A 144,179-nucleotide genomic window follows, 5' to 3' on the forward strand; every position below is an offset into this window, starting at 1 on the left:
AGACACATCCATGATTTAATACTGACATTTGACATAAATTTAGAAAAGAGTCACACTACTCCAGTCTGAAATTATATCTGATCACTCTCTCATTTAAAATGTACCTTAGACATAATGTATGCACTCTGCCTTACTACTGCATTAAACACCCAAACACATTGACTACTGTGTCATACATCTTTACTGCAGCTCTCTCAGACTCCTTGATTTTGATTACTTCGTCCTCTAACCCCACGGAACTTAATTAAGTGGCCAAATGCTTAGATTCAAAGTTTTACTACATTTTTGCAATGGTTCCCTATTTAAAAACTAATAACCTGGTATAATGATCACTGTCACATATGAAAACAGACTTGAAAGTATTCCAAACTACATGGAAGGAGCAACTTCTTAATTAGATTAATGTTCTTACTGCTGCTAGATCAGCATCTCTCTCCACCTTAACAGAAGACAACACAAATTCAAATTTTTCCACATATCACATACAGGAAGTAGAGACAGATGCAATCGCAATTCAACACTTTATTAAGGACCAAGGCAGAGATATCCAAAACATCAGGCAAGATCAATGTCAAAACACAAGCGTGGGTCAGGTGATGAACAAGAAGAGTAGACTAGGCAAAGCAAAACACGTGAACTGAGAGGCAATATATCCAAAAACCAGAACAACAGACAAAGGCAAACAGCTTGGCAAAGTCAGAAGTATAGCACAAACTGAGCATTTATTTCATAAAAATATAGTAAGTGAGAGTTTCTTTTATAGTGTGTGTGTGTGTGTGTGTGTGTGTGTGTGAGATTGGAAACACGTGTGTTTGATCAAAAGTCCGGTGACTGGAACAAGTTAGCTGCCGTGGTTTCTGGGAAGTGTAGTTAGGAGCGGCCATATTAGTAGGCCGTGGTGTATTCTGGGAAGTGGAGTTTGTGGCATGCATGCACCTGACACCTAATAATCCTAGATTTTTATTTAATACAATAGCAAGGTTTACTAGGAAGAAGACCACCACTTATGCACAAATACCAACAGTATATAGTAGTGATGACTGAATTTTTTATCACAAAATTTAAAGCATGAGGCAGGAAATTCAGAGCATCAACTTAAAGTCAACAATTTAATATCTAGCTATGTTGAGAACAATAGAACCACACCAGTACAGTGATTAGAATCTTTTACTCCAATACAGCAGACTGAATTAATTTTACTGATATTCTCTTCAAAATAAACTCGTATATGGTATCCCTTGCCTACACGTTTTCTTAAACAAGTACTTCTATAAGAAATTGAACTGCTGTTAAAATAAGAAACTCCTTAAATTAGCAGTTATCAAACCATTAATTAAAAAACCTGATCTTTCAAACAAAGATCCCATAAAATGACCTAGTGCAATTCCCAGGAAACTATGGAAAAGGCTCATGTGTGAACACAGAGTGAAACATTATTGGTAAAGACATTCTAATGCCATTTGAAGCAACTCATATAAGTCACATTATAGCGAAGCTGTCAATGAAAAGGAAGGAAAGCAGGAAAAATGCCTGCAAATATAGGGGTAATTTAGAATTGAATGAGCTGTTGAGAGAATGAAATTCCTTGTACAGTCAGAGATGTACATTTACATTGAAGAACAGAGACAACTGATTGAAAAATAAATTCTACCAAATCGATTATTTTGATATACCTCACATCCTATATAACATTTGTACCAAATGTGAATTGAATGACCTTGAAAACATATACATACAGCAAGGCAGAGATCACAAAAATGCTCCTACAAATCACCCTGGAGAAATATAGCGAACACTGGGGAAAAGTTATTGTGTAAAATATGTATGCATAGGAAGAGACACAGACAGGAAGAAACATCAGACACTTATCCCTAGCCCTAATCCTATCCCTAGCCCTAGCTTTACAGTATCAGAATCTGCAGGCACATCTGCTCTTACATCCCCTCTGGCCTCACATTGAGTCTTTCTCATACACATAAACTTTCTTTGTGATTCATAGGGCAACTGAGTAGAATGATGAGTGACAGAACTTCTGTTGTGAAGAGTTGAAGAGTTGTTCACACGTCATTACCATGGTTACAGACAGGAAACAGTGACAATAAGCAGACATGAGTGCTGTAGTACACACACAGAAAAAGCAAAATTACAGAGTACACACACACACACACACACACTTCTTTTGACTACCCCATATTCATCACTTCATGGGTAACAGAATGGCAGTTCACTCGATCATACAGCTCTGTCAGAATGGCCAACCCTAATTCACATTTTAATCATTCAATCATCTTTCCTTACCAACTTAAGCACAGCCTTAAGCTATAGGCCTGACATAAATGTGTTCAGATACACCCACACAGGCATGTGTGTGTGCACACTCACACATGCACACACACACACACACACACACACAAAATAAATAAATAAAAAAATTGAGGACTCAGTGGTCTATTAAAGCAACACGAAATATACATACAACACAGAAGAGAGAAAAATTGTTTTTCTATTTAGGGCAGCAGACCCAATTTCACTTTCTAAACAGACCAGACAATGGATATGAGAAAGAGAGAGTGAGAGTGAGTGAGTGAGAGAGAGAGAGAGAGAGAGAGAGAGAGAGAGAGAGAGATTCAATTTATCCATAAAAACGTACAAAATAAGGGAAATGGTCCTCTGGGTCTTTGTTGAGAAAGCAAGAAACACCTCGCCCCAAATACAAGCTCCTCGGGAGCAGAAATAGCCTCCTTGAATCTGTTTTCTCCCCAGACAGTATGCTGTCATTGGACAGTAACTCCGACAAATGTGCATAGGGGACTGAATAAAACGAGCATTACTCCATTGATTTTCTGAATGAAGGAGCAATGTGACCCAACTGCAGTCACCTGCCGTTTTGTCATATAAATGAAAATCTCCTATATTCTATGTAGAGATGTGGTTGATAGAAGGGAAGAAGCATGACCAACAGTATACACTGTACCCTTAAATGGTTATGGTTCAGGGTCAAATCACGATCAAAGCAGAGGGACAAGTTTTGACTGGGGACTCCATCAAATTACTTTGGACTGTAACTGTGTTGGTTTGGATGTGGAATGAGCCTTTATGTCTTTGGGGTGCAATGTATTAATTTATGTATATGTATGTACTGTATATATTTATAAGTGTATACATGTATACATGTATATACAGTATATGTATATTTATTGATAAGTGGATGGGTGGATTTCAGTGATAAAATATCACTTAAGGATTGATCTGCATTCTAACCAAGTGATTCTAAAGAATAAGGGTGTGTGTGTGTTGGCATATGTCAATCTGAAAAAACTATCATCTACACTAGCAGCTATAGCTTTCCTGCTGCACGTATATATACACACACTCATGAGCGCACACACACACACACACACACACACACACACACACACACACACACACACACACACATACACACACACAAACATGCAAACAGACACTCTTTATCTACTGGACATAAACAACCCTGAAATTTTGCTGTGATTGGTGGTGTTATTATCCCATCAGATCATTAAGCTTTGGTCTCCCTCCTCAGTATTTGTTCATAAGAACAAAACGTTTCAGTAGAAAACTTCAGTCTCAGCATCACATATGCTTCATACAGCAAATATCAAATACTACAATCAAAGATGCTTAAAAGAGAATCAGATACTCAGGCAAATTCAAATTATTACATTATATTACACTCACTCACTCACTTTCAGTAACCACTGATCAGGGTTTCATTGGATCCAAGACATATCCTGGAAACACTGGGCATATTGCGGGAATACACCCTGGATGAGATGCCAGCCAATCCATCACAGGGCACCATGCACACACACATTCACTCACAAAAACACCTAGAGGCAATTTATCTTAGCCAATTCACCTAACAGCATGTTTTTGGGAGGTGAAAGAAAACCGCAAAACCCAGTGGAAACCCCTAGGGAGAACATGTACAGAAGCTCCACAGACAGTCACCCAAGCTCAGGCTTGAACGCAGGACTCTGGAGCTGTGAGGAGGCAATACTACTTGCTGTGCCATTGTACTGCCTTGTATATTACGCCGTTAGAAAAATTATTATTAAATTTAAAAAATCTAGAAACCTAAAGGGTTCTTTGGTTTGCTGGGAGAACCTGTAAAGTTTTAGAACCTCAATAGTTTTAGAAAGCTAATAACCCCTAGTTATTCAAATAACCATTTGAGGAACCTCAATAACCACTGAGGAAGCACTGCATGCCATAAAATCTTCAAAGAACGCTACATTCATCTCCATATTTTTGCTCTCTTGCTCTTTCATATCCCAGTAGTCAACTCAATTAAAACAATAAGAGATCAGTTTGTCTTCATGGCTTGCCCTTATGACATTTCACTCCTGCTGAACACATACAGTGCTTCCAGAAAGTATTCATGCCCCAATGATTATTTCTTTTATTGCTGTATTGTAATATCAAATTTAAGAATATCACAATGGGATTTTTTCTGCTTTTCTGAAGTGAGTCTCTACAGAAATAAAAATAAAATAAGTATTTAGAGGGCTTCAGAATAATTTGAAAATAAATAAAAAAAAAAATCTAAAAACTGCTTAACTGATAAGTATCACCCCCTCAGTGTGAATTGTCCTTTTGCAGCAATTACTGACTTGAGTTGTCTCAGATTTGAGCTTGAAATGCGAAAAGGCATTTTCTTCCATTCTTCAAAACAAATTTCTCCAACTTTGCCAAATTAGATGGAGAAATATTGTGCCACCAACATTGCCACAGATTTTGAAATGGATTTAAATCTCGGCTTTGGCTCCATTCCAAAACAAAAACTTTTTTCCCCTCACCCTTTCTTCAGTGGATAATCTTACCTGGATACTGCAGACTTGTACCTATTCACTGCTGCTGTAATCATAAAGATGCTCATACTGAACATGCTTTCAACATATTACTACTGTTTGACTATCATATGCAGTTGTAGAAGAGTGATGGTTTATAATCCCACTATCCGTTGTCACCCAAAAGAGGATGGGTTCTGGTTTGAGTTTGTTTCCTCTTAAGCTTTCTTCTTCAAGTGATCTCAGGGAGTCTTTCTAGCTTGCCTATTATGGAACTCAATGTAAATCTACATTCAGATTTCTGTAAAGCTGATTGGCAACAATGTCTATTGATAAAGGAACTATACAAACAGAATTGACCTGAACTGAATTGAACCACTTTATCCTGGTCAGGGTCAGTGATCTGGAGACTATAGTAGAAACACTAGGCACAAGGAAGGAATACTCCATGGATGGAGCATAAAGTAATTAAAGCTAACTAACAAGTTATATATCTCTACTTTCTCAAACATTAGCTAGGAGGAAAAGAACTCTAATTTAGTTAAATCATGTATTTGAATCTCTAGCTGTCACTGAAAAGGCAAAGTAGCTAGATGTTTGTAGTTTTATATTCAGATTTAAGGCAGAATTCCTGAATGTCTTTTCAGTTGTTTTCCACCGACACTGCTCTTACATATAAATAACCACTCTGTAACACTTTTAGAGACACCTGTACTCCTGTTCATTCACAGAATGGTGCAAAAAACAAAAAACATCCTGTGAGCAGCAGTTCTGTGGGCATAAGTGTCTTGTTAATGAGACAGTTCACAGGAGAATGGCCAAGGGTGGGTTTCCAAAATATTCATAATGCTAAGTACTTTGTTATCTTGTTCATTAGAATGTTTTTTAATCTAAGTAGTTTACGTTATTTGGGGCTTGCTTGCAGTTCTACCTTAAAAAGACAGAGGCCACTAATTTCTACACAAAAATCCTCAGTTATATAATAGTGTGAGTGTGAGCCATTGCCCTAGTATTAATCTGATTAATTAGGGGATTCGTGGCACAGTGGTGTAGTGGGTAGTGTGGCTGCCTTACAATGCTGTGTTTTAGGATTGAGCCTCAGCCCAGATGACTGCCTGTGTGGGGTTATACATCGTTTTCATTAATCATGTTAGCTGTACAAAAACAAATGAAACAAACTGCACTTAAAAACGGTGTTCATTAATGAGAAAGGTAACGGGTTAAGTGTAAGAGAGGAATTTATGTACTATAAATATTATGAATATTATGAAAACTCTGAATATTCGTATAAATACATATAATGAAGTAAAATATTTAATTTGTGTGGAACTGATGCCATGTCCTAAGTTGTTTAACGCATCTAGATGTAAATATCATTAAATGAAAACAGAAATTCTGATCTATAATCTCGTTTTCATCTTTTGGTCTCAAACCCAAATGTCATTAGTGTATAGCAAAAAACAAAATAAAACAAAACAAAAAAACACACACACGCATAAAAAAAAAAGAATTGGCCTTGCCATTCTAATACTTTCGGAGGAGACTGTACTGTATATCCTTCTTTAAGTTGTTCGCTATTCAGTAAGATGAAGATTAATTGGGAAACCCACCACAGACTGGTTCGAGCCAATAGGAATGTTATAGTAACTCAAATAACCACTTTTCATAACCGTGGTGAAAAGCAACTCAGAACGCACAATAAGTTGAACCTTGAAGTGGATGAACTACAACAGCAGAAGACCACATCAATCGTCCAGTATTGGTGACAAGCCATTTCCAGCCCCAGAACTAATAAAGTGGCCAGACAGGTAAAACATACAAATTTACAATATATAACCCCTCATTCTTGTTGATTTACAGCTTAGTGTTGATATTAATGTTAATCAAAGGTTGGAGCCTTTGTTATAAAGTACATGTAGTGAGCAAGAAGTAGAGATTTTTCTTTTGGCAGGTATCAGAATTTAGAGAAATGAAATGTTGAAAATATCAAGAAAAACTTGCTGCAAATAATTTGCAAAGAAATTTACTAATTAAATATCATACAATGTCACAGCTTGATGTGTGGGCTGTTGCATTTAGACCTTTAGAACTGTTCGACATCGTTTTGACCATTTTGTAATCATTGTAACTGAATAGATGTAGGACGGTTGCTGCTGTTCAACTGTATTTTTCAAGAGGCAAGATTGCTTACTATAATGTATACCAGTGGATTTCAGTCTGAGTACTGGAATTTCAGATCGATCATGATTGGGTAGCCGACATGATTTCATCTCACAGCCGTACAGCAAATGGGCAGCTACTTTCTCTGCACCATACAAAAACACGTGCTCAAGATTCTGAGTTTTAAAGTAAGAAGGGTGTTTCTTCTACAGATTTCTCAGTCAGATTTGGAAAGAGAGGAATGACAGAAAGGTGGAGTGGTTGGATCCTGGGTCCAGGCAGGACGTGGCGGCTGTTATATTGATCTGACTTTCCTGACAGACTACTGTATTGACTGAGCAGGATAAACACACAGTTTTTCATTACGCAGGTGCTGCGTTGGTGTTAGGACATCACGCAAGGAAGGAGAGAGGAAGCCAAAAAGGGTGAGCAGGAGAAAGAACAAGCATGCAGGTAAAAAAAGAAAAGGAAAAGGTAAAAAAAGGAAAAGGAAAAACACACACACAAATATTAAAAATGCATTAATAATTATTTATGGGTAGCGTGGCACGGCGGAGCAGCAGGTAGCATTGCGGCCTTGCAGCTCCAGTGCTGATGGATCCTGAGCTCTGTCTGTGTGGAGTTTCACATGTTCTTCCCACAACACTACTAACACTTCCCAAAAACATGACAGTAAATGGACTGGGTACTCTAAATTGCCCCTAGGTGTGTGTGTGTGTGTGTGTGTGTGTGTGTGTGTGTGTGCGTGTATGGTGCTCTGCTCTGGACAAGGCTGCCATCCAGGGCATAATCCTGCCTTGCACCTAATGTTCCCAGGATAGGCTTGGGATTCACCATGACCTGACCAGGATAAAAAAATTTATGAATTCTATGATGCATGATCCTATGATGGACCCTACAATGGAGGATTTCCCTCTCAGTGAGTGTTCCAGATAGAATGTCTTATAAGTTAAGAACTATTAACTACCCAAAGAATGCTTTCTAAGAGTGTTGTTTAATGGTAACTACTGGTTAAAAAAGATTTTATTTAGAACCCACAAAGGTTCTTTGCCTCGTCCGGCTGTAAAAACCCTTAAAGATTATATCTTTGTCTTCGCCTATCAGAGTCTTTGCCTATCGGAGAAGATTCCAAGTAGAACTCCTCTAGGAAGCTAAGAGCCTTTAACTATATAAAGAAATCTTGAAGAACTTTTTTCTTTACATATTAAATCATGTAATGCCATGGTACTTTGCACTTTATGCTAATTATGTTTACTACATATTTGACTACAATACTCAGCATACTAGCATTAATAATATAGCATAATACTAAGTGATATAACCACACATTCTTATGTTAAATCTAGAACTTTTGGAGGATTTTTTGACCTGTCCCTTTAGAGGGACCCTTAACGGTTCTATAGAGAACCCATCAACAGAGCATTATGCCATCAGAGAGCGTTCCATGTAGAATCACAGCAGCTAAGAAGCCTCCAACTAGAACCTCTATCCTTTGGGGACTTAACCACAGTTTGTAAACTATGGTTTTCAACCACAGGAAACTGCAACAGCCAAACCATAGCATGTTATATGCAAAAAAAGAAAAAAAAGTGTGGGTTGGGGAGACAGTCAGCAAAACCTCACTCAAAATTCATTGGAGGTTTTCACAGATGGGTCAGATTGATCTCATTTTTCTCAGAACATACATTCTAAATAAGTGTGAGAAAAAATGAGGAGACTTGTTTCCCCACTCTTGAAAACTTACTTTCTGGCTTTCTTTTCTCACATACTAATGCACACTGGTTGCGAACTCTTCAGAATGAATGTCTCTTGAGTTAAAGTCCCCATATGACTTGTATTAAGAAAGCACATTTTTCTGGGCACTACAGTCTTCCGCTGAAGCCCACGTAGCTCCACCCAAGCTTCAGTCTTGAGCCTGGGAGTCCCATGGTGACCCTACAAAGCCCACTGTGCTGGGACCTTTGCGTGAGAAAGTTGCCAGCTGCATTAAGTGTTCCAGCAGCACCCTGATCACTGAGCATACTGCAACATTTTTAAGACTCCCAAGAGAGTTAACAATGGTGTTTTTTTTTGTCAGCAAGACCAAACTTGTCAGCTTTCTTTTCCTAACTGGGGGGTTGGAGTGTGTGGTGCAGTGCAGTTGTGAGTGATGAGGTCAGTCACTGCTGGCGTGTGTGATCAGCTGGACTAATGCTGGGGGCTGAGCCGCATAGTCTCGTCTGGTTGGCCGCTCTAATCGAGGCTGACAAGCAGCTTTGCTCTTTTATGCTCTCTGCGTCACTTAGAATCAGTCACTGTGAAATCGGGTGGCAAGAGGAGGGCAGGGCGTGTGTGTGTGAACTCCCACCCTCCCATTTTGCATTTACACACACACACACACACACACACACACACACACACACACACACACACACAAACACACAGAGAAATGGGTGCAAAGCCAAGTCTGTGTCTGTATGTGGGTCATTTTGGTCTGATCTGTGTATCTGTATTGATTTTTTTAGTCCTCCTGCTTTGTCCCCAGTCAGAAAGCCCTAATACACGCCTGCTGCCATAGCAGTCTGAGATTGCTTTTTTATTCCCAATCTCCCTCCTTTACCTTCCTTTCAAAAGTGTCTTGATTTTGACAGACATTAGTGATGTACAAACTAAGAGAGAGAGCATTCATCCTTTTATAAAAGAACACAGTGTCATGCGCATGTCAGTGAAGTGTATTCGTCCAGTCTGTGCCCATGTGTATGTAAAGCCCATCACTGATTTTGCCTGTTATTGATGAGTGAATGGAAACATCTAGGATAGAATGTCATGCACACCAAAGTAGACATAGACACAGTCATAAAACACCCACGGTTTAACAGTTTGCATGTGGATGTATATCTTATTGCCTTCTGGAGCATTTAGCACGGGGGAATTCAACTAAAATTTGTGAAGGTCCAGTTACATAAAATTTCCTGCTTACAGAAGTCTGCTTAAGCAACTAACATGACTACCTTTTAATGCTTAACCATTTTTGATTATTTTATGGTTCTAAATAAAACAGTTCAAAGTGGTTATGTTTTGCTTTGCAGTGGCACCACTTTTGACTAATGCCATGGACTCTGATGTAAAGATGTGCCTGTTTTTAATTCCACTTAAGATTCAGCAGAAAGTCTGACAATCCTGCTCTGGCAGCTATTATTTTTTATTCTACCTGCCTGTGATATTTTGTAACAAACTTAGTTGGTTTTATTTCCCACAAATATCAACAAATTAGTAATTTAAACCACTGGGACTCCAGGATAAAGCAGTTACTGAAGATGAATGAATGATGCAGTACCACATAAGCAACCTGTACAGTTCCTTGTTACTTGTACAATTCCTTGTTACTTGTTACTTGTTACAGTTCCTTGTTCCTTGTTGAACGTGGCTTTTCTTAGTCCCACAAGCTTCATATGTAACCGTAAAGTAAAGACCGACTCCACAGACTTTGCAACCTGTGCACACATCTACTCTTTGAAGGTTTCATCAAAATTTCCCTTTCTGACCTCACTAGCTCTCTGGTCCAATGAGCTTCCTTCAGGTAAATATTTTACATAAATGCACGTGATAGAATAAGCCCCAACAATGGCATATCTAATCACATGCCTTCATGTAAATTATGCTTTTACATTTATGTAATTTATGATGCTAAACAAATCTGCTACAGCCATGATGGTTTAGTCACTGAACTTTGGCCAGTTTGTTTTCATAAAATGATCCGATCTTCTAAAGGACATTTTCCAGTGCTTGGTTCAGTCCATTGATATACTTTGCTGGGTCCACATCCAGCCAGTGGTCCACCAGTTGTTGGGCATTGGTTAAGGGATTAAGAAAAGCTTTATCACTACAAGACCATGATATTGACAAAGAATAAGAATAAAACACAATGTCTATTTTAGGATTTCTAAATACAAGTAGAAAAACCACATTTCCAAAACCATGTGAATCCACAGGAGAGAATAAGAGAGAAGCGCTGAGAAATAAAACCCACTCAAAACCTTCACTAGCTGACCATGGTGGAGCCAGACCTCCTCGAACCTCCTGGCTATATCAGCAACCCAGAGTAATTTAGAATGACAAACCATCACCAACTAAACCTAAAAATCCAAATGGCAAAATTACAATTTAGAAATCTTGGTAGAGGCATATTTATCCCAAAAGCCCTTGACAAAAGGTTAAATGGTAGTTCAGAAGGGTCATCGAGCGGGAAAGAGGGGTGCCTCAGTGGGACACGGCTTGGAAGCTAAATGAGCCGCTAGCACAGTGCTGCAGTACACCATCACTCTGATGATGCTTTAACTCTCTCATTAGCTCAGCGTTCATTATTGAGGATGCTGTAGGCCTTTTCTCAATTACACTCATTTAAGTTCCACATAGTAATTACTTCAATCCATGCTACCTGTAAGGTGGGCAACTGTAAATTAATTTGGGAACTTACATCTCCTGTTGCATTGCGAGGTAATGGCGAGCAGACTGTCATTACGCTATGCAGTGCAACTGGAGGGCAAAGCTCCAGCATTAAGAAGTGACCAAATTGTCAGAGAGAGAGAGAGAGAGAGAGAGAGAGAGAGAGAAATGTTCAGAAGTTCAGAGCACAAGAAGAGACAGTGGTAAAAGCAATAAAGCATGGTTTTTAAGTGAGTACTGCATAGCGTGTTAATTTCATGGTCCTATTGCTAGTATAATTGCACATATGCTAACTGTCCTCTTTAATAGGAACACCTGTACATCTGCTCATTTATGCAGTTATCCAAGCAGCCAATAATGTGGCAGCAGCACAATACATAAAATCATGCATATACAGGGCCAGTGCTTCAGTTAATGTTCACATCAAACATCAGAACGTGGAAAAGTGTGATCTCTGTGACTTTAACCATGGCATGGTCGTTTTTGCCAGCTGGGCTGGTTTGACTATTTTAGAAACTCCTGATCTACTTGGATTTTCACCCACAACAGTCTCTGGAGTTTTCACAGAATGGTTCAAAAAACATCTAGTGAGTGACGGTTCTGTGGGTGGAAACACCTTGTTGATAAGAGAGGTCAGAGGAAAATGGCCAAATTGGTTCGAGCTGCCAGGACGGTTATAGTAACTCAAATAATCTCTCTTTACAACTGTGGTGAGCAGAAAAGCATCTCAGAATGCACAAAACAGCAAACCATGAGGTGGATGGGCTACAACAGCAGAAGATCACATTGGGTTCCACTCCTGTCAGCCAAGAACAGGAAACTGAGGCTATCCTGGGTACAGACTCACCCAAACTGGAGAGTTAATGATTAGGGGGAAAAAAATCACCTGGTCTTTTTCCAGTCTTAAACTGTCCAGTTTTGGTGAGTCTGTGCTTATGATAGCCTCAGATTCTTGTTCCTGTCGGACAGGAGTGGAACCTGCTGTGGTCTTCTGCTGTTGCAGCCCATCCACCTCAAGGTTTGATGTGTTGTGCATTCTGAGATGCTTTTCGGCTTACCACGGTTGTAAAGAGTGCTTAATTGAGTTACTATAGACTTCCTGTCAGCTCAGACTAGTCTAATCATTCTCCTCTGATCTCATCTGGCCACAGTTAAAGTCACAGAGATCACATTTATTCTGATGTCTGATGTGAACATTAACTGAAGCTCTTGACCTGCATGTGCATGATTTTATGCATTGTGCTGCTGCCACATGATTGGCTGATTGGATAGCTGCATAAATGAGCAGGTGTAAAAGTGTTCCCAGTAAAGTAGAACATGTGTTTATCCGTATATATAAACTGACCATTCTGGACTTAGGGGCCCATAAAAGACATTACACTTATAACCCTTTTACACCTGATTTTCTTTTTTTTTCTTACACCTAAATGAAAAAATATAATGTTTTCCACTGTAATAGACTTTCAATGGTTTCAGTATGCCTCAACTTTGTATCATTCTGAATTTTTTACTTTATTTTGTTTTTCCAATTTCATTGCTAGCGTACTCCACATAAAACACACGGGACAGTAAAATTGCAACCTTTTTTTATTTATATGAAGAGCAGTGCATTATATTTGTATAACAGTCATGAATATGGCACTCATTTATATACAATTTCTAGTCAGTTTTAGCAATTTATCTTTGGTATGAAGCCCGTATGAATTATTACATTTGATGCAGACATGGGCCTGCCCTGTGCAGAATGCTCTCTTGCTTGTTGTAGGGCTTTTCATAACATTTTAAAGCCATCTTTCTCTTAAGGACCCTCTTTTTAGAGCTTGGTTTTATTCGTGGCTGATCATCATGTGTTACAGAGTTGTAACAGAGCAAGGCCCTCAACCATCAAGTGCTATGCTCCGTTCTATGCTCAAGGCATTAAAAATGAGCAAATGAGTAACTGCACGCTTTACAATGAAGCTGATTTTCCATGTGACACTCAGAAGGACCAAGCTTGACTCTGATAAGTTATGCAGTACTCTCTGTTAATCATTCAGCGAACTTTCTCTTAATTTATGCACTTTAATGAAGAAAAATGCCTAAATCATTTAGGCAATTTAATTCCCGCAGAGGTTAAGTGCTGGAATCAAATCACGTAAGAGATCATGAGCCTTGGATCAGACTAGCACATATTGAGGATTTGCATGCTGAAAGGTATAAGCTAAATTTACATCTTGTTAAACATTTGATTTTACTATTATAAGTCTCAAATGCAGGGGTTAAATTTGGTGGTGTGGGTGGGTAACTGGTATAACTGGCTAGCCTACTAGATAACTAGCTAGCCTACTGTGTGTAACCAGATGCGATTGTCAAATTTTATTACATTTGTTCAATTATGGAAGCCTACAATCTAGCTATTTGGCTAGTGTAGATAATTTCTAATCAGGTACTCAGTTAAGAGTTAATTGTGGATGGCCACATTTCTCTTATTTAGTTAATTAATTAAGAGTCTCTATTAATTAGTTAATTTAGACAGTCTAATGAAATAACTATTAACTATTATAAACTAAAAAGTTAGAAAGATGCTAGTGTTCATTTTGCTAATTTGAAGGCTCTTTGTCAGAAAAGTGTCAGAAGAATATTTGCTGTCATTCTGATGCCACAACTGACAAAGAAAGTTCTGCCTGGCCAACTGTAGGTAGTTAAATGAACTATTCAACTATTAAAATGTATTTAACTATATATTATATGAATGTTGAAAAAAACATACAATAATGCATTCACTAAGCAGTAGTTGTCCTGCATTTTTGGCACTCAGGGTATTCTCTGAGTATTCTAAATCCTAAATATGATATCCTGAATTTAACCTTGTCCACAGTCGAAAGTGCCTACAATGTCAGGTGTCAGATATTGCCCTGACCTCCAAATTCTCCAGATCTCAAACGAGCATTTGCGGGATGTAATATTTTAATCATCTCAGAACATGTCACTTTTCAGACTGTCTCAAATAGAACACAACAGCTAAAAAACCTGTTATGTGCCAATGTCTCAGCAGTGAACAATAAAGTGTACCTTCCGTGCTTGGCTGGACAAATACAGGTTTGTTTGCACAATGCGGTTCTAAAGATCATAATTTGGTTCAGGGATCATACGCCTGTGGCGCCGTCCTGTTTCATATCAACAGTACACACTTGTGGTGGCAGTATGATAATGTGGGGAATGTCTTCCTGGCCCAGGACCCACTGAAGAAAGCATGAATGGCACATAACCAAGTTTCTGAACATTGCCAATAATTCCTCCATTCCCAGGTATGAATGCTAGCTAACCCATAGGTTAGGTTATATCCCTAATCTCTGAATCTTTTCTTTTAAAATTTTAGTTTTTTTAAATGGTCACAAATACACGTGTAAAATGTTCAATAAGGTTATGATCACGGGACAGACGTTTATCCATGCTCAGATGGACACTTCCAGCACTAAGGTTTATACGGTCACCTAAATGGTTTCGGGTAATGTACCCTTTTGTCCTTCAGAACACAATCAATTCATCTGATGAAAACTCACATTCATGAACATCCTACTTATAAACTGGCAATGTCATCTTAGTGTGTAAGAAGGACAGGATACCAATCTCCCTTTTACTCCCCTCTTCTACAAAAAAAATGCATCACGCATAATAATGCATCAAAATGAAATTCGCAAACATTTCAACATGTTGAGGATTCTCCTAAACTACCTGCACAAACACACACAAAGACACCTTTCCAACTACTTATCCACACAAGCATGCTGGCACATATGCAGTATGTAGTAATGCTTGTGAGAGCACACACACACACACACACACACACAATCAGGTCCCAAGAAACAGCAATCAGAAGTGTAATTATGGTGTCCACAGTCATCTCCCAGAACACTGTCTGTCTTGCCTGTGGCTTAACTAGAGTTTTAAGAATGAAGTCAGCTATAGGAAGGAGCTATAAATACAGTGTGGAATAATTCTAAATGTAGGACCAACCTCGCTAGGCCTGGCCTAATCTCAAAGTGCTTCAAAGTGACATCTGCAACTGCTACAATTTCACTGTGCTATCAAGCAGAGTCTGTATGATTGGTTGTATGCATTACTTGTGGAAGTATAGCTAGTAAACTCTGCCTTATCATGTCTCTGTGATTGCTTGATTTAATAGAACAAAGCCACAGGTTTGTAGTGGAAACAGTCACCCTTTCCTAAATAAACTCCACTGTGGATTTGCTACCTGTTCAGGTGACATACAGTGGGGTGCAAAAGTCTGAGACCACACTGAAAATCTTTTTTTTTTTGTTTGTTTAATTTAAAATTGGAAATAAACAGGTTTTAGAATTTTGAAATTTTAACACAAAAAATGTTGTAAATGTTCAGTATAAGATTCTGCACTATTTATAGGTCCCTTTTTAAATGTAAGTAAATTTATGATATTGAAAATGTTTTGCACAAAAGGTCAGGTTTTTCTTGAGTCTTAGCCATTCCATTAAAGCATGTGTTCAGATGACACTCTAATGGATTTGATATAACACGAAGCATCAGGTTTTACAAACTAGTGGAGTCCATGCCAGCTCAAATGCTCTGTCCCTATAACAAATGAGGGAAATACCAAATATTAGGAAATTCTGAAATTCATGTAAATATTTACTCAGGTTACTGCTGGTAATATAAATTAAATGATCAATTTATTACATTTTCTGAATTAAATAAAAAAAAGTAATGCAAAATAGAAACATTTTCACTAGTGGTCTCAGTCGTTTCTACCTCACAAAGCTTATTCTGGCCTAGGAAAGGGCCCTGTTATGTAAAAAAAAAAGAGAGAGAGAAATAATCGAGATCACAAGATGGGTCATGAGACGTGATTTTATATTTTTATATTCTGAAGTTAAAGGTTAGAGAAGGAGGGGCTTCTTGTTGCTGTGGGATCTTTGGGGTCATACCTGGAGAGATTCTACTTTTAAAAATGGGTGAATTTACTGCTCTTAGAGATATTAAAGTGTGTCAATACTCTTCTCTCTCCTCATTATGCAGTTCTCCTTCACAGTCAAACACCTGTAATAACTCATAGCTGCCCAACAGAGAGCAAACAAGGTGCCTCAGTTTGCAAACTGAAATCCTCTATTGCGCAGTTCAAACAGAGGAGAGACAGGGTGTGAAATCAAATGTTTCACGATTCTGAGACAGAGTTGATGGGGGGGTGGGGGGTGAGGGGGTAGTTTGCTGCATGCACACTACCGATTGCGCTCATATATACACACTCATGCGTGTTTCACTGACCTTGGTGCACTACAGGATGAATCATTAACTCTAACACAGTGATGATTAAAAGTTCAAAAGCACAATGCAGTTAATACAGGCTGAGGGACAGTGCTACTGGTTAACGCTGTTTACACGCTTTGTCTCCTCCACCTCAGCGTCAGTGTGGTCTGGCTTGCTGTTGCGCTCAGCTGATCAAAGCCTCCGTTACATATGCTACTTCCCTGTCTAATACACACACACACACACACACACACACACAAATGCACTGTTTCTCAGGCACAAGGTGTCTCCTTTTTTTATATAAGCAGAAACTTTTCCACATATACACATTTTATTTTTTTGAAAAATGTTTAGAATGTGTTTTTTCCCCCACTGGCATGATAAGGCACAAGAATAAACATCTAAAACAAATTTTATATTAAGAAAACATCGCATGCAGAACGGTACATTTCAGGTTGAAAATTTTAGCACTGGCTGGTTGGCCACTTCTAAAATAGCTCCCACAAAACCATATAAACTTTTACATCAGACGTAAGCAAGTTATCTTACTAAATAAACATTATTTACTAGCAAGTGTATATCACAGTATAATACTATGCTGCCTGTAGCAATGTGTACCACAGTGTTTGGCTTATGAGAAAGCCAAAATGAGTCAGTCACTGCAGGAACAGAAAGATCCAATACATTGCCTATGTTTATTTCACTCTCTCTCACTCTGACACACTTCAGCTTAGGGCACCGGGCCCTGCAGGCAGTGTGACAACACTAAGGCATCACAAGATCCAAATCGGAGTAATGCAAAGAAATAATAGCATGTATTTATATTTTTTATTTCTTCCTTTAGCATGACATCAGCAATGCAGTGTGGAATGAGATTATCCCTGAATGCTCCCCATTTGCCTGGAATCAAGCTCTAATGAGGACCCTAGGCCCATTTTGAACAATTAAGTGCCCTGGCCTTTCAGAAATCATTCCACTTCAACTGCTGAGGTCAGCTGTAGCTTCCCATGTATCTGCCTTTTACATGTGATCTTTTCCTTGTTCCTGGAGTTATCATAGAAAACAGCAAGAAAAGAGTTTCAATATGGCCTGAAATTGTCCTTCATATAAGTGCAGGACTGGTTAGCTAGATAGCCAGCATGAGCAAGCCTGACAAAATGTATCAGAGGATTATGAGCTTATCACAAATGTTATAATCTTTACTGCCAACTAGAAGAGTTGAACAAACCTCACAGTTTCTCTCAGAAATCTTCTTTGAGAATAAATTTAGAGTAACTCTCCTTTAACATAAGCTAACCTGACAGGATTTCTGACAGATCTTTAGTTGAATTCACTGGTAACTCTTGCTAACCTGATCTAACGTGGCAGGATATATCAGAAAACCTCTTTGAGTACAAACACAAAACTATGCTAACACAGGGCCTTTGTAAGATAACTGCACTAACTCTAGAAACACTAGAAGGGAATGTCTAAGGAGTGTCCTGCATTACAGGCTCATCTTTCACTGACCTCTAACCCTGATTTATGAGAGATTAAACAATTTGATTCTATTGAAAAAGGAAAGCTGGTTATTCCTGGACAAAGAGGTTTTTAAATAAAGAAAGAAAAACACATTTGAAAATCAGAATATTATAATATGGGTGCAACACAATGTCATTGTTTCTGTACTGCATCTATTTATTGCTCAAAATATTCTGTATTAAATCCAAACAAGTGTATTTCGGATTTAAACTAGAAGTTAAAGTGGTCTAGTCCAGAAGTCGCAGAACATAATCTTATTCGACTCCTGAACAGCTCCCCAACATCAACTACTTCACTTGAATTCATAATTGGTCTTAACCAGATGCCCTGTGGAGCTTTCTGGAAAGCTTTCTACCTAATGTGACTGAGTAAGCTAGGGAAATATCATTCAAAACAGCGATGTATGGGTTTGTTACAATCCAGAAACATTCAGTAAAAGGTTTGCTGGACACGCTGTCAGAATCTACTATAAAGCTGGGACACAGCTATTGTGAGAAAAATGGGGTTCCTTTAAGTGGCATGTCATCGTAATGCTGGGATGATTTTCCGAGAACATTTACTTTTAATAATGAGAGAGAATGTTCTTTTAAAAATGATGAAAAACACATGCAATGAACATACTAGTTTTTTTAAAATTTTAATTAGCCATTTTGATTTTTTTGGAGACCGCTGCAGAGAGATGCTGCCCTGTGCACAGTGTATGTGGACTGTGTGAGCTGTGGCACGGTGGCTCTATAAATGAAAGCGGATTTCTTTGGGGAATTTTGGGCCAGGTTTGGAGCTAAATAAGACAGTTTGGGTCAGGCTACCAGGGCAAACCACTTACAATGGATATAAAAAGTCTACACACCCCTGTTAAAATGGCAGGTTTTTGTTATGTAAAAAAGGAAACCAACCACTGTCAATGTGAAATTACAACATATATAAAAAAATACGTGAAAAACAATCAGAAACATTTTAGGGAAAAATAAGGGGAAAAAAGTTACAACAACCTGGTTGCATAAGTGTGCATTATCATACAGCTGTCATCCATGAAATTATTCTGATTAACCCCAAATAAAGACCAGCAGTTTCTGTACAGTTTCTTCACACCTCCTTGGTTTCATGTGACTGCTGAAGCGATGGTCCGCAAAGAGCTTACAAAGCCTGCATGGTATCTCACTTGTTGAAAGATATCGATCAGGAGAGGGATATAAAAGAATTTTCAAAACATTAGATATACCATAGAACACAGTGAAAGCCATCATCAACAAGAAAATGGAGCACCACAGTTCTGACATGATTTATCTTAGTTTTATTCTTTTACTTCACAAAAACTTGCAGGGGTGTGTAGACTTTTTATATCCATTGTACAATAGGCAAAAAATAAAAGGAATCATGCACCTCCCACTGTAATTTGTATTTTTTTTTCTGGCAAGCTTTCTTAAAAAAAACAAACAAAACTATTTGTATCTGTATTTGTGTTTAGAACAAATTATCTACTTACTCTGAGTAATGTATTTAAATTTTGTTACAGCCCTAGTCTATAAATATCTTATTGTGTAGCAGAGCACTTTCTAATACCATTAACAGTCTTAGTATTTAATATTTCAATCATCTCACTTTAATTACAATAACCACCCTATTATGTCAAATGTATAAACCACTTGTGTCCTCACAGTCCCATAGTCCCGTGTACACAACCCAAGAACTGACATTTTCGCAATTCATAAAAATATGAGGTTTAATATCAGTCAAGCCCTGTGCAACACCATAGCTCTCAAACTTGAATAATCTAGGCATGAATAATAAATTAGCCTTAACGTTTATGTATTTTTCCCTCCACCAAGAGCTGTGTTATTTATAGCTTCATCTTTCTTACAGGCTTAAATATATGGCAAAATATTTTGACATTTTGATGGCAGAGAGAGCTGGGTGCAGGCCAAATAAACATTTGCTTAATCAATCACCAGAATTTGGCATCAGCTGTTAGCTCTTACAGCTTTCCTCTGCTCTCTTAGAAGAGCAGCAGCTACTGATCTACTGAGGCCTCAATCTCAGCTTTCCAGCATAAAAAGATGACGTTCATTATCTGGGGATTCATTTAAAGAAGATGCTTCAAGTAGGATTGCTCTTTTTAAAGTAATTTTTACAGCATGTATATTCTAAAGGAATACCTTGAGTGCATAGAGAGAAATGATAAAATCAAAGAAACAGAATTTTATTAACAAAATGATAAAAACAAATAAATGAAAATAATTAATAATTGCAAAAATTGGTAGCTCTGGTATTATTGAACAATTCTAAAATATATGAAATATCACTGCATCTGCTGGATACTTGTATCTAATAAAAGCACAATATAATCTGTTAATGTTGGTGTTTCTTCTGACAGTTAATATCATGCTGACAATGACACGAGTTTTGACAATGACACTGCTCTAGGCCATGATTTAATTCCCCACTATATCTATAACCCACAAGGCAAGACTAAAGGGTGGCGTTGTGGTTTTGGTGTGAAGCTGGGCTGCAGTTTAGGGAGCAGTCTTCCTGATCCCCTCCCTGTAGTGATGCTCATGGCAAAATTGACCTTCAGGAGTGCAATGCGAGCGAGCAGGCCAACTAATATGTAGTGCTATTGATTAACTGGAAGCACAGCTAAGCCCACTCTGCCTGTCGTCTCTTTCTTCCTTCACTTCAAATACACTGGCTATGTGCGAGCCTCTGAAGCCTGGGAGCATGGTGGAATGACAACATGGCCCAAACAGCCCTGGTGCTTCACGCTACCAGGACTGAGCTAGCATGCTAATAGCAACAAAGCCATAGCACTGTGGCAGCCTGGAAAGCTCGCTAATGAGCGAGTTCGCACTCAGACCCCACATGGTTTTGTTTTAATTGTTCAGATGATACACTCGTGTGTGCTGCTGCTCAAATGAGAAACCCCAACCAAGATGCACAGCCGGCGTTTGGGTTTTGTGTAATTGAGCCACATGTGTTTCGAATGCATTAGCGGTTAGCGCCTGGCTCGGATGCTGCTCCTGCTTGGCTGAGAGTAGCGATTACAGTAGGCATTGTCACCACGAAGGAGAATGTTTAAACACTTCCAAGTGCTGTATCAGCTTGATTGACTGTGCTCAAACACAGAGAAGTCAAATGCTTTTCTTCTTTTTTTTTTTTGAAGCAGTGGAAATGTCAGATTATCTAATTATGCTGATGTGGATTGGAAACAAATGAAGAACTTTTGCATAATATATATAATTAAAACATGCAACTAGTTTTTCTATCTCCAAATTCACCACTGTTGCAGAAACGTGCTCGGCAATTCAAACATAAACTTGTGACCTTCAATCGTAACCAATATGGATGTGTTGCTAAGTGCAGTTGTTAAAGCCAGTAACAGCCCTTAGTAGCCTGTTAGATCTGTGGACAACAGGGCGAGAGCTGGAGTGAGTAGACTAAGATGAAGAACATAATTAAGGAAACATATGAAAGCTGGTCCTGGCTCTGTGATTATTTAGCCTCCTGTCGATACTCTCATCAATACCTGATTAACAAATGACACATTGCCCAATGAATGCTATTGATCCACTGGCATTCTGAAACGTTAATGCATTGAAGCTGCTTTGCAAAATTGGGAAAGCCGGGAAAAGAGAGACAGACAGAGAGACACAGAAAGAAAGCAAGTGAGAGAGCTATTCTCGTGTAACAGCTTGATGAAATTGTAGCAAAAGGTCTGGCTAAATTAACTGTAACTGAAATTAATTCTTATGAATATGAAAAGCCTTACAGTATATGACAGAGAAAAAATATTTATGGTTAGTTTTCTATCAGGTTAGTAGTTTTTTTTATTATTGTACTACATCTCAGTTAGTACAGTTGCATGGAAGTGAACTGTACTCAATTTTAACTGTAGATCAAGATGCAATATTGCTACAGGAACAGCATGTCTGCTACACAAAGGCTATTTCTGAAATACAGGTCTCACTCAGCCCTGTTAAAAAACTCCATAAAACGTCCATTCACAAAACACTTCCCAGGCACTAAATAAACCTTCGCTTCATGCCAGTTTAAATAAACAAGCATGCTTGGCAGCCATTTCCCCCAACCAGCAGTCAGCTGCAGATAGCTGTATAATTTCAGCTTTAACAAATGACTGCAGCGCACAGCCAAAATAGAGCTCGAGTTAAATTAATGGTGCCTGAGCAGCCCGACATCAGTAGTGCGGGATTAGCCCCTTTACATTAATGATAGTAATGAGCACTTAGATGAGGGATGAACAAGACTGTCCGCCGGTTGGAGCTTTATGCAGGTTAATTAGGTAAGATAACATCATTAACCACTCTCATGCCTACACATGCAATTAATTGGATAAGCTGAAGCCGGAAACACAGATTCAAGTCTATATTTAATCATATCACCAATCAAGGACAGTCGTAGAGGAGAGGTGGAGGACCACAAGGAGATGTCTTATTTAGATTGCCTTTACAACCAGCCTATTAAGCACATAGATCCTAATGGCACACTTTGTGATATGGATAATGAAACAGGAAAGTGAAATAGTAGCACTGAAGCAGAGCCACCATATTTGAAAAAGACATCATGGGCCAGTGTGTCCCATGGGCTGCTTATCATCGAATCCAAGTCATTAGTCAAACACAAAGCTGTGATGAAATACAGTCAGATAAAGGCATATCAGTCAAAATGATCATCACTTGATGATTCAAATGATGAACAAATGCATCCGTTGACATTCTCTGAGCATTATGGGTGCATGATAGGGGAAGAGGTGTGTGACGGAGGACAAGGCGTAATTATATATATAATTTTAGACATTCATATATTTAATGTTTGTAAACAATTTCTATAAAACACATGACCGTATTTTATAAGTGTCCCCTACGAAAAGAACAGGAATGGCCTAGTTGCATGGCAATCAATAACAAAGCAGAGAGAAGGGATGGAGACGGAGAGATGGAGAGACAATGTAAATGTGTGTGTGTGCGTGCGGGTGTGTACTTAGGCAGACGTTATGTCCTGTGACTGTTTGCAAGCAAAATGCTTTGTTTTGCACCTATCCTTCATACCAGCTGTTTGACTCCTTTAGTTGCCTTTGTGCTGAAGTATGTTTGTACTCGACACTGTAAATTATGAATGAGGAACCTTTGTATAAATTGTCATGCTGCATAATGAATGTTTACAAACCTACATGATGGGTTACCTTGAATGGACCTCATTACAGTAATTGATGTTGAGAAGTAACAAAGCCCTCTTTCGCACATAGAGTAGTTCTACTAACGCAGGCAAGAGCCTCTTTTGACGGCTGCCTCAATACCAGGAGATTCATATCAATAATAAAAGCACAATTAGAATAGGTCTAAACTGGGTAGGCCATCTGGTAGACGCAGGGCACTGTAATATTAGCAGTAGCTCTAACATGGCATCTAACTGATAAAACAGCTTCCCCTAAATGTTAATGCTGAGTATAACTGTGTATATATAAAATAAGTGAGTCACATGTACTTAAAAAAGTTGGTTCCCCAAGTTATTAGTTTCATCTAAAAAGTAAATAGATAACCGCTTCCAGAAAGCTTTAAGATTTCTACAGTATGGCTGGTTCTTGTTAAAAACGTGTGTAATGTGTGAATAAAACTTTATCACTACAGGAAATATACACATTCTTTGGCCAGAAAATTCAACATTACTGAGCTACAACCTCTTACCAGCACCCCCTGCTGAATAAGGCTAAACAGTTTTTTTTTAATTGCTGCAGTATTTTCTGCTGCAAAAAGCAAATAATTAAAGGCCATTAAATAATTTTTAAAAAGTAAATAAAGTATATCTAACACTGAACAGGAGGAAAAACTAAAACTCTGTAAAAATGAACATTAAGATTAAGTACAAAATCACATCAGCTGCTTCCAGTCTGTAATTAAATTAAAAAAAAAAACACCTTCATGATATCTCAGAAAAAAGTGTACTGTGACATAATTTATCAAGATAGCAATAATATAAAGTCATATTTGCCCAGCCCTAGCTACACTGTTCTGCACATTCAGACAGAATTCAAGCCTGTGTCAAACTGCATAATGCGCACTAAGTAGTATGCCTAGATAGTAATGACACCGATGATGTTTCGACATACAAGTTAGCATGCAGTTTGGAATTTAGCCCAACTATTCACATTTAGCAATTGTTTGCATTGTGTTGTGAGGTTTCTAGGTAGAACAACTTTTCACCTGGGTTGTAATACTAACTCCACAACTAGGATAAATTGGCTGACTATTATTCACTATATCGGCTTCCCACTATATCAGCTTCCCATCAAATCAGAGAATAAATAAATATTTTATCCATTCAAAAAGAAAAAACCTAAAATTAATTAGTCCTGAATGCATTTTCCTATTATAGTACATTAGACTTTTTCACTCTCTCTGTCTCTCTCTCTCTCACACATATGTGGACTCTCTTTCTCCTGATTGGCTGCAGCTCCTGCCAGTCACTGTGTAGTTCTATCTTTTGTACCTGAAATTGGGGTGTGATGACATTTGCTGGATCAGCGCTGGAGTATGACGCATGAGTACAAATTTTTCCCAGTTCTGGCCCGGCACCTCAAAGCAACGCTGATTGATGAGTGCTATTACGGGTCTGTCAGGGCGACTGACAGCAACTCAGGTCAGCTCGCTATATTACACAATATTTTGGTAACTCTTTAGATTAAGGTTTTTTTATTCTTATTTAATGTATTAGTTACCATGAACAAACCATGACCTTCAGCAATAATACACCATAAGTAACATTAAGAAATCAACCAGCACTTGTAATCATTTATTTTGTTAATAATATATCAAATATGCCAAATAACACCTGCATTAACCAACGTTCATACCATCAATGATTAAAAATAAGCTCACATTGACCAATATGGACCAGTAACTCTTTGTGTCTGTGAACTGTCAAAAATTCAGAACTGAGACCAGAGTTCAGTAAGTTATCACAGGAAGTATAATTTGATTTTGCTCATTCATGTTGACTTATTTTTAGTCATGGATTGATTAAACATTAGTTAATGGTAACATCTAAACAAACATCATTTAATACACGTGATAATTTATAATGCTAGTTAAGAGCACCTTAATGTGAAGTGTTACCAATGTTGTATTCCTCCTCGAGTCAGTAATAATATGTTAATACTAAAAATGTTTTTCAGCTTTAAGCTGAAATGGATACAAGGAAGTCATATTACAAATGACTTATCCAAAGTGCCTGATGCAACAACAGAAGGATGTCCTGAAAGGTTGTTGTTCTTTCGGCTGTTCCCGTTAGGGGTCGCCACAGCAGATCATTGGTCCACATGTTTGATTTGGCACAGGTTTTACACCGGATGCACTACCTGACGCAACCCTCCATTTTCATCTGGGATCGGCACTGAGAGTACACTCCCAGTAGCCGTGTCGGTTCCATGCTCAGGAATCAAATCCGAGCCGTGGGGGTGAGAGTGCAGGATCCTTAGTTGCTAGAGCACCAGGGAACACGTCCTAAAAAGTATAATTGAAAAAAATTGCAGAAATACTTTAAAAAGTCCTAAATTGAGCCAAGCATAAACACAATTTAGTTGCTTGCCGACCATTAAAGCAGTCTTCAGGTCCTGATGCACCAAGCTGACTACCTGTTATAGGACACGGCTACACACCTATGGATAACCACTGCCCAAGACTTTCTGTCTGGTGTGTCTTGAACCATTAGGGCCTTTCGCACTGCGGGAACCTTTTCATAGTATCTGAACTAATTGTGGAACTAACCACTTTTTGGCGTTTTCGCACCTCCGGAACTGGGTGCGATTTTAGTACCGGACTGCCTTTTTCGAGAACCAAATTAGCTCCTACGCCGGAGCAGGGTCTAACCAGCACAACTGGTACTATCCGTGATGTAAGTAGACGTTGATTGGCTAAACGGGTACGAAAAGGCCCTCACCCGCCATGATTTAAAACGCCGTGTAAACATACTGTAGTGTCAACTTATTTCGCAAGTATGGAGAACAGCGATAGATGGATGCAAGACACAACAAAAACACAGCTCCGATCACAGCGTCCTCCATCCTCCGGTTGTTTACGTTGTTCTTCTTTGTTTCCGTTTTTGAACGCCGCGCACAAATGATGTTGCTGTCGACCGGCTTACGTCACTTCCTAGTGCCCACTGTCGGTGCAATTGCAACCCTTTAAACGGTACTGGGAAATAGTTCGCGCAAAATCGCACAGTACTTTAGTACTGTAAATTTAGTACTGGAACTAAAGCCATGCGAAAGGCCCGACACCACTAGGGCTTTTCTAGCTCTTGTAAGGCCCAACTGACTCACACTGACTACCATCAGAGGCCAACAGGAGACAGGCTTCTCTTCAGACAGAAGAGAGCAAGCTATTTCTCAATTTTTGTAATGAAATGAAGTGATTTAAAAAAAAGTAGCTATGTTATTTGTGTGGTTAATAATATGTCACACTACTTTTACATTTTTATTTTGCCTACTGTGAAACATGGCAGAGTATAAGGGCATTAATGAGGTTGATTAATTTCTAAATGTCACAGGGTCCTGGAAGTCCTAACTGAAATAAACATATTTGTTGATATAGTGGTTTAGACATAACTAAATCCTAAACAAATGCAATTGTTAGAAAATTTGAAATGCTAACCCTGCCCGTAACTGTATAACTGTGTAACTTTTTGTATATTCAGTGAGTCATGTGAATTGCTATAAATTGGAGAACATGAAACCCAATGGGTGAAACGGAATTTATAAAACAAAAAAAAAAAATGCATTTTTTTCTTCAAATTATCACTTGGTCTAATCTCAACAAGATATGTGCAATGAGCTGAGTTCTCCTATAAGCGCTATGGATTGGTCTGCACAGGCAGGTGAAATGCTCAAAAGTAAAAACGTGATGATTAAACGTTTACTGCGCACAGTTAAAAGGTGCAGATGAGTTAACAACAGCAGCTGACATTATGTTTAGCAGGTGAAGAGCCAAACCACAAAGCAGTCTCTGTGAAAGTGTAATGAATGCCCACAGCTCGAATAGCACAGCACGGATGAATGAGGCCTCAAGCGCGCATTACGTTTCTCCGCACGTGTGCACGAGAGATGGCTTTCCAGACTCGCGCCCTATCTGTTGTCATAGCAACTCGTTGTGTTTATCGCCTGTAGAACTCTGGGGAAAAAAGTTTCATAGGATCCTCACCATCCAGGAATCGCCTGCGGAAATAACGGGTGCGAGACTTGTAGGCCTGGGGATATTCACTTAGGCAACGAGGTGAAGTGATCTCCGTTCGGGTGGCTATGAAATTCCATCCTTCAGCTCTGCTGCAGAGGTAACAAAAGATGTCAGGCAAATATTTCAGCTGCCACAACAGCAAGAAGACTGAAAACAGAGCGACCTCTTGCCCAGGATTAACAGCTGAGCAAACCTGACTTCTCAGTAGCCCAGTTCTACTGAGATGCTGTGATGGCTACAGAGAGTGTGTGTGTGTGTGTGTGTGTGCGAGCACGTGCTATGTTTTGCCCTTTAGCGACTTTTAACGTATTTTGATTATTAATGATTATTTGATTATCTTTTGGCTTACCTTACCAAATGCACACATATTTAAAAGGAAGGAAATGCAGTTAAGTGCAAAGGTTTACAACATTGGGTGAAAAAAAGAGAAAACATACTTCTATTTAACAATTTAACAATATCTACAAAAAAGACTTTTAAATTGAAGAGGAGACAAATTGAATTTAAGTCAGTTTTAAAGTCTAAGAGTGGGCATACACATTTTATAAAACATTATCACATAAATAGAAGAATAGAGCTGCAAAGCCTTTTGTTGTTTTCATTAATATTTGAAGGTACACTGTTCTGTGTGATAATGAAGAAACATTGGCCTATGTAGAACCTAAAACAAGTTTCTTGTTGTATAAATGTTTGTCTGCTTATAAATGTTTATATTCTTCATTTTGTCCTAAGGGTATGCTAACAGTCACACTTAACACTAGGTTACTGTTCTTAGTTAAAGCTCTTGTATGCCATCAGATGAAGCATTGTTATTGTGGAATAGAGCAATGAGATGAAGCTTGCTTGGCTGCAGAAGTTGCAGGATTGACATTCTGTTGTCTCAGGACTGTTTGTGTGCTGTGTGAACATACAGGCAATTGCATTTGTTAAAGTGTGTCCCTGAAGACCCTGTGACAATCGTCCTCACTTTTTTCTCATTACATGATTTGGGATATAGAAGACCTATTAAGAATCTATCCCCTATCCCCTTTTAGCTGAGAAAAAAAGAAATCAACAAATGGGAAATGTGGACATAAAACTGTAGTCTTTAGTCTAATAAGATGCAGATGTTGTGGAACAGCTGATATGTAGCATTTCATGAGTGGAAAAAAATATTTCTTTGTCTTTGGCGTCTTTAGCACAAAGCTGTTTTGGAGAATGAAGTGAGATTCTGAAGTAGGGAATAGCTGTGATGTCCGTGTGACTTGCACCAGAGTGATGTCTGGCGGTCTCATTGTTCCTTATTGCGAGGTGGTGGATTGTTTTTATTATTGCACAGAATGTAATCAGAAACAATGTCCAAAACGTGTTACAACACACATCCCCCCCTCCCCCATGCAAAATGTTGATTCAGTAGCTTAACATGTTTTACAATCACACCCAATGGAGAGCTGTTTAGTGTGAAAAAGTGTAGAGTTTCACCCTAACTTGCATGGTAAGGGATAATCTTTCACATTTAGCCTGGGGTTTGTTTTGCTGTTTCAGCAGGAACTTGAGGAAGCTGTGTGAATTACAATGGAGTAACGAGATGAAAAAAAGACCAAATAGTCTTCTATTTGACGGAAATGAATAGATGGGAAATAATTTGTTACCTTAGATAATAAATGAATGCCTCTTTCATTGTCCCTCATCTAGATATGTTGTCAAGATAATGCTACTATAAACACAGTGAAGCTCATAAAGGTGAAGAGAAAGAGCTTACTCAACAGTGCCAGTGTGTTGGTGAAATACACCATTATGCATTTTATTACCAGTATCTCATGTTCAGGTCTCCACTATATTGTTTTCTTTTTTTATCTATATTTGTATGCATTTATACATGTATGCTTGTGGTATTTTCACCCTTTTTGGCAATATCTTCATTTATATTTCATACAACACACTTCAACAGTTTGTTGTAGATTATAAAGAAAATATGGATAGTTTTCTATATTTTACTCCTTCTGAAATTTCCCCTATTCATTGTCTAATTATCAGGAGTGTGAAAATTCATAGGCTACTTAAGTAAGTTAGATTATGTGTACAGTGTTTAACTTTTAATCAAAAGAGGAAATTCATGTCCACACATACAAACAGTGCCATGAATAAGTATTCACCTACATGAACATTTTCCCCATTTTTTAGTGTTACCTGGAACTGAAATGTACTTAAGTGGGATTATATGGCATGAATCTACACAAAATAGCCAATTATATTGAAATGGCTTTCAAATAAAAAACATAAAATTTTTATGGTGTCTAACAAACTTTCCAGCAACATGTCTATTTATACTGAGATTATGTGACACTTTAATTGCACACAGCTTGACTACATTCAACTAATTATTTAACTTTAAACTATTATTACTAATTATTAAACTAATTTAGGGGTTTCACAAAAATGGGGTGAATACTTATGCACTCACAATGTTATTTTTTTATTTGTAAAGTATTTTGGAAACTATATACATTTTTCTCCCTACTTCAGTATTATAGGCTATTTTGTGTAGATTCATGACGTATATTCACATTTAAAACCTTTTCACTTTCAAGTTATAACACTACAAAATGTGAGAAAATTCAAGGGGGTGAATACTTATGCAAGGCACTGTATACTCAGGTATTTAAAAGTAAAATAACTAAGGACTTTTGTCACCGAACATGGTCTCACACTTGTGAATCTGATAATATTTGCAAGGCTCAATTAGTTACAAAGGTAATGTTCATCCCATTACTTCCAGCTTAATTTATATGAATATATATATATATATATATATATATATATATATATATATATATATATATATATATATCGCAAGGTTTTTGTTACCTGTTAAATACTGATATTTGACATAATGCATATCTTTTTAAATGAATATAGACAATATACTGAAGGAAAGAATGTGCCGTTTAAATGTAGCTGTTTAAGCGTGCTGCCACTGGGGGTTGTATCATTACCTGCTGCTAGCCTCTAAATCATATATCTGCTGCTGTGGAATCATTGTTATCTTGCAAATCACATCTACAGTTGTCATGTTCAAAAAACAAGACAGGAATTAAAATTGGATTCCTGTAGTTTGATAAATAGTTCCCAATTCTCTTTAATATCCATTTTTATCTAAGAAAATTAGACAACAAATAAAGTACACATCTTAGCTAAATAATGCTAACGCTGCTCGTCATGGGGGTTTGTTTGAGGGACGGACTCTCTCGTTGGTCTTCTGGACGGAACTTTCTGGTGACATGCACAGAAAATCCAGTTACATTATTCGATTACAGAATTAAAAATTCCTGTCACTCACTCATATATACTCAAGTATATTGTCATATACTGTTCAAGTCCGGAATTAAAATTTCTAAAATTCTTACCCAGCCAGATATTACTATATTCAATTCCAAAGTTTAAGTTTCCTCTTCCTTGCACAACTCAAGGCAGCTAATACTGAGACCTACTGGCAAATAATCACTGCACAATCACGGTTGAACAGACAATGCGGAAGCAGTTGACTATTAAACATTTTTTTCATTTTAAATGTTAATTTTACTTGATGGTGTCATTCTTGTATAGCCCAAAATTTCTTTTTTTTTGCAGCAGTATCAATTAACATACAACCGGATTTATACTCATTTGTTTGGTGAACAGCATCGTTCCTGGACACTGTCACCAGCACCAAAAATTCCAGTGGAAATTATTCTCAGAATATTTTTTGACAAAATATTAATGAAGAAAAATTATGACTGAAAAGACTTTTTATTTCCGAATTATAAACAATGCAAACCAGTGCATACTTTTGTCTGTATAAAACTAAATAAATTTTAAAAAATTCTATGAACAGAGGTTTAATATTGTGAACAAAATGTACTACAGGTTCACCATATCTTAAAACTAAATAAATACATTTATAAATTCTCCAAAATATTTGATTGAATAAACAAAGTCTCTGACCCAGGGAAAAAGATCGATTGAAACAGTTTAGCTTGAAATAGAGCTCCAAAGTCGGCTAAAATGCCTGACTTCCACGGCTCCTTTCTCAGGCACTGTAGATTGCAGTGGTATAGACTGGTGTTATTTGAAAGCTACTGAAAAGCTCTTTGTAATGGTTATAACATGGTTGTGTAACCATATAACCTATAATGCATGTTAGTTGTTGTGATCTGGAGGTATTGGCTTCACTAGTACAGATCATTCGCAGTAATGGCACAGGCTGTCCACGCCTGGTAATGGCATACTGTCTGTGTATTTTAATTCTATGGATTGCACAGATTGGGGCCTCTGGTGTTCAAGTTTGTGGCTTGTTATTCTATGATCTGTTCTGTTAAAGTCCACCTTACAAGCCAAGAGAATGATATCAATATGTTCTTTTATACACCACACACACACACACACACACACACACACACATATATATATATACATATACATATATATGTCAGAGTCAGAGAAAGAAGAAAGAAGTACTATCAGAGTAAAACTCTGCCTCCTGCATGTGATGGAGTTACTCATTACTCATGCCATGACAGTCAAATACTGTTCTTGCTGAGCTGAGATCAGTACATGAACTGTGATGGGAGAGGGAGCGAGATTGTGAGGGTTCTTCTGCTCATCTCTGCCAATTACAATCTGGCCATTGGCATTCGTAGGGACCCTTAACCTCATAAGATAACACATGGCCCAGTGGTGTGAACCCCTCAGTCACAACTGTAATACTGTGCGCTTGTGTAAAATAGCATAGTTGGACTTACAGTGTACAACCACTGAGGGATTTTGCAATCCTTGATTAATTTGAATTATAGTCCTGATAAGTGAGGCTTAACTAGGATGAAATTTCAGGCAAAGCACGGTAACATGCTGCATCCACCCCCACCCACATCCAAGATCAAGTGGGTCGGTGGCCTTTGTGAAGAGGTCTCATAGTCTGAAACAATGGACAGATTCGGTACTGTAAGTATCCCTTTTCTCTGCTGAGGTCAGACCTCTACCTCATAGTTTTCTATTATGGTAGTGAGGCAGGATCACGACTGACATTTATCGTCCAAAGTGGTGGCCTGTGAGAGGTCAGTGGGGAATGGAATAGAGCAGAAGTACTGTGACCCCCTTCAATAGATGAACAAAAAGCCACTTCAATATCCCGGCAAATTTCTCATGATCCAGCAAAGCCCCCTGCTTGGATAGATATTTCATGTGTTGGATTTAAGCACAAAAGAACATAATATTTATGTATTTCATTATTCACCAATCCTACTGGCCATACATTCTCTACATGTGATGTATCTAGAGCTCTTTTTGTACACTTTGACTGACCATATTTTTTAACTTGTCTGGATAACAAGGTTCCTTTCAAAGAAGCAGAGCTTGCACATGAAGTTTATTGTTTATAGTTCAGTAAATATAGTGAAAATAGTTTCATTAAAGCATGAAAAAAAGTGTCTCATTTTGTTGTTGCCACCTTAATCTGTTGGCATCAAAGTGGCACACATGCATAAATAATTGACTAATTCTCTTAAAAGGGCTAGTGTAGATTAATTAAGCCTGAATACTAATTATGTTTTCCTGTCTTTAGCAACTGACACTGCTGTTGTTCAACAAAGAGCTGTTAGCTTCATAGCAATTACTTGGGCTTATTTGAAAGATGCATGTCCTAAAAATATATTGAAAAAGACCTGCAGTAATTGGTTGCACAAAAACGTCACCTCTTTAATCACTGTGGGTTGTCTGCAAACTTAAAAAATATATATATTCTATTCTATTCTATTCTATTCTATTCTATTCTATTCTACCTACTCTTTGCTAAATTACACCCTTAATATCATTTTAGTAAAAAAGTCATAAATGTTAGAGATGCCTAGAAATGATAATTCATTAATAGTCTTGTTTATTATTTGTAATTGATAATATACTACTTGTATCATAAATTAGTCAAGTTTTTAAGCAAAGCATATAACATCAGCACCACCAATGCCTGATTCTATTTTGCATGTGTGTGTGTGTGTGTGTGTGTGTGTGTGTGCATGTTTATTGAGTAGGTATGTGTGTTCCTCTGCAAATACATATTTTAGGTTGATTTGATTTCATGGAGGACAGACGCTATTCTATGCATTAGCAGATCAATGGGAGATAAACAGAGAGAGAAGGAGAGGTTCAAACACAAAGCTTGAGAGTGCAGGGTTTGTTTACTGCAGCTGGGCCGAGGCAAATACTCAGACGTAAATGAGAGTCGACGGTTTCATGAAGCACAGTTGGTTGATGGCAGATTCAATGTGACTCGTCTGAACTGGGCGCTGATCCGTACAGTATGCAAAATTCACTGCGGAGCTGGTCTATGCCCACCAGCCCTGTGCCCTGTCTATCTGTACCTATCCCAGCACCACCACCTCTTTGACTACAACCTGAACTGAACAAGCTGCTGTTGTGCCCAATTCCTTTTGACAACAATCACATTCTTTTAAAAACTTCATACATTTCACTTGTCACCACTTAGTTACAGAATGTTTTTCCCCTCCCACTGTCCTCCCTGTTCTAAACTAAACTAGCAGCTTCATGTTTAGGGCTCTTGGGAAAACGGGCAGGCTTTTCACTTTTAAACCACAAACTGAATGCCTCCGGATGTCATCTTAATCTAGCCAGTTTTTTTTCTGCCCCATTTTGTTGGAGGCCTGTACCGTAGCGTTGTGGTTTTGTAATGTAGCGTTTGCTTGGCAGAAGACACTAGACCAATGCAGGATTTTTAATATATTTATCTGCATTGGAATGGTGTGTCAGGAAGGATCTGGGCTGTTATGATATTTAGAATATTGTAACAGTTAAGCAGTGATTCAGAACCCAAGTTTGGCAGCCTGCCCAACCACTTGAATACTGATTATTACGGTTTTTGATCATAGTCTAGTGTATTTATTCAGATATCACACAGATGTATGCTTTGTCCTTGAATGATTTCTGTTTTGACATACCATACCTAAAGGGGAAAAAAGACAATGCTTATTTAGGCAAATTAAAAGATTACATGCAGCTCTCTGAATTTCTCAGCTATATATTTCAGCCATATATTTTTTCTCTTCTTTATGCAAAAAACATGTAAATATGAAATGTGATAAATTATGAGCAATGATTATTACCAAATATGCTTTTGTACGGAAAATCATGTAACATAGACCTTAACAGGTGCAGTTTCATTTTAACTCCTTCAATACAACAGAATATTTTTAACAACAGCAACAACAACAATGACAATAATAATAATAATAATAATAATCATAATAATAATAATAATAATAATTAGTGAATTAAATTGAATTATTGTACTGAAATGTGTGTTTGGCATATTATCTCCTGTATGATGCTCATGTCTGGTGACAATGAAACATTTTGTACAATAATTAAACTTTATATCTGTTATATTTTGCCACCCTCTTCAAAGTGCCTGAGTCTCAAGGGCAAAAAATACTGATTTGAGAACTAAAGGCTATCCGCCCACACTGAGCTAATTTAAGCTTAATTACATCAGTGTAACAAAGACCAGCCCCATCAATGTCTGCGCCTGTCTGCGTGTGCATGAAACAAAAAGTTACCGAAATATAGAACAAACATACCGTGCAGTTTCAGCACCTGCTAAAGAACTGAATGTGACAAGCACAAGCACGTTCATGTTCTGATTGAGAGTACACAAAAAATCTCACTAAAGGATTGAATATTCAATATAGCTAGAATTAGGAATATAAACAATTCAGTGCTTTTGAAATGACGCAAAAAGTTTATAGATATTAAAATGATTATTGAGCATTAAACATTAAAGCAGCTATTTACAAAAAAAAAAAAAAAAAAATCATAATTTGCTATTACATTTACAACTTCATAAGTTCTTTACACTGTTGTGGAGTTTCCAATTAATCAGGACATCAGCTGGTAGGTTGGTTCAGGCTCCTTAGAGAACGTTCAGTTAGAAACATGGTCTCAGTTTAGTTCATTACATAATAATACAACAAGAATAACATGTATTATTATTATTATTATTATTATTATTATTATTATTATTATTAATAATAATAATAATAATAATAATAATTTTTCCTAAAACATAATTGGTACAATTGAGATTTTTTTTTTGGTCAGCATTGCAGTCTTTCTGTTGGAGAAATTGATTTGAAGGCAGTGGTGAGAAGATGAAAAAAAGAAAATGGTTTTTAAATAAGTTACAATTAGATGAGCATTAATCTCAGTGGTGCAAATGAATGTCTGGCTTTAGGGCTTGTTGGATGTAAAAACAGATTCGCTAAACTCTTCTCTCCAGATTGGAATGTGTCCTCTCGCTGCTTTAATTGCACTGTCATCTAGAATGAAAAACATCTTCCTCTTACACAGCCTGATTCTTCATTTTTGAAACCATGTTTTATATTGTGTACATGCAAGCAGCCTGCTTCTGCGCCGACTGTTTTATCACTCTGATCTATGCAGTCTGGTTGCTGTTACACATAAAAGGCTTTAACTACTGCACTGATATCGTACTGGTATTGTATGTTATTTAACAAATTGGTATTTATTTTATTCAATAACTTGTGATTCCTATTTTCTCTCCCCTTTTACTCTGTGCGTGTGTGCGTGCACATGTGTGTGTGTGGTGGGGGGTGTATGTGTGCTCACTTTTCATGTTATGTGCAATGTGTTCGTATTGATTTGCATATTCATATTCACAGAACATATCAGCATTTTCACACAGTATAAAAAGCGCATTTTTTGAAGGAAAAATGTTGCTTTTGCTTTGGATGGGGGCTGTGCTTGTAGAAGGAGGAAGTATTTTAATGTGACCTTCATTAGGCATTCGTGTCAACTTTTCTTATCTATTTATGATTAAATTTTTTCCACCCCTGTTGTTCAATTAGTGCTTGACCCCTTTAGCAGCGATGTAAATTAAATGTCATTTCGGTGTCGTTCCATATTTAAAATACTGTGTTAGTTGCGGATCATAAATGATGATCTTCATTCTGCAACTAATTTATTCATTTAACAATTTCCCTCCAGAAGTTGGAGCAGAAGGCTCTGAAGCAAGCTAAGCAGAAGAAATCTAAGTCGGCTGAATTTCTGATGGGTGAGCTCTGTATGATGAGTTATTGCTCATAATTTGTGTAAGGATTAATTAACTAATTAAAGACAAATGGCTCTGGGCTAAATTTTGCTCTTGCTTGTCAGGGCACAATTTGTAATTATTTTAATCATTTCTTCTTCTTCTTTTTCTCCTTCATCCCCATCTTCATTTTCTTCTTCTTTTCTTTTTCTCTTTTTCCCCCCACCACTCATTCCCTGCATGATTTTAGGGTCAATTTTAACCTAATTGTTCTTCAGTTACAGTCTCCAGGCTGCACATGAATGTTTCAGCTGGGAAAGAAGCCTCACTATATTGAATGCACTTTGGGGTAGAAATGCACTGCCTTGACCTCCTCTCTCTTTCTTTTTATCTCCCCAGCCAAAGAGCAGGAGCTGGAGGAAGAGGAGAGAGGGATGATGAAGGGCATTGTAAATCCTGTGTTCCTGAGTGGAGAGGAGGAGGACAAGCAGAGCTGTGGCAGACAGAGGGATGGGGGAAGAGAAATAGGAGGTGACGGGCAGGATAGCACTCTTGCCGCTCACCAACAGCAAACGAAGCTGGAAGCCCTTGCCGGCACAAGAGGTGAAGCTTCACTCTTCATTACACTCAAAGACAATGACAGAGACTTGCCCTGCCTCCCATCCTAACCTCCACAGGCCCACATTCCTCAGCTAGCCTGCCTCAACAAGTAGTTCCATCTATTTCTGAAAGCAGATATAAGTTGTGATGGTGTACTGTATGTGTGTGTACAGCTGGTGCAAACCGAATGTGAATACATTATTCAGATTAAACAACTAATGCATACTAAATGAATACAAATACAGATATGAAAAATAAGTGGAGTGTTAATTTTGGGGTGTTGTTTTTTTTTAAAGAAAGCTTGCCAGCTTTAGGGACTGGGATCCTGCTGGACAAAACAATAGAAAACTCGTGTGAGGTTTTTACCTTAATCTTGAGATTTAAAGAAGAAGAAGAAGAAGCTTTAAAGAGGGTTGCCAGGTTTCAGCAAAATGTCCACCCCAACTACATTTCAGAAACTGCACAGAAAAATTTAAAATGATCTCAAAATGTTTCTGCATAGGAAAAAGTAGACATATGTTTCTTTTTTCCCCAGTCTTTTGGAAGGGAAAAGTTAACAGTGGTCTCCATTTCTGATTTGCAGTATATACGTGGCCTTTATTCAGGGAATCTGGCAACCCCGCTCAAGGCACAGTGTGATTATGACATTAATGGGAGATGAACTATTTGGCTTTAGCCCAACTGCCTTACTGAGCTCCAAAATAAACCACTATATTTCTGTAGAGTAGAAATATGTTTTCATATATTGAACCATTGCTCCATATACCTTAAACAGACGCTCTGTGCACAAAGCTGCATATTTCTGCAGGGCTTGACACAAAAATAATCATTTAATTAATTTTAACAATCTTGTATAAATTGTAATATACTTTTTATACTTATACTTCATTGAGCGTATTTTTTGTTTTCCTAAATGATCATTCTCCAACATTATTGAAAGAAAATATTTGACTCACAGCAGCCATCCAAGCTTTCTAATAAATTCTGATAGTGTGTCCAGGGAACTTTTCTAATCTGCAGTGTAACAAACTCAAAAGCTAAATCTGATAAAATATTATTAGATGACTATTATTGTCAGCTGTAGCCTAAATAACAGTTTTTTTTGCCAACCTTGGGAAAGACATTTGGGAAGGTTGGTTAGTTTGCTTACTGAGTCAAATTAGAAGACTTTCCAGAAAGTTCCACGGGGTGTCTGGTTCAGGAGTTGAGTGAAGTTATGTTCTGCTACTTGTTGTTATAATTTGTGAATGAAAAAAAATACTACTTTTTCCAGCAGTCCTGTTTTTTTCAGTGTTTTCCGGTGTTCCTAGGGCACAGTGGTAGCGTTAACCCAACAACAACAACAACGACAACAACTTTCTGGTACAGACCATGACCACTTCCGGTTTAAATCCAGAAGTAAATATTTTGAGCACTAAACAGATACAGATGCAGATAATGGCACTGCGTTACACCCCTGGTGTAAACACACTTTGAAGACTGGGTGTATGATGTATATCTATGTGGATAGCTGTGTGTGTGGTAAGAATAGTGAGAGAATTATTGTCTTAGAGCTGAGTAGATATTATACGTTGTCCCTGATGAAATGTAGAATTTTGCAGAAAAATTTTAAAAACGAAATTGTTAAAAAAGTAGTGAACATTATTGCTGGTTAATGGCAGTGTATAGTCTGTCAAAGCCACAGATGCACACACATGTGAGATGGATCCCAATGGCAGTGACAGTTTTCCCTTGGCAATTTAACTCGAATATAAAAATGGGCTTGTTACACAAAAAAAAAAAAAAAAAAAAAAAAGCATAGTGGATCACATGTAGGAATTGCAATTTAATCCAGTGCTAGTTAGCTAGATTAGGGGATATACAGTACATTTTTACATCAAGCTGATATCTCTTTATTTCTGGATCTGAAATCAGACGTTTTTAACTTCACTCCTCATGAAACATACTTCACTCCTCATGAAACATACTTGCAAACATTAGCATATGAGTAATTAACAGGATTGTCAGGGAGTTAGCAGGGAGGGGAGAGTGTAGCACCAAGGCACATTTCAGCCAACCATTTCAAAATGAACATCTTCTTCATCTGTTTATATTCAAGCACATATCATTGTGCTAGCTCGTTAGCAAGTAACCTGACTTGCTTCCATCTAGCATGCTAACATTAGTTGGGTAACTAGTAGTGAAGCCAGTGATTTTGCTAGTTAATTGACGTGAAGAACAGTGCTACCCACAGGCAGTCTATGCAGAATGGGGTTGTTTGTTTGTTTGTTTGAGGTTATTGTTTACTTTTGGTTTAGTGGGCTTTAGATATTGTTACTGAGCTAATGCTGCTAACTGCTAGTCTGCTGGAAGGAAAGCATAATGACAATTTACAGTAACATAAATTACATTTATGAATCTTTGATATGAATTTCGAGATGCTACTTGCCCGTTATTGAGAACATACAGTACGTTCAATGAGAAAGACATTAATAGACATGCAACTAGTGGAACTGACTTGTCTGGTATATTCCCGTTTTAACGTTGTTTTAAATGTTTGTAGTACACTTCCACTCTATACCACTCCTTATTTTTTAACATAGTTATTTATAGCTGAACAGTCACTGGTATACAGTGCAGCTTATTAACTGTGGTTAAGTGATTTAGTTTCAGCTGCCGGCCTTAAACAATAGATAAACAATACAAGCGATTACCAAATTCAAGCCAATGTCAAGCCTGCACATTGTCTTTGACTAACATTAATCCAAGTGTACCATTTGACCAGTTAATGCATATGTAAAGAAAGCAAAGATAATTGTATTAAAAATGGGGGAAATTAAAAATCAAATTCCGAGACACTTCCTCAAAGTTAGCCAGCATTATGCAAACATGCTACACAAAAAAAGTAACCTCAAAATTACCAAGGACAACTTATTACACCTTTATTTACAATATTTACAGAGATCATTGAGACAGAGTTTGCTTTGAAGTCTTAATATTTTGCTTAGTTCCACCTTGTCCACAGTGAGTCATATTAATGATATCCTAATTATAGTTATCAACTAACCAAACAGTAAATTATAACTCACCACAGTTATGACTGAAATGGGTAGGTCTGAATACCACAGTCCAACCACACGAATTCAAGTAGTGCAGCAGGGTGTACCTGGTTAAGAGAATACCCCCTCTAGCTGCTGGATTCCCATAAACACAGCTTTGATGCCCATAGGTCACTGATTGCTAATAAGAAGGCAATGGGACATGGAGTTTGCTCTCTCCCTCTTCCTTTGCTTACTCTCTGCCCACTTTCTCTCTTCCCTCTCTCCCTCTCTAGCTCTGGCCATTGACCCTCAGAGCTAGGATATTGTCTTTGAAATTGTAGCCTCTATGCTCTTACACGTTTCTCATTAGTTCGTTTGAACACAGGTAACATATGGCAGGTTGTGTTTAAGAGATTGCCTGGGTTGACCTTTTCCTAGCATGCTAATTAGGCCCCAGAGCAGCAGTGGGCCCTGGTGGCATTCACTTCTGGGAAACAGAGGCTAAGAGAAGCCCTATCAGGTTGGCTGGTGTGGGCTTTTAAAAATTAACATCTTCGCTTCATATGCTTCTAATAATCACTAACCTCAACCAACCTGCCACCTATCAACCCCTTTTCCACACACACACACACACACACACACACACACACACACACGCACAGATGCATGCTTTCTCTCTCTCTCTCTCTCTCTCTCTCTCTCTCCCTCTTTCTTATTGTAGCTCTCACTCACTCACTTTTGCTCTCTTTTCTCTTTTGACGTCCATCTGTACTTTCCACAGGAAATGAAGGTGCTCGAAATTACTTTGACCCCTGGGCGACAGCGGAGGGTGACCTGAGGCAGCGCGGGATGTCCAGGGTTGGAGCGGGAGATGAGCTAGAATTAAGTATGCCATTTTTGCTTGTAATGGGCTGCCTCAGTTCATTAAAGCAGGGTGAGCAAGTTCACTCTTGGCCAGCCGCTGCACTTGGTGGGATGGTCTATGTAAATACTTTTTAACCAAAGGCCAGCGAGATAGTCCAATGCCGTGGCCGTCATTGCTGAAGGTCACGTATCATTGGTTGCTTCCATTTTCAGTGCCTCACCATTTACTTTAACATACTCTAAATGACAGTGGGGAACCTCCTCGGTACAGTGATAGATCTCCCCCCATTTGCCTATTAAAGACATGCTCTTGGGATTGAGGTAATATGCATGTTATAATGAAATCTGCCTATTAACAGAAAAGCCATTCCAACTGTATCTTTTTGGACACCACTTTTCTGTAATATCCTTGAATCCTACCAAACAGAATCACCTTTGACAATCATGTTCCTTAGGTGGGTACAGTGTAATGTAAAATTCTGCATATATTTCCTTGCCTTTAAAAGCCTTACAGAACGACCTACATGTCTGTTATTATTAGCTTTGAGGTATAATGAATGAATGTAAATTAAGGTCAAGAATTAGTGTCACTTTGTTGGAAAATCGTTGCATGGTTTTCATTTTGACTTTGTAGCGCAGGTGACGTTGATTGATATGTGTGGCATTAAAATGAAATTGTTATTCATTTATTCATGTTTTGCTTGTTTTGTGTCACAGAATTCATGCATGAGGACGAACGGGGTCTGTATGAGAAACTGTCTCAGATGCTGAATGAAGATGAAGCTTCAACTGTCATAGATTTGCCTGGTAAGAAACATACATTCACAATGGCTGAAATGTGCACACACACAAACACACACACACACACCGTTAGGTCTGGTAAAGAAGGAGAGATGCTTGGCTTATGCCTCTAAAATTAAACAGAACTTTGGTGATTTCAATAAACTATTCAGTTAATCAGGTAAAGCTTTGCTAATGAAGACCAAGACCACACATCACACACAAATTCATCTACATGCACACACATGGTTGGTGAATGAAGGAAGCGCTAGTCCATAGCTAATATTTATCCCAGGACGGCTATCTCTCCTGTGTACAGAGAATGTAGCTGTGATTTATTCTTCAGAACAAATGCATTGTGCTTAATGGACCTTCACAGTTCTTCCTGTAAGCATGTCTGAATACAGTCAACATGTGCAGTCCACCACCTAAAGAAGCTGCTGTCTAGCCGCACCAAGTGGCTTCTCCCGAGAGGGATTTCTCCAGGATTCCCTTCTCTTAAACACTGCACACTGGACTACGTCTATTTAGCTAATGATGTTTTGCATGTCTTGTTCATTAACATGCTTTGTAGCAGAGTGTGATAGTGGGGAAAAATCTGCAATGCACTTGGGGTGCAAAAGGAACAAAGAGAGAGAAGCTGGAAATGCACCAGTGGGAGGCAGGATCATGAGAACACACTGCGACGATTGTCTCAGGCCTATTGTTAATGCTCCGAAGCCTCAATGGCTGGCTGGATGGATGGTAGCAGAGGAAAGGAAGCACTGATCAGCCTCCTCCTCCTCCTCCTGTGGTGGAAGTGTGTTAATCCCAGTATCCTCTTTACTAGTGCTTCATTGTAGGATTTCATGAACATTCTGGGACAATAGCTCAGTGACTAATCTCACGGCTACAGCAAAAATCCCAAACAATTGAATGCAGTGTTAGCCGGCTAACGTTACATGCGTGAATTCTGACGGGCCTAAACCCACTGCCGATCCTGCCAAAGGATTACAACAGCTGTGCACCACCTTAACCAAATATGCAAGAGTGGCTTCCTACTAAAACAAAGACAGAAAATGATCTGGCACATTTCCACCGGTATGGGGATGGAGTCTTAACCCTGTCCCCCCGTTAATGGAACAGGACTGTGGGCAGGGACAACGAAGACTGTGGCACAGTGGCAAAGCCTACTGCAGGCCTGAAATCAGCATTTGTCCATCTGAGTTTCTCATTTTTGTAGAAATTATTTTGTGGGAGTTTATGAGATTTGGTTAAGTGGCTACCTGGATAGTTATGAAATGTCTTATCTGGACATGTTCAAGTTATCTCATTAATCACTACTGACTAGTCACACTGGTGTATTAAGGTGCAAATGTACAGCACAGTATGAGTATGAAATTTCATATGGAATCTTATCAGGCAAAGTGTATTATCTGATAGCCAGTTTTGGTCAGACTGATAGGCTATTAGAAAAAAAAAACACATTATTTGTGTAGCAGGATAAGGCATAATATTTGATGATATAAGAATATGCTATTCATTACTATGTCTATATACTATGGCTAATATTAAATTTACCAGGAAAATCTATAAAATTTGGCATTGAATACATCTTACTAGTAAATTTCATAACTCACTCTTTCATTTCAATTTTAAAAATATAATCTAAAACCTTACATCATTATGCAGTTACTTACAGACTCAGCTGTATGTTTTTGTGTATTTTGTATTTGACATACATCAATTTTATGATTGTTTCATTCTCTCACTTTCTCTTCTACTCTCTCTCTCTTTCTCTCTCTCTCTCTCTCCATTTAGGCAGTTTTGTGGAAGAAAGACCAGTGGCTGTGGCTCCTAGAGTCCCGCGGGCTGGATGGAGAGATCAAATGAGGGAGAAGTTGGAGGAGAGGAGAGAAGAGGTTATCCCCCACTATGTGGAACAACTGAGAGAACATGTACAGGATGACATGATCCCAGTGGGCAGGGCTTCACTGGAGCAGGTCAAAGTCACACACACACACACACACACACACACAGTGAATACTTACATACAGGTGATTATATTAGAGGGCTGTGTAACCTTCCTGTGTGCACTTTACAGTGTATTGGACTCAGTGTGTCTTTAGCCCTTTGACTGTAAATCTTTGAGGATCGTGTACTGCTCTGTAGAGATATAACTCAAGAGCTATCCTCTGACAGCCACGTTTTATGTCTAGGACATTTCTAGGAGGGTTTTTTCTACTTGTTCATTATAATTGCTGCATAAAATTTTGCAATTTTTTTTTTAAATTAATTAATTTATTATATTCTCCCTTCTTTATGTTTATGGCCTGCTACCAAATAGTGTTTGAATGTTCAAAGATTTCACTGAAAAAAGGAAAAAAGATATCTTGGCAAATAAAAATATTTTGAATATGGGCAAATTCAACCAATATTTCTCCAATGTTTTTAATTTTATGTCTTTATGTTTTTTCAAATATAAACTTATTATGCATATTTCTAGATATATTTACTCATTTCAAGCTTGAAATTGCATTTTTTCTATTGGCAGATAATTTTGCTTATTTCAAGCGTATATTTCTAGAACGGACAAAATTATCTGCCAATAGAATAATAAAATTTTAAGCTTGAAACTAGTAAATATTTCTGGTCATAGGCTTAATGGTCTTATTATTTGTAATAGAATAATCTCAAATATTATGAGATTGTTATATAGCAAATATAAAACAATACAAGTATATTTTCCTTTATTATAATATATCTTCATGTGCTAAGATACTGTATATTTTGCAGTGTTTTACTAGCAGTAGAAGAACTGTGTGGAAGCTGAAAAATTTCTACAGCCAAAAGATTACTGTACTCTTTTTCGTTTGAATATAGCTATCTTTTTGCTTTCACTATGTTTTCAGACATGTGAAGAAGAGAGTAACAAATTAGGTTTTTGCCCCTATTCAGTCAGCTAAGCAAAATTCCTTCATCCTTCATAAGCAAAAATGTGGTGTAGTAGATAATGTATAGTTAATTGTAGAAATCCTCCACAATAAAATACAGTAAAGATGGTTCTTGACTCATCTGTGTTTGTTGGACAATCTTCCCTTGTCTCTGTGATATTGTTAATGAAGGCTTTACTTGACTATAAACAACAGTACAATTCCTTAAGAGTTGCAGAGCATACATCCTATATAAAACGCATTCTAGTTGCTTTCTGTTTAGGGTTTTTAGAGCAGCTAAAGCTTTTCTACCAGTTTAATGAAGGCATGTTTCTGTCAGTCAGCCACTACAGTAGCATTTAAAAAGGTGCATATTTGCTTAGTGAATGCCATCCCTTGAAATGCATCAGATGAATACTGCTGCATGTGTTGTGTCTGTAGGGCAGCGGCTCACGAAAATCAGCTGAAGATTATTATTGTGATAGAGCCGAATCTCGTATGCTGTTTGGAAGAACCTCAGTGAACGCATGCTTTTCTTTGACAGGATGAATGCACGGCGGAGGAGAAGGAGTGGGCGAGAAAACGGAGAGTGATGGCTGTCTTAAGGGGGAATACAAAGGTACTGATGTGAGTTCAGAAAAAATGGAGAGACAGTAGTTGTGCCAAATGGGACACATTTCTATGCCTGTCTATATCTGTGTGTAGTGTAAGAAGTGCAAAAATTAAATTAGATAAAAATCGACCTGAGATATATACAAATGTGTGTGTGTATATATATATATATATATATATATATATATATATAAATATATATAAATATATATATATATTTACGGTATATGTATATATGTATATATGTGTGTGTATACACTCTGTTTATGTATACATATTTAGATATATATTTTCTTTTTCAAAAGCCATTTTTGTTTTATACTTGTGCCTTTGTTGCATGACTGTAAGATTTCTCTGTTTTTAATTACATTTTCCTGAAAGGAGTCGTATTCAATTAGAGACATGGAACAAGAGGAAGCTGCTCTGCAGGATCGGCTTTATGCGGCTTTCCAGCGGTACACACATTTCTTTACATACAAGTTTTCATCTGCTGTTACAAGAAATAATCATTAATCTATGTACGGAGCAACATTTACATTTTGTTGACAGTTTTTGTGACGATACGTAATATACTCCATTATATACTTCACAATGCATTGTCTCTTCTGGTGCATTGTGGGTAAGATGCCGGAGGCTAGAAAAATCTGTTTGTGTCACTGGATGCAAAAAGAGCATCAATTTTGTTCCGTGCACATCACTCTTTCCCTTTCTCTCTATCCCCCTCACACACACAGCCCTGTAGGCATGAGTGTGTGTTTAAAGTTTTTAAGAATTGTTCAGCCCCATCTACACTGACATAATAAAATCAGGAGAATATGCGCTGCGTCGAGGCGGCTAAGCTGTGGGTGTTAGTTAGAAACTGAAGTTGGTAGCTAGCTGGAAACCGGAGTTTTGGTCCTTGACCTTATCCAAGCATCCTTGGCCCTGTAAGTTTCTCCTCATGTTATTGGTGGGCACCGAACAGACAGGAGAGAACTCATCAGGAATTAGCCCAAAGCTACTTTGCCCAGATTCAACCACAATTGCTAGAGATTCAGCAGAAACAGATGCCAGAAACATTTTTTCCCATTTTACACAGTTGTTTTGTTTTTGCACTATTTTTGTGTTTTATCCTAAAACCTCTACATTGTGATTATTATCTAAATACTGTAGTACTGTTAGTGATGAAACACTGTGAAACATTTTCAGCAAACAGCGACGAAAGAAAAATACAAACACTTTGCTGTTCTAGTGATGTTTCTAGTGTGTTTGTTCAATTACATGCTTTACGGCTTTTTTTTTCCTTTCCGAGAGACAGGCACTGTGGTATTGCTGTTCTGAGGAATTAAGAGGTTAGGTGAGGAGATGGAACAAAGGAGGATTTTATTGCTTTGGCCCCAATAAGACGGAGAGGCCGAATGGTGGAGAGAAGGAAAAAAGAGCAACGGAAAGAAAGGGAAAAGCGTTAGAAAGTGTTAGGTCTATTGCAGGTTATTAGATTACATTTGGGGCAATGTGAGGGTGGCTGGTAACAGGATTACTGGATGTGTTGTTTTGTCTATAATGTTGAGGTGTGTGTGTGTGTGTGTTTGTATGTGTGTGAGATCAGTTCAGAGAGACGATTGCTGAATTCACTGCGTCAGCGTCAGGCTGAAGTCATTGCCCAGTATGGAGAAATCACTGAAATCACCGAGCCACTGGGCATCGGATCTGACCTTCCCTGGCAGGTAAACACACACACACACACACACACACACACACACACACATATACATATAAAATCCCATGCTTGCATCTTATGGCATCAGACATGCATTAGAAACTACTGTAAAAGTAAAGCAAAGCTAAGTGTGCTTATGTGTGTGTGTGTGTGTGTGTGTGTGTTAGCTGTGTGTGTGTTAGCTGTGTGAGCTATTGATATTGTGAATGCTGAGAATGGATTCTTCAGTGGCTTTTGTCCTCACAGGGTTAAAAAAGAAAAGAACTGAAATGTTAGCAATGTTTTTGTTTCTCTGTGTGAGTGTGTCTCTTCTTTCCGTTTAACAGTATTATCTGTTTGCTTCTGTTTCTCTCAGTGGGCGAGGTGTGTAATACTGTTGTACAAACTACTGAAAGTTTTTTTTTTTTTTTTTTTTTTAATTCAATACTTCCATGTTGACAACTATGTTGTCAGATATGCAATTAAACCACTAGGTATTTACCTGGGGTGTAATTGTTATGTAGCCTGCTCTTTAATACATATAATAACACAGTGGTTTTCAGAATAGAAATTTGGTGTTTCTTTTGGTGTTTCTATCCACAGAGGGATGTGCACGTCTCAGAATAGAGATAAAATAAGACAGAATGTTGCAGTCCACTTGTAATACACAGTACAAAGTTGTCAATGTTGTGATGTGTCTCTGCACTGTCTCTGTGTGCACATACGTGTAATATGTGAAATTAGGTGTATCTATTTATCTTTAATACCATGTGTTTGTACTGGCTACTGTAGTATTCAAATCTTCCCCTGGGGAAATACCAGCCCATCCATCCATCCATATATCCATTCATGCGTACATACATACATTCATACATACATACATACTTACTTACATACATCCCCATGCATCTATCCATCCATCCATCCATCCACTATAGCTAGATCAGTGGTTCTTAAAGTGGGGTCCAGGGAAACTGAGGGATCTGTTAAGCATAGCCAGGAGGTCTGTGATTTATAAATGTAGTTAAAGTGGAAATCACACCCACCTTTATCAACGTTATTATATTTATTATTGAGTTCTCATCGTTCTTAGCCTGTGTGACTGGTCATTTGATTTGAATGGGTTTAATCCAAACATCAAACTCAAAAACAAGTCAGCCTATAAATAATTTCACCTTAGATGTGTTCCGTGAGTGGAAAGTTCTATGGTTAAATATGGTTAAATAAATAAGCTCAGTTAAATATTTGGAATATGTTCATACATGTGCGCTGAAGGGGTCATAGTAATTTATTTTATAGTTAAACGGGTCCCTGGCTACGGAGGGTTTGAGAACCCCTGAGCTAGATAAGTGCATTAATACAGACTAACAGAAATGAGTGAATACACCAGTTCCCAGGAAGATGATGACTCTCTGTACTCTATCCTGATAATGTCTTTGATGCATACTGTGCTTATGCCTTCAACGAAACGGCAGTACACTCTGGCTAACATTGGCTCTGAGCTGTGTTCTTCTCTCCTTACATTGTCTGGCCCCTATTTGTGCTCCACATGCTATTAGCAGTTCTGTATTGTTCTTAGTTTCGTCACTATTACCACATCCCTCCACACTGCTGATTTGTAAAAAATCTGTCATCACTACAAGCTAATTTATTCAACTAGTAAAAATAGTTTCTAACGAATTCCTTGGTGGGTGTGTGTTCTTTAGCAGGTGGGATTCAGGAAGGAATAGTGCGTTAGTAGTGCATTGTACCACCAAGAAATAGTGAGGAGACGAAAACTCCACTGCTGACCGCCATATCATTAGCCTAATCTGCTTATCCTGGCTGTCATCGCTAATGATTTGTCCACACCTGGGCCTGTAATAACATATACAGGTACAGAAATGCATAATATTGCAGTCAGTTTGATAATTGTCTTAAACACAGTGTGATATCAGACCATGAGAAGTGTTTTTCTTTTTTTTTAACGTTTTACCATAATACTGTTTTGGTATCATTCATAGTAGTTGTATAGTACGTATCAATAATAATGCATCAGTGTCCAAGTGAGTATTTAAGTAGAATTAGATGACAGATAGAAAAATGATGGAAAGGTTAAAAAAATATATCAGATTATAAGCAAAAATAGATTTTTTCCACACCTTCAAAGTGAATTTTACAGGCGTACGTGTGTGTATGTGTGTGTTTATGTGTGTGTTTATGTGTGTGTTTATAGTTTAAGATGCTGCTGTTCTGTCATGGTGCAAGCTTAGAGTTGTAATGATTTCTGTCTCAGCTATGGTTGAGAGAGAGAGAAAGAGAGAGAGAGAGAGAGAGAGAGAGAGAGAGAGATCCGGATTTGAGGAAGGCTGTAAATGGTGCGAGATTGTGGTATAATTCCTCACACTGGCATCTCTGCCCCCAAGTCACCATTCCATTATCTCCCAAATTGCTGTGTTTCAGAGAGATAAAGATTTTTTATGGCTTGCTGACTTGAAACAACCAGTGCAGCCTGAAAAGCAACGGCTAACCTGCCATGCATAGTAATTTCATTGGTAAACGACAAAATCTTTGTTTGTATGACATTTCCAAAATTACTGCAGCAGATGAATCTCAAATATAAAATGTCACATTTGGCATGCAAAACTATGAAAATATATTTTTGTGCAAAATTCATGGAGGCATTTAATTTAGAATGTGTTTAATAACTAAGCTCTGCCTGCATCAGTAATCCTGCCTTCGGGTTCCAAAAAGATTGTCATATTTATTCACCCCCTCCCCCCACATATGGAGCCAAAAATTCTAAGGGTACATGTTCATTGTTAATTAAGATTTACTAATTAAAATGAAAATAATTAACAAGAAAGCCTAATCTCAGAATATTAGTCTATACTTAGAGAGAAAAGAAGTTTTTGTGTATATTTAAAGTGTGTTTTTGTTATCTGTCAGTGTGTATGCCTGAAAAGACGTTTCAACGAAAGATGTCCTATGTGCCAAGATAGAGAGCGATGGATGGAGTGAAAAGAGAAGGAGAATGCAGAGGATCCTGATGCTTTGATCTCATCTGGAGGAGCTGTGTTATGGCACTTTAGGAAAACCCTGTCAACTTATAGATTCAAAACTGTCTCGCTTCACTATTTAACCCCCTGGAAATCTCCCTCACTTCCCAAGTGTGTGTATGCGGATGTATGTGTGTGCATATGTCCATTATTTCCTCTTTTAACACAGCAAACAACACAGTCCTTCATCATTAATGCACTTCATCTGTTTATCATTTTTTCTCTGTAGAATTGATGAAGCCTTGAAAGGAGAAGATGTGTCTCAGATTATACCTTACAATTATTACAACAAAACCTTCTAAAGCCTAGAGTTGCTCTTCCTGCTTAGTGGTTTACACTTTAACTCTTATGTTGTGTCACATTTAAATTTTGTTTTAAAAAGGAGAAACACAAACGATTTCCAACATGAACTTTTATGCATCACCTGATTTTGTAACAAACATTTGAAACTATAAAAGTCATGCATATTACAGATATCTTTACAGATTAATTTGACTCGAGAGTAAGAACGTAAATAAAACGTGTTACATTACTAATAATTGAGATAACACAATATATTGGGTATTTACAAATATATTGTTTAGAATAGTATTACTATAAAGGCCTGTGTCAAGAGGACATCCAGTGATTAGTAATGATCAGGGAGTTAAAATAAAGTGAACACTTAACTGCACATGAGGTTTTCATTATTTGGACATCAGTATCGTTTATAAGATCACTGCAAACCTGAGACTGTAGCAATCCCCAGTCAGCAATTCTGAAATTGGATCATGCTTTCGAATAATTTTCAGATAATATTTAATAAATTTTAATTAATTTTTGAATTAATTGTCTTTGATTCACAGATTTTTATCAGCTACTAAAAAAAACAATAGTCAACACTTCTTTTCTCAAAAATTCCTCCAGACTATAAATTATGCTGTGTGTGTGTGTGTGTGTGTGTGTGTGTGTGTGCACGTGCATGTGTGTGCACACAAGTCAGAAGAAGGAATTCCAAGTCTGATTCCTGTCTGCATGAAACAGTCGTTCTCCTGAATCCAGGCGAGACGTGTGCTCCAGGTCAGTGTAGTCCTGGCTTTCGGACAGGAATCGCCCACTAGTCTGTGTATTTGCGTTTTCCCTCCCACATCTACTCCACTGAGGCCTACACCCCTCCCTCAAAGACACTTATATTTAACTGCCGCCCACCGAAAGTAATCCTTCACTATCAGTGTACCTCTTTTTCCCCTTTGTGCTTTCCAAATATTGCTTACTGACTGCATCCCCAGAATAGCAGCACTGTGATGCTGCTGGATGTGGAGTGGATTTATCGTTACTAAATAATCTGCTTGTATTAATCATAACACTGTATTCTCAAGGGCCATGAGAAAGTGGAGTGTATGTAAGATGAGAAGAAATCGATCTCTCATGTGGTTGCAGGCTGCTACACAGGACTTTTTCTCACTTCTTCCACAGCTGTCACACATGCTCTTTTTCTTTCCACCTTTCTCTGTATCCGTCTTTCGTTTTCTGTGTTTCTGTAGGTGGAGTGGACACGAACCCCACAGCCAGTGGAGGTGTGTGTTGTGTGTTTACGGGCAGTGAGGGAGAAGCTCAGCAGGGGGCTGTACAGTGTGTGTGTGTCCCTGCACAGTGGGTTGGGTGGCCCTGCGCTGCGCTGGTCCCGCCTGAAGGAGCAGCAGTGGACGGGAGTCACAGAGCCAGTGGAACATCACGGCCGGATCTGCGACATGGAGCTAATCATTAACCAGAACCTCCATGTGGTGAGAAAACACATGAACTAGAGTCAGTAATAAACACAGTTTCCCTGAAGTATAAAAAAATCACAGGAAAAAAGGTGTAGTCCAAAAGCCCAAATCCTTGCCAAGGAACTATTTTAACGAATACAAACTTTTACAATTACAACACTTATTGTTCATGAACACACTATTTAAAACGGAGATAATTCTGTATTTAACTGTTTTAAATATTACATTTCTTAGATACTCTTTATACGTTCAGTTCAATCATTGGTAACAAATACTCTTAATAACAGTGTTAATTGTTGTCTAATTGAGTTTCAGTAATTTTCAGTTAAAATAAACTTTTCAGGACATACTCTATTAGTGAAAGATTATTTAATCTTGTTTGATAATTTGTCAATATTATAATGATCTAAAAAAACAGCACTTTACATGAATGAAAAAACCTTTTCCCAGTAGGATCCTACTGTTTAACCAAAAATGCATCAGATGCAGAGGAAGTACATTGTCAAAGAAACTTGCATCTCAATCAGTTATGAAATGATCATAAATTTGGAGTTTAGACATTACTCCTCTACTGGAAGTAGTTTTTTTTTTCTTGGATGGCCTAAAATCTGGCCATTTGATGGCAATCAGCTCTCCATATTAAGCCTGCTTGTCTGAACACTTAAAAGTCCATTGACACCTCCTGCTGTTTCAGCAGCTCTGTGTTAACTTCCAAAGCCTATTAAAGATGTTCTGGATTGTGAAGTTATATATTTAATGTGTTCATTTCTATGCTTAGACGTGTCTGAAGACGGGAGGAAGTTCAATATGAACTGTAGACAAATTTAGAGAGCAGCAGAGAGAAAGAGAGAGATGAACTTTCAGGATATAGCTGGGATGAAAAACACAAAAAACATTTTGTATGGGAAAATGATGGGGTGATAGAAAGGATGGAGAATTCCTGCAGAAGTCCTTAAACGCAAAACAAACAAACAAAAAAATTGTAAAAAATGAATTCTTCAGTTTGAATTTGAATATTTTAAGGGCAGAGCATTTTATCATGCTGGAGAGAGACCATATTAGACCTTATTATAGACGATTTTAAGACTGTTATAAACACAAATTATTTCAAAATGCAACAAACCACTGAATGCCAGGGTGTACAGTTAAAATGTTCTGTCTACACAGGAATGCTGGGACACAGCCTCGGACCAGTCCTGCTGCTCTTATAGCAGCTTTTGATCTTCTGTATTTACTTCAAAATACAGAAGCAAAAATGTTCCCATCAGTAATAAACTATAAATCCTGATAAGCTACAAAAAAATCCTTTAAAAACCTTTACAAAAACAGCACATTTATGATCAGCAGTCCTGCTCTTTTATGGTCACTTAAAGGAATAAGACCTGTCTGTAACACGATGATCCCCCCCACCCCCGTCTTTCTCTCTCTCTCTCTCTCTCTCTCTCTTTCGCTCTCTCTCTCTGATCAGATTTGGTGTGTTTGGCTGAAATGCACATGTTGGCACTCCCTTTTTGAGAAATTAGCAGTAGAAGGTGTAATTGCCTGCTTCTCATTTTTTTCTTTTCTTGAATCTTTCTTTTAGCTGTGCATTTCTCATTAGTGTGATGGGCGACACAATGTGAAAACACACTTCCAAATTTGTGTATGTTGGTATTCTCGTTAAGGTCTTTATTAAAATGAGGATTCAACAGTACAGACAAGACTGAGCATGATGAGCAAATATTAGGCATGTTTATTTGTCATTTGGTTTTACAGGCCTTTGCCATTTCTACAGAGATGCCAGAGACACACCCATGGTGTCATGCCAGTCTCTTCAACTCCCAACTTCCGTAGCCTACAATTCCCATGATCCTCAGCCCCTCATATTAACATCAGACACAAAACCAAACAAACGCCTATCCCTGATCACGATCTCCAGATTACTGATTGGACTCACCTGTTCACAACCACGCAAACTATAAATAACTCAGATAACCATACAGACTGATCATTTCAAGCCTTTGTTTTCTACCCGTTTGCCCCTGCGTTTTGACCTTTGCCTGATTATCGTTATCCCATTAGCTTTGTCTAGTTTATTCCAGCTTGCCTGACCTTTAGTACGTCCCTTGTTGTGAGTATTGCCTGGCCATTTTGTTTGTTTGGCTAAATGGCTATAAAAACCATGAACCTACACCTGCGTTTATCCCTCCACCCCCATGGATCTTCCACTTACTGGAAAAAAATAAGAAATTTGTATTTTTTTTAAAAGACAGAAGTTCAATATATCAAGTTTGAGTTTGGTTTTTTGGCCCTCATCCATCCTTTTACTTCATCCCACTTTTTTGAATGAAAAGGGATTATTTTATTGGTTTAAAAGCAGCTCTCTCTAAAGCTGAGGCAAGTATCTTATTCCACCTTACTCTATTATTTCCTCTCCCTTTCTCTTCCTTTCCCTTTATTTTGCTTGATATTTATAGTATATGAAATCTGTTTGTTTCTCAATATGTAAAACGCAGGAGATTATTAAACAAATTCCAGGCTTGAGTCATATAATCATCATCATTTCTCAGGTGTGATGGAGAAGCAGTGAAGAGAAAGAGCATGATGGATGAGATAAAACGAGTCTCCTCCATTTCCCTTTCCAAATAATAGCAGGTTAAAATGTTCCCCGGCATGATTGATCAAGTGCTCAGCTTGTGTCTGTCACTCCATTTTTAATACTGTGATACAGGTCTGTCGCTCACGTTTGCAGTAAATAGGAATCCATGTTTGTTAAGCGTATGAAGCCCAGCATGGCTGTCAACTAATGTGTATTTTACACAAGGTACAATAAATCATGGCTAAATCCCTTTGAATTTCCTTTTAAACATGTATTCTGGCATGTGCACGCGTTTACTGCACATGGCCTGCGAACATTAGCATTATGTGGAATAATTTCTTGTGATCTCCATACTCTGGCTTCTAGCACAGAAAGCAGGACTAAAATAACACTGTGCAATCATTCGAACCTCCTATTTTCAGTGCTAAATATGGCTAAATTACATGCAGATATGGTTTGATATGTTGTTGTCATATTTTGGAAACAGTTACAGTTAACATTAAAATTATTATTATAATATTTTTTCAGTTCAATTCAGTTTTTATTCACAGTAAATTGTAAAACATTTTTTTGTATAGTAAAGGGTTTTTTTTTTCCATCTTGTGCCATCTCAGGTTGTGTCCAAGCCCCTGTCAATATTTGTGGCAGTATTTTTCTTTAATAATATCAAGCTGAACAGGTTGGTGCCATATACAAAATGCTTTTGGGCAGATATTTCATTTCATGCCAAAAATTCACTTGAATAATAGAAACGTTTGTATATGACATTGGAATATTTTAACAGCTACCTTTAAGATTTCTGGGTTGAGGTTTGCTCTGTGTCTCTTGTAGCACATGATACAAATTGCTGCTTCTGTCTCTCTGTCTCAGGTCTTGCCTGCATCATGTGACCTCTTGCCCTCCACTGTGCTGATGTTCAGGCTTCTGAGCATGCCCAGTAAGCAATGTGCTGTGAGTGCAGTGGTGGCCTGGGGGGTATTCCCCGTGTGTGACTGCTCTCTAACCCTTATCCAAGGTAGATTTCGCACTCCGCTGCTTCGGGGTTGTCCCAACTCAGCGATAGACCAGTTCAGTAAAATAGAGCAGCTGCTCTCTGCTGACTTGGACAACTGGCTCTGCAACCTTTACTTCCAGGTACTAATTCTGAAAAGCAGTGAACAGAAGCTAAGACCTGGGCAATATATCTGACATAATCATTACCGGAATAACTAGATACTAGGGTATTATTTTCCACCATATGGGAATATTCTTCTAGCCAGTTAAATCAGACTATTAAATCATTTAAGGATTTATTAACAATCTGTTTTATTAATAAAAAGTTTAATTAGTTGTATATTTTACATTATTGAATGACATTATTCCAAGTCTAGGATATATGTCTATATGCTTCTTTTATCTAGTGCCTGCTTCAGTGATTCATATAATGTTTAACTCTCTGAACGGTTTAGCTGCAGCATATGTTGCTGATCTCCTTAAGCAGTATAACCTAAGAGAAAGAAATGTTCAAGAGAAAATTAGTAACACAAATTCTGAAGTTTTTTTTTTAAACCAGATCAAATGTACCATGTATTATTTGTGTCATTTCTCATATATTCATAGTTAATTTATTATTGAGTGCATATGAATATGCTTTATCATAAATACTTTGAGCATTTTAAAATGTTTTATATGTAAAGCAAACTGAGATAGTGAACTCAAATGAAAAGTGCTACATAAATGAAGCTTATTATTATTGTATACATACTTTATGTGTGCATAGAACGTTCCACCCACTTCTAATGTAAAATGCAATGGGTATTATCAAATGTCCTTGAAATATTTCATTTTAATATCTGTGAGAATTTATGATAGCCAAGTGTAACTAGTAAGTATTTGTAGTGTGATGAATGGAGAGCAGGAATTTGACAGTAACAGTCTTGTGTGTGTGTTTGTGAAGGGCCCTTCAGAGGAAATAGAAAATTAGAGCCAGTTGTAAACAAGCCACACCTTTACTAAACCTCTCTGGACACAACTGAGGAAATATAGTGATCTGGTTACACGATATCTTAATTTAATTATGAGACGGAGTAATGGCTTCTCTCACAGAAGGCCTGAATCTGCTTATCCTGTAGCTACACACCACTAGTAAATTATGGATTAATATCACTAATGCACTATTAGAGGATAATGGAAGTGAAGTTACTGTGACAAATTAGGCAGTAGAACAGCCAAGAATATAATGATAGTTGAAATAAACAGAAAACATGGTATAGATTATCTTGTACAATGTAACAATGAACTGTGTGATAGCTCTGTTTCATTCTGTTCCCAAGAGGTTTCAGATTTAGAGTGATAGGAGTGTACAATGTGTCTCTGTAGGTCAGGAAACTCCAGCAAAGAAGTCAAGGGGTTCCAGAGTGCAATGCCAATGAAGTCACCAATGAAGAGCCTCCTCCTGTTATATCTACTTCTACCTGCTCCTCTACCTCGCTAGCAGGTAAAACCTATACCGTGTGCATGGGAAGAAGTGTCAGCGAATGCCTACACACACACACACACACACACACACTGGCAGAGTGACAGGTGCCAGACTGGATGTGGTGTCATGCAGAGAAAGTAAAGATGTTCCTCTCTAATGTCTCCTTTATGCCTCCTGAGAAAAGGCTACAAAAAGAAGGCCTTAATAAGAACATATTCATTCCCATCTGGCACTGAGACTGCTATGTTAATATTTTGAGTGTGTGAAGGTTGATGCAGATTGTTTGTGAAACAGCAAATGAGTACACGGCATTATGTGCAAAGATAAAAGCACCGCAACGCGTTGCATGTGTTCTGAAAAACCTAAGCTACACACGGATATTAGCAAACACACCTGCATATACCACCTTGAAACAGATGGAGAAAATCAGGAAGTCTGATTCATATATCACATTCACATTCATATCTCAGCACTGTGTTGATATTGTTTCCCAGGATTACAGAATCAATTCTTTTGCCCTGTTCAGCAATAGTTATATTTACCATACAAAGTGCTTTGGTTAGAGCATTGTATTGATTGTATATTAAAATGTTTTTGCGGCTTTAGAATCTGGAACCAAAAAAATTGAAAGGTTCTTAACTAGCAATTACATTGAACAGATAAGTTGTGTAGATTTGGGTGGTGTGGAAACTATGTAAGAAAGAGGACAGAAGAAAGAATGGATGTGATATAGATTATGATAAAGCTCACCCACACTCCCACACTCACGCAAAACAGAAAAAAAAAAAACTGCACAAAAACCCTCGCCACGTCTCTGAGGTCACATCATCAAGCAAATCAAACAAGCTTGTCTGGTATTGATCTAGCAGGAAGGAAGGTAACCCGGCTAATAATCCTTTTTTTTTTTACTTGGCACCACTCATCTTTATTTAACAGATTGGAGTATGAAAAAAGTTTCTGGGGTGTTTCGCTTTAAACATCGCACAGACTTTTTAATTACAAATGAGTTGTGACAGGTCTGCTGGGTAGCAACCTGTCCCATTTTAAGCGTGATGCCGGCTGACAGCTCAGCGCTGATCTCCGAGCGCTGAAACATGTGGAAGAAATTGGTCTTTTACATTTCACAGCTTGTCACTTCCTCTCCGCCACGAACTTTGACCTCCCACCCTGCTCCTAACACCCCCATGGTGGGGGGAGAGAGTCGAGCCTCCTTCCTCCCCACACCATGGCTTTAGTCTTCAGAGATTTATGTTCTGCATTATGCTACACAGGCCAGAGATACAAAGAAAAGAAAATTACAGAACAGAGGACAAAGGGAGAAAGTGAGTGGAAAAGGGGGTCCAGGTGCTGTAGGAACAAGGAAGGGTGTGCAGGTAAAGTGAACTCTGGGTTCACTTGAATGGTGGATCAAAGGATGGCTCTCATGGGGCATCAGAGTGTTGCTGGGGTAAATGGAGCTGACATTAGTGGATGATTTGCATATGGATCGGTTCAGGTTGCATTGCCTTTGGATGGAGATGGAGAAAATCTTATCAAGCCCGGGAGCACAGAGTGAACCGGCAGCCTCGAACTACTCCCCAAAGACAATCCTATTCACAACAGAAGTCCATCAGCTTTTACTCAGGTTTTACTCTGCTTGCACTTGCAGGATTCTTCGCAGTTTGGAGTAAGAATATGAATCGATTACTAAAATGCTACCAGTAGAGATAAACTTTTTTTATGCTTTAATCCAGTCTTTAACCATTTTAGCTACCATTTTAACTAAAATACTTTTTGCATAAAATACACTTGTACATGGGCATGTGAAGAAACAGAGTAAAGTAAATTTCATATTGCTTAATTTAAAACAACAGAAAATCCTGATTATTGTGCATGTCTGGAAGATATGAACTGGCTGCAGGCGCTATGGGTTAACTGGCCTCTGACATTAGCAGAATGATTCAGTTACACTGAGTTTGAATCCAAATGAGTATTCAAATTGTTCTGTCTGCCCTCAGTATTTTCTTTCAATCTGCATGAAGTGAGCTGGTGAAACCTTTTTTTTTTTTTTTCTTAAATAAATAAATTAGGACAGACTACTGGAACCGCAAGCAAGATCCCAATGTTTAGGATTTTTGCTGTTTTTGAGGATGAGCCTGCCTGGTCATAGCATCAGCTCACATTAAGGGACCACCATTTCACAGTTAGCAAAGAATCTTCTCCTTTCGTTTAATCTAAAGCTATTTATGTAGATGAATATACACATATATCCAAGAACACAGACAGAGAAGGATAAATAAAAAATTCATGCCAAACTTGAACCAGAAATAAAATTAAAGTTAACTTAGAAATGACTTGATTCCATGTTAACTTGGTATCTTTGTTATTTAAGCTTATGCTGATTGTAAGCCAACAACTGGAAACAAATCTCTAACAGCTCTGTCTGAGATTGTATTTCACAATAAAATGCATAGCTGAAATAGCAAAATATGGTATTAGATGTAAACAAACTAATGCATGAACTGAACATTAATATATAATGATTATTACCAAAATACTAAACTAATTAAAACCAACCACAGACTTGAACATTTTAGGACTGTTCCAATAGCACAGGTCACTTATCAGGCTGTAATTTGAATGAAGGCCACTGCTCTCGGGAAATCAGCAATTCCTTGACCTTCGATTTGCTGCAAATCCTGAAACAAGCGAAGGGGCAATTCAGAGCCTAGGCGAGTGATGAGGTCTCAGTCGTCTCTTCCTACCTCTTCCTACCTTCCTACCAGCCTGGGGCCTTGCTCACCAAACACACACACACACACGCACACCAAGCAGTGGGAAAGCTGTGGATAACAAGGAACCATTGTCGGCCCCAGGAGACCAAGGGTTGTGACTGCACTGCTCCAAGTTCATGGACGTAACCTATAGCTGTCAGCGCTCTGCTAATTCTTGTGAAACAGCATGTGAGCATCAGGCAGAAGTGAGCGTAATTAAAGGCAAAACTGCAGTGCTGGGTGAAGACACTGCTGACAGGGGCTATAGTCTCTGGGCAGAGAAAAGAGGTGTAGGCCAGGCTTTTGATTCTGTAGGCTGTAAGGAGGATGGACTGATGGACTGAAGCAGGAATGAAAGAAACTGCTAATTATTTTACTATGTACACCTCAATCTCTGGGCCCTTATTTTGCATAAGCTTAATGACTTTTTCCATTATGTTGTAGGTTTATTTGCTAGTTATATTGATGAACAGCATACTCTTATTATGAACTGCCAGTTGTCCTAACGCAGATGCTAACTTGGGATCTGTATTTTATTTTTCAAAATTATATATTTGTAAGTCTGTCTATTACATGTGATTGCCATGTAGTGGGTGAGAGCAAAAACCAGGCACTTTAAAAAAAAAAAAAATTGTATAAAGTAGCAGTGAGTGCATAACGTACATGTATAAAACTGTCGGTTTCTCTCCATGTGGTATGTCCTAGCCGTTATTCAGACTTATATAATGTAGTTGTAACTGTATTATCAGAACTAATTAACATTTTGCGATATATTGGATGTTATTTTCAAAAGGAATGGTAGATGCAACTGTGTAGAAATTATCAGGAAACATTTTGCACTTTACTGTGTGTGTGCTGTCGCATGGTGAAATTGAAGCTGAAAAAAAGGTTCTTTTTAAGAAACCTCTGCATGTACTGAATCCTCTGCATATGCTGAATTTATTTATTTCTACCTACAACAGTGAAAGTTTTTCTACATGCATCGGGTGTGTCACCAGTTTGAGTGAAAATAGCTCAAGTATGACAGTCAAATCCTACAAAAGCCAAAATGATTATGAAATCACTATAATACAATAAACACATCTCCTTGCCTTTAAGATAGGACAGATTTAACACTATTACCTTGTAACTGTAGGCAGCTTGAGTGTTTACCAGCAGTGGTAATTAAAAACTACATCTGGGCTCAAATTCAATCAGATCTGTCAGTTTCCAAAATGGGAAGGAAGACGTGTCTGCTCCCCTGCGAGGCTGAGAACGACTGCTATTAAACCCCCTTTTAGCCTTCAGAACCTTTCCTGATATGTAGCCTATGTTTAAAAGTTATTATTACTGATATATTTAATCCTGCAGCAAGAGAAATATTATATCATCTGGGAAGTTTCCATATTTATTATATAGATGGGACAGGAAGAGAGGGAAAGAGGGGGAAAAAAAGCAATGAAAAAAAGTTTCTCATGGTGAAATTTTTTACATGTATCAAGCTAAGGTTTACTTAATTGGAACCTCCAGGCAACGCAGGAACCCTTTTTTAAATTCTGTGAATGTTAATATGCTAAATAATGCAAAGCTCCTGCACTTCCAAGCATGAGACACACATCTGGCAGCTTACCATTTAAATTACACACGCAAAAAAGAAAAAAGAGGGAAGGGGGGAGAGACGGAGAGACAGAGAGGGGCGAGAGAGAGAGAGAAAACATTTCAAAAGTAATTTTCCAAAGGAAAAAAGAATGGTGATATGTATTACAACTAAATTTAATTTCTTTTCAGATTTTTCATCATGTCTAATTGCGTGCATTGGAGCGATGGTGGGAAAAAAGTAGAGAGAGTGTGTGTGTGTGTGTGTGTGTGTGTGAGAGAGAGAGAAAGAGAGAGAGAGAGAGAGAAAGCCAGGAAAGTTTCATCACACTTTATCTTGCCTCACTGTCTTTGTTGTCTGTGTGAAGTCTCTAGACAGTAGAGTGCAGCACATTTACCTGCGTCTTGCTGAAGTTACATCAGTTAGATCACAGCTACGGGGTGGAATACAAGCTCTCTACTTAATCATTCGTTCTTATATGCACAAGTTTTGGTGGTATTGTGTGATACTGAGTTGTTGATTTACAGCATATTTAAATAACATTCTATTTTATTAAGTACAAAAAAAGAAAGAGAGATGTCAGGCTTGATTCAAACTTGAGAAATGACTTCATTCCTAACAAGTACTGAATTCTTCATAGGGGCAAGACTTGTCATCTTAACGTTAATATATTTCTGTTTATGGCAGGTAAGAGTCCTGCTGGAATCCTCCCCATCTTAGAGCCGGCGTCAGAGCAAGCTAAACCTGGAACACAAAGCAAGGTGTGTGTTGCACATGACCACCCAGCACCCTCACTGCTCCACGACTCTCCTCTCTTATATCTGACATTTGTCAAAATACATTTCACACCAGCAGATACTAGCGGAGTGTTCAAAGCAGGCTGCGATGTGCTCGACAAGCCAAAACAGCACCATTTCTGTGAGCTCAGCAGTGACAGACTCTCTGAACTCACGCTTCTCCTGCCCTGCGCATTTCTTAAACTAAATAAATCAAAGTGCCTGCGCTGCCTGGCCTGCTTTTGAAGTGATAATTGCAGAATGACATTTTCCTGCTGACCTGCTGCTGATGCCTCATACACCACAGGCAGGCACTGTCTTTCCTCCTCATGCTAATGCGTTTGGGGCGGTGGTGTTGGAATGTTTTTTTTTTTTGTACAGAAATTATTGCACACAGAATTTTTTTTTTTAAAGTGCCAAAAATATATATTTCAAGTATCAACTGGTTTCACCTCCTACAGCCTCAAACACCTGACAAAGGTCTTTTGATCAAAATGGCCTGTTTTTTCTAGGAACTTTGTGTACTACGCTTAATATTTGCTACATTTTTTTTTCCTAAAGCCATTAAAATATTTGCTTTTTTCATTTTTGAATATTCCATAATCAGCTATAGTTGTGCAGTGAGGCTATCTCTCTCCCTCTCTCCCTCTCTCTCTCTCTCTCTCTCTCTCTCTCACACACACACACACACACACACACACACACACACACACACACACACACACACATACTATCTTGTTCACTTTTTCTCTGCTCTGCTTTTCTGCTCAGGGCTGCAGTTGTTTTCAGATCCCCTCAAATGTCAGCTAGTTTCAGCCAGTTGTCTAATGATGAAGTGAGCTGATCTCAAACCTGCCTGAACCTGGAGGCCACGGGATCAGCTTCTCGCCTCTGGACCTGCACTGCAGTCTAATTAAAATGTATTTTCACCATGCTGCTGGTTATCCCTGAGGCAGCACAGAAAATCAAATTTGAAAATTTCTTTTAAATATTAAATTTAAAATTTTATCATTAATTGCTTGATATGTATTGTCATGTTTATATAGCCTTTTTTTCTGTCTTTTTAACTTTTTTACTGCTGCTCACACAGCACACATTGGTAAATCTGTGTGTTTGCAGTGTTCTTAATCCATAAATATAATGTGTGTCTCATTAGCATTAAGAGTCATGTGGTGTCTCCACTATGATAGAGGCAGGCCTAAGCCCAGCCAGAGGCACAACACTTTCCACTAGATGATAGAACACTGTTCTATCTAAACTGTTAGCAAGTTGCTGAATAATAATTCTGAATAATGTCAGAAGTAGCTCTGTGCATCATGAACTTTAAAAATGTGCCCCATGTCTGCCTTTTTATTTAAAAAAACTAGTCTTTTTTTCTCCTTTTCTGCCTTCATCTGTTTCTCACATAAACTTTGATTAGACGTGTGTAATCTGAATGTCATTTGGTCCTGGTGTGAATGTTTATGGGGATAAAGGCAAGGCAAACTGTCATTGCATTTTTCTGGGGTAAAAATTTCCCACTCTGATTGTGGCTGACGTGTGTGTGTGTGTGTGTGTGTGTGTGCGTGTGTGTGTGCGTGTGTGTGTGTGTGTGTGTGTGTGTGTGTGTCCAATTAGGGTGGCAAACAGAACCAGCCATTCAGCAAGATAACCAGCCAAAGTGGCTGTGAGAGAGAAAGAGAGGTACAGACGAGTATCATCACAGAAGAACTTCAACATTTCTCCTTCTCCCTACAGTGAGTGAGTGAGTGTGTGTGTGTGTGTGTGTGTGTGTGTGGGGGGGTGTGTGCGCGTGTGTGCGTGTGTGTGTGTGTGAGTGAGAGAGTGAGAGAGAGAGTATATTTTGAGGCAATTTTCTTGCCCTCCAGTAATAAGGGTAATAGCTGGATATAGAATGTCTCTAACAGAAGCGCTAATGCTGTTAGCATATTTTTAAGCTCCTGTCTCTTCTTTTGCACCTTCAGGATCTTCTGAACACTGCGAGTGCACATATCTGCATGCAGTTACCTGCTCAAGTTCATTTCATTCCTTTAGATCAATGATGTGAATGTTTCTTTTCTGTCAGTGCCAGTGTTTGTTTTTATTGAAGAAACCTGGGTAATACTGACACTGACAACACATAAAACCTCCCAGTGTGGATAATTGCTTTTTCTCTGGTGATGCAGAGTGCAAAAGAAGGCTTCCTGGATAAATGTTTTCTCCTTTTTATTGTGTCTCTCAGCATTTGATATTAATGAGAAAACAGGAGCGGAAACTCACCAAGACAAGTCACATAACCAAACAAATCTCATAAATGGCCCTGGTCAAATTGCCTTTTGTGAAACTGCTTTCTACATTTTCAGTAAAAAAAAAAAAGTGTGGAAGAGGTTTGCCCGAGATTAGTCCATGGGGATAAAATGGAGAGAATTCAGGTATGTTTGTATTCATTTTGAATTATCCTATAGTCAAGCATTGTGCATTTTTGGAAGGAAAAATGTTGAGGGTTTTTTCCCTAGGATTTGAAACTTTCCTAATTTCAGAGGATCAGTAATTTGTTGCTGCTGGACTGGAATTAAAACATGATGAGAGACTGTACAGCTGCAGCTCTTGAAAGTAAATAAAATGATTAGAGGTGCAGGCCACACATACAGCGCAGAAGGCAAATGCAGTACGGAAACACGCTCACGGCTCTGCCCGTCTTCTCACACAAAGTACAAAAAGAAAGTAAGAATGAGAAAGTGTCAGTGAAGGAAGGTTTTGCTGATTTCTACTTCTATATTCTGATGACTGAGGCATATTACTGCCATCTAGAGAATCACAGGAGAGCCCACAGTGAATGTGCAAAACCTCTACACGCTGCTTATTAAAGCTGCACTAAAGTGCACAAGTGACAAATGCATGCACAGATGATGTTGGGTTTAGATTTCTTTTCTTTTTTTATTCCAGTATGCATGATTGTAAAAATTTGGATATGCAAGTTAAACATAAACATACATCTGACAAATGCATATTTTTAAATACATAGTTTAGCGGAGAAGCGTGGACCATAAACAGTTCAGTTATTTGAAAAATGATGTGATGTCTATTTTATACAAAATAAAATAAAATAAAAATTATATGGCGTGAACAAACAAACAGACAAACAAAGAAACAAATAAATAAATGAATAAATAACCTATTAATCAAATCACAAAGCTCACAAAGTCCATTTTATTTTAAAACTCTGTCTCCTCCCACATGAAGAACCCATCCCAAACCTGCGCTTAACACCATGTAGCAGTTAGTGAAAGCTCCTGGCATTCTCTTAAAAGACATTGAACACTGCCTATTGCTCCAAGAGAGGATCGCATGAATACTGCTTTATATTTGAAGTTTATCTATACGGGGCAGAGGCGGTTCTTTCTCTTTCTTACTCTCTCTAGCTTTGAGCTTCATTATCCTCCTCCTCATTTTTATCCTCGCTCAGATTTACATATCAAAAAGTGAGCTGTTGTTTGCTAACCTCATATGCGACTTTCCCGAAACATCCATGCTGGGCTAATATCCGTAAACCATAAATTACAATTTCAAAGAACAAACACAATGCACTGAAGTGCAAGTATTGACATCGTAGTCAATGAAAAGAGAAATGAAAAGACTACCAAAAAAGAGAGGAAAAAAAAAAAAACATGGCAGGAATGATGTTACGGGCCGCGCCGGTACAGTTGATATCTGTTTGAAGAGAACATGAAAGCCTCATTATGACCTTACACCTTACTGGGTGTGTTGTGTATTGTGTGTGTCTGTGTGTATAAGAGAGAGAGAGAGAGAGAGAGAGAGAGAGCTACCTCCATCACAGAAGTAGCTGAAGGTATTAAAGCAAACGGTTGTTTCTTGAGCCAAGTGGAGGTCCAGTACTTTTACTGGATCCTCATTTGATCATTTTTTTCAACTGGTGTTTCACTTCTCCAAAATATCTGTTGAAGAAACTGTGTTCGTTTCTGCTCCTTTGTTAATCATGCTTAAGGCATTTTTCTGGGAACGGAGAGAGGCAGGTTGTATTATGTCTGCAGGCGTCATCTGTATATAACTTCTCTTTTCCACGGGATGAGACAGTTTTCTCTGATTTATCAAGTGACAGTGTTTCAACTTGTTTTATACATATGTGACTGGCAGAAATGGATTTGGCTTTGAATAGTTGTGAGAGAGCCAGTATTGTAAAAATGTATTTTATATTTGTGGCTGCAAAGTCCAAGAATTTCAAACTTTGTTTTGATTATTTTTTATTTATTTATTTTTACTATATTGATAATGGCCATGTCTTTTTAGAGGTATAAATGCTTCATAATCATTGTGCAAAATGTGTTGGGATTATGTGGATCACAAGCCCAAATACAATGTGTTTATGGGTGTTTGTCAGTCTGTGGGTTGCTTGGGCATGTATGTGTGGGTGTGTGAATCAGAGCTGACGCCTGTCCCCTCTTCACATGTGTTTGTTCTTTAATTAATCTGCCTGCATGTGCATCCGCTGCATTGTTAGCCTGCCAACTAAATATTTCCCCTTTTTTTTTGCTCGTTTTGGGGAAACCTGCTTTAATCAAACTCAGACTCACATAACAATTATATCTAATTAGCCCAATTATCAAGACTCTAATTACACTGAAATATACCCCCTAAATCTCATATCAATTATATCTGTGACTTTTCCTGTTATAAAAAGGAGAAAGGAGATGATAAGATGTGATGGAGGGGCCTTGTTGCCTCCAGAGAACGGGTGATGTTGCCACTATTCTCCACACTCATTCTCCTTTTCTCACTCTGCTAAAGGAAAACCTCTGATATATTAAGACACATGCTCCACTTATTGCTCTTTTAAAGAGGCTACACTAATTCTTCCCCCCACATGAAAATGGCACATTGTTTTCCCAGATCTATTTTTACATAAAATTGCCTTTTACCTTTTAGAATAATTTACTTCTTGAAATATGGTTTCTTTTTAATACATGTTTGAAATTCAAATGGGCTAGTTTTTTATTGCATTGTTCTTTTATTGCAGCCATTTTGATTAGACCTAACAATCTACCACATGGATACTGCAATAGACTCTTAAAGTGCATGTTCTTTTGTTGAACATTTTTGCATTTGAATTTCAGAAATAAATCAGCAGTTTAAATGTCTGGATTTCAAGACTACTCTTTCACCCTAAAATCATTTTTGAGTTGATTAATTATTTTAGATATTGGCTAAAATGTCCTTCACTACCAGAATGAAAGTGATTTGGTGCGCAGTGACCTGTTTATGTTGTCATTAAACAAAACAGTTTTACCTGTCACTCAGAGAGCCTCAACTGTGAGAGCATGTATGCAGAAGAGGGCATATCGCACTTTCCTCCAGGTGTGTTATGCTGCGATGTGATGTAGCATGAGCAGCAGTTTGAAAAGATGTCTCGGAGGAAGCACGTGTTGGTCTTCACCCTCCCTGGTTGGTAGCTGTTGTATGAGAGGTGAGAGCTGGCTAGTGAGTGGGAATTCGAAGGTAACCAATTTGGGAGAAAAATGGGAAAAATCTGTGTGCTTGGTGCTTATACTGTAGGTTTCTTTGGATTTGCCTTTTTTCGGGACACACATTAAGCCCATATTAACTCCTATACACTCTATGAAAGATACACCATTAAGAGTTACTTAATTGTTCTTAATGGTTGAATAGATGCTCCATCCTAAATGGTCATGGAGTAATCAGTGTTGATCATGCATAGGGTTGTTGTGGCTAGAGTGGGTTGGAATCACCTCAGGGCCCTTTCCTGTGCTGAGAGTGAGACAGAGAAGCACAGTCAGACCTGAGGCCCCTGAGAACCAAGGCAGCGACACATGTGCACGCATATATACACACATCTGTTGGTTTCCCCTTTGCCAGTGTAGATGGCCTCTGACTTTTCTAAAATCAGCATTATCAGATCTGACGAGTTTTTGGTCACAGAGCAACATACAGGCCCTCATGGTGTGTGTGTGTGTGTGTGTATGGACAATTTTCTCACAGCCTCTCTGTTAAAGTGTTTTGAAACACTCAGGTGCTCAGTGCAGTGCAGTATAAGGTCATGGTCGTGCACCAAAAAGGAAATAAAATACCTTTTTTCTCCACTTGAGGAGACATGAGCTGCTTTAATATGACACATTCATCTCAGCAGACCTCACTAGTGATAAACTGTAAACAGTGAAAGGGTTTAAACACAATTTCCCAATTTCTAAACAGATAGTATTTCAATGTTTTCATTGCTTTCTTGGGGAAAAAAGAAAGTGTAGTTGTGCAACGTGATGCCAGCATGAGCATGTAGTGCACCTTTGAGTCATGGTTATTCAATATGTAAATAAATAAGTGGGATTAAAATATGATTATTGATCATATAATCTTATGATTATGATTACTAGTCATAACACATACCTGGTGATTGATTCTAATACTTGAAATATCCATGGATTCAGTTATGACATAACTGAGTTGTCATTAGTTTAGTTTTCCAGAACAACAACAACAACTACAACAACAAAAATGATACTTATATGGATTGTCAGATGTACTGGTTTCTCTAAAACAGTAAAAAAATTGGCGGCTTCTAAGCTATGATTAAGGTCCATGCACAATCATAAGTGATACAAAGCCATATTTCAGAGCTTCAGATAATTCATGGCTCACAGACAGTTAAACCTCTTATAAGCTGTGATGTCTGAGAGTCTGGAATAATATTGTGCTCTCACATTAGCTGTGTCCAAAACAGATATCATGGAGCCTTGCTTCCACAAAAGTCAGTGATTTAGCAGGCAAAAAAAAAAAAAGTTGAGAGAGTGTTTAAAGCCCTGAAGGTACACCATATGTTCAAAAGTATGTGGACACCCAGCTGTCACACACATACGTGGCTCTTCCCCAAACTATCGCCACAAAGTTGGAAGCACATAATTGTCTAGAATGTCTTTGAATTCTGTAGCATTAAGATTTCCTTTCACTGGAACTAAAGGGCCCAAACCTGTTCCAGCAGGACAATGTCCCTGCACAAAGCGAGATCCATGAAGACGTGGTTGGTGTGTGAAGTTGGTGTGGAAGAACTCGAGTGTCCTGCACACAGCCCTGACCTCATTCCCACTGAGCACTTCTGGGATGAACTGGAATGCTGACTGCACCCCAGGCCTCCCTGCTCGACATCAGGGCCTGACCTGACTAATGCTCTTATGGCTGAATGAGCAAATCCCCACAGCCATGCTCCAAAATCTAGTGGAAAACCTTCCCAGAAGAGTGGAGGTTATTATAACAGCAAAAAGGGACTAAATCTGGAATGTCATGTTCAACAAGCACATGTGTGTGATGGTCAGGTGTCCACATACTTTTGGCCATGTAGTGTACATACAAATTAACCTCAAGTTTTTTAGACTGGATGGATTATAGACATTTGAATTTTTGGTTGTAAAACAATTACTTTGTTACAGTTTGGGGAAAAAAACTACTGGATGTCACAAAATTTGAGTTAAAATTGAGTTTTTCTGGCAATAATATACTTTGACATCTCTATTTCAAAAAATAACAAATATATTTTACTAAAATGACATGGAAGGCTTTTATTTATTTATTTATTTACTGTCATTTAGTTTACATTCTAACCTTGCCTTGATTGTATGCCTGCAAAGATCGTGTTGGGTAACAGAGCCAGTTTAACAAGCACAGCTATGAATGCAGTCAGGTTGCTTAAGATGTCTAAAACCTTGCTAAGTATGCTTGTGTCACACAATAAATCATGTGTTGTTGAAGGGACACATGCCATAGCAAAATGGACATAAGCCTAATCAATTCAGTTTGTAATCAGATACCAGCTGTCAAAATGTCTTTAATGATCTCGCACCTCAACATCATTATCAAAACAGAGAAAAGCACTGACGCATTCTGTACACAGGACAGGGGACAAAGTTTTAAAATGTTTAAATGACCTAATAAAAATATTTAGAACAAGTCAGAAGAGAACTGACTGAATTAATCAGCGGACAGTCAATGATGCCATGTTTAAATCCCGTGAGTGAGTTTTATATCAGGTGTTGAGACAGAGACTCATGTGGATGATGCTGATAATCAGTGATAATTCATTTCCCATTGTGAACTTGCAATTCTTTAAATTTGACAGTAATGTTGTTTTTCCATAAGCAGGTTGGGTTACTCGTGCAGAGGTACGCAAGACATCTTTCAGTGGAATTGGAGTTCCAGTTTGCAAAATGCTAGCTATTTATATTCTTATTCAATTATTCATTTTGTTCTGCGTGCTTGGTTGATATTTGTGATATCACTTACCAAGGGTTTGTTTACCATTCTCCATTCCTGTACTTCTGACTAATGATCAAAAATCCTTTAAGAGTATGTTTCAGCCCTGCCCCTTCTCAGTCTTCCTCAGCCAGTGTTTTTGCACTTTTTCCACTTTTTGTCGTGTTTTTTATGTGTAGTGTGAAAGCAAAGGTATTAATTTGAACTTCTGTTGTCTCTCCACACTGTTGCGTTTGTGGTATTGGTAATTACACTGCTATATCATCTGACCCAGCCATACAAAGAGGACTTAACATATATGGACTAGATTAAGTGCTTACTTTAGATGTCAATTCAGCCAGACATGCTGTTTACTGAATGTTTGGAAAACTTGTAAAAAGATTGCAGGAAGTTTTGCTGAATTTTTCTTTTTAATTTTTTTCCAGCATGATGTCTGTGTGTTTGTGCTGGTGAGTTTTGCTCCATAGAACATACAAGCCCATATTAGATGATGACTTGTTTCCTTTTGCTAATAAAGACACTGATAAAACCCAGTGCTCCCATGCTGGGAGCCATCCACCATCAGCCTGTTAAAGGTCACAGTGAGGATTTATTTAGTGGTTCTGGAGAGCAACCTGCTCGTAACCCAGTCCTTTACGTCTCAGCATGGACCCCAGGTGTATGAAGATGCCGATGTTTCCACTGGGTTTACGAAGCTTGGCGGATCCGGCCGTTTCGACATTATAGTCCCTGCAGAGACACACAGACAGCACATAAACGACCACATGTTGTACTGCGCTTTAATCAACTACCATCACACTCATTCACTCACTGCTGGCCTGTAAAGAGTGTGTGTGTGAGCTAAGAAGCCAAAAACACTATAAGGAGAAATCTGTGTGCATGTGTTCACAGTAGGGTGCCACACACACTTCGCTGCCCATCCAAACCCATGTTGGCATTCTCATGCTTTTATAGAGACCCCGGCACTTGTCTTATAGGTTAAAACCTCAGAAGCACTTAGCTAATAATCAAATGAGAATTAAGTTTCATACTCAAGATTAGGTCAGCGTGCCGTATTTGCCATCATCTCTTGTATCTCAGCTGCAAATAATTCTGATAATTGGGCAGTGGCTGAAGTCCTGTTCTAATTATCAGATGTAGTCCAATCCTACAGCTGCGTCAGAGAGCAATAACTCGCTTTTACTGCTCCCCAAATCCCACCTCTCTCTTTCTCTCAATGAAATAAATTTACATGCACCTTTACTATGCCAGTGCTATGGAAAATGCCTGTAAAGGGGCCTGATATTGCAGGCTTGAAAAACACAAAACAAAAATTAAAATCAGGGAATGCATGAGAAAAAAGTACTCATTCTGCCAAAACAAATCCTGTCCAAATCAGCTGATTCACCTCCTTCCTTAATGTCATTATCTGTGACACTTAGGGTGCATTGCAAATTAGCTACATTCTGGAAAATTCTATGATTAGTTTATATGCTTGGTAGTTTATTTACATGCTCAAGAGTGTGACAGATGGAATCATTTAAAATCTAGATATTAAAATATTACAAGTTTTCATCACATCCTGTTTTACATGACCTCCCTGAAAGTGTGACTTTTTCCAGCTCTCCTTGATTGAATGCCTGGTACAATTTCAGTACCACTGGTGTGTCATACTTTTTATAGTGTTTGAAAGAGAACTGTAATATTGATAAGTTTCATATGTTCTCCCTTTGTTCGAGTGGGTGTCCTCCAGGTTCTCTGGTTTCCTCCCATCCCCCAAAACATGCCAGTTGGATTGACTATGCTGAATTGCTCTAGGTTTGAATGAGTGTGTATGTGTGTACTATACATAGTGCCCTGATGGACTGGCGTACCACTCAGTGGCCTGGGTGTAGGCTCCAGCTCCACCTCAACCCTGACCAGGATAAAGTACCTCCTGGAGATGAATGAATGATGTAGTATTGACTACATAGCCCCATAAATGGGTATAAGCAAATGACTATTGCTCCAGTTTTTTATTCACTGTGGTAAATACATTACACTGTGTTACTATCTCCTATAGTGTCATGCAAAAAGACTGACATGCAAGAATCTCATTTTTTTCCATGCAAAAAGACTGTGCATTTTTTTGTTTTCCATTCTGGTCTTCGTGTGTGGTTTAAGAAAATTATGATGTGATGTAAACCTTTCTCTGTTTTAAAACAGAAAAAAATCTGATGACATTACATTAGGTTTTGATGTAATCATAGAGGTGTTAGTATGTAGTGGGAATCATCTGTGAAGATTGTGTGTACGTATGTGTGTGCATGTGTGTGTGTTTTTGCTATGAATACAATCACATTTCATGCAGTAACTGTAAAATTGCATAACAGTTGCTTTCGAACTGCATGAAGGATCTTCTTTAAATCACACAGCAAGTCACACTAATATACTAACATAAGGTTTGCCTTAACCAAGCTGTTTGTGTGTGTGTGTGTGTGTGGGTGTGTGTGAGAGAGAGAGAGAGAGAGAGGGAGAAAGAGAGCATGTGAGTGAGTGTGTTTGGGCATGTGTAGTAAGTGTAAAGTGGAAATGAACAGTTACATTGTTTTCAGTGATCGTGTCAATATGGTGCTTGTTCTTCACTTCAAAGAGAGCGTGCAGAAGTGGCATGTTACAGCCACTCTAAAGTAGTTCACACACTGGTGTTAGTTCTCTGCTCTGAAGACATTTGCTCATATTGCTATTATTACAGTTTCTATCAATCAGAAGAAATGCACAGCTCCACATCCACAAACGTTCACAGATCAATAGGTCTGTTTAGCACATATCTCTCCTTTCATAGACATAGTCTGAGAGGAACTTGTTGCTTTGAAGATTCACCCTTAAATCTTTCTGAGAGCACTCTGCTGGCATTAAACATGAAAGCCACAATGTTAATTTATGCACAGCTACAGCTGAACTTCTGAGCTTGATGCGCTAGGCTAAAAATGTTCTTCTCCATAGACTAATAGCGTATGCGTTTCTTTCAATATGAGATTTCATCACAGAGAGTAGTACGGAGTTTTTGGCCTGTGGATTGGATTTAATTCATCTTCATTAACTGCTTAATTCTGGTCAGGGTCATGGTGGATTTGTAGCCAGTCCAGGAACACTGGGTGTGATGGGGGCACACGCCGCCAGTCCATCACAGAGCACCATCAAAACTAGGGGCAATTTGGAGTAGCCAGTACACTTACCAGAGAACCTGGAGAAAACTCACGCAGAGAGGCAGGAACACTGCATAGGCATACCATCTGAACATATAGAGAAGTAAAAACATGCAAGTTTCTTTTATCGATTGACAGCCACAGATAGCCATTACTATGATATATTATCTTTTTGTGTATACCTTTACCTACATTGATCTCTTAATGTGCTTCACTTTCTGTACGGATTCAGTGATGTCACACAAATAGAATCACAATCACAATTTCCTCTCATTCTCTTCCCATGTCTGTTTTACTGTTTCTTTATGCTCCTTTCATCCATCTGCTGATAGACAGACTAAAAAGTGGGTTTTGGCTCATTCACAAAAAAATGCCTATGGCCTGAAACAAGAAGGAGGGGAAAAAAGTGATAGCAAATAACTTAATCCACCAAATAAAGGATAAGTCCAGTGTTTAAGTGGGCCCAGATTTAGAACCGTAACCAAAGTCACAAATAGTTCCCAGAATTCCAGCCCACAGGCTTGAACGGGTAAATCAGTTTTCAGAGCTGGCAGAACTAGTTCCTGCTCACTGTTCTTTATTCTAGATTTAAACAGCTCTTATGCTCATGTTATAGACAAACACACTGCCATCTTGCTTCTGGGAGCCAATAGCAGGAAAGGTTGCCAAATGCTTCGTTTCTGATGATGAGATTTATCCTCCACGGTGGCCATGAATTGCACTTGTTAAGCAAGCTAAGCAAAGTAAAATGAAAAAAAAATTTCCATATATAATAAACTATGCATAGTATTTGATAATTACACATAATATTTAAAATGCTCTGTTTTACTTATGATGATTATTGAACATAAACTCTTTTGCTCTTAAAAGTCCAGCTGCATTAAATGTATATGTAGTGATGACAACAGGTTTAGAAGAGATGAAAGATTTCACATTCTGTAACAAATTCTCTGTTGAAGTGACCTTTTTTCACAGACAGCTGAAAATATTTCAGTTCATGCATCATCAATATCTTCATTATGGCAGTGATGGAAGTCATCTTTTATTTGCTGCTCTGGCACGATGCCCGTTGACAGCCAGCCATCTTATGCTTGACTCAGACACACTGGTTTTTTGTCTAGTGCCTGATTTTAACTTTGGAGGCACAGAAAGCTGTTTAAACAACACTGATCATGATGTTGCTTTCAGAGATTAAATCATTCTCACACGTTATTCTTACTTACACTCTGTGCCAATATTTAACGGGAGGTGTCCTCAGAAGGGAATGATGGGTAGAGTTGGCCATAGTAATGCTAGGAGAAGCACTGAGACGAGCACTCAGTGAGGTGGTGTTCAGTGAGATAAAGGCCACTCATAGATCCTTGAGGTGCTATGGTCACCATTTTGTGCCACATTGTAGAACATTTCTGAGAGATAATTATGGCCGTAGTTGTACTGAGTGTCCAGACGAATATAATGCTTCCTGGTATCTAATGCTGCAGATAGAGCAGTATCACTCGTAGCACTCTTTAACACTTTTGCAGAATATTAAAATTTAAATCATTTTTGTTGATGAAAATGTAAAAAGATTCTTAACTTAATTTAGTGGAAATTTGAATCTATATGTTTTATGCAATCATTTTAGCCCTCTTGAAGGGTGTCAAGACTTATGGAGCAGCCTGTAAGTGTACATAATAATCTGGCAATTCTGTGTACGTAAGTGATTAAAAGTTGTCATGTGTTGAAATGTGAATGTGAGTCTAGATTTTCGTATACTGTGTGTGTATGTGTGTGTGTGTGTATGTGTATGCGCTCCTGGTGTTTCTTTCAACATGATCCTTAGTCATACCTAAGCCATGTATCAACACTAGTTGATAGACAGGCCATGATTCTGAGGCTGCTGTGTGAATTTTAGCCTGTGTTTGCACTGTGTTTGTATATATATATATATATATATATATATATATATATATATATATATATATATATATATATATAGTGTGTGTATACATATAGTGCATATATATATATATGTGTGTGTGTGTGTGTGTTGCCCCCAGGTCTCAGGGAGCTGCTCCACTCTACAATGTTGTGTGTTGTGGTCCAGCCGAGCGGTTGTGTATGGTTTGGCGTATGCTTCCTGCAGAGCTTGGTCTATCAGGTAGCCCTCGGCCCACTTTCAGCCAGCTCACACTCCTCGTCACCTTCATCTTTCTCACTTGGTTTCCTCGCCTTTACCTGCACTACTGTGGCCAGTGGCTCTACCTCCATGCTCGAAACGTACCTATCAACAGGTGAGATGGACATATAATGAGTGTGTGAGACAGCAGTCATGACAATAAGACAAAAACTAAAAATAAAAGTAAAGAAATAATGAGAATAAACGAGAGACAGCATTTCTAGCATTTTGTATACATTTTTTTTTATATTCTAAACCACAGAACCTGGAATGCTTAATGCTATGTTTTATGCATATACAATGTGCTGGATCAACACATATTCATTTTTACATAATTATTTGCAAACTTCCTGAATTTTCCGTGGTATATGCAACTTTTTCCAAATCCACTCTTAGCTTTTAATGACTCCACATGTGGGAAGTTCAACCATTTGAGATGCACTATGTGGAAAGAATTTATAATGCATTATTGTGTCAACAGGCATTTGTCATTAAAAAACAAAACAAAAAAACCCCTGAAGTCAGATGCTCAGGTTGTGTTGTGCTGTGCATGTGGTGTTGATTTAATTTATTGTCATGGAGAGATGCAGTGAATTTGCTTACACACCAATTCTTATTACAACCAAATCAACACAGACATTAAATCATAGGCTGATAGACCATGGAAAATTTGTTAGAATAGAGAGTTGTGTAGGACAAGTGGAAGGACAGAGGGAGGAAAGGAAAAATAGAGATGGGGGATAAACTGCAAGTAACAGTGAGGGGTCAGTGGCGGATGACAAGTTCCTCATGTCCATCTGTTTTTATCCTCTCAATGTTTCTCCACAGGACTGGAGTGATCACAGTGGCAGTCGGTGATCAAACTGATGACACACACACACACACACACACACACACACACACAAACACAGGAGCTATTGGTTGTCTCTTCCTCCCTTTACATAGATCACACATCCTCCTTCCCCTCTTCCACTACTGCCATGTACTGTATACTGTACTGTATTTCTGAATGTGATATAAACATAGACTTTTATTCTACTATCCTTTTTCATGATTCTTTCAGGAGTCCTTCCTTCTCCTTTCACTTTGTGGTATTGTCTGTGAGTCTACGTTTGTCATACCCATAATCCTATCACTCGGATGACTTTTTATACCTGCTTACAAGTTCATTTACATATTACATTATAGCATCTGTAAACATTTGTTCCCTCACCAGCCTCTCTTTTTTCTCTCTGCTGAAACTAATAAGACAAAAAAGCAGCTTGTCATGTTACCAAAGAATTGCAGATCCTCAAAAGTTACCTAAAGTTACAACTTTGCCTGTGACTGTTACAAAGTGCTGACACTAGAGACTGTAGTGTTAATACAAAAGTGAAAACAGATGTGAAAAATTGAAAAAGATAGAAAAAATAATGTATTAGAATCAGTGCTTTAATATAAACCTCTGACATGAATTATAGCCAGCACTACTGTCACAGCTGTGCTGCTTTATAAAATTAATTACAATCTTCTTCCTATCAGAATCGAGCACTCAACAGCGTTGTGTTGTATAAATAAGAATAATAGACACATATAGGACCAAAAGAATAATGGAAAAGTAATGTATGTATATGTAGGAATGGTATTACTGCTTTATATCCAGGATAGTGTTTGTGTAGTGATTTGAGCAACTTAGTGGGAAAATGTGGACAGGTGACAAATTAAAGGAAAACATGGTGGCTCTATTATGTTGTAGCAGATATTTTGCTGTAAACGTTTGGGGCTAAATTTAGACAAGTGTATTAGATGCCACTACCATCATCATTGAAATACTTTAGTATTACAATTTGGAAGAACAATGCTTCCATCTTCCATACAGTACCGTTTCAGAGACTTATAGTATCTGTGCCAAAGCACACTGAAGCTGTTCTGATGGCTCTTGGTGGCTCAACACCTTACTAAGACATGTTATGGTTTTTTTCCTTTAATTTGTCATCCGTCTGTATTTTCGATAAATCTCCCAGCGAGACTCGATTATGCTTCGATGCCCCTGTTTGGTCAGCGAGAGGAACTCCAATGGGCCGATGCAGGTGTAATGGGGGGTGGTGCTGTCTCGCTCACACATGCTAAAGGAAATTAATGAACAGACACAGAAACCACCATCCTGCAAATGCTAAATTAGGAGAGCTATGAGGCCTCCTACTAAGTGGAACAGCGCAATCCACTAGCCATCATAAGTGGACATTGAACTGATCCTACATACCTCACCATCATGTTTTCACAGTTTTCACCTTTCTAATTTGCAGCTTATTTCTGTATTCGCAGTATAAATGAGTTTTGCAAGAACTATGATTGGAAGGCAACATGTAAAAGCATATGTTTAACAGAAATCACTTTAAGTAGCAGCCTCTGTCTTTATTTTCTCTCTATCTAGCGTATCAGAGCCCACATGGATCTAAGAATCACCCTCTTTCCCCCTTTCTCCCCGTCTCTGTTTCTCACTCCCCCTGTCTAGGCTTTGCTTCCATGCCCACACGGTGGATTTGGTATATCAGAGCTCTCTCCTGTGCACCCTGGAGGAGCTGCTGCTGGTGTTGTTGGGGCCCTTGACCTTGAATGCAGCTATGTTTCTGCTGCTTCTGATCAGATGGCTCTGTCAGCTAGTGTTTGGCTCAACTCCTTCCTTCCTGTCAAAGCTGATCATGGCTCTGGGAGTGTGGACAGTGCTTGACCCTCTAGCGGTCTTCACTGTGGACGCTGTCCTTGGGGTAAGTCACATAAAATCATACGAGCACTTCGGCACTGTAAATAGATGTTTCCAAATTATTGTAGCAAAGTGACTTTAGAAATACAAAGTGAAACTAGTTTGAGGGTGGGTCTGTCACAGAGAGAGAGAGAGAGAGAGAGAGATGTAGCTTGATTAGAAGTTTATAATTATTCAATAAGTTCTAAGCTTCTGTGAAGCTGTTTGATTATACAGGAGTTATAGAACAGTGTTATTTGCAATCATATCCTTCATTTGCTGTACACCAAAATTGTTGCAGGCATATTTTCATAATCTCTCATATTTTCAGCGTGGCTTACATAATTAACCCCCGCGACTGTGTCTGTGTGTGTAAACCCACAGAAACTGCTGTGATCAACTGAAATACATTTGTTATTGTCAGCATGAAGAGAACTAAAGAACTGTACTTTTATTAATTACTTTATACCATTTCCACTTGTTTATAAAAAATTGTACTGACTAATCATCATCATTTATTACCCTGAACGAAACGTCAGAAGGTTTCCAAGATGCAGTACTGAAATATACCCACAAAGCTTCTGGTATACACCTAAAAAATTCCCATGTCCAGGTAATGAATTCATGACCAAGGGTTCCTAAGTGTTTTCTTCATCAGAAAAAGCACTTTATCACTCTACAAAATGATACACAGCTAAGAAATATTTTGCAGATTTGCTATCACAAATGTCACAATGTTACCACACTTTTTTACCCTGACCACAGTAAAGATGGAAGCTACCATACCACCATGTTCAGCAATCTCTTTATGCTAATCTGTAGCAGATTCTGGGTTCCCATCAGAAATGCAGTCCATTTACCACAGTGAGAAGCAAACTACATACAATTCTGAAAGTAGCTGCTGCTGAAGACCTGCTCCTGTTGCACTTACAGCTACGCTTTGGCTCACTTTGCATTGTGGGGCAGTTTGATCTTTCACAGATGAAGGCATTTACTTTTATCAATGTTGATGCTAGCATGTAAAATAAAGGTTACTGTTTGTAATGATCTTTCTGGGAAGGTGACTAAAGAAATAGAAAAATGAGGAGACATCTGAATCATCTGGAGAAGGTCAGGAAGTAGACTTTATTATAGGTAGAATTATTAATTATCATTAATTCATTAATATCATTATTTCATTCTTAGCTTTTCACTTTTATCTACAGCTTTTCTTGTGCATTTACAATCAAAAGCAAGAGTGTTTACATAGTTAATAACAGTAGTAATTTACATGTGATGATGATGTACAGTTGTAACTAGCAGGTTTTTTTTTAACTGCTAAAGTGTTGAAAGGATCAGGAATTAGCACAGTAGTTGGAATAGATTGGCACAATTCCTCAGCAGTTTCTATGGACACACGCCTATAAAAGGCAGGCCTCTGGTTAATTATTATGCCTCTGCCACCATGCCATCAGTGTGAAAGTAGTTAAATGTGAGGATGGTGAACCTTATTTTAAACCGAAGTGCTAATCGCACTACTTTTGCACTGTTACAATACAATGCTTACCTGATTAATGTCACTTTTTAAATTAGCTGAAAGTGGTGCAGCAGCAGTCGAGCACACACATACCAACCGCTGTCTTACTTTACTTATTCTGTTTGCCATGAGTTCCCTGCCCTCAGAAATATGTATAAAATATCCTACACTTCACAATGTTTTTGACTTGTGTTACACTTTCTGTCATTTTATATATATGTGTGTGTGTGTGTGTGTGTGTGGGTGTATTTTTGTGTGCACCACTTTTTCCAGCGTCTGTCTTACAGTGCAGAAAAGCCAGTGGCCGACGCCGCTAAGCTTTACTGGCACTTCCATCGTTTGGAGCAGTCAGGCACAGCAGGAATTCTCATCACCCTCTTCCTGTATACCGTCCTCTTCATTCTGTCCTTCACCATGCTCTATATGTACTTCCTCAGGTGAGTCTGAACCATATAGTCCTACATGGTTTATGGTTCCTCTTCTCTAACAGGTCCACAAGACTGTGATGTCAATGATGTAAATAAACAACTGATCACCTGTTCATACTGCATCTGTGAATACAGTGTAAAATATACCTGTACACCTACACATTCATGCCAATCATGTGGCAGCAGTGCAATGCATAAAATCATGCAGATACGGGCCAGCAGCTTCTGGTAATGTTCACATCCACCACGATTTTGACCGTGGTATGATTGTTGGTGCCACACGGACTGGTTTGAGTATTTCTATAACTGCTAATGTCATGGGATTTTCACACACATCAGTCTCTAGAGTTTACTCAGAATGGTGCAGTAAAGAAAAAATAACCAGTGAAAATGCCTTATTTATGGGAGAGGTCCATGGAGAATGGCCAGACTGGTTTGAGCATGACAGAAAGGCTACAGTAACTCAGATAACCACTCTATACAGATGTGATAAGCAGAAAAGCATCTCAGCATGCACAATGCGAACCTTGAGGCGAGTGGGCTATAACAGCAGGGTTCCACTTCTGTCAGCCAAGTACAGAAAGGCGAGGCTGCAGTGGGCACAGGCTCACCAAAACTGGACAGTTGAAGACTGGAAAACCATAGCCTGGTCTGATCTGATTAAGCTCGAGTTCTGCTGAGACACACAGATGGTAGGCTCAGAATTTGGTGCCAGCAGCATGAATCCATGGACCCCACCTGCCTTATGTCAACAGTCCAGGCTGGTGGAGGTGGTGTAATGGTGTGGGGAATGATTTCTTGGCACACATTGGGCCCGTTAGTACAAATCAATCATCGCTTGAATGCCATAGACTATTTGAGTATTGTTGCTGAACGTGTGCATCCCTTCATGGCCACAATTTACACATCTTCTAATGGCTTCCGGCATGAAAATATTCACTTAAAGGACATACAAACTTTACTCAGTTCCAAAGTTCAAATTTCCTCTTTCTTTTAGAGCTCAAGGTGGCTGATACTGAACAGTAACAGCAATTATTTGCTGTACAATTGCATGGTTGAACAGACGATTGCAAAACAGACAATTCTTTTGCTAAAAGCAAAGTTTTAAAAGCAAGTAATTGAGACAGTGAGGAACATGTTGAGGTCACTGAGACATGATCCTAGTCCAGCTGCAAAGAAGCAGAAATGTTGTACATTTGAGAATATAAATTGCAAGGTAATGTTTGGGTGCTTCTTTAAATACATTTCAATCTAGTTAAAACAAAGATAAATGAAATGTTATTAGCAGCTGTGTCATAAAGTAATATTTTTCATTAGGGCAAATTTTCTTGTTCTCAGCTGTTTGCTGCATTCATAGGCCTGTTGACTATTTTATTTAGTTTTATTTACTTGACTATATGCAAAAAAAATGTTAATTAAACTTTAATTTTACTTGTTGTAATGGTGTCATTCTTGTACAGCCCAAAATTTCAGTGTTTTCTCTGAAATAGTAGTAGTAATTAACATATGACCAGAAGTACACTCATTTGTCCAGTAAAGGCGGGATTGGTTGGCTTTTCTGTTGGAAGATCAGACTTTCTGAGGGATTGGGTGGGATTGGCCAGACTGTCCATGGGAGTGGGCATGAGTGTTTAGACATATGATACATTCAACTTGAGGTCACAATTTGTAATTCCCAGCTTCTAACCAGGAAAAAGCCAAAGAAAAAGCCCCCCTTGACTTGAAATTCCTTCTCAGGATAGTCTTCTCACTTTTCCTCCTCACTTTTATGGCGTGACGTCAAATCAACAAAGGCACAGCATGAGAAGTAAACGAAGTCGTACTTCTTACCTTTAAATGAGTTCCTGTATATATATGGGTTGAATGCACCGAGTTCAAAAATGACATCATTCTGACCTGCGAATTACCCCAAGTTGAATGCAGCATTACCGTGCGAGTGGGCAGGATACGTTGGACTTTCTGTACCAGTGGTCAGGTTTGGTCAGAGTTTCGGTGGGAGTGGACAGGATTGGTCAGGCTTTTTGCAGGAGCAGATGGGATTTATCAGTCTTTCTGTAAGAAGGCTTGGTCAGACTTTCTGTGAGATCAGATGGAATTGGTCAGCTTTTTGGCCGGCGGGATTGGTCAGACTTTCTGCAGGAGTGGATGGGAGTGGTCAGACTCTATGGGAGCGGGATCCCAGTCCAGATGCCCCTCTAGGCTAACATGTGTTTCCTTGGACAGTCTCTTTTTTTGGTCTGACCTTTCTGGTGGATGGTACCAGGCCAGTGTCAAGACTTCCACAATCTGAGATTTAAGTTATTTTTAGCCATGGGACCCTTCAGGGTTATTCTGCCCATAATATGAAACACTGGCATCTTGTCCACAAAATGATAAGCATCATAAATAGGCTTTACTGAGACTTTTTCTCCTGGTGTCTTCATCTGGCAACCTGCTGTTGATATAATGCATTTTGATTTAATAGTCTCAAGTGATTACTGATGAACAAAGGATCAACTTAAAAAAAAAATTAAATGGAGCTGATGAAATGAAATCCTACTCTCTGGGGTTAGTTGGTATGAGGGTGCCTGAGGGATATTGGAGTTGTTGGGTTGCCTGACCACAGTTGTGTGTCTGTAATGTGTTTGCTAGTCACACAGTAATTTTTCTTTTGTGTTTATGTTTGCTAATAAATATTTGACCATATGCTGTAGTCTAAATTAGTTGGTTTAGGAAGTGGCTTCATTTTCCAGTCTATGTCATAAAACTGCACTAATCCTAACTTGGTGTGCTCTGTCAATGCAGTTCAGTGTATGGGTTAGTGTCATGTCTGTCTGTCATGTTTGTCCTAAAGCTGGCACAAAAGCATAGGCTCTAAACGTAAGCTTGATCAGGACCCATCATGCTTTGTGGTTTAAGATGTTCCTATGGGCTGCCTGTAGAGAGACACTGACACGCCAGATGACCTATTTCTGTAATACCTCCTGAGGCAGCATGTATAGATAGAATAGCTGTTTTTTAATTACATTTATGCAGGCCCTGCATCACTCCCTGCAAAAAGGAAAAACAGAATATGTTCCATTAAGTACATTATTAAATTCAGTGTGATGTGGGATCCTGATGGCAACTAAATTCTGCACATTGAAATGGCTTCAATGTAAGGAGTAGATATATTAAAAAGCTTTATTCTGTGTCGGAGTGGAGTGGGTTGGCCTCCCCCACACTGAATACACTCGTATTTATTTTATTGTGTGATTTGTGGCTATACTGTATTGTTTGGGGTCTTTCTGCTAGATGTTAGATGTGCAAAAAAAGATCACACTTGACAAACTCATCCTAAAAATAGAGCACTAGAGAACATGGTTGGAAAATAATTAAAATCAGGATCAGGTGAATCAGGAGGATTGGCCATTATGGGGAAAGATTGACCTTTATGAAAACGCCATCTATCCATCAGCATACCCTGTATGCTGTACATGAATAAACCCAGGCATTGAAATTATGAAATAATATTGAAATAATGAGTATGTTGTATAGGTCTTGCGTCCAATCCAGTGTGAGCCAATATAATAGTTCAGTTCATCTACTTACATTTATTTTGATATGGTAATGACATTGATTGTTGCCTTTTCTGTGAATCATTGCTAAAGATATCAGTCTGAAACATCTGAAACAGTCTGATATTCACTCCATGCCATGAAAGCTTGGTCATGTCAGTGAACTGAATCTAGCTTTGTTTCAGTGCATGTGAGTTATTCAGATGTGTTGAGGTCATGTTTTACATATGATAGCCAACAGACATCACTCTCTGCTTTCTCCCATTGAGACAGTGAGCTCTTCTCTTGCATGAGTTAGTCTTTTTTGTCATGTGAGGTTTATTTGAGTCCCGATTACCCTTTAAGTGAACCAAATCCCTTTGTTGAGGTCGAAGATCAGAGAGTTTTGAACAGAAGCCAAGTTGTTAGAAGAGAAGATGTCTGATGCACTGCCACCTCAAGACTCCAATCAATAGCCGTTCCATCCTTCCCCGTTTTACTCAAGCACTCCTCTTCAGACAAAGCATCCGTCTTATCCCTGCAAACAGATCTTTGAGGCTGAGCTAAAGCTAGGATTTACTATATGAAAGAGTGCAGATATTAGACACACCTTAACAGACAAGATATTTTTTTCTGTTTATCCAGTGAGACAACACAGCTTAATGAGATTCAGAAAGTATCAGAACTCATGCCAAGATTCATTCCCTAAAACTGGGTGTGTACAGGGCAACTTGAGTTCATTTGTAAACCATATTTTGTTTAGCTGATTCATTTATAATCGAACTTCATTGCCTGTCATTTCATGTCCATTTTGAGGTGGGGTAGTGAGTTTCAATTTACTGCTAATTGAGAGACTTGATACATTTCTGACATCAGAAGTTCTGCTTAGCTGTCCTGCAATGTGAGCAGTCATGTGCCCCAATATATTGCAATGCTATTCTTGTCCAGCTTGCATCAGGGTTCAGTTAGAGGCACTTCGAGGGACATAATGAAAGTGCTACTATATGCAAAAAAAGCCAGAAAATTGCTTTATTATAAGACTATATCTATCTATCTATATGTATATAGATAGATATATACATATATAATGCTGATAACTACTAGCCTGATAGCTATCAAATGAAATTGTGAATCATGCATCTTTTCTTTTCTTTATTTTTATAATTTCTTACATAATATAGGAATCAGGCTAAAACCTTTTACTTGTATGCAATAAAATGCCTACAGCTCAGAACTTGAGTCTTAACTAAAGCTCATGACTAAAAGTGTTGAGACCTGTCTTGGGCTTGCATAATGTGACTTATGGCTATCTTTGTCCTGAACTCATTTCCTGATATGTGTGAGTTATGCCTGGCAGCAAAACCGCTCAAACAGAGCATGTGGTATGGACACAATGCATAGAGGCCAGTGTGTTGAACAATTGCCTGCCTCACCATCCTACCATGTGCAGCAGGAAACAGATTATTTTTGAGTAATGTGACTGTATAAATTATAGATTTGGCTTACATAGTGGTAAACAATGGGAGACTTGAACATGAACTATAAGTTTTCAGTAAAGAATAACATTTAAATGTCATTAGTGTGATGTGGCTTGCATCACTGTCATATCCAGCAGGTCCAATGATTGGTTCTAAAGATATTGTAGGTTATTTAAAAAAATGTTTATAGTAATCAGTGCTTGAGCTAAAGAAACCTGATCTGTGTTTGACCAATCTTTTAATTAAAAAAAAAAAAAAATCTAACGATGAGAGCAACTTAAAGTTAAATGGTGGTATTTGATTAACACACTTGTGTGGCCTTTCTTCTTTTCCAGGTTCCATAATGATGGCAGAATGCTGGATGTGTACCTTCGTATCCACAGTCCAGAGAGAGCATTTTTTATCCCAGATGATTTTGAACTGTCCAATCAGGAGCTTAGCTACATTGTAAAGAAGGCGGAGCAATGGAGAGGTTTCAATGGGGAGAGACGAAAGGTTTGTGCAGATATATTGTTTTAATTCATTGGTCTAGTAAGTTTTAACCACCATTTTAACCATCAAAAAGACTGCCAAATGTCTCAGAGCTTTTCTCAAGCCCAAAAGCTTAGCTGGATTAATGCGTGATTTAAAAAAAGGCTTAATATTAATCCATTAGATTGTCTCTGCTAAATTGCCCAACTGCTGGCTGATAGCTCATGTCATGCCTGCTAGACTATGTGAAGAAGCAAAGCCATTTTTAAAAATGTACTTTTTCTTGTAAATGATTTTAAACACAGTTCTGATTCCGGGTATTTAAAGTGAGCCTGTCAAAGCTTAATGGCATATTAACATGCTCTAATGGTTTTGCAGCTAGGTTCCTGCAACGCAAAGGACAGCTCATGAACAGGAATGATAATTGAAAAAAACTGATGAATTCAGGAATTGGAGATGATCGATAAATCATGCATGGAGTTCGAAGATACAGTATTCTAAATGATTAGAGTTCTTTAGTTACATTTCAGAAAGCTACAAATTCATCTCAAAGGTCTTTAGTTTCATGTTAATTACTTGGAGATAATTACCCAAACTGGATCTCAGCTAGCAATTGTTTGATTAGACCATGGGAACCAGTTTCCTACATTTTACTATATATTTTACAGAAGAAAGCCTCTTTCAACAAAAGCCTGCATTAAGACCCATTATCAGTGCATGCAATGTTTTACACACACACACACACACACACACACACACACACACACACACTTAAAAAGTTACTGGAGGTTGCCAGTAAAGTACTGTAATGGCTTACATAGTGTACAATAACACATAATCCAGTACATTTCCTCATTTGGCTGATGCTTTTATAAAACAGAGACTGAAGGTTAAGTTTGGGTCCTTGAGTAAATTGCTGTAAAATTCACAGCCATTTTTTTTTTTTTTTTTACCGAGCACACAATAATAGACACTCTTTGTTGTCAGTTCAACATCTTTGTGTTGCTTTTACTTTCTTGATTTCTTCCATCTTTTTACTCTCTGACCTTCAGGGCTTAAGTGGCATGCAGGGTAAGACCTCACTAGTTTTGTGTGTCTGGAGAACATTGGAATGCATTTGCAAATATTCTCATTTAGGCATGACTTCTCACCATCTCCTATCCTCTTCTCAACCTTCAGTCGCTGTACAGTTCTGTTCCAGAATTACAGCAATCACGGCTTTCCTAATATTGCCCCTAATTCCCCCTTATTGAACTGATAAAATGATAACACATTAAACCCCTTTGCCAGCATGATGAAAATTTAGGGTTATTGCATTTCACCATTTTTAACATTATCCAGCCAGGCAATTTTTCATTTAAATAAGACGGCCTGGGCCATTATTTCATAATTATTATAGCAAGTTCTCCCTGCGAAAAAGGGTGACTTTCCCAACTCTCCAAATACATATCCCTATTAAACTAATTTGCCTACATGCAAATTTTTGTCATTTATATCTCATTAACTATTTATCATCACCATATCAAAGGAATGTATGCAGATAGGGAAGGGAGCATTGAGACAAATCTGAAACTAATATTTTGCAACTGTAATGATTTTTGCATCTTTAATTAGATAGGAGAAGGTTGATATGATTAGGTCAGGATGCAGTGGTTTTCATTAAAAATACATTTCCAAAACTGTATTCCAAATGTGCCGTAGCAATTAAATAGTGAATCCAGCATGTTTCTTATTATGAACCCAATTAATATAGGAGAGGCACAATTTTAATAACAGGAGGCCATGAGGTTTTCATTAGCAAAGTCAAGAAGACGGAAAAACTGAACAAATAGTACAGTTATAAGCATAGAAACAGACCTATAGGATTTTTCAAAAGTTCACTGCATTTTAAGGTGAATACTTCAGCAGGCTACATGTACACTTTTCTGAAGACTTATTGTGATTGCTGTTATAGATAAAGTTGAGAATTATCAACCTTACTTTCTACTTATTTTCTTCTAGAAGAACATATTAATATCAGTATTTACTCTCAAACATGTAAGTTCTAAAGAATACTTTATCATCCGTCTATCCACTTTATCTCTTTTTGTCATTCACCATGTGGAAAACCTTTAACACAAAACCCACAGACAGTTTTTTTTACAATTAAACTAATTGTACAGTTGATCTGATTCTTGTGGTTGTCAAGTTAAAACAAACAAACAAACAAACAAGCAAAAAAACTATTAGACATCACCTTCCTTAACAACAAGCTGTTGGAAGGGTTGTATGTTCTTCCTGAGATCATCTCACAAAATGCAGCAGAACTTCACCAAGTGTCATTAGAACTAGAACCCAGGATATTTAGCCCAGAACTGGGTGTAAGCCTGCGTCAGGAACTTAAGACTTTCAACAAGATACTGAGCAAACATTTATCCTGATCAACACAGAACGGTTACAGAAGCACAGAATCACTGGTTTGCAATGGCCATTAAACCTGTAGTCTAAATTGGTGAGGGCATCCACATGCACAAACCTAAATATAATAAGTAAATTTAAAATGTTCTGTAAGATGAAGTAGTCCAAGATTCATCTATAGGTGTTTTAGAAGTTGTTATACATTAAAAGGTAGGAGGCCTAGTGCTTTATTCTATCCATGAGAAGTGCTACAAAATATTAATTGTACACTACTAACTGCAGTATTTAATAGAACTTTTGCATCATTAAAAAAATGTTAAAATAAAAATATAAAGTGATCATTTTAAGCTGAAAGTATCATTAACTACATGTGTTATTCTTTTTATATATACAATTTTGTAAACGTTACCAATAAATTTAGGGTCCATATATGATTGAGTAAAGTAAGTACTGAAAAGAAATTGTATAAAATAGTCCACACAATACACTCAAGGGGTAAATTATGTTACATTTCTAGTGAATAATTATGAATTAAAGTGATCTGATATATGGTAAGCAACATTCTTTAACAGATTTTTGACGCTGTTAAAGAACGCCGATGCACTGACCCGTTAAATGATGACTCGTTAAAGAATGAAGTAAGGGAGTCAAATTGCATTGCTGCAGGACTCCTGCACTACATAATTTAGCTTTGTTAATTTGGTCCCACCTAACACACCTTATTTAACGCAGTCGGTGCTGATTAGTTGATGAATTGAGCCGGGTGTTATTAGGGAGCAAATATTTTAATTTATTTTATTAACATTTTATTACACTATACAAAAATGTAAAATTGTATGAAATTCTAAATAGCACTTCATTCAAAAGAAAGGTTACACAACCTAACATTTTTACACTCGCTTCAGGGAAGGTTTCAGGTCTTTCAAATTAATAAATAAATAAATACAATAGCAGTATAGTTCAAGCATAAATGATTATTTTAATTCTTAATTCAGTCCATCCTTTTCATGCTATTATATATTACTTTAACTGAGGCCTGGCTGCTTCTAGGTAGAAACAAAGCTGTTGGCTCTCACGGCTGAAGATTCACTACATGACAGATGCATACAGCTGAGTACATTTGCAGTAGAAATAATTAAACCATAAGTCAGTGTGATTACATTGCTACATTTACATATATGGAGAAAACCGATGCAGCCATTCCTTAGAAAATGGTATTTCTGCTTGTCATTTAGACACAGAAGATAAAAATAGATTTGAATCGAACCCTGTCTCTAGCATTTCATGTTGGTTTGAGTGTGGTTCAGTGGTTTTACTGTTATGCAGTATTATAACCACAAATACTAATACACTAAAAAAAGCACACATTGTCTCAGGGGGCTCCTTTTCTTCTGCAGTGCCACATAGAGGAGTGAAAAGATTGAAGTTACACTCTTTAACCACCTGGCGACATACCCTGCAATTTTATTTCAGTAGTTATATTGCACAGATATACAACAAACAAGATGCTTAAAGACCTAATAGCAGTAAAGTGTTAATGCTAGTTGTTTCCCATGAGCATTAAAACAATAAAACAAGATCCACATTCAATAACATATCCACAAATGGCCTGGTGTTATTATCATCAAACCTGTAATTTTCAGCAGCCGATCATAAAACATAATCAGATTTTTTTACTCTTTAATTAACTTTATATTATGGTTTATATTCTTTCAGGCCATGTGATGATCATTATTGCTCCTGTTTAAGATATTACACTCTGCTATTAACATTTGAGCACTGAATATTATAACATAAATGGCACTAGGTTTAGCAGTTTCGCATATTATTTTTGTGCTTATTTAATATTCAGTATAAATTACAACAATTTCCGACATCAAAACTGTGCAGAAGAGCTTTCCGTGATGGAGGTTATCTGTCCGTGTGAAGTAGGCAACTCACCCTTTATTTAATCTTCTCTTCAGTTTTTGTGTGCTGCATTGTAAAGCAACTGCATGGAGCTGAGAGAGATAGAAAATGAAGTGGTGCCTAAAATCATAGCGTGTGTGTAATGAGGGCATTAATTATGTATAGCCATTGGTGCAGATGGACCTCATTAATTGTCTGCTGTCGCCTTCTTGATTACTGTACCTGGGAGGGAGGTACTAATGCCTGCCGCGTTTTAGCAGGTAATGCAAACTGTTTTGTCACCGAGTGTCTGACAGTGACGGAGCAGCCGTGCGCCAGAACTCTAATCTTCGCCATAATTCTCCAGAAACTTCATGGTGACATTGATTTTGCTAATGGCCGCTGATAGCCCCCGAGATGTTTTCGCAACTAAAATTGCATCAAGATTCTAACAAAGCCACAGCGTTTGTCTCCCCGTCTCTCCTTAATGTGTTTCCACAGGCAGAATTTAGGGAACACCGAAGGTGCTTTGCAAAACAACGGATTGGTGGGTGTGTTGGGGGGCTGTCATGAGAGGCAGACTGCAGAATTGAGGCCTAATGATGAGCAGACTGTGTTGGTTTTTCTTTCTCTCCTTCTCGCTCTCTCTCTCTGTGTCTCTCTCTCTCTCATATATTATTAAGTGAGTGATATGCAAGACCTCTACTGTGATCTGTGGCCTCAATCTTGCACTTGCTGCACAGTTAATAACAACATAAACCGTTGCTTTTACAACTTGTTACGTCGCATCTCTATGTATTAGCCTACGGACATAGTTATGAAATTATGAGTCTGACCGATGTGTGTGCAGCCTCATCATTCTACAGCACTCTCTTCTACTGACACCCACATGCATTAAATATCAACAACAAATACAGTAACATGAGAAAGAAGTCCATTAAGCTCATGAGTCAATTAGCCATAGAATTTGTTCGCTAATTCTCACCTGCTGACTAGCAGCCCATGACCGGCGGCTCCGGCTCCACTGTGGGCCAACAGAGGAAGCGGTGCTCCCTGAAAGCAAACCCAAAACAGGAACACAAACATGACAAAATGACATGAGGGAGGGGTTGACCTGATACTGCTGGGGTCATGATGAGGCACCTGCACCCCTCTACAAGCACAACAACGTCCTTTTACAAAGCTGTTTGCTTGCATTATGTCTGAGAGCTGCTTCTTCAATTACAGGATGCTATTAGTGGACAGTGCTGTGCATGGGCTGGCAGGCCCGAGGCTACAGAGCCCTCACACACACATCACAATATGAGATGTGACTAGGGAAGGGGTGGGCCTGCCGTGGAGAAAAGGTCAACAGCTTTTGCTGGGCAGCAATGTGTGAAAGTTGTGCAGCCACACAATGGTAAAGGAAGTAGGGAGGAGTGAGGTAGAGAAAGAATTTCCCTCCATATATATGCTGAAACAGGCTGGTTTGAGTATTTCAGACACTGCTGGTGTCTTTTTTTACATACAGCAGTCGTTATAGTTTATACCGAATGGTGCGAAAAATCCAGTGAAACACTATTGTTGATGAGGAGATTGTCTGGTTTGAGCTTACAGGAAGGATACAGTAACTCAAATAACTACTCCACCAGCGTGGTGAGAAGAAAAGTATCTCAGAATGCACAACACATTGAACCTTGAGGCAGATAGGCTACAACAGCAGAAGATCACATTGGATTCCACTCTTATCAGCCCAGAACAGGAATCTGAGGTTACAGTTGACACAGACTCACCCAAACAGATGAAGATTGTAAAAAAATAGACCAGGCGATGTTTAGAGTTATATATGATGTATTCATACGCACATTTATGCAACTGGATTTTATATATGCCATGTACTTCAGTAATAATTGTGGATGTAGTAAAAGAGAAAGAGGACATTTTGTACAATGTAGTTTATCAGCTGTGCAACCAAAATTTTTCTGTACTGAACAATATTCCTTTGAAAAGCTGATTTCCTAAAACATAGTCCATGTGTGCTTAGATGATGTAATGATTCATGCTAAAATATTGTTTCATGGGATTCTGTTGTTTCCTGTGATTAGGTTTATCATATCTTATCCCAGAATGGCCCATTTCTATGTGCCAAGTCATTTTTTTCTTACACCTTCAGTGGAGGAACACGCATCATTTCACACGCTGGTTTATATATTACACGACGCCAGATTTTGATTTCGGATTTGCCTTAATATCTTGAGTAGTTCTCACTTTAAGTAACAGTTTATCCATAAAATTTGACATGCACTTAATATGTGAGAAGAAAAACCTTTTTGAATTTACTTCATGAAATTACAACTTTGATCCTTGGGTGTGTTATTAAGTGAAATACATTGGTTGAAAAAAAAGAATTTTGTAATATGAATATTGATGCATTTTTATCAACATGCTTTCAACACATTAGGCTTCACTCTGATCAGCAAATGATGGTGTGGGACCAAGTCAAAAAGTAAGACTGGGTCTGGTTTTAATTTAGTAGTTATTTTATCCAAAATGATATCAGAAATTTTCCTATTCTACCTCATTGTGATAAATATTTTCATTGCTGGTGATGTTGATTTGAAAAAAGAGGAATCTTTCATCTAACTAAATAGCTAGGCTTACTGTTTCCACAAAATATGGGAGATTCATTCAGCAGACACATCGGAGATAGGCTTTTCATTTCATTTCATCCTAATATGTTGCTCACCAAGTCAGCTGTCAAAACAAATGCAGCTGGAAGCTGCAAAATTAGGTCCACATGTTCAAACTCTCATAGATCCTGCACCCCTCCTCCTCTCATAATGTAGAACAGAGGGAACAAATTGAACTGTCGACAGATGAGGGAACATTCTCTAGAGATGTTCTGGATGAATGGAATTTTTAAGAAAGAATATCTGTGTTCTAAGTTTAGTTCTCATTCAGAATACCTTTCAGGATATTAGTCCAGCATACTAATGATATTGTTTACCATTATAACTGTTTATTCATTTCATTTTTAGTGTTTTTTTTCGCCCCACCTTTGAGTCACTCTGGGTTAGATGGTCTTCTTTTTTAATAGATTTACCTAAGTTCAAGAGCAGAATATAAAGCTACAGAATTTAGCACTCTTGAGGACATTCTGCAGATGCTGGTTTCCACATTACTTACTGGAATAAAATATAACCTGTTTAAAGTACACATCAATACAGTAATATTTTACCCTTTCATTTTAAAAATGCATTAAATAGGAATTTGTGGCAATAGATCATAAAATAAAAAAATGTGCAAGTCTATGTCAAAGTCTGACTTAAAGGCCTTTGAATCAGTGATTAAAACTGTGTGGCTTTACCTTCCGCTAAGGCCAAGAAAAATCACTTGGTGTTGGGAAAGCAAAAGATAAGCATATTGCCAGTAACCAACAGAAACCCAGGAAACAGTTCATCTTTCAGCACAAATCATTACAATATCTAAGGAAATGACTATTCAAGGACTCCATAAAGTTGTGTTTTAGAAAATACACTTTCCAATCACATATAATTCAGTGCCTGAACTGAGGGAAAAATATATATATATATATATATATATATATATATATATATATATATATATGTATATATATATTACTCAGGTATATATATATATATATATATATATATATATATATATATATATATATATATATATACCTTTATCCTAATTCAATTAATTATACATACATACCTATACATATATAATTGAATTAGGATAATGGTATAAAAAAAATGAAGTATTAATAATTGTAAAGTTATTTTTATCATTTAGGAATCACCATTCATGCATCTTTTCTTTTTGCAGATATTATTATAGAACACACACAAAATCAAACAAATTAGAATAAGATATACTTCAGTGTGAATTACATATTAAAGCTCCTTTACTGTAAAATGCTAAACCACTCTGAACAAACAAAACTTAGAAAGTATCTTTCGCAGGCAGTCTTGCTCTGTGCTACTAAGTGGAAGATTACCTTAAGGAATTGTTTATGGATTAAACATGCTTTTTAAAGCATTTATAAAAGCTGATTAGTAACAGAGAATTATGCAGATGTGTCAATAAGATAATCCTCGGATGAGATGTTATCACTCGCAGTGTCTCTCCTTGCCTTTCTTTCCTTCTCTGCTCCAGCTTTCTCAATTCTGAAGCTAGCGTTTTTCTCTTCACAGTATTTTAAACAGTATAGCTTAAATATGCATAACATTTTTTCTTCTTGTAAGATGTCTTTCTAATACTCACATTGGAACAGCTTGGATGTTAGTACAAAGACTGAGTTTTCACTGGGGTAAATGAGAGATGCATAGCCTCTCTGTACTGAATCATGCTGTTCTTCCTTCAGTTGCCTGTCATGTCTGAGCTTTTACCAGGTTACATTCAGCCTCTCCAGATCCAAATGGCAGATGAACAGCATTAATTGCATAAACTGGCTGCTTCTTCTTCCACAAGTCTAGAATAATAGCCTATTTCTATTCTATTCTAATGGCTGGCAATGTGTGGGTTATCCATGCGTGGGGCCGAGCTCTGATTAGCTGAGCCTTCTGCATCTGCTGGTTTAGAATATGAATTAGAATTACAATGCATCTGCTCTGCTGCTTTATAATATGAACTCTCAGGCATAGAACTCTGCATTCACAGAAATGACATAAAAATTGCATCACTATTATGTAAACATTATGGTTAAAATATAGGCATTAATCATATGAGATGGCTGCAGTTGGAAGCAGAACAACTGTAGAACACATGCACACACACTTTACTGGTCTGTTATTTATGGAATATTGATAAGTGAATGTATTATGGTCTATTAATAAGAGACCCATCAAATATGTTTCACTATTCACAGACAATACGTAACAGTTTACATTTGCCACTCCACGGTCCCTGGTTTGATCCTGAGTTGGGGTCCATGTGGGCTTTCCAGGGTAGTAACACCTCTCTAAAACATGCTGTTAGTTCTATTGGCTACTCTAAAAATAAACCCCGAGGTGTGATTGAGTGTATGAATGTGTGTGTGCATGGTGCCCTGCTATGGACTGGCATCCCATCCAAGGTGTGTTCCTGGCTCTTGCCCAGTGTTCCAGATCCTCCTCGACTCTGATCAGGAAAAATAGGTTATTGAAGATGAGTAAATGAATCTTTGTGGACATTTTGTTTGTCAACAGTGAAACACATTTGTGATGTCTCTTATTTATGGGTTATGATATTTTCATGTGACTCAGCTGTGTTCAGCAGAGTGAACAACTGTCTACACAGCACTCAACCACTGAACTGTTGATCAGGTCACACCTGCATGCCTGGGGCCTGTGTGCATGTGTGAATCAACAGAAATGAACTTTTTGTATTTGAAAAACTATGAAAAAGGTAGAGTATGTCTTCCTGGACATGAATATGTTTAGGTCAGTGTTTACATATGCGTAAGTGCAGTTTTCTTTAAAATCCCAGTCTTTATGCATATTTCCTTTTGTATCGTTGGATATGTGTGTTGTAGGGCTCTAACTGGCCCACACTGGCTCCTGTTGGTTCTGTCCGTCTGTCCATCATTCCGTTTGGATCGACCAGTCCTCTCTGTGTGCTCTGTGCTCTATCATATCAAACTGTACCAGACTTGCCATGTGCCACTACCACATAAATAACCCGGGCTGTCCGCCACACACACTCACACACAGACTCATTCAAATGCACCTGTCACTGTGATAAAGCACTCGCCCGCAGGGAAGCATTGTTTACATTTTCACTCCACTCTTCGCAAAAGTGAGATTCTAATTATTTTTCCCCACTGTAAATTAAAGCCAAGCGGGACAGAACCAGGAGCCCAGAGGATCCAGCAGGTGCAACACTACACTCTCTATCACGCTCTCACTCTTCACTCTATCATTATCTGTCTATCTATTCATCTATTATTGTATATATATATATATATATATATATACTCTATATATATACACACACTCACACACACACACACACACACACACACACATATATATATATATATATATATATATATATATATATATATATATATAGAGAGAGAGAGAGAGAGAGAGAGAGAGAATACATCCAAGTACTGGGTGGATTGTGCTGACCACAAAGGTCACCAGCTAGGAGGTGGGTGAGAACATGCAGAGAGCAGAAGTGAGAAACTTCACTTACACACATATACATACACACACATGCTTACACACAGTTGACTTTGCTGTTGTGCTCATTACATTCAAGTCTAGAGATATTCAGCCGAGTGGAATACATTATTCCTCACATTTCATACATAATAATGTGCCAAAATTGCATTGCATTATTTGTCATCCCGATGACTAGAGAGACAGAGATGGCGAGAGAGAAGGGAAAGATTTAATTAGCTCAACGAGTATGCAGATGGAAGGTAAAATTAGGCTAAAAAGGGAGCGCTGCAGATGAGTAGAGTCGGTAATGATGGCACTATCTTATTTGGATCACTGAGAGGGAGATGATACAAAGCTTTGTTTAGGCCCCTTTCTTTTCCTGAAGGACAGCCTCTATTTTTCTTCTCTCTTTTGTTCTACTCACTTGGTTGATGGGAAGATCAAGGTTTTCACCATAATTTTATATACAGGATGTTAATAAAAGTTGAATTTAAAAGATAACAAACCAGTTTGATGAAGCAAAACTCCTTTCCATCATTTTCCTGGTTTGTGATCACTGATCTGTGCACCACTGTCTGTACATTTATAGTTGTATTATTTCATATGTGTCTTTAAAATCATGTTTCTTCTTGCATTTCTGGTGTCTTATTATTGTTACTTTCCCTCTTGGTGCTGCAGAGCATATTGTATGAGCCACACCAATCTCATATGACCCTCCCTCAGCACAACTACAAGTCTATTATGAAGCAGCTTTTCCTTGTACGACACTCTTTTAGCTTGTGCATTAAGAATGTATTGAATACAGGAGACACTTACACTTGAGTGCGACGCTTATCAAATTTCGTATATCCATTTTTACAAATCTGGAAACATGTAATCTCATTTGGCTGGGAGCAGGCGCAGGCTTATTTCGAGGAGAGTTGAGCTTCGGCTGCCGTTTTTATTTCCACTTCCTGGATCCTGGCCTGTCTGTGCATTTGCCGTAACATCTGTAAAATGCAGAATTTATGTCAGGGTTTGGAGACATGGTTTGATGTTTATAGTCCTCAAAGAAGCAGTTGCTGTCTCTGTTGATGCAAATAAAGGGACTGATATGGGGCTCTATCAGATCCCCATGTACAGACGTCCACAATAAATCCAGGCTAGATTGGTTAGAATTAGGTTAGCTCACTTGAATGCTATCTGCTTAATCCACAGATGGGCTCTCTGAGAACACCCAGGCTTTGAGTCTAAATCAGTCACTTAGTGCCAGCACTGGGACAATGGCAAAGAAACCACTCTACCCCATAAAAACACACACACATACACACACCAGGATAGCACCTACTTACTCTCCTCATTAGATTTTTTAATAAAAGATTCAATGGATGAATTATGATTGGAAAAACTTGATCAAAATGGACCATTTAAGATATATCATGAAATATATATGTATGTATGTATGTATGTATGTATATATGTATATCAGGATTTTTACCCAAAAATTATACATGCAGATTAGCATTGACCCAGACTCAACAGACTGCCAGATTTCCTCGTGATTACAGAGACTTGAGCAGGTATTGCGTAATGTAAAACCTTGGAAGTGGGATGGTTTCATATGAAACTGTGTACAGTAAAATACAGTACAGTCCACGCACGCAATAGATGCCACACCAGGTCCTGACACAGACAAGACACTTCAGGTTGTAAACGATGGAGAAAGGGGAGTGTTTCTAATTTACTAGGTAATTTCTTTCTGATGCCTTTCAAAATCTCCTCTGACAGTGCACAATGTGAGCATTCTCCCAGGGCTTTCTGTACTTATGAAGTGTCTAATTGCATTCGATAATGACTCTTGTGCTTTTAGCCACAGCAGCCTGTGTAGGCAACACCTTTAAGTAGCCAAAAAACTGACTTGAAATTAAGGTTCTGTCTCAGCCTGACCCTGCCCTCATTTCCCCAACAACACTTTCCTCTTGCTTTTTTTTTTTGTTGTTGTTGTTTATCAGAGTCATAATTACTGGGCCAATTGAGGGGTCACCTTGAGTCTTATAGTTGATAAACTTGAAAAAAAAATCCTGCATTTCACCTTGATTGAGCCTGTAGAAAAGAGCCTTGTGAAGTAACAGAGAGAGGGGAAAATTGAACGAGGGAGAGGATGGAACAGGGAAGCAGAAGTGTAGTTTGAGAAAAAAACAGGCAGAAATATTCATGCAGTAATTCAGGCCTGTCCTAGCCTGTTGGCTTCTTTCTCTATCACTGAGACAGATGCCCCTAAATCTGTTCCCCCTCTCCGAGGAGTTCCTGTTTTCATCCTAACCTCTAACTAGCTGTGCACTTCTGCTGGTTTCTCAGACCAACTGACCTTACTATCTGGGCAATGGGCTTGGACTATATCTCTGACTAAATAACTTGCCTATGCATAAAAAAGGTCACCTACTAATATGCTAGCCAGGTGTATTGTTTTATGTAAATGTCTGTGTATTTACGGTTAGTATATGCGTGTGAAACGTGACACTATGTTGCTACTAAGATAGTTCAGATGGGCAAGAGACAGTGTGATCTTGTCAAACTGATGCCAAGACTTATATGACTTGCTACTCACTTGGCATGCTGGTATGTTCCATGCTGTATGGCACCTAAACACCATACCAGGAATCTTCACAGCCAAATCAGAGCTGTGCAAGCTGATACCTGCCCAAACGATAAAAGCATAGTTCAGTCAGAAATGGAAATGAATGTAAACCCAACAGAAGCAAGCCATGATAAATGGTAGCAGGCCAGTAGCTAGCATGACCATACTATATGGAAACTCTGGCTGGACTTTCCTTTTAACTGACTTCATCACATCTGATATTGAGCAATTCTGTAAATTTTTGTCCTCATTTTACCTGGACCTCCGTAATCTTGTGTGTGCAGATGACATGCATAGGTTTGAGATCAGTATTAATATAAGCAAATATCATATCATGTATTTCTTTTTTTATCCTGTTAAGTATTTGGATTAAAATAACTTTTCTCGAGGCTGTGGGTGTGCTTTGTGCCGTGCCAGGGTCAGAATTGGTTGAGTAATCTGGCAACTTGATCCCCTACATTCCTGCCCCAGCGAGCTCGGATCATCAGTAAAGCTGAAGAAGAGTGGTTAAATTAAAGAGGATTACTGTCAACTGGTTTGGGATTTGATTCATCTCAAAAGTGCTGAACTGTTGTCAAAGGTACAGGCAGGTAATTGCGTCAAAGTGAGCATTTGTGCAGGTATGTGGCACTAAAACCCTTCTCATCTCCTCCCTTTGTTAGATTGTGTGCATACCTACCAGAATGCATGCAGTACAGAGACTTACTCACTACTTAGGCTTTAATTTTCAGCTGGGCCAGATTTCCCGTAAGCACCTATATGTAGACATAACATTGTTGGGTGGAGGAGTTGATGATGGTGACCTCTTTCTCCACCTGCCACCTTCTCGCTCTCCTCTCTATCTTTTCAACTAGTTAATCTTGTGCTGTTTGATCATTGCTGTGTTTTGAGTAGTTTCTAATGAGTTGGGGGATGGGGGATTGTCTCACTAGGTGGCAGTGTATGATTACATCTGGACCCAGGAGGAGTCTGGAGGGTGCGTATCCCCTGGGGCTGTACCCACTGTAGTGGGAGAGACGAGCACCCATGTGTCCATCTACACCCTGTACCTGAGCGGCCTGCGTCAGCGCTACAGACACTTCCTCAGGCAGCCTAGTGGAGCCATCGTAGAGGTGGGGTTTCTCTCTCAGACACTCTTGCTTCCTCTTTCTCAGAAGCTCATATATAACTTTCCAATCCCAACCATGGATTAACCTACCAGTAAGGCCTTCCTTAATCTATTTGGCCATTTATCAAGGCATAGTGGTAGTTTTGGGAAGCAAAAAAATGCTATAAAGGGATGTTCATGTTTTGGAAATCCCTATCTTGGTAGCTTTGTCTTCACACTCCTTTTAATGTGTGAATTAAAGAAAGTAATGAGTAATGAATGGTCATTGGTGAGAATGGGCACAATAAGCTTTCTTTACCTCTTATCTTCACTAGAAAAAGAGAGAGAGACCAAGACAGATACATACACATACTCTAGGACTATCTGGCCTGGGGCAGTGGCTTCACTCGGATCAAAGAGAGCTAAAAGAAGTGCTAAGCATTATTGTATTCTTCACCTGCTGACCAGGCTCTAACTCCTGCTCTCTGGGTTTTAGCTAGGAACTAAGGGGAAAGCAGTGATGCGTTCCCCAGTGCCTGTATTCTTGGTATGTTTTTGCACGACGCTACACATTACTGCACCCAGTCGAGCAGCACTGAGCAGACTGCTGGCCAGATTGCTGTCTAATTAAATGTTCTGCAGATTCCACTTGGTAACAACTGCAAGCATATGAATTAACTCGCATCCCCCCAAGAACAACCTGGATCAGCCCAACAAAATTAATATTTTAAAACTTTCGTGTCAAAAGCAGCAGATTTATGCCGTGTGTGTGTCAACAGCTTGCTCCCAGGGACTGCACTCAGCTAATGGCGGATCACAAGTCTGCTTTTGACAGATGAGAACGATGCCAACACGCGGCATATCTATCAGTCTCAGCGATGCTCCACAAATGCATAGAATACAAAGGAGTGTGTAGTGTGTAGTAAAAGAAAAAAACAGGTCTGGTGTTACAGGGAAGTCCTACAGAGCTTCACGTTACAAATACACATCTGAATTGGTCATTCTTTCCTATGGACTGCTCAAATTAGTGCCTCCTAATTTCAGTCCAGGAGATCTACTACTTTCAGGACACTCGGGTTTTTCCTGCTATGACTGAGATGTAATGTAGCAGAGAAATCTGTAGCTCATTCAGAGCAGTAGGTGTGAGAACTTCACCTGCAACTGTGTAAAGAATGGAAGGCATGCCACTGGGCAGTCTTCACCTCCTTCAACCATCTTCTAGCTCTAAAGAGATATACCAAAGAGGCATGAGGATATATCAGAGAAGGTCAAACACTCAAAAAACACTTGAAGTTATGTTCTGGTGGTTTTATGTCTTGGTGGTGGTTTATGTATCTCTGATAACGGTGTTATTTACTGTGAAAGTTAGCATGATACAGGTGCAAGTGTTCAACCTCTTACCCTGAGACATTAGTGTCTGGATAAATCTCATTTCACTTATCATAGTATTCGGAAGGCTGATTTTAAACACAGTGCAGTGGAAAACAAATTTCCTCACCATATGGACGGAACATTTATTTGATGTAAAGTCATTTAGTAATTGCAGCCTACCTTTATTACACCACTATGATGTTAAACTCAAAGTTAGAAATTGCTTATGAAACCAAACCATTATTTAAACAGATGTTTACCAACTTCTGAATGGCTCCAAACTGCACATTATAACAGCTCAAACCTGAGTGCAACCATAACTACTCAGCTCCTGATTGAGCTCGGTGCAGCTTCATCTGTAGAAACAAGTTGCCGCTGGACATAAACGTGTGTGAATTCATTATGCTTTGCAGTAGAACGACAGAGGCTTTATGTGCGTCTGCGCATGTCTTTCCTCTCAGGCTACTGTTTAAGTGTCTGTGGCCTAAGAAAACGTTGCTGTGGCCCACTGTGTTGTGTCGTCTCTCCTGCCCATATGTCTAGTGGAGCATATGTGAAGCCTGGCATCACTTCTGTAAAATTTCCATTAAAAATGCACAACTAAAGCTCCAACAGCTTGAATATTACCTCCAAACAGATTATTAATGCCTTTGTGAGAAGAGAAAATGAAAAACAAAACCACACTGAACATTCAGCATGCGCTAAACACTGACACTTTTTCTTTCATGTTTTGTTGGAACATTTAAGAGTTTATCTGTTTTTTGTGTGACTGCCAACCACCAGTAAACATATGTGGAGCTGAATTACTGGCATACAATAATCAACATCAGCGCTATAGGTCAGGTTTAAAGAATTAGGCTAGGTTTGAAACGAGCAAGCTAACGAGCAAGATTTCTATTCACTAGCACAATGTATACATGCCAGGCTCATAGCTATACTGCGTGATTTGACTCAATTCTGCTTGAATATGCAAATACTGTAAGTAAAAGCTGTATTGTACAAAGTCTAAAGAGGCAACACTGGCATATTGCGTGGTCCACACTGATTGTTACTCTATCAAATCTCCCATTAATTGCTCTTTATCTGTGCCTCATGTTCATGACTCACCTTGTGTGCAGCCATGTGAAACACTTCTTACCCCCACACTGACGCAGATCAGTTCTCAGAATATGAAAAAGTCAACCTTTAAGAAAGAACCTTGCAGCTACTTTAATTGACAAGCTGCATCAATCCTCTCTCCTCCCTGGCCCGCTTTGATAATTACTCCTGCACGTGTTTGATTGCTGCTGTCGAGGGGGAGACTATGCTTCATTTGCTATGGGGTTGACGCATCACTTAAAAAATACAGAGGTGATTTATTTAGCACACACCTTTTGTTAACTTATTTTTTATTTTATTCTTTTTTAATTTCTTTTCTGGAAAATTATGTCCTTGGCTATGAGTGCGTATGTGTGTGTCTATGTGTGTGTGTATGTGTTGCATTGCAAGATGGAAGGCATATCTCTTGTGTAGGGAGACCTCGTGTTTGTGAATGGTGCAATTTTCTTGCACGTTTGTGCTGGTCAAAAAATGCTTTTAATATATCACAGAAATATTTAGAGATAGCATAAGATAAACTCCTCTCAAATATGTGCAGTGCAGAAGAGCAGATTTCGAATTCACTACTGATATACAGTCATCTCCAGAATTATTGGCACCCTTAATAAAGAGGGGTAAAAAATGTTGAAAAATGAAAGAAAAATGTGTTTGTGGGAAGGAGGTTGTACTTCGTGCAGAACACTGAGTGTTCTTTTGTAATGCTTGATGAGATCACTCCACAATAACAATCTCTCTAATTTCCAAATTATGGACTCTTCTCTTCAACACAGGCTTTCCATGGATTTAGGTTAGAGGACTGAGAAGGCCATGACAGAACCTTTATTTTGTGATCATTTAACCATTTTTATAGGGCTATTGGAGCAAAAAAGCTCCACAATTTCACAAGATCCTCCACCATAAGTAACATAAATAAGGTTACTTTTTCTCACCTGACTACAGAACTGGCTCTAGTCAAGTTCCAGTAGTGTCTAGTGTCTAAATTCAGGTGCTATGTTTATCTGAAAGAAAAAAAAAAAGTTTATTTGCATGGAGATGGTGTGTAATTGTAGATTTGGGGACGTTGTAATTTCAAAATGCTACCATTTTCTGCATTTTTCGCCTCTCTAAATATTCTAACAGTGATTATGGGCATTTTCAGGCATGTACCTATTTTAATAACCATTGCCTCACTTATGAAGGTCAGCACCCATTCGTCTCATTTCATAGGTGTATTCAATAATCTTCTACATGTTGATGAATGAATGAAGATGAATAAAAGAATCCTTGTGTCACCGCATATTTATACCAACTAACTCTCATAAAAATGTTAACATCCTTATTTGCAGCACCTTGAATACAATCAATATCTATGTTTTGTCAGTGTATCAAACTTTCACTAGACTGATTTGTAGGTCTTGTCCAACTAAACTGCACCCACATCTCCACTCTGCTATTTCAGTAAGATTGATGTGTTTTGTGAATTGTAACACGTGGCTTTGTTTTTGATTGATCATTTCAACCTCAACATCATGACCTGATACACACTCACAGTTGCCTAGGATGTCTCTGATTGACAGGAGAGGAAAGCAATCCCTTCCATTCAGTGTTCACATGATAAGGATGTCTTCAAATATGAAATAGATGCATTTCTAATTTATCTTTTGGTTTTGTGATCCTGTCCATGGTGTTCAGCTCATTGGGGATTTGGACGGTGCAGCTGCTCATCAGAATGTCCAGTGTCAGAAGACAGGGCAGAAGGAAGTCGACAGGAGGATGAGGAGCTCAACACATGCACTCAGAGAAAGGAAGAGCAAGAATCCTGTATGGCGTAAGTGTTTGGTCTTTTTCAAATGTAACTGCGAGTTAGATTTTTAAACCCACGTGTTTATCATTGCTTTGTGTTTGTGTATGTTTCATACGTGTGTGTGTGTGTGTGTGTGTGTGTGTGTGTTCAGGCTGTAACAGGGTGGGACCTCTCAGTGGGAGTGCCTGTGAGCCCAACACAACAGTGAAGGATCACTGAAGCTAAAGTTGCTTACAGGAGCTAAAGCCACATGAGAATCTAAGTGAAAAGTCCTACATGTGAAAAATGTGAAAAGTCTCAAATACAAAATCAGGTGACACAACAGCATCTTTAGCAATATTCTACTCCTAAACCTGATTATCAGCTTAATGTTCAAGGGTTGCAATGATGGATTTGCCCTTATTTATCAAGTTGTGTAAAAACAGGCACCGATTTGAACACACAGTAAGTTGCAGGACATAAAATGAGCTCTGATTTGAGTGCCGTTTATGAATTAGATTCAAATGTGTAGAAACAAGCTCTTGCCCACTAATATAAGATATGCCCCAACATAACCTTATATATTATATTTGATTTGCATGAAACTTGCCTTAATTTATGGAGTTGTTGCGCCAGTGAGCCAATAAAAGGAAAATATACAGCAGACTACAGTTATATATATATATATAAATCCATTCAGTACTAAATAGGTCAGATAAAGCTGAAGTCAAATTTAATTAAAGCTGTATATATTCATATTGGTAAGCCAAATTTCCATCCTGATCAAATAAATAAACAAATCCATTATTTATAGAAACAAAACTCTAAAAGAAATTATTCAAACCAAAATGAATAAAATCAACTCTGGTGTGTTTTAGTATTGATATGAAATTATGTAATAATAATAATAATAATAATAATAATAATAATAATAATAAAACTTCTGATGATAATTTTTTTGGTTGTTAAGTTGGTATTCTCCCATTTACACACACACACAGTCTAGCCACAGTCATCTAGCCATCACAATTTGGCCCGTGACACAGTCACTCAGATCCTTACTCTTGCCCATTTTTCATGCTTCCAACACATCGACTTCAAGAAGTGACTGTTCACTTGCTGCCGAATATATCCTACCCCTTGACAGGTGCCACTGTAATGAGATGGTCAATATTATTCACTTCACCTGTCTGTGGTTTTAATGTTATGGCTGATCAGTGTATATATAGTTTAATCCATGTCAGTTGTGAGAATAGTGACTGTAGTAGTAGTAGTAGTAAAACTATGACAGACACATCATAATTATGTTTTCTTCGTCTTTTTAACACCAAAAAGATATGATAAATATTGTTTTTAGTAGACACCCAGATCTCTACTACATTTAAACATTTAGTTCCCTTGTAACTGAAAACCCAGGAAGCCTAGAGACACCAAAAAGCTAAACCTGCATACACAGTCTGATGTAGACATTATAATCATTTTAAAAAAAAAGCATTCCATTGTGAAATAAATGCTGGTTGTTACATCCTCAGTGCTGCCTCCACATTGTGAGAAATTAGAATCCTAAAAGTCACTTATCAGGAGCCAGTGATAAAATATCAATATTGGGAACCCATTAGGCAGGATAATATTCCAGCTGCCTTGATTTGTATTGAGTATGTGTCTGCTGGCCAGGGCTTTGATGAAATGAACTGGCCCACAAATCAGGCCTTAATGGGAGCCTACTTATACATACAGCTTAATTAAAGGTTGTGGGCTTATTAACATGTGTCTGAGAGATGGAGACCTGCTCTTGCACTGAACCAGGTTGTAAAGGTTTTATAGATAACCTATCATTATTAAAGCCCATCGCTTAATATTGGATCTTAATAACCTGTCATTTTGATGATGATTCTGATGATGATTCTCTTTATGGCAAGTCATTATGGCTCGAAGTTGCAGCTGGATTGGAGAGTGTGTTTGTGTGTATGTGTGTGTGTGTGTGTGTATGTGTGTGGGACAAGTATGAAGTGATCAGGAACTGTGGTCCCCTCTGCAGTCATTACATCCTTATTGCTATTGCAGCTTTTAGCTCCTGTGCTACTGTATAGAGGATTAGAGGAGATTCTTAAGGAGTTAAACCATTGTTCATCAGGCTAACGTTCCAAACATATTTCACCTTACAGACTCACTTAATAAAGTAAAATGACCTTTGCATTGCAAATACACCAGCATTTTTGCATTTTGTTCATCATTAATACTCTACTGGTCCCACCACTATCAACATGGCTTGTCCTCACTTTAGATGTTAACAGAATTTCTGTATCTCATGGGCCCTGTGATGATGATTCAATTCAATTTTTTTTCAATTCAATTTTATTTGTATATCGCTTTTAACAATGGACATTGTCAGAAATAAATACATTCAGGATATAAATTATAAAAGTATGAATTTATCCCTAATGAGCAAGCCAGAGGCAACAGTGGCAAGGAAAAACTCCCTGAGAGGATATGAGGAATAAACATTGAGAGGAACCAGACTCAAAAGGGAACCCATCCTCATCTGGGTGACAACAGATAGTGCAATTATAAATAAATCCCTTCCATAAGTGTGTACTACATGGACAAATAGTGTAATTGTGCAACCAGGAAATTGATTAAAGTTTCCACATGAGTCTGTTTTGTTGAATCTATCCACCATCCACTGATGGAGACCTGAGTGCAAAACTGCTCGCGGCAACCGCAGTCCCAAGCCATTACAGTACAACTGCCCAAATGAACCGCAGTCCAAAGCCATCTCCACGGTCCCCAAGCGGCACCATCCCCAGCAATCTCAATGATCTTCAGGCAATCCATGTGGGGCCACCACCAGCAGCATCAAGCGATCTCCAATCGATGAGAACTCCAACCAGTAGTAGGGCATCAAGATGGATCAGGCAGGTCTGGAGAACAGAAGGGATCAGAATCACTGGTATCTCAGGAGTAGCATGTGTAGCTCAAAAGAGAGAGAGAGAGAGAAAGAGAGAGGGAGAGGGAGAGAGAGAGGGTGAGATTGTTAGGTATGCTTTTTGTCTCGTAATGGTTAAGGACAATGTACTTTGCATGCAGAGTGTAAGCAGGGACTCTGGCAAGACTAGCTATGACAGCATAACTAAAAGGGAGAGCCAGAAGGTAACACAGACATGACGTCAACAAACCTGAGTAAACGCATGAGGGTGGGGGGGCAACAGCACCCAAACTTCCCAGTTCACCACAACACTCTATGACTGGGAACCCTCCAGGTCTGCTGCTTTACCTAAGAAAAAATTATTCGCAAAAGGCTTGACTAAACAAATACATTTTCAGCCTAGACTGAGACCGTGTCTGAGTCCCGAACACTAATTGGAAGGCTGTTACATAACTGTGGGGCTTTGTAAGAGAAAGCTCTACCCCCTACTGTAGCCTTCCCTATTTGAGGTACCAACAAATAGCCTGCACCTTTTGACTGAAGTAGGTGTGATGGATCATAAAAGACCAAAAGTCCTCTCAGATACTGCGGCACGAGACCATTCAGTGCTTTGTAGGTCAAGTATTTTATAATCAATGCGAAATTTGATTGGGAGCCGGTGCAGTGTGGATAAGATAGGTGGTGATGTGGTCATATCTTCTGGTTCTAATAAGGACTCTTGCTGGTGCATTCTGGACTAACTGGAGCTTGTTTATGCTATTGGAACATCCAGACAGTAAGGCATTACAATAATCCGACAATAATAACAATAACTTAGAAGTAACAAAAGCATGAGCTAATTTTTCTGCATTGTGTAGTGACATTATATTTGTTATCTTAGCAATATTTCTGAGATGAAATAAGGCCATCCTAGTAATATTATCTACATGAGCTTCAAATGAAAGACTGGAGTCAATAATCACACCAAGGTCCTTTATTGCTGCACATGATGAAAAAGAAAGGCCATCCAGAGTTACTATGTAATCAGGAAGATAACTTCTAGCTGCATGTGGTCCATGTGCATGTGCAAGTACTTCTGTCTTGTCAGAATTAAGTAGAAGGAAGTTAATTAGCATTCAGTGTCTAATATCCTTTACACATTAATAGTCTGGATTTTTTGCCTGATCTTTTCAATTTTGCCATTGAAAAAATTCATGAAATCATCACTGTTATATAATGATTTTGTGAATGTTTCTGTTGTGCTCTTATTCCTAGTTAATTTGGCTGCAATATTCCATGCTGTTTGAAATACTACTAATTTAGTTTGACGCCACTTATGTTCTAATTTTCAAGTCTGTTTTAAGGTGCAAGTGCGGTCATTATACCAGAGTGCTAGTTTTTTCTCTCTGTTTTTTTAAGTGGAGCTACCTTATCTAGCATGTAGTGGAACGTTGACTATAAGCATTCAGTTGCCTGATCAAGTTCTTCAGGATCAGATGGTGATCCAGTAATGGTTGGTAACTCTGGGAGATTATGGATAAAACTCTGTGCAGTAGTTGACTTGAATGTACGTTTGACATGGTTGCATGCATAAATTATGATTAAGACACATTTTAAATGAGATGAGATAATGATCTGAGATAGCTTCAGAATGTGGAAATATGACTATATTTTCTATATTTAATCCGAATGTTAGTAGTATGAAATTTCTACACTTTTGTTTAGCTCAGTGAACAGACACAGTCTCAATATAGTGGAACGTGAGTGACAACTTGGTGCAGCTAGCAGATGGTCGGTTTAGCCTGCTTGTCTGCTCCCTGGCCTTGACTCTGGATTGTAACCGATTAACTAGGCCTGTTCTGAGACTATGAGCTATGCTGCAAGAAATGAGAGCAGCACCTTCCCGAGTGGGATGACACCGTCCTGCCCTAACAGGCCAGCCTTGCCCTCAAACCTACTCCAATTATCTATAAGCCCACATTGTTTTTGGCGCACCATCGGACATCGCCTTTGCTAATTGCTAACCTCTGACTGACGAAGGCATATATCATTAGCTCCTATGTGAAAAACTATCTTTGAAAACCTCAGCTTGCCTAAGACCCTAAGATTACCTGCTATGTCTGGCGCCCTGGCTCCCGGTATACACCTAACTAGTGCTGCTGGTGCCCCTAAAGGCCTAGCTAATTTCATGCCTTAAGATAGAGTCTCCTATAACCAGAGCTCTTTCAGGTTTCTCAGCAGGTGCTGTACTGAGGACAGCAAACCTATTAGACACGTGAAGTGGAGAGGAGTGGTGCTCCCATGGGTGAGCCTTAGCGTTAGCTTTGGCTTTGCGATTATGCCCCCGAGTTGTCACCCATTCGCCCCGCTGTGAGGGCTCTAAAGTTTGGGGATTGCTATCTCTGTCTAAGGCATCCAGACATTCCCCTACAGAAACTACGCTGCTCTCACTCTCACTAACCCTGTCTAGAGTCTGGATGCACAAGCTGCAGTCTTCTCCGTCAGAGAGCTAACTAATATACATTTAGCACAAATAAAGCTATTACTAATGACAAAGGAAGAATTACTAAACATCCTACACTCAACACACTAAACAAGCTGAATGTTTGCCATGTTGTTTAACGTACCTTCGTCGAAGATTAGTTGATATTATTTCACACGGATCCGGTGTGAATGGTCTCCGCTAGCTGACTTTAGGAAAAAAAAAAAAGCGTTCTTCAAAAAAATGAAAATAAGGCAGAATGCAGAGTGAAAAATACAACAGATGAAAATGATAGCGCAAATTATTGATGAAAAAGAAAGAAACAGTATAATTTAAACGCTGATGCAGGCAAGAAACTCCCAGCAAACAAACCAAAAACCGATGATGATGGTGATGATGATGAAGATGATATATAGTTTTTTAAAATTTATCTACATTAAAGAAGACTTAAAATCATACCATGTTCCCACACCATATGTTTGCTTGCCATTCTATCTGCTAAGGAAATAATATCATTGTATATTTACTTCATGCTATCAGTAGTTTGCTTATTGTGCCACTAAATAATCACTGTAAGAGTAAAAAAGGTAGGAGCTATGCAAATATAACTCACAAAAAAAATTCACACTTAGTTTGTCAGAGAATTTAAAAAGGTTAAGGTAGGGTTAGCTGTGGCGTTAGTGTTTGTAACTATTCTTGCACTTTCATTTATATGCAATCAAACAAAATTCTACTATATCACCCTCCCTAATTTGAATTCAATTTAATTTTCCTGATTTTTTTATTTTACATTTTTTCGACATCTGTGTTATACTTCATGGTTAATGCTGTTTTTCTTTCTTTCTGAATATTTCTTGACGTTTTGACATGGCCAAAAAATTACTCTTGTGTTATGATTGATTTTCTGTCCTTTGTAATTGACTTTTAGATACAATGGCCACACACGCATATACTCAGTGAGGGGCATCTTACCTTTTACCCACAATTATTAATACTTTACCTATGTATGTTATTAATGGCTAATGTCCTTCTGTTGCTATGCGCATTTTGTCAAAAGCCCACCAGAGAACCTCCACTGAACAAATAGTATTTGTGTGTTGGATATTTCTACATAGACATGGTGATGTGTATGCTGCTCATATGGGTGTATGAGCCACAATAACATTGCTCATTTTGAAACATCTCGGAGTCACTGCTGTGATGAGAAACAGTCAACTACCCAAAAAGTATCCAGTCAGAAAATGGCAATGGATGAAGGATTAGAAGTCAGTTAACACTCTCTGCATGGAGACAATGAACGCTATAGTCTTTACCTTAACTAATGCACTAACAAGGTAACTATGTCTAATAAAGTGGCCCGCTTGAACATGCTTAAAGATCTCAGCATTGCCGCAGCACTTAATATTCACACATACCAGTGCCACACATACTAAAATGCCATGTCTGTGTCACTGCTGTGTTGACAATGTTACACCCCTCAAATATATACAGAAAAACAAGTTACTTTCTTCTTCTCCAATCTTGTCTTATTGCTTCTTCTCCAGGTCTGTCTGTTTCTTTGCTGTTGGCAATGAAAGCTCTTCCTCTTTTCCTCACCTTTGTGCAAGCTTTTGCTTTGAGAGCAGTTACTCTTTCTAACAAAGGACTGGAGTGTTCCACTGGTTCAAATATTTGATTGCTAATGACAAACACCATTTCACAGCGATTTAAATTTCAAATTGATTCCTGCAAGCAGGACCCCTGGGTACGCATGTTCCACAGCTGCTGATTTCAGTTAAAAGAAAAGTCTTTCTTCTGAGCCATAATGTACAAACTATGATTTTTTTTTTTTAAAGTACATACTCATATGTACGTATTCCAAACCCAAGAATGCTGCAAGTTAGAGGGAAAAGAATGAAGGAAAAATGTATCTCTGATTTCCTTATGCATGGAGTCCTTTGTTTGTGGCTTCCCTGATTATTTAGTGAGTACACACTGTGCGTGTGTGTTTGTGTGCGCTATATGAAGTAGATAAGGTAATATATGAAGGGAAACTGAAGGTCCTGGGAATAATTGGGAACACTTAAATAGTTTCACTTCCTACACTTTGCCTGTCTCTGGAAACTTTGTGTACTAGCTACAATGATATCCTATGATGAAACATTTCCCTCCTGGTGGGATTGGTCTCTTCCATGACTCTGCCCCCATCCACAGCACACTAGGAGTCACTGAATGGTTTGCTGAGTATGAAAATGATGGAAATCATGTGCTATGGCCTTCACAGTCACCAGATCTCAACCCAACTCAACACCTGTGAGGGATTTTGTCTTTCTTTAGTGCTCTCCAACACTATCATTATCAAAACTTCAATAGAGGGAATATTTTTTGGGGGAATGGTATTCTTCCAAAGACTTGTATTTACAGAGGCTTGTATTTACAAAGCTATATAACATAGAGGATGTTGTTTAGTCTAAATAAATCGATACTATGTCCCTGTGTGCTTGAGATCACAATATAACTAATTGCTCTTTTTATGTATTAAGTCTGTGGGTGTGTTACTGGTGCAAAGCAGAAGTAGAAAATAATATGTAAATGAATTATTTGCATGTACTATTTGTTCTTGATAGCTGTGGTGAGTTCAGATCAATAAGGGACTCCTGGAGGAGTCAAACTGAAACTGAGCCTGGTTATACATGCGTAATTACGCATCCTGAATAGCGCGGATTAAAGGCTGTGAGACACGTCAAAATAACAACAACAGGAACATAAAATAAGAGTGTATCTTCTGTACATAGGGTAAGCTAGCTGTGATTAAAAACACACAAATGTCTCTATTTAAATGTTGTAGGAATCAGAGGTGTAAGTCTAATATGAAACCTACTATATAGCAGGAATAACTTTTTAAGAATCATAATGAGACACTGAGGCATAATCTTTTCATTATTAAAAAAAGTCATTATTTACAACCTAGTAAATGCTATAATCCTGTCTTCCTCCAGTGGAAATGGACTTCCACAAAATTTAACACATGGTCTCTGGACATATTAATTTGTGCAGGTTTAGTAAATTACATTTCGGGCTCTAAATTAAACTATTTGCATTGAGTCCGCCTTATATCTTACATTTTTAGGTACAAATACAAATACCCCAAATTTCATTCTGGTTGAGGCAAATACTCAAAATCAGACAACACGTTATTTTGCTTATTTGAAAAACGCAATTCTCCATAGACCTTTCAAAAAATTCGCTTGCACAGTTTTTGCAGGTCTTAAGTATAAAACGCAAACCTTTAGTAAGTCACAGTCAATTTTTTTTTTATGGTGCATAATTTTTAAAACACTGGTTTCAAAATTATAGTTGCAACCCACTTTATTTAAAATAAGAATTTATTTAAAATATTCCTTATATTATATTATATTATATTATATTATATTATATTATATTATATTATATTATAGTATAGTATAGTATATTATATTATATTATATTGTAAAATATGAAATGTACCATTTATCCAAATTTCTTGTGAGGTTTTCACAGACATTTTCCGTTTTTAAAAAATGCATCTGTAAGTTCTTTGTGTGTGGAGGTTGTCTAGACTTATGTGTCCCATTAAAATACTCAGCTCTTGATTCTTCTAACTTCATTTCCTGGCAACCACTCGACTAACTCTAATCATTAGGTAAAGCTATCTTCTCTTCAAATAATCCTGTGTTTGAATGCTAAAAATGTAATGAACTTCACGCTTCATTGCGTCTGACATTGCTTAATTAATGGGTGCAGTTAAAGTACATAGGGCCTGGTAATTGATTTATATGCAGAATTTGCACATACAGCTGTTGGTTCCTGTAGGAAAGTAATCACTCAAAGTGGGCTCGTTTTTACTGATGAGCGAGGTGCCTGGAGGTCAAATCACCGTTAGCTGAACACTGTCTCTTCCTTGGGTTTTCAGATGTTTCTCTGTTGGGATTAGTTGAAATGAACCCAACACAACCATTACTTTCCAAAATCAGATGTTTCCCAATGTTTCATATATATATATATATATATATATATATATATATATATATATATATATATATGTTTATTCTCACTTAGTTCATATAATCAAACCACTGGGTGGGTGATAAGGCAAAAAATATGATACATGAAAACATCCTCACGGTAAACAATATGTGTCTATATTTAGTTTTACTAGGTAAACAGTGGAGCCATATTAAGAGAAAGAGTACGTTCATAGTTTTTTTGTTTTTAATCCAACATTGTTCACCATAAAATTAATTTAATGAGTAATTGGAAGTGAAATTAAACAAATGATGCAAAAATAGATTTTAACCTGCAGTCAGCTGCTCATTATAGTAACAGTGACATTAGAAAATTACTGATGCTTGACAATACTCACACTACATAGAAAGGTTTACTCACACTACATGAGGTTTATATATCACAATATCAATATTATATCATCACATGACCCAGCCCTACTACTCACTCAAAGGCTTTATGATATGAACTATTTCTAGCTGGACTTCAACACATTTGGTATGGTTTGTCTTTCCTCATCTACACCTGTCTACTGTAATGATTTAAATCCCAATATCCAGTGTCACTCTTCAGTGTCCTCTTGAGTTTGCTTTCTCTCAAGTTTTCTTCTTCATGTCGTCTCAGGGAGTTTTTCCAAAAATCTAAACATTTACCAGATTTCTGTAAAGCTGCTTTGTGACAGTGACTATCGCAAAAAACACTCTACAAATAGAATTTAGTTGAATATTTAGAGTTTATAATGTGGATAAAACGTTGGAGAGGACATTTACATATTCTAAAAGGAAAACGAAAATATAATTCACTTATACAGTGTAATTACTGTTAATAAGTTGCTATATATGTGCCGTTTTGCACTACAGTTATGCTTATATTACGAAGCATAACAAAATAGACAATTCAATTGTTAAACATAGTTATGTGTATCACAGCAGGTGTGTAATTATTATTATTATTATTATTATTATTGTTATTTTTATTATTATTATTAATGATGATGTGAAAGAGTAATGGCTGATATCTACATATACATGTTTTTAACATAAATATAGCAGGAAAAATAGGCATGTCTACTATGAGCGCTTTACACATGTAAATAAAAACATTTGTAAACTGTATTTCTGTTTCAGTAATGTGGTGTATTCAGTGTGAACCAGGGCCTGGTCCGCTTTAATCCTGCCATGTCTAAAAACGCTTCACCATGTTCACTGCACAGCCTATTTAAAGCATTGTTCACTCATGTAGTTCTATAATTATTGGAGGAATGGTGTGTGTGTTTTCTGCTGAGACTTGGAGGTCGCTGGCCTCTAACCATTATTTGGGGTTTGGAGAGAGGCCTCACTGGAGCGCAGATCAATCTTTCACCTGGGGAACCACTGCAGCATAGTTCTATCACTGGCCTATTGATTTTTCCATGTGTAAAGCCCTTATGTGCGAGAGGTGTTTTCATGTGGACACCACAGAGGGAAAGCAGCCCTGCAGCACTCACACACACACGCACCCTCGTTTATTTACGCCTGCAGATACCAGTCAGCTCAGACTCCAAGAAAATGCACACATAGGCATATTTAGTGCTTTTTAGATCTCAAACACACAGACGTGCACACACACCCACATGCATACGCATTTTTAGGTGACACCACACTCCTTACATCTTTTATTCCTTCACCAGGTTTTCTTACATAAATTATTTCTTTTATTCTTGTGCTTACACATACACACTCCCAGCACAGCAACAGAGCCGCCGGCTTTTTTTTGCGTGTGCTCTTAGCCAGTGAAGCATGTCCATATTGGTTCAGGGTGTATCTATCTTTCCTGCTGCCTCTAATCAATAGGAGTGAGGTGATCCAAGTGTGAGCAAGGCAGCTGTTATTGTCATTCATACAACCGCAGCCAGGCCTCAGTCGCATTTACATGAGTTATTAATGGAAAGTTTTAATGGAGTGCAATGTGGTGTGATCTGCTGAGAATGTAGTGTGGAATTAGGGTTTATTTATGCCTTGATCCTTGATCAGTGCTGAATTCTCTAAACTGCCCCCTAGTTTTATGCTACATGAGTTCATTGTGGTTTATCGCAGGGCTATTAGTCAGTCCAATGTGATTGGCTGTGAAATGAGCTCTTTGGTGTTCTTGATGTGAAAGATAGAGCAAAAAAAGAGAGAAAATTATGCTTACAGTAACAGCACTGCACAAACCACAGCAGTGAAACTAAGGGTGAAAAAGAAAACACAAAGGAATCCATCAAAAGCCAATAATCTCTCTCGCTTTCTCTCCCTCTCTCAGCAACTAGCAGTACATCAGGGCAGCAATCAATACTGCATTACTTTGAGTAGCCAGTATACACAATACTCGTCAAATTGATTATTTTCATGCTAAAATGGCAGTTTCTTTTGCTGTGTAACAAAAAAAGGCAGCGTGATAACTGCTGTTCAATTAGCTGACCCAGACGACAAGGCCTCAAATAAGACAAATGGCTATTTATTTGCAAAAATAACACATTGCTTTAACAAGACATGAGAAATGAAATGTCATTGTTGGGGACCCTGTTTAAAAGATGACTTGTTTTCATTTGGACATTGAAATTTCATGAATATATTTTCCAAAGGCTCAGGAAAACCGAATTCATCATTAAGTTATGCGGCCCGATAATGTCACATTAGGGATTACTCACTTTTCTAATGTATAGTGTGTGTCAAGGTTGTTCCTGACACATAGTTCTCATGCTGGAGTGGGTGCTGGGTATATTTCTCTTTTTTCCTTTCTGAGACTGTCAGAGTTGGCCGTCTTAAAGACGTCTCCACTTACTGGGTGCAAGTATTTACGCCGTCGCCAAGAGAGTCGAACCATTTGAACAATTAAAAAGTCATTTTCTTAACTGTCCTCCCAGGACCTGTTTTTCCTCTTTTTTTCTGAGAAAACATTAAATTGCTTCAATCAAGCATAACCGTCTCTTGCTTGTGGTGTAATTTGTAGCTCTGTATGCATGGTGCATGGTTATTTGTCATTGTTTTTTTCCTGTAGCACATTTCCCAAATGCTCTGATCAGCGCTTAATACTCTAAATTGCCCCTCTGTTTCTTATGCTATATGAGGCAGATGTGGATTTGTGCAAACTACATCATTGTGTGTTTGAAAAGCTAAATTAATTACTAAAAAACAGGACAGAAGCAAACATATGTTGCATAGCACAGTGCAGTGACTAAAATTAATTAGGTATATTCGAGCTGTGACACACCGACAAACAGCATACCGGCACTCTCCTGGCATTGCTTGTAAATCACGAGTGTGTAAAGACCTTATACTGGAGATCCAGCTACAGTATTTTCCCTTCCCCTCACTTACCCCTTATTCCTTTCTCACACCAAATGACCTTTTATGCTCTGAAGTGCATGGCAGCAGGGTCAGAGCTGTGATATGATCAATATTCTATTATGATAGTGTGTTAAGCGTGTGGAGGTTTACAACTCCACTATAATAGTGTTTCTATATCATCCAGTGGCAGTCTGGACTGTGCTGTTGTTCTGGGACAAGGCCTATAGATCCAATTCCTAGCCATTAACTGGAGAAAACACTTCCACTATTCCGCTGGCTCACGAGGTAGAGGGCACAAGTGGAGAGCTAGCATGGCTACACAAAGGACTATTTTCCACAGGTCTAAGATCATTTAAAGATTTTTTTTGCCGTTGTAAAAAATGTCTGAAACCATTCCTGAGGATATGCAAGTTGTAACTGCAGTAACATTATCCTTAACCATAACTTTAAATAGATCTCTGTAACCTTGAACCTGACCCCCATCTTTAAACCTAACCCTAACCTGGATCATGACTGGGTCTGAACGAAGCATAAACGAACATTCCAAAACCAAAATCTAGTTCTTCCCCAGACTCTCTTGGCTGCACAGTGAAACGTGCTGGGTATTTTAGTGGCTCTAGCTAAGCAGGGACGTGAAGGGAAATGTAAAACCCTGACAGAGTCATCAAAGATTCATTTCATTACTCTTTCCCCCTTGTTCCAATAATTAACTGCTGGGAGTATTTCACCCTGTGTGCACCCACTGACATCCCAGTGTTCAAATGTCACTCCCTCATTTATGTTAAAGGGCTTTAAAACAAAACAAAACAAAGCAAAAAATCCTATGTATCCTACAGAAATAGTAGTATCGAGTGATGTAATGCAATAAAACAAAATTTAGATTATTATAAACATAGTAAAAGCAAAATGCACAGGTTTGTGCAACAAACAAAGTTGACATTACTGTTGTATGGTGCGGAGTCTGTACAATGGACAATAAAAAGCTATATAACGAAACAGTAATTTACACTACTATAGCTATTCCTATAAGCATTACACTGCATCTCTTTCAAGAAACAGTAGTTTAATGTAACTGCTACCAAGATAGTACTATACTTTACTGTTCAATTTTATTTTCCTGTAAAATGTACAGTTAAACTTTCTCAAACACAATTTAGTTTCATTCACACTGATTTAAATTTACACAACACCAGATCTGTTTAAAAAATAGCTAAATAAATAAATAAAACTTCATTATCAAACGACCATTTCATTAAGATTTACTGACACAGGCTGAAACTGAAACTAGGACTTTTTCAGAACAAGCTGAAACTCACCACTCCGACAAGTACAGCAGACACACGGTTGTCTATTAGCTGAAAAAGCTAACTAGCTTGCTAACAATAATTCAGGTAATTGGAGAGTCAATGATGCTGACTAGCTAACTTAGCTAAATGATTTGGAAGTTTTCTTATGTAAAGAGTAGATTAAATATAATATATTTTGATCAGATCTAAATAAATAGTTCCAACAGCTATCATGGTGAACAAAGATTTTTGAGGAGAAAAGGAGAGTCTCGACATTGCTGGCCAACTGCTTCACTGAACTGAAATGGAAGACATAGCTCACGTCCTTGCAGCTAAACATCCCAGGCATTTTATTTTCCATGAATTGACTGTAAACACTCTTAATGTTACATAATTTCCACAATGCGTAGAGTTCAACAGTAAAACAGTCAATGGGCTTTTTATATTTTAGTCATATATAAATGACTAAAATATATCGTTTTTATGTTCTGTTTAAGTAAACATATAAATTATTTAGTGATTGGGATAAGTTTGCTAGCTACTCGACAGGCTGCAGACACTAAAGGCCACATGCACTACACACTACAAACAACTAAACGCTACTGACCATAAGTGGACAACAATGTTATAATTTTAGAGGGATTTTTAACGGCAGATTAATAAAATATCCCTATAAACAAATTCCATCTATAATAGCATTTATTTATTTTTTTGCAGTATAGTGAGTGCTGTTTGTAGCCTATAGTGCATGTGGCTTTTATTGTCTGCTACTTATTGATTCTGTGGTCTGTAGTATATATCCTTTAATGTTCCTAGTATTTCTTATTTAGAATCTTTAGTGTTCATAGCCTATAGAGTCTGTTGCCTGGAGGACATTTAATCTTTATATGTATATTGTTTAGTTTTTGTAATCTATATTGACTGTAGTGTGCAGACTCAAGCATCTGTAGTCGAATGTGTTAAGTGTCTGCACATCCTCCTGCACGGCACATATCCGTCATCATGTAACCGTGAGCAACTGGCATCCTAATCCCCCTCCTCTGGCATTTCTCCAGCTCACCCTATAAATGAGGTAATTGTCCTTGACTATAAAATTTGCATTTTCAAGACTTAATTGCTATCATTACATTTTTTCGTAATTCTATTAATTTAACAGAATGGGGTATTGGGTTTTATGGTTATCATTTGCATTAAAACAATGCACTCCTAAGTAGAGAAATCCCTTATAGAGAGAGACGAGAGGAGAAGGAATGGAGGCAAATCAGGGACATCCGGCACGCACTCATGATTAAGCTGAAGCATATTAGAGCATAATAGCCATGCAGGACACAGATTCAAAAGATAGTTTTCATAGAGTTTTCGTGTTTAAAAGCTTCTGAAGGCACTGGAGAAAATGGGCCAGGCTTCATCACATTGTGTGAAAGAAGTAAAGCTTGCGTTAATGGAGGAGCAAACGGGACCGTGGAGCTCTTGTTGAGCCAGCCTCATTTCTTTGTGCATACATGTGCACAATGTCAGCTTCACTTTGTGTTGCTGCTCCTAAAGAGCAATGCAGAGAATGAGAGAGATGGTGCTGAACAAGGGAGGCCGTTTGTCTTCGTACCCTCAACATGACCTTCGCTTTCATATCGCAGAGCTTTCGAGAGATAGAGAGAGAAGAAGAGAGGAGGGGGCATCTTTAATGCATTTGCTGACCTCTTAAGAGCCTCAGTGCTTCTCTTTTAGTGAAAGAACGGTTCTGCTGTAATGCCATCATTTAAGCCTTGCATGACACAAGGCCTTTGCTGATATTTTTTGTTTCTTTAACTGGATAGCTGGGTGAGAATGTCTTTATTTTAAAAGAAATTTAAAAGAGTCTGTTTCTGCTTCTTCACAGGTCATACCTCTGATCCCATTTTGTTATTCTCTTTTTATATACTTATACTCTTTTTCCTAGGCAACATAGCCAACTGTACTATCTCAAATACAAGCCTCTACTCCTACACATGCTTAAGGTAACATAACAACCGCTGACACACACCAGGCTGCTTGATGTGTGTGCAGGTGTGCATGTTATGCATGTGTGTAGACAATATAATAGGTCATGTCATGAAGATGTGAAGATCAGATCAGCTTTATTGTGTTCGTACATGAATGTGTCTACACACATGGTGTTTCAGTCTCCGCAACCACTCTGACTCTAAGACGGCGAAGACGCAAAGTGACTTGTCATCCTGCGGATACAGCAGCTCCCCAGAGAACACTGATACGAGCGTGATGTGACTGAGGCTAAATTGTTGCATGGATAAAATGCTACAGTCAGATTTAGCCTACTGTAATGCTAAAGTACACCACACACAGACACCAATTCAAGCCAAGGGTTCTATATAATCTAATCACACCAAATGATGTCATGTGACCTTAATGAAGTTCATGACACTGCAGGTGTAAAATTTACTTCCATTCAACACGGGTGGAAAATACTTGAGTAATTGTACTTTTTAATACACTTGAGTATTATTTTGCCATATTTATACATTACTTGAGCGTTATTGAAATTGAATATTTGTACTTTTACTTAATGACATAACAAAAACATATTTTTATTCCTTCAGACCTGCGGAGTACTCATTATAAATCTCAACGGCATCTTCTTCTCTTTTCCAGCCAACCACTGTAAGCTATACACCAATCGAATGGGCTCAGTTTAGCCTCCAATCAAGTTAATCAGTGCAGACTGTCAAGAAATCTATCAAGAATTGTGGCAATTTGTCATCTGTGGTGACTTTCTCATGCTACTCACTTGCGTCTGAATCTGGGCTAGCCACCTACCTCACTGCAGTGTTGAACATGAGGATGAGTTTTAGATAAGTACTAAAAGTTACGTTTCAAATGAAAACATGCCATTAACTTAATTTCATCAGTTTACGTTTTTATTTTTTAATGCTTGAATACATTTAAAGGTAGCAATCGTTTTCATTTACATTTTTGGCTGGATTCTTCGATTGAATAAGATTTTGACATATTATCTAGACTTCACTTAAATATAATTTCTCAGTACTTTTTCCACTCTTGCCATTCAATAGATGTATGTCCAAATATCTTCAGGCCTTTAATTTAAGCTTTAATACACTCTAAAGTTTAACACTGCTAATACTGTAACATGATTGGTCAATCCCATTATTAATAGAAATTAGACATGTGTAAATGCATATATTTAAAAACTTATACAGAAACATGTTACAGCTCATACACAGGATGCATGATATGGCTAGGTGTGAATGGGGTCAAATACTGTCTTTATATTAGTTTTACAGCATTTTATTGTAAGTTGTGTTGTGTTATTTCTCTGAATATAGCACCTGGCAAAGCAGTGTGTCTTGTGTGAATCCTCTGCCAAGAATCATGCATCATGTATAAAAAAAATTGAAACACCTAAGCTATATCATAACTGGCAAACTGAATTCCCAAACGTCATTCTAAAAAGATATTACGTCTTGCAAAGCATCCAGCTCCATTTCCTGCCAGTATTTGTCATGAAAGTGGACATGTACTGGGACGCATGTGTGTGTGTGTGTGTGTAAGTGCGTGTGTGCAGAGCAATTCGTAACCATAGCTGGCACACTCAGAGTGTTGGCTGCATTTTGGGCCTGTCAGCGGACTAATGTGCCATCTGTTGCTCAGGCCTTGGCTACAGAAGTGTGTATGCGCGTGTGTTTGTGTGAAGTGTATTACAACAAGGGAGGAAGTCCCCAGGCAGCCATGCTACTGAGAGGAGGAAGTGTATGTGAAGCATGCAAAGTCAGTGGTACAGTCACCTGGCTGCAAGTCATTCTGCCTGTTCCGTGTGGGGGAAAAAAATCACAGTTAAGGACAGTGTGTGTGTGTGTGTGTGTGTGTGTGTGTGTGTTTGTGAGTGAGAGAGACAGTGAGAGGAGGGAGGGCCATTGAGCTGAGGCAGGTGCAGGTCACCTGCTCTCCCTCAGGAATGACAGAGGTGATCTGGAACCTAATGCCCCGTTTCTCACCTGGAGCTCCAGAGGGGTTTGTGGATGGCTGCAGCCCAGATAAGCTTGTTCTCGCCAGGCATGAAGTGTGTTTTGGTTGGGAGTTGTGATGGTAGTCATGGTGGCACTGGCACTATGCATTAATCGGCTGTTGTGACTGACTCTGATGCAGGCTGAAGGTTTTGCGCTGCCTCGCACTCATGTCAGAGGGGATTAAAAGAGCTTCCAGAGAGCGTGTGCTTCATTAACGGTAAGAGAGCATAACCAAATTGACAGCAGCTTCACACTTTAGGCCTTACGTTCACTATTCCTGCAATCCTAGATGTTAACACTTCAGTGCTCATAAACATTCTCTGGATAAATGTCTAGGAATAGCCAGAATACCTAGAATGCCAGGGACTATGGGTTTCCCCTGCTGTTATTCTGAGCAAGCAGAGCCACTGATCAAAGTGGGTTGGAAATGACCGCAGTTCCTGAGAGAATTAGCACACATGCACACAAGAACAGCACTGGTGTGAAATGAAGTGGATGTAAGCTTAGATGTGAGCGATCCGTTTGCTCTGTATGTAGAGGTTCACAAACACAGACTCAGCTCCCACAGGTGCTGTAAGCATAGAATTTTTCAGTGTGCATGTGTGTGTGTGTGTGTGTTTGTGTGTTCGTGTGTGTGCTGATGTGCTGTTTGCATTAGATCAGTATTTGCAAGAAAGAAAGAGACAGAAAACACAGACCGTAGCTATGGTGTGACTAAGGCTACCACTGCGTTATACAATACAATTTTCTAAATATACACACTTGCTGGCAGTTTTTCTAGATATGGAGACGGGGAACACACACCCTAGTAGTCACATATTTGAGTTGTTGCAGAAGTGAAAAAAAAAAAAAAAAAAACACTTTCAAATTATAAAAAACACACATGCAAATAATGCAGCAATACATAGTCTACCCTGATATTAATACACAGTGATGTGCAGTTCCTCAACTGTCATTCTGCATGCTATAATCAGCGTGGTAATCATTTAGTGAAACCCTGACGTTAATGGTATAAATTAGTATGTGAGGAGCATTACTGAGAATTCACCCCGGATGTGAAATGCAAGCGACCTTTCATGCAATCAACACTGCACACATTGTGTAAGTGTGACGATGCAGCAGTAGGATTCTCTTTTATCAACACATCTAAAGCCATGACTGTAGCCATATGTACAACAGCGTTAACAAAACCTATTGGTTGTAATTACAGCATATGACATAAGACAATGATGCATATTCTGGTTCCTCATGATGGTGTAATGAGTATTTGCTCGGCAGCTATGCAGTGTGCTCATAACATTGGTGTAGTTCAGGATCTTACAGACAACGAAGTCCACAATATATATAAAGTGAAGTGTGAATGGATTTCTATAGAGTTTTGTTTCACTGATGTGTGCAAGTGAAAAAGAAATTATGATGGCTAAACATGATGGCCAAAAAAGTAGAGCGGGATAGATGAAGTCATAGTTTTACCTTTTCTTTCTTTTTTTTTTGAGTTCCTCAGGGTATCAGTCTAATCCAAAACATCCCATTTCTGCCCAGTGCTCTTGTGCAGCAGCTGATTGCACACACACATATACACACACATAATATACAAAATTCAATAATGATACCTATGTTGTTATATATGAAGCATCTTGGATATATATTTCAGTCCTGATTTGTTGAAACAGAAGCAGGATATATGTTATTATTTTCATTATTTATTGTTACACCCCATTTTGCATCAGCAAACGCTATGATTTCTGCATTAATGCACTTCTGAATGACTTATGGCAGGCACGAGATGAGAAACACATGCATCAGGAAAGCAAAGCAGTGAGGTAGATCATAAAGACCAAGTTGCAGATCTCATTATTTTTCATAATGCACAAGTTCACTGTGAAGCTTGTCCTTGTCACAAAAGACATTTATAATACACTGTGTAGTGTGCAGTCTACATTAAGGCTCAAATACCATTATTTGAAGCTACTGTATGAAACCGTGTGTTGTTGAGGCATAGGAGACCTCCTTATGTATAAATCAATTAAATCCTCCTGTAAATAATTTGCTGTATATCTAATTACAGTACTTGGGTTGTGAGGCGCTTGCCAGAGGAGAAAAAGGAAAAACACACACCCATGCACATACACACTTAGCTGTCTCAGGTATTCAACACATTGGCCAAAAAAACAGGGATTACAGCATTGACTTGCACTCTGTGTGTGTGTGTGTGTGTGTGTGTGTGTGTGTGTGTGTGTGTGGGCAACAGTACCACACACAGGCCCCACATTGCCCTCAGCGACTCAGTAAGGACTCTTGATAAGGAGAATTAGTCAAAACTTGGGAGCTGCCAGTCTGTGCCAATTAAACTTTAATCTGGGGCTGAAACAGGCACAAATAAATTAAAGCCTTATGAGAGGCAATGTGCGCTGCCCTGATAATGCTGGATTGAAGCTTCTCCCGGCTGCTCAGTGTCGTCAGCTGCACTGAGGGCGGAAAAAAATCAAGGCAAAGCTAGTCAAAACAGACACAAGGAATAAGCTACTTGTAAAGTTAGCTGTATGCAGAACACAAACACACGCACAGAATATGATTGTGAGTGTATTTGTGCATGCACGTTACGCTAGGAGCTGCCTAGCTTAGCATCAGCTGTGCTAGACCTCACTCTGTAATACTAATCATAATCATTTCAGAGAATTTGAAAGATGTTCAATGGTTCTTAGGCAAAAAGAAGAAGTGCATTGCAGCTAGTTGAGTAATAGAGGAGCAGATATGCTACACCAACAGGCTAGTGGTAAACCGCGAATATATTATATTATATATTATATATAATATATTATACCACAAATACATTATTCCGATTAAACATATAATGTGTCCTAAATGAATATGAATACAGATACAAAAAATAGGTAAGTAGGTGTTTTTGTTTGTTTGTTTGTTTGTTGTCAGCTTCAGGGACTGGTGTCTCACCAGACAGAACAAAAAAAAATCTTTATTGTAATGTTGAGCTTTAAAGAAGAGCTCACTGAAGCTTGAGAGAAGAGTTGCCATGTTTCAGCAAAAAAAAAAAAAAACACACAAAAGACTTGAAACCAGGCCATGAAACAGGTCGATGCATTTTTTTATGCTTTATTTCATTATTTTCAGGGGAAAAAGTTAACTGTGGTGCACAATTTTGATTTGCAGTGTATATATATATATATATATATATATATATATATATATATATATATATATATATGAGCGCAATACAGGGAACATGGCAACCCTGCTCATGAAACTTTAAAAACTTGTACATTTGTTGTGCATTATTTGTCGTTTTTTAAATGATTGTTCTCTAGGATTATATTAAAAGAATTATATAAAAGAAATGTTCTCAGAAAATCAAATGGGCATTATAAAGAAATGCCACTTAAAGGATCCCATTCTGACTTGCAAAGCTGTTCATGAATAAAGTGTATCCCAGTTATATAGCTGATTCTAACAGTGTGTCCAGCGAACTTTTCTTATGCATATATAATCTAAAAATAGATAGCTATTGTTGTCAGCTGTAACCTTATTAACAGTCTCTTGAATTGGAAATAGTTAGTCACAGAAGATAGAACTAGTTGAATAATAATAATAATAATAATAATAATAATAATAATAATAATAATAATGTTGTTTTTATTATTCTCAGCTGTCATATTAATGATCAGGGAATGTATGCAGATAGTCAACAAATACCTTGCCTTTTGACGGGATACTAGACTTATCAGGCATGTGTATATAATAAAATTAATTCTGTGTCTGTGGCTTTTTGCCTTGGGCAGTGGGAGCAAAGTCAGTTTTGTATTTATAATAGATCAGAAAGCTGTTCATGAATAATACACATTCTGGGAGCAAGAGTTCTCACTGCTGATGTGGGTTTGTCTTTGGCCACTATCAAAGTGAACATGCAGTATTGTGATAATCCATTGCTGATGAATTCAAGGCTAACTCGCCTTAGCTAAGTTCAGCTAATTTTCAGACATGGGTTGCCTCCATAATTGAGTTTCCAATAACATTATGATTATTCCTAGCCTCATGGTAATTGAATTCGAGGTTGGCTTTTTTTTTTCTTTTCTGTATCACTGTAATATTCTAGATGGAGTTTTTTTTTTTTTCAGCAAGGCGCCAAATCTTCATGCAAATGTATTGTAATCACACATCCCAGCTCACTTAACTTGATTTTGTCTATTATTGCACACATTTACCCTATAATAAATGACTTGGAGTTTGATGCTTATGAGAATGAAGTAAATTATTATCGCTGATTGTTTTTTGAGGAGGATTCAGGAATGTTTTTCACATGAGCGCATCCAGCCTGTGCTTTAGTGAACGTGGCCATAAAATGCATATTTTCTGAAGATTGTACTTCTCTGAAGAGATAGTAAAGACAAAAAAAAAAAAAAGAATACTTATGTTTTTAAATTTGCTGGATTTATAATCTTATTGGCTTTTGTCTTTTGTGCATTCAAATAGATATAGTTTTATCTGTGCTCACATTTCTCATGTTACAGAGATGCTCTCCTAATTCAGCATGCTCGCCCCAATGCACATGTGTTGCATAATGCAAAGAATATAGACACCAGCACTGAGAACAGCAATATAAATTAGAGAGAGAGAGAGAGAGAGAGAGAGAGAGAGAGGAGAAAGCCTCTTTTTCAGCATTCTGGGACATCATGGCTGCTTTTGTACTTAGCATTCACCTAGGTTCCCTTGTGTTGACTCCTGTGTTGCTGCCAGTTTCAACCCCCACCATATTCATCTGTGAATTTTTCAAACCATCAAAGAACAGAGATGGTGCAGCAAAGCAGCCAGGCCCAAAACGGAGAGCATTCTTTAGCATTAGAAGCAGATGCAGGCTGAATATTTCAATGTGAAGTGAAGGCTTTTGTCTGTGTGGATTGGCGCGAGCTGAGCGAGAGAGAAGAATGGGGAAGAGATGAGTGGGCAGTTAGTGGCAGCATGATGATAGGCAGACGTTCACAGTTGTCTGAACTGTCATGTTGGCAGCGTCTGGCTGACTGGTACGCTCTTTAAAGCCCCTGTGTTCTGAGACAGAGAGAGACACAGAGTCTCCACTCACAACACTACAGAGCCACAAACAGCATACACACAAAATCTCTGAATTCCTCTCAAACAGTGGGATTTAGTATCATTTATGTGTGTGTGTGTGTGTGTGTGTGTGTGTGTGTGTGTGTGTGTGCGTGTGTGATTGTCATGCAGCTTCGGTCATCTCTGCTGCGGACGGAGTTATGTTAAATTAAGCTGGATTTATTGATTTATTGATTAATTGCCTTAGGAATGATTGAATATAATAGGTCTTTTATTTCTCGGAGTGAATAATCACAGTCAGAGCAGGAACAGAGGGGGATGGAAGGAAGGAGAGAGATTGGGACAACTTTCAGCAAAACATGACAAGCGAATGAGAACTCTATCTCATTTGCATATGCTGACATTTTCCGGAAAATATTTCAATGTTGGCGGAGACATAATGAAATCCTGCCAGCAGCCCGTTATGGAATAATATTACCATAAAGGTAACCTATCCATATCCCCCTCTTTCCCTTCGTCCTCTCCTGCCACATTCGCTCCGTCCGCAGGATTATTTTTCTTCTGTTTCCTTAGATTTGTCAGGCCCCGTGCTGATGCAGTGAACGGCTCCTTTCTCTTTCCCAGGCTAATTGTGCACTGCGGAGGAGAATTTGTTAGTGGTGACACCTGGCAACCCGTCGGGAATTCATCTCATTATCGGCCAATGTCCAAGAACATCAGACATTATTAGCTGTCATTAATCTGCAATATGTATGGTGGGAGAAGGAGGGAAAGCATAAGGGAAAACAGGATGAAAGAGTGAAGGAAGAAAAGCAATAGAGCGGTTGGAAAGAGGCGAGGCACTGGAGGTCGAAGTTCATCACTGATGTTAAAGGGCAATCAACAAACCTCTGAAAATATTAACAATTTAAAGCGTATTGACCATAACGGCTTTGTTGTTCAGCATTCTATTTCCATATTTCAATAATAAAATAAATAATAATAGAAATATTAAAAATAAAACAGAATTTTCTATAAAAATGGGGATAGCTGCATGTAAAAATACATGGCATTTAAAATGAGTAGGCATGCTGTGGTCCTTTGCTGTGTCCACGGATTTTTAGCGCTCGGGTTTCTGAAAATGTTTGAAGCAGGCTTTGTGTAAGGTTTTTTTGTGCCATTGATTCCTCTTTTTGCCAGTAAATCCATTTGAAATAAACCATCTCTGACAGGCTTAAAGTAGATTTCCTAAACGTATAGAGGAGGCATGCATTCCTCTCTTGCTGCGCTCTACTGTTTTTAAGTACTCGATGAACACTGTGTTTAATTTGATTCAGCATCGTTTGGCTGTTTTTCCATCGCAGCCACGCCTGAAGATGGCTATATGCAAAACATGATAGGATTACAGTGCCTAAGCACGTTTTCATGGTTGAGGGGTTAAAATGTGGCCCACTTGCCATGGCGAGTGTAAGACAGTCTGCTTAAGCATGCAGAAGCTCTACTTCTCCTCTCTCTCTTTCTCTCATTAGGGGAGTTTAGGCAAAAGGAGTAGTTGAGCCTCCTGCAGACATTGCCCCACTCTTTGAGCTTACCCTGTGCTCTTGCCCTAATGATTAAACGTCCCCTTATAAAAGGTCTATGGCGCAGCCTCCTGCAAATTGAGTTTCCTCTCTGAGCCAATTGAGTGTGGTTTATGTGAACTGCGGGAAGTGCCTTTGAACTCTGCTTCCAAAGCTGCCAGTGCAGGGTCACAGGAAAAAGATGGAGGCCACTGTCGCAGACGTCCAAATTCATGCCACATTGAAGGGAAATCGCTCCTCAGAGGAAGGGAAGAAAGCCTAGGAGCATGAAGCAGGTGTTTTAGTTTCATTTACTGATAAAAAGTGAGTTTGTAAATGCTTTTTTTATTACATTAGGCTATCTTCTGATACAGTACTTTGGACTTTTTTTTCCTTTCATTTTTCAGAACAAGCATATCTTTATAGAGCACGGTTCACATTTCATTGTGTCTTTACTGGACCCTAAAACATTGTTTGTCTGTAAAACTGCATGTTAAACCAACAAATGTGCATAGATTATATGTTTGCCTAGTGCTATTCTGAATATATAGCTCATCAAAATAATTTAATATCACTATTTATATGCACTAAAAGTGTAATGCTTCATCCTGTATTATGCAGAATGAGTCTAATAAAAGTGGGGCAGCAGAATAGAAACCAAATGTATCAAAAGAACAAAAAGATATAAATACTTGACCAAAATTGTCAGTATCTGAGATGTTTTATTTCTTCATCTGTAAGTTCAAATATAAAACAAATATAGTTTTCTTCAAATAAATATGGCTCTTGGGGGGTTTCTGGAGAGGTTCTTGGTGTCTTCTTTGCTCTTTTGTTTCTTTGGCCCTTTAAGGGAGAAAGTCAATGCCAAGAAAATATGTTTGATCACGGGAGCTGGCGAAGGCTTACTGTGGCTGCTCTAGGATGGCATTGGCCCCTGTCCTTAAACCCAATAGGATTGCTTTTGAGAGTCACAGGCGTGAAAACACAGCTCCTTCTCCAGCTAAAGCTTTGAAAGGTCTCAGTATAAATCCTCACTCTCCTGCCTGACCCCCCTTCACACACACACATGGACATGTTCATACACTCACACACCTAATTATGCACACACAATGCCATAAATCTAATGCTCCTTCATGAACTGCAAGAGCAGAGTACATAAAAAATGTGATGCGGATTTGCATACAAACATACTTATTCTAAATCCCTCTCAGAAGTTGTAAATGATTGTCTCATCCTGAAATACATTTCACCAAATTGTATTTAGGCATGTTTATGAATTCTATTATGCCGTAGGTTTGATCATATTTTGTGGACAGCGATGGCTTCCCCTTGTAGCCGTTTACAGAGGCAGAAGGTAAGAGAGAGAGCAGGAGATGGAGAGAATAGGCCTGGAGCGCTAGATTGTGTCATTTGTTTCAGACAGGCTGTGATTTCTGCTTGCTCCTTGATGGCGGGCCGTCCATGCTGCTAAGATGGATTCTCAGTGGTCTCCCTGGTAAAGGTAATTCAATAAAGACTATCACAGGCTATAGTAATACCTACACTGATTTATAGTAGAATTAAACCTTTTACACTATCTGCTACCTGGTTAAATAACTAAATTGCATATTCAAAAATCTAAGAAATTTATACAAATACTAAAGTCAGACTGTCTCTTAATGGACTAAGATATTTTTTTATAATACTGTTGTATTGATTAAAAAAAAAAAAAAAAAACCTTTAAAAGCAAATTAGTCACCTGAAAGTAAACAACTCTTTATAATGGTTACTAAGTATTTTTGTCCTAGTACCCTTGACATGCCTTCCATAGTGATGTCCGTGAGGGTTTAAATACAGTGCATGCTCAGTATTTATATTAATTTCCATTTACGACATCCAACACAGTCTAATGACTGAAAATTCATAATAATTTACATGAAAAACTAGGAACAGATAAGGTTTGATTTTTTTTCGCACAGATTTTCTTGTGACTTGAGTCACCATTCCTGCTGCTTGTAATTGCTATAAATTCTTTATGAGCTCAGGATGCCACTTCATGGCATGGCACATATTCCTCTGCTGAAAGACTGAGGGTAAATAGCAGTTGTGAGGCCGGGGCTCTCTGCAGGTGTTGATTACAGGGCCACTGCTGTAGCTCTCTTTACCTGGCTCTCCTCCAGCTGTGAGCCATGTGGGTTCCTGCCATGTGCCCCTTGTCTGGAGGACAAGCTGTCGAGTGCAGAGGTCATAAACATTTCAAGAGTTATAAAACTTTCATTAAGTTCTCACGATATCTTGCCAGTGTGTGACCTTTCCTGATCCTTGTTCTTTTTTTTCGTTTTCTCTCACTGAACAGCCTCGAAAAAAGAGGATGGGGTTAAAGTGACGGGGGAACAAGTCCCCTCTTTGTGGCATGCAGGCTTTTTCAAACTGTCTCGGCCTCTTGACTCGTACTAATCCAGAGATCAGAGCTTAGAAAGTGGCAAAACAAAGGGCTGTTTTAATGAGATTGGTACAACAGGGGCAAACGCATCGGGGGAAGGGAGTCCCACAAATAACCGTACTCTGCCCACTCCTTTTTCCAAAAAGGCCTTTCACAACCAGCTCTAAGCCAGTCTGTATGAGAGGAAAAAAATCAAAGGACTGTCATCACTCCAAAAGAGTCAGGGGGAGGGAAGATGTGGAGTAGGATTGATCCAGTGTTTTTCACACAAAAAGGACTAAAAAAAAAGTCTAAATTCCTGAAGAAGAGCCGAACATAGCTGGCATTCTAGGAAATGCTGTTAATTCACAACTATTGAGATCTCACTCCGAAATCTGAAAAGCTGGCAGTCATTATAACAATGTTCAAACACAATTAAAAATGCTAACTAAACACACATATTGGCAATTTAATTAAATCCATTAGAAATAAATGTAGTTATTTTTGGTTGGTCACCTCAGACTTATGTTGCTGAACTTATAAGTCTGTGATAAACCTAATGCAGTCTGCTTCAGCTTGCAGTGAAAGCCTGTATAAACATATAATTATACATACTTGACTAAAGATGTAATTGCTAACAGTTCTGCAATTATTTCAATGAAAAACATATGTTACTAAAATGCTAGATAATAATAATAATAATAATAATAATAATAATAATGCTTTGTTATAGACATTTATGTTGCTATATTAATAATAGAATTACAATCATAAATAATACTACATAACGATAACATGCATTACCCAGTGATTATTTAGTGTTTTTAAATCCTTAGCTTGTATTACATTGTATTGTACTGGCTTCTAAATATACACTGTTTCTGAATGTGAGATGGTTAATTATCACTTTATTTACTTATTAACACGCTGTGCTCTCAATCCACTATTTCAACACAAAACCTGTAAGAATTATAACACAGGTCCTGTGTTCAGTACAGATTGCTATTTTAACTTCACAGTACTGGGGTAGTTATAGTAAGTGAAAAAAGTAAAGGATTTGGCTAATAAAGGAGATATAACCAAAAACTAACAAACATTTCAATGTCTTAATTAAATTAAATATATTGGTAACACACTGATGTTCACATACTTTTACAGAGACAACAGTGATTAAGTGGAAGTAGGTATTGTAAGGTACTATATAACATTTGAGAATATGAGAACACTAAATAAAGCATTAACAAGCTACTATTGTAAAAATGTGAAAACTAACTATTGTATTAATTTATATACACAGTTATTACCTACGATCAGTTAATGTTTGAAAGGAACCTGAAGTGTCACCAACAAAAAGTAAAATATAATATTAAACTACAACATAACATAAATAAAATGCAGAAAAAAAAAACATAAAGGAAAATGAAAATGTAAATGTAGAGAATAATAAAATTGCAATACAGTCCAGCTATTTTTAACAGCTCTATAGAGGGATACAATAAAGGCATTGTGCCTTTAGACACATTGTGTGTTCTAGAATCTCTTACCATTAAAAAAAGGCCACTGTTCACCCTTCAGATGTTCAGTAAAGCAGCCCTTTTTTTGTAAAACCATAAGCAACATGCTCTGTCAGTTATTTGCTGATGTATTCAGGTGCTAAACCTTCGCTTAAAACCAGGAAATTTAGTTTAACCAACACCAGTATAGTGATTCTATATCCGTCATTATTTTTAGCTAATTGATGATTCATATTTCTGCTGAAATGTAGAAGGAACATACACAGCTCTGTGTACATCCACATGGAGGTGGCTGCTAGCTGCTGCTTGAACCTTAATTCCAGTTGCTATTTAAGAGGTGGGGGAGAGGAATTAAACTTCTCAGGCGTTGTGCTGATAACCATCAGACTCTAACCCCATTATCAGGCCTGGGTCCTCACACCCAGGATCTGTTCCCTCAGGCTAGTGGCCGAACACTCACCCAGGCTCTCTTAGCCTGACGAATGACACCCCACAATAGAAGGAGAAACCTTGCTTGACCTTCCCCTGCCCCAATACTGCCCCTAATACAGAACGTGTTAGGACGACTCCCCCCCCACCCCCACCCCCACCCCCACCCCCCTTCTCATGACCTCTGCCTCTTTCTCTTATCTTCCTCCTTTTTTGAGGAAAAGGAAGTGACCTAATGATGTTTGTTTTTAATGACATTAGCCATTTTTTTGCTTCTTTCCATCACACATGTATATGGGAACCACAGCAAACATGGTCACACTGCAAAATTCTGAAGATCTACTATTATAAATGTCATAAGCCATGGAGTGGCTTCAAGTTTCGTTCCCCATTGCTAATGGCCTTCATCATTGTATTGTCCACAGCTGTTTCCTTCATGTCCTTTAATTTGCTTCCAGCAGAAAATAAAGTGTCTGCATCCTTTACTGCAGTGAAATTTCCGGCCAAATACTAAAAGGAACTTTGTAGGTGCACTGTAGTTAACCGTGGTAATTAACAAGAACTCAAATAATCAGCCAGGCAAAGTATGTCATTAAATGGCATCCCTGTTGATTAATTCAGGCCTTCTGATGGTGAAATAAACGTCTGCAGGTCCTTAAAGCCCCAGCTTAATCTAATCTTTTAAAGAAACAGGACTTAAAAAAACGTAAACGTGATGGTGGTTCACATGTATGTAATAATAATGTGGTGTGGAATAATAAAAAAGCACAGAGTGAACTGATTTAAGAGCAGCTGAAACTATTTGAGCTCTCTAAGACCAAGGGTACAGACTGGTTAAGACTCTATTAACCAAATCCTTTTCTCACTAATAGGGAGAAAAGGGTGGATAAACGGTTGAGTGGAGGTCAACAGCGTCTCAGTAAGTGGTGGTGGAAAGAGGATTAGTGGGACTGAGGAGCCTCCTGTTGTAAGTTCTCTTGCATAATTCAGCTCACGGGTGATTAATTATTCAGTGGAGTACATATTTGTCTTGGTAATTTTATATCTGAAACCGTGATAATGTTTGAATTAATCATGGGAATCAGTCCCTTTGATTCAGGCTGTCTCGCGCCACATCCAGCTGCACAAGGCTCCTTAACCCGCTGCCTAGGAAGCATATGCTTGTTTTTTATTTTTTTTTTCAAGAGGAAGGGGCTAAGTCTCTGAGGAGAGCTCTAACAAAAGGGACACAATATCAGGCCCTCAGACACATGCAATGACTTAAACGTTCCATTGTGTTACTTGTGAATGGCAGTCTATTGGGCGGCCCGGTGCGAGAGGCGAGGCTGTGTTGTCCATTAGCCACATGATTAAGCAGATGACACGGTGGGGCCATGCAAGGTAAATAAAGGCAGCCTTCTGCTACTTCCTGCACTGTGACACATGGCAGAGGCCTCGACTAGAGCTGCCAGACTGCTCTCGCTCCGGCGGATCACAACAGCTGAGCAAGAGAGGGAGAAAGACAGACAGAAAGAGAGAGAGAGAGAGAGAGGGGTTGATTAAAAAAGGATGAATAACACAGTCATGGTCTATGTCAGGTGTTAAGTATCTCATTGGCCAATTTGCATGTCAAAGAAGAGATTGTGACACTCATTTTATCTGTGTGTGTAACTGTGTGTGTTTGTGTTTGAGAGAGGCTGGGAGGAGGGTATATTCACATTAGCAGCTTTCAGTATAACATCATTAATAAAAAAAAAGATGTTATTAACACATTCACACCAACAGAAAACAAATGGCAGTTTGTGAGACAGATCAGTTTAATGAATGGCATGTTTGGATCGTATTGGTGCAGCCGTACTTATCATTGGAGCAACTGAACAAAGGGCATAAAGAAGGCAATTTATGACACTATTTATAGTTTAGTCTGGTGAAACCTAACTTTAATAATAGTCACTACACCCAACATATAATAATCTAATGCAAATTAATGAACTATGTTAATTGTATTCATTTTTGGGTCTTTGCCACTCCTGTTGCTATAGAGAGCACTCATTCACCTTGCTTGTCTATCATCCATCTACTTGGCACTGTTTACAAGCTCTCAGAGGCATTCTCCTTGGGCTGGCTTATTTAATAGGGCTGTAAGTATTGTCATTCTAGTTTTAATGATGATGAGAGGCTAACCTTAGCGTGCTCTTGTCTGTTCCTTCCACCCTCTTCGTCGTGGGACATTCAGGTAACTAATCTGCCTTTAAATATGTCTCCAAGGGAACGCTGCTAATTAGCACTGAAATTTACTGCCTTCACTTTTATTGACTTGTCCTACTTCTCCGATAATTAACTAATGAGTGAGCTAATGAGCTATGTCATTCACTCATGCTGCTCAATTAAAGTACAGAATCAATTATTGAAAATAGTTTTGCATTTCTGCCACCTCACACTGTGCGGACAAGCACCAGTGAGAAAAAGAGTGGATGAGAAAGTCTGGGGAAAGTTTAGACATGGTGCTGTATGTGCTGTCCCTATTCTCAGGAAAAATAAGATTTCAAACTGTGTGCTAATGTGGCTATTGCATGGTATTTTTTCAAGTTGTGAATGGATTGTTCTACTAGCATTACAACGCAATGTATTATCTTGGGTAATATTGCAAAAAATTACAGGCACTATTTTGCAAGTGTAAAATACCAGTATATATGAGGCTATAGCGAAGAATATTTATAAATGCAGTATCAATGACGCCTTTGTATTTAAGGACCATGTCAGCTGACATCACAGTTTTATTTCTGTATCATCATGTACACTGAGGCATTGAAAATCCTTCTCTGTAAACAGTGCATTAAACAGCTAATCCAAAGCTCTGTGAAAACACAGGCTTCATTAAAGGAAAATAATTAGATGGTCTCATTCCCATGTGCTTTCACAGATAATCAACTCTTTGTCTCCTCGTTCCAGTTCACACTGTCATCATTCACCTAGATTATGTTTGTAGCAAAATCAATGTGCTAATGTGCCATGTGTTGATATTGAAGTTAGTATACGACAGTTGCAGCACAGATCCTGAACCTAAACATGCCTTCTTGGGATTTCAAGGCATTTTAATAACTTTTTCCCCCTCTGTGGTATTTCAGTATTTTGAAGTGTATTATGCTGAGCAAAAGAAGAAGAAGAATGATGCTAATAATGACAGACTATTATTATTCAGTTGATTTTTTTTGATGATTTACATTTACATTTAAGAAGGTAATCATAATAAATCGAAGGAGTCCTGTGTCTCATTTTAAATCTCAATTACAGTACCTTTATATAACAGCACTACTGGCTAGCACTACACCCGAAACTGTCTACAGGTTCAGGCAGTGTACAGGCAGACAGTAGCACAATAACCTCATTTTAAAGGCCATGTCCACAAATATGTTGGATTACGGCCACAGCATACCACTCACTTGCTAAAAGAAATGTTACTCTATAAGTGCAACCTTCACCATTATATATGCACTACCTTTCTGTCCAGTTGATCCAAAACACTTTAATTCAGGTAAATGTCACCCTGGAAGTATGCATGCATGGAGCTTATAATGTATTCTGCTAGCAGCTGGAATAGAAAGAGAAATACAGAAAGAAAATAGAGAGAGAGAGAGAGAGAGAGAGAGAGAGAGAAGGTTAGTCCTACCATACTTCCTTTTTTAGAATCCACATCCATAGCACTATAAAACCCCTTTTGGATAATTGAGGCATTAAAGATGCCTATATTTTTGCTTAATTAATAATTAATTTAATGACAGGATGAGGCTGTAAAAATCACTAATTAAAATGCTTGCTATCATCAGAGCAGTGCTACAATTCATGCACTAACCTCCATCTCTGGACTTTTTTTTATGTTCTCTGTATCAATATTCTAATAATACCCAGCATGCCAGAGGTTCTACTGGAGTGTTGGGTGGCACTGAGACGATGTGACGGCTTTGCAGAAAGACACAAAAGCCAAAGACATAAAATTTATCCTGACAGCAACCTTGGAGAGCATCCTGTCCCCGAGTTTGCAGCTCTAAATCAGGGAAATAAACTCAAAACAACGTCATGGACTCGACTCTCCATCAGTGAGCTGACATGCTGCTGCATTTCCAGAGTGACTAGAGCTAGATTAACACAAAAGTAAGTGGGTCATAGTCTTTAAAAATTATGCTGGAATTGTGGAACTATTTAGATAAGAAAATGACTAACCTTCTGAGGTGTTTCTTAAGATTCAGCCCGCATTCCTTGCAGTGTGAAGAATCACGGCGATATAGCAATAATGTGAGTAATTCTGGGAAATTTGGTATAAGGTCAAAGCTTTAATCAGTGGTGCAGTGGAAAATGGCATCACCTCCATTATAATCTATTAGGGTCTTGCATGTTCTGATATTCCTGCCCTTCTACTGTGCACCCTTGATTGCACTCCATCATTTCACCCTTGAATGAAGTGCTAAAGTTGTGATGAAGCATTGAAAAGATTTCGCTAGCCTGTTTACTGCTATTCTGTTTCTAAACCTTATTCAATAAGAAGGCTATTTACTTAATATGAAGACTATTCGATTATTTGATTGAGTGTATTACATACTATATGCGAATATACATTTATGCACCAGTCACTTTATTAGGAACACCTGCATACATGCTCATTCATGCAGTTACTATATCCGATCAGTCTATCATGTGGCAGCAACACAATGCATAAAACCACACAAGCACAGGTCCAGAGATTCAGTTAATGTTCACATCAAACTGAATGAAGAAAAACGTGATCTCTGTGACTTTGATTGTGGCATGTTATGGGTGATAGATAGGCAGGTTTGGGTATTTTAAAAAAATGTTGTGGTTAGTTAGAAGTGTTCGGAGAATGTGACTGTCACCATTACCAAGTAGACTACTAGCAAGCTAAAGCCTTTTAACAAGAGTTTGTCTTGAGCCTATAGTAGAGAGCTAGCCTGCTAATGCCAGCTACCTCAAACACAGCCTTGCTGATGGTGACAGACCTCTATTACGATCTATCAGCACACTGCACACAGAGGCCTAACGAGCGAGTTTACACACTATCCACGTGTCTCTGTGTGATGGTAGGAGGTTACTTGATTAATGTAAACAGCTAGCTCAAAGACAAGAGGAAAGGTTTCTCTAACATATGATACCACTAGCCCTGTAAGCCAGATTATTTGGTTGTGGATCTTTAGCCTTACTTCTTTCAGGCATGATGAGGTGGGCTGTATTCGAAGTGGCGTATGACATCATCTTTATACTAAATAAAAATCCTATGCACTGTATATAGTAACAAATTGCAATTACATAAGTACTTTCCACCTCTGATTTTATTGACTGTAGTATGGAAGGAATATCCTGCACAGGCTGAATATCCTGCACAGACACACAGGCCTACAGTCTGGTGTAATCAGGATTCCCCACATGGACACTGCATACACTCAGCAACACGTTGGTGGCACCTGAGGTAAGTCAGCATTAATGAAATCCTGGCCTCAGCTTATGTACCTCTTCAGACAAATGTCTAGTAAAAGCTTTACTGTTTTATTACACTGTTCTTTTGACACTATAGCTGTGTCCTGACTTTCTCCTGTATTATGTCTCCATACCTAATAACCTAGTGTAGTAAGTAAAATGATTGAAGTAATTGTAAACCTTTATACTGTAATGTGCATTAAGACTTGCATAATGCTGAAACTGTAGCAGGTACTCAAGCCTCATGCTTAAAAATACATGTAAATAAGGCTTGTTAACCCAAGTTATGTTGTATTGGCTATTAACTCTGCTGCAGAATGTTTATCGTGGTTCCCATCTTAGCATGTGCCCTTCGGGACTGTTAGCTACTTATATGTATCATCTTTATAAATCCAAGCAGCCATTTCCAGGCTCCTTGCCAACCTTGCCCATGTACGAACATAACTAGGTAATCAGAGGAGGAGGTCATTAATCAGTGTTTACTTGTGTGCTTTTATGTTGCAAACTCGTAGGCTGCTGAACTGTATTTGCGCTAATCAGTTAAATAGTATGACAATTATCAGTGGAATCTGAACACCTATTGCAGTGTCTATCTATCACCTTTTTATGCTGCAATATTCCCCAATTAGAGTATTATCGTACACTACTTCATCAAAGGCTAAAGTAATCAAGATTAATCTCGCGAGCTGACACGCGCCGTTTGCTAAGGCTTACACAGTACAATTGCTCAGGGCAAGCATCATTACGAAATGCAATAAAATTAGGCAAACTGATTATATTTCAAAACTCAGAAGCAAAATAAAACACAATTTGGGGGCACAATTAGAGAGTCGTGCTCATTGAGCACCAGACATTATGTGGTGTAGCAGTGGCTGGGCAAACTACATGGAGAGAAATTAGCCTACAGATCCAGAGTGAGCGTAGAAATTAAATCCTTACTGCTTGGTTTTGCCACTGACCTTAGTCTGACTTAGCTATATCCTTATCACTAAAGAATTTCTTTAATGATCAGTATTATTTAAACGTCTACAACGTGTAGTAGTCTAAATATATGCCTATATAGGACATCATAATTTTTTAATTTTGTTTCTATATTCTGATTCTGTACATTTTTGAAAATACTCCACAAGACACTGCTGGTGTTTATGTGTTTATTAATATTAGCTTGGTGCTTAAGTGTAGTCTAGAGAAGGCATAGTGTCTACTTGCCAGTTGCCACTTTTAAATTCAGCAATTCACAAATAGCCTCAAGCATTTTCTATTTTTAATTTGGAGCAGAAACAAGAAATATGACAATTTTTTTTTCACCCAAACCTGAAAAAAAATATTATTACAGATCTACCTGAAATTTTCAAATGAGAAGTGCTTTAAGTGTATATTAAACAAGTTAAATTTAAATATACTTTATTAAAATAAACTTAAAATAAACTTTGTATGTATATATATATATATATATATATATATATATATATATATATATATATATATATATATATATAATCGAGAGTAATAATACAGAACATTATAATTTACAGGTGGCTAGCCCTGACATATATGTATATGCTTCTATGTTGTAAACATCTGCGTGGATGCACATTCACTCAACAATCAAATGTACAAATCATTGTTGCCCCAAAGACCCTCATTTACCTCATTCAAATCCCCCTGCTTCTGATTCAACCTCACAACTCTTGCCCCAGGAATGCTGAATGTGATCACTAATCAAATGTGCATATCTTCTTGTCATGGCAGAGTTTGTTTTCAAATGATTTTTCTAAAACATATTATTTTAATCATCCCCAATTTGTCCGCGGGTAACCCCTCTCTCCCCTGTACATATACCTCCAGTGGTGGGGGGCGGCAGCGGAGGGGAGAATAGTTAACAAACTCCTGAATGATTGATGGACTAATTTCAAGCCCAGGATAAAGCAGTTTTCTAAGTCTGTTGATTCTCCATTTATTAGCTAATAGAAACATTTATCAAAAAGTCGCATTTTTTGCTTAAGCAATAATTGCATTTTTAAATCCTCATTAGAGCTCCCATGCATACATAATCCAATTGAATGAAAATGCAGAACTGGAATGAAGCATTAATATGGAACTTTTCATATGAAAAAGAGGAAGTTTGCGCAAGTTGGCATATGCTGAATAGTCTTATGGTGTTGCTGATATTGTATATTTTAGGGATAATTTTTAGGATTCTCAGTCAAGCATCCTTTTACAGCTAGACTAATCCCTAATAATAATTAGGGATGATAGAGTGGAAAAATATGTAGCTTTGGTATAACAGATATTTTCACTGTCCACACAAGATTGTTTTTTTTCTGGTGTAAAAGTTCTGTTTGTAGTAGTTAATAGATTGTGTGTGTGTCTGTCCATGTGTGTGTGTGAGTGTGTGAGTGAGAGAAAGAGAGAGAGAGAAAATATTTGCCCTTTGAGGATAATGTCGTATCAGGCAGTAGTCGCATCTAGTTACTTGGCAATGGCCCGAGTGGCCGAGTCTTGCTCTGGAGCAGAGCTGGTTTTAATCAGGCACCAAATTCACAGTGCAGGAAACAGACAGGCACTCACTCTAATCTCGTTAGCATGACAAGGCAGTTTTCAAATATCACTGCAAATCGAATCATCTCACAGGCCTTGAGCTGGGGGTCTCCATGGTGGCAAAGTGTGTCTGTCTGTGTGTGTGTGTAAGTGAGATGAGTGTATGATGGTGTGTGTGATTGTGGGACTGAATGGGTTATAAAGGTTATATAGTGATGTATGCATTTTACTTGATATGAGCAGATTCAAATCTGGATAAGTTTGTCAAGTAAATTGGAAGTATCTCATTTAGGTGTAAACATAGCAGCATGAAGATTCAATGATCAGTGGAAAAATCAATGGTGTGTGTGTGTTTGTGTGTATGTGTGTGTGTGTGTGTGTGTGTGTGAGAGAGAGAGAGAGAGAGAGAGAGAGCGAGAGAGAGAGAATGTATACAACTGTAATTTAATCCTTAAAGGAAAAGTCCACTCTGAAACAAATTAAATATGTCTATGTTGAAATATTTGTGATGTGATTAGTGATTCTGGTGCTATTTTGTTGGTTGGTGTTGTATTTTCATTATTCCTGTGAGAAGGTAGCAGTTGTGTGCTGCGCTAACATCACAGCAGGACACTGCTAGGGCTCAGATGTAGAACGTAGGAGTTACTGAAGTGTTATTGTCACTCATTCAGTTTCTGACAATCACAAATTGTCTTTCTGGCTACACACACTGCACATTGGAACTATAAGTGGCATATCGTTCCCATGCAGGTGTGTTATAAATTATTAGCAAATAAGATTCTTATTTTGAACCATGATAAAAAACATGACCAGTAGAAGACCTGTAGAAGTCTGTTGCAGACCTTTAAATGCTGTAGTGTTTCTCTCAGTTTTTTTTAATTATTGTTTAGTAATGCAGTAAAGGTTGAGAATATTGACATCAACAATAAACCCTGCTCATTTTAAACAGTAGAACACAAGTGTATCATAGTTTAAGCTACTGAAGAACATGAAATTGTCCTGTCCTGGACACTGACATGTGGAATAGGCCTGTTTGATCAGATGTTGTTTAAAATATAGGTTTTGGTTAATAAAGAAACTCTAATCTGAGTTCATCAAGGTTCTGAAGGGTGAATTCAAAAGCTGGCAAATGGGGTTTGTAACTTTTTTCAGGGAACACCCCTGCCTCAATTATAACATTAATTTAACTTTTGGTTTAAAAAAAATCACTGTGATGGATATGACTAAAGTGTGATATACAGTCAAAGCAGCATCAAAGTAAAGTTTGTTGGCATTTACAGCATTTGGCAGACACTCTTATCCAGAGCCATTTACATTTATCTTGTTTTATAATTGAGCAGTTGAGGGTTAAGAAGCAGTATGGGGGTGCTGGGATTTGAACTCCCAACCTTCCAGGTAGTAGGCTCCTGTCTGAACATGAGTTTTATGTCACCTTAAAACATACTCAGAAATGTTGGTTAGTTTGTAGCACAAGTGTGATATCCATCTACCCTGATATCTAGCAAAAATGTTTTTTTTTTCTGTTTTCAATACATATACTTGAGACTTGATACTTGGCTTGACTTGCACAATGTGACTTGTAAAGATCTCTGCTCTATACCTCACCAAGTGGTGGATGAAAACTGGTCTACAGTATATATGAGATAATAGAATAAGTCATGCACCTGCATCAGTTTTTCTATGAATTTAAGCAGCAGTGGATAGCAAATAGAAATGGTGCATCTTATAAACTGGAGTGCTACAGTCATCCCAATATCTCTAGTTTCAGTGGTAATAAACATCAGTGGAACATCTATTACTTTTTTCTTCCTTTAAAAATGACCTAATTTAAACCCCTAAATTTGCCTTTTCCCATTTTTTTGGTCATAAGCTGAGTTCAATTTGAAAGCATCAATTTCCCAGTAGAGACTTTCTCTTTAGCTGTAAGCCATGCGTAGCACCGAGAGCTTCTGTTCTGCAGAGGACGACAAATGGAACCTGCAAAAGTGCAAAACTCTATTGGTGAACTGGTATTCTTATTGCAGTGTTGATCCATACCAGAGAGAAAGACGCTCAGAGAGAGATGCTCAGAGAGAGATGCTCAGATAGAGAGAGAGAGAGAGAGAGAGGGAGAGAGAAATGAGAAGTCGGCCAAACATTCACTTATATCAGTTTTATCCAGGCAGTGTAATATGCTGTATTTACTCTATAAAGACAACATCTACTGCAGTGCAAATGAAATGAATTCAAGTCTAACTGAGAGAAAATTGCAGAGAAATTTACTCTACTTTCAGTCATGCCTTATTCTTTTTTATTGCTCACTTGCTTCTACGTGGTAGAAGCTCTTCTTGCTTCTACCTATAAAATTCATTTATATGTGTTATATTGAACAAGAATACTTTAAATTCTCAAAGTCCCGGCTTATTATTCAGTCACTTATTCTAAAGCATTTTATTCAGTAACATCTATGAATTATTTAGTAACTACAAGAAACCAATAGTAAAGGTGTGTGTAGTTACAGGAGTTAAGACTCTAAGTCTGGACGTGTGAGTTTAAGTGGTTAAATTGGAGTTAAAAAGAGGGAAAATATGACATATTGCCAAAGCTATGATGATTAATGTGAAATTAATAATTACATTCATATGCAAAAACCTGACTTGATTTAGGTTTGTTACAGCTACCAGGATTGCTGGGGAATGGAAACCTACCATCTTTATTTGTCTGAACAATGTTAGGGGGAAGGATATCCAACAGTAAATTATCTTAATAATATACAAATATGTGTATGTGTGTGTGTGTGTGTGTGTGTGTATGGACTGCACTCTGCGCAACTATCTAGTCGGAAAGGCATTTATCGAGATCTGATGCCCAGTCAGGTTTGATAGACAAACAACAATATGACACATGCACATACATGACAAATACCTTCCTTATTAAATTAGTAATTTAATGTCCTCCAGGGTTTGGTTGCTGGGTGGGTTAGGGCTAAAACAGCAGACGGTGAGAAGTGTCTAGGCCTGCTGGGGTCTTTTGAAACAAGATACAGGATACATGTCTTTTAGATGGTCTTCTAGCTGTGCATGAGAGAGGAGACTGTTTTAACTTTCAGCTTTAACTTTTTAATGAGGGAAGGGAGGCATCATGGGAAGAGTGGGCAAGTGCAAGAAGAAGCTACACGTGGCTCAGTTTCATGAAGCAAACAAAAGGATACAAGTACAGCTTTTTTGGTTTTATTAAAACCAA

General features: G+C 38.2%; 1 protein-coding gene across 2 annotated transcripts; it reads left to right on the plus strand.

Annotated features, from left to right (window-relative positions):
• Window positions 1–20,190: 20,190 nt before the first annotated feature.
• On the plus strand, window positions 20,191–107,690 carry ofcc1 (orofacial cleft 1 candidate 1). 2 transcript variants are annotated; one of them, XM_053228195.1, is made up of 21 exons: window positions 20,191–20,295; window positions 36,467–36,533; window positions 36,909–37,112; window positions 40,911–41,015; window positions 41,711–41,800; window positions 43,574–43,755; window positions 45,230–45,304; window positions 45,679–45,752; window positions 46,886–47,003; window positions 51,537–51,776; window positions 55,210–55,473; window positions 56,698–56,815; window positions 61,814–61,887; window positions 63,520–63,638; window positions 75,362–75,595; window positions 77,975–78,227; window positions 79,992–80,155; window positions 85,475–85,634; window positions 99,596–99,775; window positions 103,891–104,026; window positions 104,154–107,690. In XM_053228195.1, the coding sequence occupies exons 1-21, from the start codon at window positions 20,287–20,289 to the stop codon at window positions 104,219–104,221; spliced, it is 2,934 nt and encodes a 977-aa protein (XP_053084170.1). In that variant the 5' UTR covers window positions 20,191–20,286; the 3' UTR covers window positions 104,222–107,690. The 2 variants fall into 2 exon arrangements, with proteins under 2 accessions (XP_053084170.1, XP_053084171.1); XM_053228196.1 differs by lacking the exon at window positions 99,596–99,775.
• Window positions 107,691–144,179: the final 36,489 nt, after the last annotated feature.

The sequence above is a fragment of the Pangasianodon hypophthalmus genome, chromosome 22, assembly GCF_027358585.1.
Source record: "Pangasianodon hypophthalmus isolate fPanHyp1 chromosome 22, fPanHyp1.pri, whole genome shotgun sequence".
In the NCBI taxonomy this organism is placed as follows: domain Eukaryota; kingdom Metazoa; phylum Chordata; class Actinopteri; order Siluriformes; family Pangasiidae; genus Pangasianodon; species Pangasianodon hypophthalmus.

What these genes read in the sequence shown, in the direction of transcription:
- ofcc1 (XM_053228195.1), top strand. An exon ending in AGCCCTTGCCGGCACAAGAG is followed by an intron (nt 37,113 to 40,910) that starts GTGAAGCTTCAC and finishes TACTTTCCACAG; the next exon opens with GAAATGAAGGTGCTCGAAAT. An exon ending in TCTTAAGGGGGAATACAAAG is followed by an intron (nt 45,305 to 45,678) that starts GTACTGATGTGA and finishes TTTTCCTGAAAG; the next exon opens with GAGTCGTATTCAATTAGAGA.